Source organism: Haliotis rufescens, unplaced genomic scaffold (genome assembly GCF_023055435.1).
Source record: "Haliotis rufescens isolate VD_foot unplaced genomic scaffold, xgHalRufe1.0.p SCAF_47, whole genome shotgun sequence".
Lineage (NCBI taxonomy): Eukaryota > Metazoa > Mollusca > Gastropoda > Lepetellida > Haliotidae > Haliotis > Haliotis rufescens.
Window position 1 is genome coordinate 1,195,708 of NW_025964190.1, and position 144,179 is coordinate 1,339,886.

The 144,179-nt window shown below is 42.4% G+C and overlaps 8 protein-coding genes across 9 annotated transcripts; 5 read left to right on the forward strand and 3 right to left on the reverse strand.

Annotated features, from left to right (window-relative positions):
* Window positions 1-2,567: 2,567 nt before the first annotated feature.
* LOC125372761 (kyphoscoliosis peptidase-like) lies at window positions 2,568-7,973 on the forward strand. The gene is made up of 4 exons (XM_048383356.1): window positions 2,568-2,995; window positions 5,021-5,136; window positions 5,874-5,990; window positions 6,479-7,973. Exons 2-4 carry the CDS (start codon window positions 5,090-5,092, stop codon window positions 7,791-7,793), a joined length of 1,479 nt encoding a protein of 492 aa, XP_048239313.1. The 5' UTR covers window positions 2,568-2,995; window positions 5,021-5,089; the 3' UTR covers window positions 7,794-7,973.
* Window positions 7,974-23,964: 15,991 nt separating this feature from the next.
* LOC124151295 (perlucin-like) lies at window positions 23,965-36,625 on the forward strand. The gene is made up of 4 exons (XM_046523694.2): window positions 23,965-24,099; window positions 33,061-33,146; window positions 34,514-34,607; window positions 36,323-36,625. Exons 1-4 carry the CDS (start codon window positions 23,988-23,990, stop codon window positions 36,547-36,549), a joined length of 519 nt encoding a protein of 172 aa, XP_046379650.2. The 5' UTR covers window positions 23,965-23,987; the 3' UTR covers window positions 36,550-36,625.
* Window positions 36,626-56,456: 19,831 nt separating this feature from the next.
* Window positions 56,457-68,667, forward strand: LOC124151294 (perlucin-like). Its single transcript, XM_048383357.1, has 4 exons — window positions 56,457-56,575; window positions 66,105-66,190; window positions 66,393-66,486; window positions 68,426-68,667. The coding sequence occupies exons 1-4, from the start codon at window positions 56,461-56,463 to the stop codon at window positions 68,650-68,652; spliced, it is 522 nt and encodes a 173-aa protein (XP_048239314.1). The 5' UTR covers window positions 56,457-56,460; the 3' UTR covers window positions 68,653-68,667.
* A 9,062-nt stretch (window positions 68,668-77,729) lies between these two features.
* On the forward strand, window positions 77,730-82,064 carry LOC124151262. The gene is made up of 4 exons (XM_046523646.2): window positions 77,730-77,793; window positions 80,549-80,634; window positions 81,063-81,100; window positions 81,349-82,064. The coding sequence occupies exons 3-4, from the start codon at window positions 81,070-81,072 to the stop codon at window positions 82,062-82,064; spliced, it is 747 nt and encodes a 248-aa protein (XP_046379602.2). The 5' UTR covers window positions 77,730-77,793; window positions 80,549-80,634; window positions 81,063-81,069.
* Window positions 82,065-84,571: 2,507 nt separating this feature from the next.
* Window positions 84,572-87,520, forward strand: LOC125372760. The gene is made up of 3 exons (XM_048383355.1): window positions 84,572-84,723; window positions 85,595-85,716; window positions 86,810-87,520. The coding sequence occupies exons 1-3, from the start codon at window positions 84,594-84,596 to the stop codon at window positions 86,885-86,887; spliced, it is 330 nt and encodes a 109-aa protein (XP_048239312.1). The 5' UTR covers window positions 84,572-84,593; the 3' UTR covers window positions 86,888-87,520.
* A 4,869-nt stretch (window positions 87,521-92,389) lies between these two features.
* Window positions 92,390-104,078, reverse strand: LOC124151293 (kyphoscoliosis peptidase-like). Of its 2 annotated transcripts, none has more exons than XM_046523690.2 (5): window positions 103,903-104,078; window positions 98,056-98,252; window positions 96,747-96,862; window positions 95,439-95,555; window positions 92,390-94,513 (listed from the first exon to the last, which is right to left on the reverse strand). In XM_046523690.2, exons 2-5 carry the CDS (start codon window positions 98,242-98,244, stop codon window positions 93,199-93,201), a joined length of 1,737 nt encoding a protein of 578 aa, XP_046379646.2. In that variant the 5' UTR covers window positions 98,245-98,252; window positions 103,903-104,078; the 3' UTR covers window positions 92,390-93,198. The 2 variants fall into 2 exon arrangements, with proteins under 2 accessions (XP_046379646.2, XP_046379648.2); XM_046523692.2 differs by lacking the exon at window positions 103,903-104,078 and adding an exon at window positions 101,907-102,019.
* An 8,553-nt stretch (window positions 104,079-112,631) lies between these two features.
* Window positions 112,632-119,571, reverse strand: LOC124151261. The gene is made up of 4 exons (XM_046523645.2): window positions 119,233-119,571; window positions 116,931-117,046; window positions 115,405-115,521; window positions 112,632-114,888 (listed from the first exon to the last, which is right to left on the reverse strand). The coding sequence occupies exons 1-4, from the start codon at window positions 119,551-119,553 to the stop codon at window positions 112,842-112,844; spliced, it is 2,601 nt and encodes an 866-aa protein (XP_046379601.2). The 5' UTR covers window positions 119,554-119,571; the 3' UTR covers window positions 112,632-112,841.
* A 17,440-nt stretch (window positions 119,572-137,011) lies between these two features.
* On the reverse strand, window positions 137,012-142,676 carry LOC124151292 (kyphoscoliosis peptidase-like). The gene is made up of 4 exons (XM_046523689.2): window positions 142,214-142,676; window positions 140,235-140,350; window positions 139,201-139,317; window positions 137,012-138,817 (listed from the first exon to the last, which is right to left on the reverse strand). The coding sequence occupies exons 1-4, from the start codon at window positions 142,355-142,357 to the stop codon at window positions 137,149-137,151; spliced, it is 2,046 nt and encodes a 681-aa protein (XP_046379645.2). The 5' UTR covers window positions 142,358-142,676; the 3' UTR covers window positions 137,012-137,148.
* Between the last annotated feature and the right edge of the window lie 1,503 nt (window positions 142,677-144,179).

The window sequence follows — 144,179 nt, forward strand, 5'->3', positions numbered from 1 at the left end:
GTTTAAGCCCCTTAATTCCGAGCGCCAGACAGGATAACAACGAGTCACATCTTTTAACGTCTTTTGGTATTAAGCAGCCGGGGATCGATCCCAGGAACTTCCGCAGTCAGGGCAAATGCTCTACCACTAGACCGCGGAGGCGGTCTGTCATATAAAAATGTTCTAACAGCTATGGTTGGTCATTTGTTGACTAGCTAGCTGATTACCAAACCCTGGGTCGTTGCTAAACAGTAACGTGTTCCTTTGACCTTACACAATTAATGGATCACCGATCAAACATTTTGCTTTGCTTAACTCAACAACCCCCACCCCCACCCCCAACCCCCAATCCCACCTACTGCCCCTACTCAGGTTTCCCAGAAACCAAGACCCTAAAGGAGATTATTATGATAACACCAACAGGCCGGTCAGGTTGAAATATATTCAGTATTTGTCAATGAATCAGGATATCATCAATACAGATCAGTTCAAAGATGAGACGCGCACTATTCAGGCCTTCTTGTACGGGTCGATGTCAGAAATTAGAATTGACATGTATTGTTCAATCTTCCATAACTCATTGATCTATTCAATGTTTTGTGCTTCCGGGTTCTACAGATCAGTAGTCACTGACATGACGTTTATCTCGGGGTGTATTTGAAGAGTAGTGTTGTGGCAACTCGGACCGTGCAACAGGCCAATCACTGCACATAAGTGATAGATATACACTCATAGTACTGCCGCTTATCATACACAAACTTCGAGCCATATCCTGCATTCACTGCAACACATAAGGCATATGGGTGGATGTGTTTGAGGTATGTATCTTTCCAAGTATCATGTTATGAACTTGTATGTGCACAATTTTAAAATTATGAAAAAGTGAAAATCATCACTTTAAATGTTAATTCAGTGAACCTCCCGACAATGGATTCCGGCATTGTGTTTTTTATGTTTGAGTTTAAAATTTGACATTATATTTTGTAAATCATATTATTGTATTTCCTTAAACCCCCATTATACCGGACGGCGACCTTTCTGCGACCGTTCTGCGTTCTTAAATTTTGCCAGGTCGGCGTTGAAGGCAGAGGGGTCGCAGAACGGTCGCGTAGAGCGCACAAGGGAGGCAGAGGGAACGCTCAGCCATCGCCAAGAGCGCCACTGTCGCTGAAAAGTTGTGAACCTGCTTAGAACAGTCGCAGTGAGATCGCCGTCGATGTAAGTCGCTCAAGGGAGGCAGAACGGAGGCAGAGGGAATGCAGAGGAGACGCAGAGGGAGCGCAGAGATATCGCACAGTGAACGCCTAGGTCGTTCAGGGAACGCAGTGAGAAGTTTTCTTGAGTTTGGCGACCCCACTGCGCTCTAGTCAAATTTTAGGACGCAGAAGGAGCGCAGAGCGTTCGCCGTTTGGTGTAATGGCCCCTTTTAATGAAATTATTAAAAAGTAAAAACATAAGTCAGCGGGGGGGGGGGGGGGGGGTATATTTACTGACCCCACACGAAGATCTCAATATTAATCCAATTCAGATGGAGTATGCATTATTATATGGGGGATGGAGGTTATTAGGAGCTTTAGCTTGAAATTCGGAAGTCATTTGTGATGTGTGTGTGGCTGCTTGTAATAGTCCGGACTTATGTCGGGTCTTGTTGCTAACCCACTGTGATACCATGTCGTAGTTTAACATGAATACCCAACTCAGACCTTGCGATGACTCCGAGCCAGGCAGGGTAACAGCAAGTGCCATCTTGCCATTTAGGGTGTGGTTTGTGATTCGGCTGGCTGTACTGACTGTAGGATGTGGATGGTGATTCAGCTGGCTGTACTGACTGTAGGGTGTGGATGGTGATTCAGCTGGCTGTACCGACTGTAGGGTGTGGATGGTGATTCAGATGTCTGTACTGACTGTAGGGTATGGATGGTGATTCAGATGGCTGCTCTGACTGCAGGGTGTGGATGGTGATTCAGATGGCTGCTCTGACTGCAGGGTGTGGATGGTGATTCAGCTGGCTGCTCTGACTGCAGGGTGTGGATGATGATTCAGCTGGCTGTACTGACTGTAGGGTGTGGATGGAGATTCAGCTGGCTATACTGACTCTAGGGTGTGGACTGTGATTCAGCTGGCTATACAGAGCGTAGGGTGTGGATGGTGATGCAGTTGGCTGTACTGACTGTAGGGTGTGGATGGGCGTTGTTTGGCAACCGCTCGGTTGCACACATTTGTTACCATAGCCCGATGGTGTGAATCAACTTTCACACATTTCACAAATTATCTCTCGACTATGTTTGACTACAGCCATAAATTCTTTGTTTCAGGTTTCATTATGGGATGCATGAAATCGAAACAAGTCGGCGTGCATGAACCATCCCCCGCCCGAGCAGATCCAACCCCCGCCCAGGCAGATCCAACCCCCGCCAAAGCAGATCCAACCCCCGTCCGAGCAGATCCAACCCCCGCCCAAGCAGATCCAACCCCCGCCCGAGCAGATCCAAACCCCGCCCAAGCAGATCCAACCCACGCCCGACCAGATCCAAACTCCGCCCGAGCAAAACCAACCCCCGCCCAAGCAGATTCAAACCCCGCCCAAGCAGATCCAACCCCCGCCCGAGCAGATCCAAACCCCGCCCAAGCAGGTCCGACCCCCGCCCGAGCAGATCCAAACTCCGCCCGAGCAAAACCAACCCCCGCCCAAGCAGATTCAAACCCCGCAAAAGCAGATCCAACCCCCGCCCAAACAGATCCAACCCCTGCCCGAGCAGATCCAACCCCCGCCCAAGCAGATCCAACCCCAGCCCGAACAAAACCAACCCCCGCCCAAGCAGATCCAACCCCCGCCCGATCAGATCTAACCCCCGCCCGAACAGATCCAACCCCCGGCCGAGCAGAACCAACCCCCGCCAGAGCAGATCCAACACGCAACGACCCCAACCCTCCACTGAAGCCCCCTAAAAAGAAGAAGAGTGATGCGGTGCCTTTTCCGGAAGCGTTTGCTGCTATTGATGCGCATGCGTTGAAGGTGAGAACATGCGGAGGATGCGTTTAAGTGACTGTATTCGTGAAAGATACCGGTCAGTGTACCGTTTCTCTGTGGAATGAGAATCAAATATATACCCTTAGAAATGTAGGGGGCATGAAAAATAAATGTTTATACCATGTTTTAGAACAAAAATTAATGTTGACTTTGCAAGAATGTTCATGTCTGCAAAACGTAACCCCAAAACACATCACATAGTTTGCACGTGCCTCACGCAGTAGCACCACACACATGCGTTGGGTGTCATTCCTGATTTTGACAATTTCAAGGAAGATCGATTAATCTCTGTGGACCATTATTTATGTCAATCGTATTGATTCTGCTTATCATACAGTTATGATTTACTTGACTCAATTCATTGTTTGTGTAAGGGGGCACGGATGGCCACCTTGGTCTAAGGGGCCGCGATTCGCTGTGCACAGTTGCGTCCCTTTGGGTACGCCAGAAACCTATGATTGTGGGTTCGCCCCTATTATGTTTCTAGGTTTGTCAGCACCATACCCGTGCTCGTGGGTTTTACTTCGGGCTTTCCTCACACATTAAGCTGACACGCCGTGATATGACTGGAATGCTGTTAAAAGCGGCGTTAAACCCAACTCACTCACTCATTGTTTGTGTATGACCAAGCAATGCGGCGGCTGCAACGTGCAGCGCATCTATGGGCTGTGGCATGCTGGAAACTGTCAGAAGTCAGCGTGCAGTGACCAATATGTTAAATGTTTCACAGTCTGTAATTAGCAGACTATGGAACAGGTACCAACACACTCAAATGTTGACGATCGACCCCGTTCAGGGCGTCCTAGGTCAAAAACAGTACAGGTTCGAGTGATCGGGAACCAGGCTCTATAAAATCCAGCTCAAACGACGGATCAAATTGCTACAATCTTTCATCGGGCTACTTGAGTACGAGTTGTGGATCAGACGATTAGAAATCGTTTACGTGCAGCTCATCTCCATGCTAAGTGACGACGTATTGTGCGCCTCACAAATCGCCATATTCCCCCAAAACGTCAATGGTGTACACGAAATCGAAACGGAGTAATTTTACCTGGTCGCGTTTTCAAATGAGTCCCGATTCCCTTTGCACTTCCTTGATAGGCGTGTTCGTGTCTGGCAACGCCGAAATTAACGTCAAGCCAATTTCAACGATGACAGAGTTGGCGGTGGATCGTGTGTGGTGATGGGTGGCATCACTATGGCTGACCTACCCCTCTCCATATTGTGCCGCGATTCGCTGCGCACAGTTGCGTCCTTTGAGCAGAAACCTAGGATTGTGGGTTTGAATCCCGGTTCGCCCCAATTATGTTTCTAGGTTTGTCAGCACCATACCCGTGCTCGTGTGTTTCACCTAAGTGGTAAACGTCGGAAACCTGCATCACTTCTGGCTTTCCTCCCACATTAAGCTGACAGGCCGCGATATAATTAGAATTCTGTTAAAAGCGGCGTTAAATCCAACTAACTCACTCACTCGCCTATCAGTTCTGTCTAGAAACTTATATACATTCTGGCAGCAGCGACAAATACGTATGACGTACTTTCAGAGGACAAACAGGTTACAGGGTCGGCCTGCAGGGTTTAACACGACTTTTAACAATATTTCAACTCTATCTTTATTGTCAGAGTGAGCTTAAAGTGACAGATAACGGATCGTGATTATTACGATTCTTGGATTCGAACACAGAACCAGCAGATACTGGCAAGTAAGTTTGTCCTGTCGATATCCGGAACCTTTAACCACTGAGTCACAACAATTGGTACCCTTGGGCTGTGATATCCAGTTTAAACAACGGACACGTCCCTGGCCGTAGAATCAAGTTCCTGATCATTGAATAATGATAATTACAGTGAAACCGTTAGAACGGACCGTTTGTCCATGAAGCCCGCTTTGAGGGGATTACTGAAATGAACGTCTTCATGCATGTATAAATCTGGAAAACGGGTTTATCTGTTGACGGTAACGGTACTGTGCGGGGTAACTGTCTGTTCTTGTTTTTGCACTTTGTCTAGGCTCCGGCCAGTGCTCGCTCATCCGTGACCTCCCTAGCACAGTACCTGGTGAAGCCAGCCCGGAATGACATGGAGAAAATCCGGGCCTTCTACAGATGGCTTGGTGACAATATCAGGTGTGTTCGGTACAGGTTTGTTGTGTGTAGTGGTTGTTTGTTTGTTTGTTTGTTTGTTGTAAAACTCCGAACTCAGCAATATTACAGCTTTATGACGGTTGTCTGTAACTAACCGAGTCTAGACAAGATATATCAGTAATTGACATCACAAGCATTGATCTATGCCATTGGTACACGATGTCATGCATCAACCAAGTCAGCGAGCCCCATCCGATTCTGTCAGTGGCCTCTTGCGATAAGCATCTTCCTTGGGGCGATCCATTATGTCGTATGGTACAACAAGCACAGGATCAATTCTAACCAGGAATCCAAAAGGTGCTGTATGTTCTTCAAATGCATCTTATTACTTTCATTACAATCCGTTGAGATCCGGGGTAGATTGGGCTTCAGCAACCCATGCTTGCCATAAAAGGCCGCTGTGTTTGTCGTAAGAGGCGACTAACAGGATCGGGTGGTCAGACTCGCTGCTCGCTGACTTGCCTGATGCATGTCATCGTATCCCAACTGCGTGGCCATGGATCGATTCGCATGATGTCAGTCATTGGATTGTCTGGTCCGGACTCGATTATTTACTGACTGCCGTCATAAAGCTGGAATATTGCTGAGTGCATCTTTAAACAACAAACAAGCAAACTTCCATAACAATTTCTAATCGTTTTCTATGTGTCTTAGGAATGTGGGCAAAATGGCATGTGCACTTCGTCCTTTCTCATCTCATTTGCTTATTTATTTCACAGTTACGACATATCCGGGTTATTTAGTGGCAACATTGGCTCTCAGGACCCCGATGCAGTGCTGAAGCGTGGATTTAGTGTCTGCGAGGGATATGCCAGGCTCTTTCAATCTCTCTGCGAGTAGGTCATCCTCAGGACATAAACATACTGCGTTTTCAATTATAATATAAGTTAACTGTAGCGACCCTTATCTAGATGTGAAATTTCAAATGCTCTCCATTCCAGTATGACAAAGTAACATATTTTGAGTAAAGCAACACTTGTTGACACCGACCCGTGAAGATCCGGGTAGAGTATAGGTCTTCAGCAACCCATGCTTGCCGTATGAGGCAACTATACTCGACGTAAGAGACGACTAACGGGATCGGGTGGTCAGGCTCGCTTACTTGGTTGATGCATGTCATCGATCTCAATTGCATGGATCGATGCTCATGATAGTAACCACTGGATTGTCTGGTCCAGACTCAATTATTTACAGACCTCTGTCATATAGCTAGAAAATTGCTGAGTGCGGCGTTAAACAAACAAACAAAGCATACACATGCAATGCATTCCTTTGTCTCATTATCACATGAATATCGGTTTTATGTTTACCTTTATTGTTACAGCAAATGCAAGATACCTTGCAAAAAGGTCTCTGGTTTCTCCAAAGGGTTCGACTACAACCCAGAAAATCCCTTCACACTAAACACGGAAACGGACCATGCGTGGAACGTGGTTTATGTTCAGGGTGAGTGGCGACATGTTGAGTGTACGTGGGGAGCCGGGTACCAGAACAACGAACATAAGTACGAGAAAGAGTTCGAAGAATTATATTTCCTCACTGATCCTGAGGATTTTGTCATCGAACATTTTCCATATGCTGACAAGAATTTAGAAGCCAGTATCCCTCTGCAGCTGTTGCAAAAACCGTTATCTCTCGAGGACTTCAACAATGCTCTTTCTCCAATGACCATTGGTATCAGATGGGGGTTCGAATGTACGAGCCACAAGACTCAAGTGATCACAGTAGACAAGGAATGTGAAATCAGCTTCAAGACCCGAAATGTAAATCTCAGTGGAATATTGTGTCACTTGAAGGAGAAGAACACACAGCGGGAATACAGCCAGTATGTCCTCTTAAGGAAACAAGGAGACAAGTATACAGTAAGAGTTTCTCCACCTGCCGAAGGCAAATACAACCTGGCGATCTTTGGCAAGCCGGAATCGTCATCAGGTACCACACACCACTCACTCATCACCTTTGTTTTACAGTGTAAGTCTGTTGCCAAAGATCTGCGTCCATACCCTAAGAAGCAGGGATCCTGGGGTGCAAGTCAAAACGCTATTCAATATGGCTTCACCAGCGACATATTGGGAAAAGATGTTCTGACTACATCGACTGGCGAAGTAGAACTTAGGATCAAGACGTCGAAGCTTGTCCCCATCTCCCTGCGTCTTGAACAAGCAGACTCTACTCAGACTGACCTGGATCGATATGTATTTGGCTTTTATGAGGGCAATACACTTGTTCTTAAAGCAAGAATACCCAATGTTGGCTTGTATAAGTTAACACTATTTGGAAAACATCCCGAGAACTCAGAGTCATCTTCGTTTGACCATGTTGCTGACTTTTTGATTGAAAGCAAAAAAGCTGTAAGCAATGTTCTCCCTTTCCCCGGTGCTTACACTGCTGCTCAGAAATATGGCTGTCATCTGCATGAGCCTCTCTCTGGGGATCTTCCAGCCAATCAGGATGTCCGACTTAAACTAAGCTCAGATAGTTTAACTAAGTTAATGGTCAACAAACAAGTGAAAGAGAAGGAAGGTAAAGAGTTCAACTTTACCTTCAAAACGCCGTCAAAGGGAGAAAAGTTAAGTGTGTATGGTACCTCTGGCGATAGTTCTAGCTTTCATGGCCTGTACACGTACAGAATCGTGTGACTTGAAGGTGGATTTCAACAAAGACATCGAACTAGCTTAACGCTGACAGGCTTGACCGCTTGATGGGGTTAAGAAGCAGATTAGGTCTGTGATCACTTTCTTCAGTAGAAAAGAAAACACCAGATTTGTGTTTATTGTTATATTTACTTCCGGTAGTTATTAAAATATATCAACAGAGAATATACTTATTGACTATTACAGACAGTCCGTCCAGATGTTTGATGCACATTCATATATTTACTGCAAACTGACATATGTTCCGTTGGTGTGGAGGTCCACCTGGCAGAGGAGTCCACCATACGACTCAACCATAATCATGAGAGTAGCCTAGTGGTTAAAGCGCTGGCTCGTCACGCCGAAGACCTGGGTTCGATTCCCCACATGGGTATAGTGTGAGAAGCCCATTTTCCGGTGTCCCCCGCCGTGATATTGCTTGAATATTGCTAAAAGCGCAGTAAAACAATACAAACTCGCTCACCCACCCACTTTAATATGTATATTATCCACTATCGTATGTTCGACTCATTAACCCTAATTGTAGCGTATGGAGTTGAAATGCAATCTTATTCCCGTTTATATGAACACATCTAAACACGATTTCTTTTAGTTATGTTTGTTTCTGAAATAAGGCAGGTCGTGAGGACCACGATGACCCCCTTCATGCCATGTCCCTTTTTAATGAGAAGAAATATTTAGCATGATCATGAAACGATTGCTATGTGTCATCACTATGGGTAAGTCGAATTTGGCAGTGTCATGCATGACGTTACAATAAACAATATTTAATAAAATGGTTTCAAAGTTGTGTCAACCGTTTAATCCAATTAACAAACTTGGGATATTGCTTAAATAGCAGTAAATATGTATATAGTTTATCTAAAAATTGCAGGCGTCACTATGAGAGGGTTCCCTCAAAGGATGCCGGGGGGGGGGGGGAGAGGGGTCCTCCACTGGGTGCAAGAGAGGAATCTTCCACAGCGTGCAAGAGAGGGATCCATCACAGGGTGCAAGAGAGGGGTACTCCACGGGGTTGCAAAAGAGGGGTCCTCCAAAGGGTGCAAAAAAGGGGTCCATCAAAGGGTGCAAGAGAGGTGTCACTCACAGGGTGGAAGAGTGAAATCCTCCACAGGGTGCAAGAGATGGGACCTCCACTGGGTGCAAGAGAGGGGTCCTCCACTGGATGCAAGAGATAAATCCTCCACAGGGTGCAAGAGAGGGATCCTCCAAAGGGTGCAAGAGAGGGGTACTCCACGCGGTTGCAAAAGAGGGGTCCTCAAAAGGGTCAAAAGAGGGGTCCATCAAAGGGTGCAAGAGAGGTGTCACTCACAGGGTGCAAGAGAGGTGTCACTCACAGTGAGCAAGAGAGGGATCCTCCACAGGGTGCAAGAGAGGGATCCTCCACTGGGTGCAAGAGAGATGTCACTCACAGGGTGCAAGAGAGGGATCGTCCACAGGGTGCAAGAGAGGGATCCTCCACTGGGTGCAAGAGAGGTGTCACTCACAGGGTGCCAGAGAGGGATCCTCCACAGGGTGCAAGAGAGGTGTCACTCACAGGGTGCAAGAGAGAGATCTTCCACAGTGAGCAAGAGAGGGATCCTCCACAGGGTACAAGAGGGGGAACCTCCACAGGGTGCAAGAGAGGGATCTTTCCCTGGATGCAAGAGAGGGATCCTCCACTGGGTGCAAGAGAGGGATCTTTCACTGGGTGCAAGAGAGTGATGCTCAACTGGGTGCAAGTGGGGGAACCTCCACAGGGTGCAAGAGAGGGATCTTTCCCTGGATGCAAGAGAGGTGTCACTCACAGGGTGCAAGAGAGAGATCCTCCACAGTGAGCAAGAGAGGGATCCTCAACTGGGTGCAAGAGGGGGAACCTCCACAGGGTGCAAGAGAGGGATCCATCACAGGGTGCAAGAGAGGGGTACTCCACGGGGTTGCAAAAGAGGGGTCCTCCAAAGGGTGCAAAAAAGGGGTCCATCAAAGGGTGCAAGAGAGGTGTCACTCACAGGGTGGAAGAGTGAAATCCTCCACAGGGTGCAAGAGATGGGACCTCCACTGGGTGCAAGAGAGGGGTCCTCCACTGGATGCAAGAGATAAATCCTCCACAGGGTGCAAGAGAGGGATCCTCCAAAGGGTGCAAGAGAGGGGTACTCCACGCGGTTGCAAAAGAGGGGTCCTCAAAAGGGTCAAAAGAGGGGTCCATCAAAGGGTGCAAGAGAGGTGTCACTCACAGGGTGCAAGAGAGGTGTCACTCACAGTGAGCAAGAGAGGGATCCTCCACAGGGTGCAAGAGAGGGATCCTCCACTGGGTGCAAGAGAGATGTCACTCACAGGGTGCAAGAGAGGGATCGTCCACAGGGTGCAAGAGAGGGATCCTCCACTGGGTGCAAGAGAGGTGTCACTCACAGGGTGCCAGAGAGGGATCCTCCACAGGGTGCAAGAGAGGTGTCACTCACAGGGTGCAAGAGAGAGATCTTCCACAGTGAGCAAGAGAGGGATCCTCCACAGGGTACAAGAGGGGGAACCTCCACAGGGTGCAAGAGAGGGATCTTTCCCTGGATGCAAGAGAGGGATGCTCAACTGGGTGCAAGTGGGGGAACCTCCACAGGGTGCAAGAGAGGGATCTTTCCCTGGATGCAAGAGAGGTGTCACTCACAGGGTGCAAGAGAGAGATCCTCCACAGTGAGCAAGAGAGGGATCCTCAACTGGGTGCAAGAGGGGGAACCTCCACAGGGTGCAAGAGAGGGATCTTTCCCTGGATGCAAGAGAGGGATCCTCCACTGGCTGCAAGAAGGGTGTGTCCCACAGGATGCAAGAGTGGGATCCTCAACAGGGAGCAAGAGACGGGTCCTTCAAAGGGTGCAAGAGAGGTGTCACTCACAGGGTGCAAGAGAGGGATCCTCCACTGGGTGCAAGAGAGGGATCCTCCACTGGGTGCAAGAGAGATGTCACTCACAGGGTGCAAGAGAGGGATCGTCCACAGGGTGCAAGAGAGGGATCTTCCACAGGGTACAAGAGGGGGAACCTCCACAGGGTGCAAGAGAGGGATCTTTCACTGGGTGCAAGAGAGGGATCTTTCACTGGGTGCAAGAGAGTGATGCTCAACTGGGTGCAAGTGGGGGAACCTCCACAGGGTGCAAGAGAGGGATCTTTCCCTGGATGCAAGAGAGGGATCCTCCACTGGCTGCAAGAAGGGTGTGACCCACAGGATGCAAGAGTGGGATCCTCAACAGGGAGCAAGAGACGGGTCCTTCAAAGGGTGCAAGAGAGGTGTCACTCACAGGGTGCAAGAGAGGGATCCTCCACTGGGTGCAAGAGAGGGATCCTCCAAAGGGTGCAAGAGAGGGATCCTCCACTGGGTGCAAGAGCGGGTCCTTCAAAGAGTGCAAATGGTACATGTCAAAATGTTGAATTGCATGGCACATAATGTTTGTAAGTGATGCATCAAATTTAAAAAATGTCCTCTATATGTGAACTGTTATACGTTTTGAAAGGTTTTCAAAGGTCCAAAGTTGTTCATATATGTTGAGGTTGTAATTATTGAGGTGAAAAGTAATAAAGTATATAATATGTCATGTTTTGAAGCAAGAATGTGTTTTGAAAATAATAACATTAAAGTAAAGATTTAAAAAATCATTACATAAAAAAACTAATCAGCCCCATGTATGTGTTTAAAATGTAGAACTACATCACATACATCACAACAAAAATGGTGTAAAAATATGTTGTTTAATGTTACACGTCGTAATAAGTTCACATAAAAGAAATGAACACGACCATACTAGGCATCAAACTTTAAATGTACGTAAAAATCCATGGATTCGCTTAATTCGGAAATCTGTTCCCCTGGTTTTTCCTCGACCCTGATAAAGATATTCATCGATCTGAACACCACATCTGTACTTCACATCACAAGTCAATAAAGGCAATCCTACCTCTGTGAACGTCTACCAATATTCATATTTGAACGTAACATATGCTCCTTCGGAAAGAGACCGATGAAGATTCGGGGCAGAATAGGTCTTCAGCAACCCATGCTTGCCGTAATTATGGCAACTAAGGCAACTATGTTTGTCGTAAGAGGAGACTAACAGGATAGGGTGGTATAGCTCGCTGATTTGGTTGATGCATGTCATCGACCCCCATTGCTTGGATCGATGGTCATGAAGTCAATCACTGGATTGTCTGGTCCAGACTCTTTTATTTAAGACCGCCGTCATATACCTGGAATATTGCTGAATGCGGTGTTAAACAACAAACCAACAAACAAACTTCGAAAAGAGGTATGTTGTCTTTATAACACTCCATATGGTTTCTATCGTTGTATGTCTATGTACAGATTCCATGGTGAACCGACCCGTGAAGATTCCGGGGTAGAAAAGGTCTTCAGCAACCCATGCTTGCCGTAAAAGGTGACTATGCTTGTCGTAAAAGAAGACTAACGGGATCGGGTGGTCAGGCTCGCTGACTTGATTGATGCATGTCATCAATCCCAATTGCATGAATTGATGCTCATGATATTAATCACTGGATTGTCTGGTCCAGACTCGATTATTTACAGACCGCCGTCATATAGCTGGAATATTGCTGAGTGCGGCGTTAAACAACAAAGCAAACCAAACCACATCAATGGTGAACCCCAAAGCTTCCAACACGGATGCAGCAGAACACGGGTTAAGAGAACAGCAGGTACTGCAGCCGAGACGGATCACTCATCCCACTTCCATCAATGTCATCCTGAAGTCATCCCACTTCTCAACATGTACGTTGACTCCCAGAAGTGGGAAAGTAAGCGAATGTGTCGGTAACAAGGGTCACGCGGGTACAGGGGACGTCATTACGTCCAGTCTCCATCTTCACTAATAACCACAGAAGGGAAGTTGAACAACTTTACGTCCTCGGACACGTGACGGTTCTCGGTCATTGTTTGATCTCGGTCCAGTTCCCGTTTCTGACCTGAAGTAGAGACACTTTGATGATTCATTACGTTTATGGGGGCACGGGCGTCCCAGTCGTCTAAGGCGCCGCGATTCGATGTGCAGAGTTGCCTCCCTTGGGCACGACAGATTGTGAGTTCGAATCCCTGTTCGCCCCGAGTCACGCGCCATAACCATGCTCGTGGGTTTCACGGAAGTGGTAAACGTCTGAGACCTGCATTACTTCGGGCTTTCCATTAAGATGACACGCCACGATATAACTGGTTACTCTTAAAAGCGGCGTTAAACCCAAATCACTCACTCACTCACGACGTTTACAAAGTAAATACTTCAAAATCAAACGACATCTCTCTGCTACTGAAGCTGTTTAGCTGTACCATTTACACACTGTATTTGCTGTTTACAAACTGAAACAAGTTTGAAGAATCGTGTTGGATTTTTAATATAATTTCCTCTCTTTTCTTTTGAATTCAGTGTTGGACATAATGTATAGAAAGGTTGTGTGTAGGTGAAATGATTTTAACCATCTTCCTCCCCTTCATCAATGGTTTCAAGAAGATCTTCTTTTGACCATTCCCGGGCGGACCACAGCTGCGACTGAACACAAACAACAGAATAATTTATCCATTAGTGATAATGTTAAATCTCAGTGGCTTGATGTTATTATTTGTTCAAAGAACATGACAGATACAGTGTAGCAATTGGCCATGTTTTCCAAGGGTTTTGTTTATTTACAAGGGTTTATTTTATTAACAAGGGTTTATTTTATTTACAAGGGTTTATTTTATTTACAAGGGTTTATTTGACTACATGTTCTACACAATGACATGTTATAGTGAGTGAGTGAGTTTTACGCCGCTTTTAACAATATTCCAGCAATATCACGACGGGGGACACCAGAAATGGGCTTCACACATTGTTCCATGTCGGGAATCGAACCCGGGTTTTCGGCGAACACTTTAACCACTAGGCTACCCGACCGCACCGTGACATGTAATAACAACAATCGCTTCGGGATATTTAGAGTTTAGATTGTGCTTTAAGAGTTCATCTGCTTCACGGGTTCTAAGAGAAATTGAGGAAGGGCCGATTTTAACGAAGAAGGAAAAATAACGGTTCATCATATATCAGTTCGTATCATCACGTCTTTCCTACACTAGTATTTCGCCTGTCCATTTAACATATTGAAGAAGAGCAAGGTGTATCTTCTTCGCGTTCTTAAACTGGTTTTTAATCTTGACTCACGAGAAGCACATAATTTAGAGAGGTTATTGTGCACTTTTGTGGAGAACCATTTTGCCATATATTTGCTGAGTGGAATAGAAAGATGTCACCTTCAGCTTGATATGAACAAGAACATGATAATGGCCTCTGACTTCGATGACCATAAAAGACATTGAAATGATTCTGACCCACAATACACGTGGCCAATAACGATATAATGGTTTCTTTATCTTAATTCGTCAGATACATCCCACTGTGATTCGGCACAAATGTGACACCAAGGAACAAGAAGGTTGCTAGGAGTTTGCATCATCACGTTTTACCTACGTGTACACTTAGGGTGACTATGGGTCTGGAAATCACTATTGCGATAACTATTGATATTGAAAGAAACTATTGCGATAAATATCGATATTTTACAGTGTATCATTTTAGATGGATTTTAGAGTTGAATTAAGCCTTGGAACTGAAGTTTCCTTTGAATTTGATAACCATAACAACAAATAAAAAGTGAAGTTTGAGATATGACTGATTTGTTTTATCTTTACCCTAATTATTTAAGAAAAAGAAACTTCCACATTAGTATGTGTAAAATACCACCACTCATGATCAAAAGAAAAACAAATTTGAACAGCAATGCATGTATTTTATTGATATGGTAAATACAATCGAAACTATTGATATTCCTAACTGAAATCGATACTATTGATTGGAAATTGATTAAACAATCGATTTATTGACTTTAAGTGCTCACCAATAGCAATATATCGAGAGTTTGATTTGTCATGACACCCCTAGTATACACTGGTATTATGCTTGTCTATTTAACATATGGAGGAAAAGCAAGATGTACATTCTCCAGCATCAGTCTGCCGCTGACTTCGTGAACGTCACTCTGGATTATTGGTTGTCCCTGTGACATCCTGGTCAGTACCTTCAGCGTAGTTCTGAGGATCATCACCATACTGCACAGTCCCATCTGAAGCAACCATAACTGCATCATCCGTACCCTGATGCTTGCTAGATATTCATCACACATGCGACCAACTTCATTTCTTTGAAATATACTGTTTAAAGGAAAACAATGGAGCTCTCGTTTATGTCTATCGTATATGTAGACATGTAAACACAGAGGAACGACCTTGCCAGTCTACCACCACATGAATGAGGGTGTGAGTCTCTTCCTCAATTCTTCAAGCGGCATTATGAAGGAACACATACCATTCCCTCTGAGAATATATGATAGTAGTTACAATTTAGGTACGTGAATAAGGATGCTTTTGCGCCGCTAATAGAAATGTTCAAGCAATACCTGGACGGGTAACCACAAAGTGTTCTCATGTTATGAGTTGAACCCGGCGTGAAAAGACAGCGCTTTCAACAAGTGGCTACCCCACCGCCCAGTTGCAATTTAAAATATACTGAACCACTTTATAAACTTCACAATCCTAAAATTTTAACATTTTGACCAGTAATAGCCACGTCCCCGTTTTTGTGCATGTGAATCGATTAAAATCATGTGCACAGCACTATAGTGGCAAAAGTGTTTTTTCACGTGCAACTGGTCACGTGGCCATAAAGCCGCACGTGTTTTCAGCCATACTTGTTAGCAGTCGTTAACAAAAAGAGAAAAATACAAGAAAACAAAAGTCTTTACAGCCATTTGTCATGCCACGTCTTTCAAATGTGCAACGTGAACGTGCACTCGGCATGTTGCAGACGGGAACGTCCGTAGCTGAAGTCGCAAGGACGATGGGTTGTAGTCGACGGACTTTTATGATTTACAGACGCGTCTACAGCAAACGGGTACCACCGCTGATCGCCCTCGGCCAGGTCGACCACGTGTGACGTCACCTGCAGAGGATCGTCAGATTGTCTTACGTCACCCCCGTAACCGATTTTTGACGGCTACATCAACCAGAAATGAACTGTTTAGGGGTAGACCGAGTGCGCAACCTGTTCGAAACCGTTTGAGAACTGCTCACCTTTAAGCACGATGGCCATACTGCGGGCCGGTTCTGACTCAATTACACAGACGTCAACGTCAATTGTGGGCACAATACAATGGAGTCAGAGGAATTGGAATCAAGTCGTCTGCAGTGATGAATCCCGATATAATCTTCGATTTGCTGATGGTAGGGCGAGGGTATGGAGGCGCCGTCATGAACGTTACGCCCAGTGTTGTGTACAGGAAGTTGACAGATTTCGAGGCGGAAGTGTCATGGTGTGGGGTGCTTTCTGTGGCAATGCACGTTCCAGGGTTCTTGTCATCCGTGGCAACCTCAACGCTGCTGCTTACCGCGACCAGGTACTGGCACCAGAACTTCTGCCTTTTATGGCAGCACATGGACCCGGTTTGATCTTCCAACACGACAAAACCAGACCCCACACAGCAATTTGGACAAGGAATTTCCTTCAGAATGCGGGAGTCAACGTCATGGACTGGCCGTCAAGGTATCCCGACCTCAATCCCATCGAACACGTCTGGGATGCTCTTGGCAGAAGTATGCGCACTCCCCAGAACCAACCACAGAATTTGCAAGATCTTGGCACCATTTTGCAGCAACAATGGCGTCATCTTCCCAATCATGTGTTCACAAGCATCACAAGGTCCATGCGGAGGCGTTGTGTGGCAGTTGTCAACGCACACGGTGGCCATTCACGCTTGAACTTGTGTGCCATCAGATTCTCGCGCTTGGGACTTAAATGATTTAAACTGTTGATGTTATTACCGAATACCGTAGGTGCTTCGAACAAATTATGGTTACCACTGTTAATTCAAATCCTTCTTTGGACATTAATGATTAAAAATTACCTTCTCTGATACATGTGTCCGTTGTATATCATATATGGGATCACTTTTAAAAATGTGATGTTCTTAATTTGACCCAGTATAGCTTAACCTAAAATCTATCATGTTGTCTTACGTTGACGTTCACAAGACGATTGTTAGGACGCCTACAAACACTGGACTCATATAACCCTGTGCGGGGTCGATCATTAACATTTTATGTCTGCAGAATCCTGTTCCAAAGAGTCAAAGAACATATTGGCAAGATCTGCCTACCAGGCGTGTCACATTGTAAACGACGCATTCCCATTCTGATCACAACTTCTGTAATGAAGCTTGAATAGAGAAAGTATGCGTTACTGTGGGTAAGGAAAATACACAATACTCATGGCTCAGAGCGATTTGACGCTTTCGCTGAAGGATCAAAATTAAAAACAAATTACCACTACCCATGTGAACAGAGGAATGGCATGGTCCAGTCAACGTGCAATGTTTCGGGTGTGTTGCTTGCGGTTCCGAAACCGTCCAATGACTGGGCCCGATTATTTTAACATCTGGTTAACTCCGGCTAACCAACCATTAAATATTTAACCACACATCCGTTAACCAGCCATTATATTATTCTTGCGGGATCGATAGATAACCTTTAGGTTACCTAACCACTCGGTTAAAGTTTAACATATTGATTGATTGAAGCATCACTTAGGTAAATATTATTCCAGAATTCCTAGCGTTGGTACTTCCGTCACTGTGTCGTATCGAATAATTCCGAAACAGCGTCAATGACTGAGGGAACTCCAGGGGAAATAACAAAGAAAAGAAATAGGAAATGAAGAAAATATAATTCAGTCATTGGTCGAGATAAATTCACACGTACTTCATGAAAAGCAGTGAAGTAACCAATTAGAAGGAGCATGCTACATGGATGGCTATCACTGAGGCAGTACATGAAGGGCGTAGCGCTTCGATCTGTTGATGAAGTGAGGGAGAAATGGTGCAACATGACGAGAAAGGCCAAGAAAACTTGAACGGACTACATGCTGCAACGTTTACAGAGGAAGACCGGAGGGAGGCCCCAATCCTCCGAACCGAATCGGGCTACTTCTCGAATTATTGAGATAATGTAAGATTCAGGGTTTGTTTGGTTGGTTGGTTGTTTTACGCCGCACTCAGCAATATTCCAGCCATATGATGGTGGTCTGTAAATAATCGAGTCTGGACCAGACAATCAAGTGATTGATATCATGAGCATCGATCCACGTAATTGGGATAGGTATCATGCTTCAACCAAATCAGCGAGCCTAACCACCCAATCCCGTTTGTCGCCCCTGACGACCAGCATAGTTGCCTTTTATGGCAAGCATGGGTTGCTAAAGACGTTTTCTAGCCCGGATCTTCACGGGTCGCAAGATTCAGGGAGTTTCAATGGCATAGCAGGGGGATTCGAATCGGAAAGGTCGGTAAGGCAATAAATTGTGAAGCGGTAGTAAAAGGTTTCTTGATTTTAACAAAGTGGCTACTTCAGTTACGAAACGAATAGTCAGTGGACAAGTAGATGCATACAAGATACATTCTGGCTCCTAAATTTGCAATGCGGTGAATATCCTATTGTTGTTATACTTCTTTTTATTTCAACATATTACCATTCAAAACTTATTTGTTTTCCTTGAAGCAAAAATGAATAAAACATGAGTACATGTGCATGTGAGTATTCTAAAGTCACGTTTAAGAAATAAACGACGAGTGGGACTTGTTTATCTTACAATAAAACAGTGCATGGAGAATAAACTCGGGGCGTACATACAGGGTGTTTTTTTTTTCCATGCAGTGTTTTATTGTACGATAAACAACGATCACGATATGTGGTATCACATTTACAGCCTCACTAAATATGTTTACAAAATCTAAAAGCTTTAAAAATAATTATTCGTATTTAAATAATAATCACTCCCTGAAAAGAATTCAATCTCGTCAATGTCGGACAAGTACAGGGGTTTAGCTTGGTCTTTCCTGAAGACCCTCAATAAAGGAAACATCAAAACAATGAAAGATGAGAATATACTATTACATTCTCAACCAGAATAACGGAATTAATGAAGCATTTGAAAAAATAGCAACATGTATAAGAAAATTTCTAACAGTCGACAAATGCACTATGAGATTAAATATCAAGTTCAAGCAGGTTCATTCAAATTTGTTTTGAATCCGAAGTGCACTGTGCGAATTATTGAAAGTTGCACTGCTGACAAAATCCCTATGCCGACATTCTGATTGGCGGATACTTCTATGTTTGACAGCATATTTGGTTCGGTATTTGCAACAGCTATAGTTGAAAAGTTGCTAGATTCTGTCGCTTGCATAGGGTAACCTGATGAACATCTTCATCATTTTGATGAGAGAGTTTTCACCACGAGGTTCTTTACCATACCATGAACCTTCAACTGGCACCTTTCACAGTGGATACTGCAAAATATGCAGAACATTCTGAATTTAATTTGGACGTATAAATAATAAAACTTGATTTTTTTGTTGGGTTACACACTAGGTTCTATTACGTATTGATTTCTGTACACGTAACAATAGAACAATTTGTCATTGTGAAATAAACCACGCTTCGTTCTTGATTGTTCTTTGCGATTTTTGGCGTAGGTATCTTGTATTCCCTGATAAAACAACAACACATAAACATAAAACAAACAGCAGCGCACACTGAGGCAGCACCACGACTTAATGATGGACGTGCAGCCAGGCAATTCAAGTACATAAAACTACTGTGCAACCTGCATGGACCCCTGCAGGACTTACACCATTACACCCTTTAGTCACTGGTGATTATGGACACTCAGCCAGAGATTAAAACGAATAAATATTCTTCGAATAAAAAAACTGGTAAACATAGCAATAATTGAATAATGCGGACTTACATAGCCACTCAGGGGCACAATAATTTTACACTACTTCAACCCCCATCAACTAACAATTTTTGTTTATTGTCAAATACTACAAATTTATGAAAACAGTGCGGCGTTAAACAACAAACAACAACAACACTTCTTTTACATGAGATCTCGGATGTAACATCTTATCACGGGTTTGTAACCACTGTACGGGATAAGTGATGTCACAGATTTGTTGAGTGCTGCTTTTGCGCCACAAGGCCATTTAGTAAGTGGTAAAATGTAACAAATGTTATATTTGGGATAAAACTTTCTAAGTAAAGTACAGAATCTATTACTTTCTTGGGTTGAGTCCCGTCCCAGAGTGAGGCACCTAATCGCCAGCACACAAAGCCAGCGACCTAACCCACTCAGCCACCTCAGGCTCCAACAAACTGTACGACAACTGGTTGTCTAGATGACAAACTTTGTGTATCCCTTTCTAAATGGCATTGTGTATTCATAGTTTTCGGCCAAAATTTACACTCTAAAGAGGGATACATAGAGTACGTGATCTAGACTACCAGTTGTCGGATTTTCAGTTTGTGGAAGCCTCGGGTGTGTGCTGGCGATTAGGTGCCTCACTCTGTGAGTGTGGATTCGATTCCCGGATGGTCTATATCCCCAACAGAGTATCTGTACTTTACTAAGAAAGTGTTATCCCAAAATATAACTTTGGTTACATCAATCATTGTGTTTCACATTTCCTGTTATTGAGCATTTGAACACACTACACCGCCAGATGATGAACAAATCAAGATTAGATAAGTTCACAAATATACTATGCATATTTACCTCCGAATGAAGAACATCAAACCATTATTTCTGTTGTAACTCTTGCAGCACACACGCTACCATTGTATTTCTGGAGATCATTGCCTTGTGGTGTCATACATGGGGATTGGAGAAAAGGCCTGCAAGGGTATCCACTATAGAAAGCCATCTGATATTGACTTGTGCGATCCCTCTTAGTCTGCACACAAAGTGGATGTTCTAAATAGGTGGCTGTCATGGCTTGATCCCGGCCATTTGTTTGTGTGTTTGTTTGTTATATAACGCCGTACCCAGCAGTATTCCAGACTCGATCATCTACGGACCGCCGTCATATAGCTGGACTATTGCTGAGCGCAAAGCATTCATTCAAATTCAGTGGGTTTCAAAGACTCATTACAAATGTCAAGAACGTGTTATTGTTTTCTTCTCATCTGTTTTGTAAAAGAAGACAGCAGTATCGTGGCTTAAAGGTCACATCTTTTGGGTCTGAAGATTGACGTGCTCTCGAAACAAGTTAAATAACACGGCGGCCACTGATATTAACTGACAGTAGCCTCTCTGCTAAATTGAAGGGCACATAAAATCTAAACTAAATGATAGTCTTTGAACTGTAGTCTTCAGCTAACAGAATAACTGAAGTCATTTAATCAAAAACGCATTGTGTGACATTAATGTTTTGGGGACCGGAAACGTGTAGCATGTACAAAAGTGAAAACCATTTAGTCTGATCATTCAAAAAGACAGTACCTGTAAACATCGCTGGAAGCACCTTGTCCTCAAAACTGTCAAACATCTTGAATTCAACTAGGGTGTCATTGTTGTACACGCAATATTTGCATCCCCAAATCAAATATGTATGCCACTTTTCTCCCAATGGTTTTACCAAAGCGTATGTAATATTGATTGAAATGTGTTGTTAATAACATGAATACTAAAACACACCTATTGCTGCACATACTGTGTGAAGGGAAATGTCACTTGAACAAGACCTGTAAAACACATGTTTCTTTTGACCAGTAATTACTACTCACAAAAGACATAATTCAAACAAACATACTTTTACACGCTTTGTAACGTCCTTATTTGTTCCTATAAATGGCCGCAGAAACATGAAAACTGGTCTTAATCGCAGTGAGTGCGTATTGTTTTACACCGCGTTTATCACTATCCCAGCAATACCACGGTGAAGGACACCAGAAATCGCTTCAGATATTGTACCCATGTGGGGAATAGAACCCGTGTCTTTGTCGTGACGAGCGAACCTTTTAACCACTAGGCTACCCAACCGCCCATCATAATCCTAATGAAAGGAACCCTTGCTATAACCCGACATATCCACATAACAAAACTATTTCAACGTGTGTATGAAGTAGCGTTACTTTGGTCAATATCGAAAAGAATACATATCTCAAAACCGGCTCTGGGTTGTGATTGCAGTTATATACCTTGTTCTGTATTATTTTGAGGTGCTAGAATGGTAACGGTTACATTACCATCTACTGTCACATCAAGTACAAAGTGGATAACAAATTTATGGATAGCTACGTCTTTAATGAACTGTGCTAGTGACGTTTCTGTGTACATCAGTGTACTGTTTTTAAGCAAGTACCCATTCACTGCTGGGTGTACTGTTTTCAAGCAAGTACCCATTCACTGCTGGGTGAACAGAGCCTTATTTTGAACAAAGTCACTTGCCCAGGGTGACACCACCCATGCTACACACGTTCTTCAATGTGGGACAGGGCCCTAAAAATTCTCAGGAGTCCAGCTGCCAAAAAGGGTCACCCATCTAACTCACTTCACCTGATTTGCGACCTGTGCTCTGTATTCAGGACAATGTGCCACCACATTCTTCAGAATTAGTGTCATAATGAAGATCACAGAAGATAAAACAGCACTGAAATGTACTTTGAGTTGAACTGTCATAACATCCCATACATTCACAGAAACGATAATACTAAATCCACGATGTCTCAGTTGAAGAATCATACACGAGAATACTTGGCAAAGACTAGGCACAACATATTGGTGGCAATTTAGAGCAAAATGGATATCTGACTATCCACATTGAGGAGTAACTACAAATGGAGACACCTTATAGTGATTCCAAATTGAGTGGGACAATTGTTACGCAATTGTTCTTTGGTTTCACAGGTTAGAGATGTCCGAAATGTAGATGAGACAAATTGCAGGTACGTGTGCACAATGAACTGGCTAGAATGAGTAAGAGTGAGATACTAGTACTAGGTAGCTTATTACAGTAAATTTTATAAACATCATTTTATAAGAATCCTTGGCTCCTACGAAACTACACACATTTGTCCCCGGCAGGAATGAACTTGTACCATGTTTTCCCTTAAGCTGATAATGTAAATAACATTTTACCAGTAATAGTGTGAGGCTGATCAAAATCAATTTTTTAAATCTAAATGCAGTAAACTCAACATTGTTGTTCTGTTTTCCTTTATCTAGCGAATCACCTTCACAGAAAGCTTTCCTTGATACCTTTTTGACTTTGGTAACATAGTAACCGATTACGTCACAACACACACACACACACACACACACACACACACACAGACAGCAGGACCTAGTGTGCACAAATACTAATGAATAAATATAGATTGTACGAAAGCAAACAGTATAAATGTCACCGATTTCCACAGCATACATATTTCCAGCGTAATATATATATATATATCCAGCATATATATATATATATATATATATATATATATATATATATATATATATATATATATACACACACACACACACACACATATATATATATATATATATATATATATATATATATATATATATATATACAGCCTAACAAACAACTTGAAGTTTCAAAACCGCGCCCTCACCAGGCCTAGCAGCACCAGACAGTTACTGTTATAACATAACTTTCCATATGTTTCTTTAAGATACTATTACCATCCGCGGTATAACGGTCCGGGCATTAACACACCACACTACCATCTTAACATAGTTAACTCCTGACGACTGATCAATCCCCAAACACAATGCAATGAGCGTCTACCGAATCTCATCCAGAAACAATGTAACAGTTAGAATCATTGATCGACAATAAAATACGTTGTACACTACCATATAACAATATGACGCTTGGACATATCATGATACATGTCGCATGTAGAATTAATAATACACGTAAATGACACCTTTGACAGTCACACCCACCTCTACATCCTGTTGTAAATGATGTTCACACCCTCACAAATATTATCTGGAACAATATCCAGATGTTACATACACAGGTGATACTGCCATCAAGCTCCAAAGCCAAACTTTACCGATATTGCTTTGATAGTCAATCCATGCATTACGAGCAATGTCACATCATCGCCTGTGGATATCAGCTGTAGTTATCGGGGCTTTCATCTTCATCGCCAATATGCAGGTGGTAACGTATTTTCACACCCAAAGACACGATTTACCGTCAACGTGTGAAATCAATAAGGGGGAGAGGGGGTTGTACACTAATATATATTGTGCGCTGTTACTGATGAGATATGAGACAGAGACTAGCGCAGCTGAAATACAGTGGTGCAGGTATAGACAGAAGATGTTCGCCACGCTGTTGTTCGTTTTGATGTTCGCGCTGACTGCTGGGAAAGGTAATGTGTTTTCTCTTCTATTATAGAGTAGGATTTCCAGTTTGTTTTGTTTCAATACAACGACGCTACTGCCAAGACGTTCAGTCTCCGTACACGTGTTGATAGCACATGGTTTATGCATGTAACACGGATGCTCCATGGGTTAGACATGGGTTGCAAACCCGTTGACCACGCATGTGCAACGTGCTTTAGCGCATATGCAACTTGTGAAGCACCCTTGCGCAAGCCTGACCCTCTCATAGCCAAGGCTTTTATACCCAAGGAATACGGATGCTGAAGTCTAGAAGGAAATTAAAAGATAAACTATTTTCTATCATACTACAGTTCCTAGGTTGGCAGCTACAGCGGGAAGTTCTGATGCCACTCATGAGATAGGTCAGGTGTAAGGGTAAACAAGCCCCTGATTCCGTTAATACATTAAATGTTGGGAATAAGCACCTTCTTCTGACAGTCTTGGTCAATTTGTTCCTGTAACACGATGTAAAACACGAACCCGATCAAAGTAGACGCATACATCTGAAAGAATTCATGTTTCAAAGCAGACAGTAAATTAAGTTTACATTTTTTATGACACATGTCTTGCACAGAAATGACGTTATAACAAGAGAAAGATGCAAGAACAGAACTGTCAATTCACATGTCAGTAGTGTGTGTGTGTCCCCCTCTCGCTTGGATGCATGCAATGCAGGATCGCCTTCGCATTGTTTGTTTGTTTCTTGTTTAACGCCGCACTCAGCAATATTCCAGCTATATGACAGCGGTCTGTAAATAATCCAGTGATTGACATCATGAGCATCGATCCACGCCTTCTCATTGAACGGATCAAACGTCTAACACAGTATTGTTGGATGGCATCCAGTATCTCCACCAACCTGTCTTGCAGTTCCTGTACAGTAGTCGGAACATGTGGTAAACCTCTGAGACGGCGGTCCTTTTCATCCTACATATATTCAATTGGATACAAATCCAGAGAGCGAGAAGGCCAGTCACATTGTTCTGCCCAAGTGCTTGTAGGATAATCCCGGCTACATAGGGTCGGGCGTTTCCATGCTGAAAAATCATGCCAGGTCCATGTTGATTCAAAAACGGCACAACGATAGGCTAGATGACATCATGGTAACGCTGTCCGTTCAAATTGCCATTGAACACTTCCAAACGAGTTCTCTGTCTCTCGGTCATTCCTCGCCACACCATAACACTGACTCTTCCGAAACGGTTTTCGCCACTGAATTGCCGTCTATGGCACTCGCTGTCCACACCACTGCAAACACAATCGACGGTGATTGTTGGTCAGATTTGGGCATCTGGCTGGTCTCCTCGCAACAATCCCGTAACGTCTAAGACGGCGACGTTCAGTCTGTGCCTATATTTGACGAAGGCAAGGGATGGTTGTCGCGTTGATTGTTGCAGGCTGGAGCCGATTTCTCCGAAGGGTATTTCCAATCCACCAATCTTGACGGACACTCGTAACGGGGAACCTGCCGCTCCTTGGTCGGACTCTGGCAGTGTTTGTTTGTTGCCACCGCAGCCATAACGCCAAATTGGTGTTTCTGTACACGTCCAATCGCCTAGCAAACCTCATGCTTCGACCTTCTCGACCTGAGCATACCAATGGCTCTCAAGCGGTCATTTTCAGATAGGCGTGGCATCTCCAAACTTCCAATAATTATTAAAATTTGACGTTTTACAGTGATGCAGTTGTCAAGGCAACCAGAAACAATGCATACCGAATCCCAACAACGCGCATGCTTTTATACACTGGTTTACATATCAATTCCATGATTGCTGCATGAAAGACAATTTTTGCCACCAGATCATGAATACTCGTTTGTGCTACATATGCATGTTGTAATATTTTCGTTTCCGATTTAAACACCAGAAAGTGTTTTTCTAGTAAGCAGCCGATTGGAAAGGGGTGCACAAGACATTTTGTAGCCGAGTATATTTAATTTGATTTGTACCACTGAACATGTATTTGATGTGTGGATATTATATAAGAAAGAAAAGAGAAAAGGTGAAACCGTTGACCCAACTACTTACTGGCCTACAACTATTCTCAGTTGCCTTGGAAACTTATTTACTAGTACACTAGCCATTCGCCTTTCAAGGTTTCTTGATATCAACAAACTGCATCCCCATCTCAAGCAGGGTTCCGCAAAGGATTATCAACGATTGATAACATTTATGTTATGCATATTATGAACATTCTTCTCAAAAACAATAACAATAATCGGGTCTGACATAAAAAGCTGGAACATGGCGTGTGGGACAAATTGTTTCCATTAGTGAGAAAAATGACTAGTAAAATTAATTCATGTTGTGAGTTGGTTTGTTGGTTCGTTGTTTAACGCTGCACTCAGCAATATTCGACCTGTATGACGGCGGTCTGTAAATAATCGTGGCTGGACCAGACTATCCAGTGATTAATATCATGAGTATCGATCCACGCAATTATTTGTTTGTTTGTTTGTTTTTTAACGCCGCACTCAGCAATAGTCCAGCTACATGACGGCGGTCTGTAAAATAATCGAGTCTGGACCAGACAATCCAGGGATTGACATCATGAGCATCGATCCACGCAATTTAGATCGATGACATGTAGCAACCAAGTCAGTGGGCCTGACCACCCAAACCCGTTAGTCGCCTTTTACGACAAGCATAGTCGCCTTTTACGGTAAGTATGGGTTGCTGAAGACCTATTCTACCCCGGAATCTTCACGGGTCTCCACGCAATTAGGATTGATGGCATGTAGCAACCAAGTCAGCGAGCCTGACCACCCGATCCCGGTAGTTTGTTCTTTTGTAAAATCCAGACGACACCGTATTATTTGGATATAGTCCTCTCTCTTTGCGGAACTCACTGAATGCCGTTTGTTCTTTTGTAAAATCCAGACGACACCGTATTATTTGGATATAGTCCTCTCTCTTTGCGGAACTCACTGAATGCTGTTTGTTCTTTTGTAAAATCCAGACGACACCGTATTATTTGGATATAGTCCTCTCTCTTTGCGGAACTCACTGAATGCCGTTTGTTCTTTTGTAAAATCCAGACGACACCGTATTATTTGGATATAGTCCTCTCTCTTTGCGGAACTCACTGAATGCCGTTTATACTTGTTATAGTATATGCTAACTCACTGTTGTTATGAGAAGGAACGTTGTAGTATTTCAGAAAAAAAACCATGTATTTATTATTTTAAAGAATAAGAACGCAAAGTAGCAGATAATAATAAATAATAAGGTACTTCAATTTCATACAAAAAGAATATTCATATATGCTAGTAGACGGTTAACTGAGAACGCTCCTAAAGAAATGTAATGTTTATGACAGAAAGCAAGGAATCTAAATTTACCCTCTATGATTATTTACTGAACGCTTTCGATATCATGATGGTGCTAATTTGTTTATATGGATCCAAGATTTGAGGTTATGAAAAGAAAAAGAATTGAAAAGGTTTATCTAAAATTCGTAAAACTCGCTATGTGCAGGACCCAGACAGTCAACTACAAGTCTCCTACTTTCTGAAGAACTGGGACGAACTCCACTTAAAATACAATGAGAGTAACGGACTTTCGACACAAACTCAATAACTCAGGTGATTCTATGAAAGGGTCTCAAGATATATCTAATGATATGGAACTTGCTCAATAAAAAATAAAATAAACAAAAATACATATGGCCAGTTATTGAGACGATGGTGCCAGGCTGTAATCGTATCACATGGATCACATACGCGCTACTGAATGTTTTTTTTATATAATAATTTATTTTCGTGACTGAATTAGTTTTTGAGGGTTGCTGCAGGATGTGGTCGCAGTTGAACACGATGACCCATGACTTTCCAGAGATGTCTATGGGGGACATGTCTGGGAGACACAACGCAAGTTGATCATAAATCAATTATTCATGTCAAAAAGAATAGTTACGGACCACATAATTTGCATTTGCAGTTTAACAACATATACCACAAATACCCACCACTCATGAAAGATTAACAACAGCCACATTAGAGGTTTGGGTGTTCTTTAACTATTTTTGAGTAGTATATATTTCGACTTTAACCTGATTTATTTAGAGAGTTTTGCAATTACCCGTCACGCGCTGAGGGGAATAATTACTTATACTTATAACGCCGTTGGTGTTACCGTTTCTACTTAGTGCGTAAACGTCTCCGTGAGGCTGGTCTCCGGACACGCATCCCACTGACCTGACATCTGACACCTGGCAGGGAGGTTTTCATAAGGCTGAAGATCTCGTCAGTTCGAGAGACCAGGGTCCACTTTCACAAAGCGATCTGAGCGCTACAATTATTGTAAATCCTTAAGATCGCGATCTTAGGCTTAGGCTACAATCACCATCCACTTGCATAACGCGATTGTAGGCTAAGATCATTGTAAGCTACACTCGAAACTAACAGGTCCGGGCCAATCTTTAGTAGCTTAGATCGTTGTAGTCCCTGAAAAAAACCTGACAAAATGGCGTGCAAGACTTGATCTGTTTCACATAAATAATCTGCTTTACGTGCAAACATTGTCTCTTTATTTTGTTAAACTTTATGATTCGAATCGACACTTCAACAACACAAAGAACACAACACAATTTAAAGAAATATCGTTAATTGACATAGTTTAACACATAACCATCCGACTCAATGCTGAAAGGAGTGTGAAACAACATACCTTTTCGCTGAAAAACCTAAGTCGTCTGCAATCGGTTTGTAACGTCCGTGACCTTTTGGATAAATCAAGGGCAACTAATTCTAGTTTATACTCTAGATGGGAGTGGTTTCCCCGTGTGTAAGCCCGTAGAGTACAATCTACCTTACCCAGTGTAATAATGTTGTTGAATCGCTGAGCTCCCGTTATATTTCTTTTGTGTCACATTCGTGTCAATTACTTTGTCTTTAGTTTAACATTAACTTAATCTGCAAATAAATACAAGTGGAAGAGCAAAAATATATATGTTGTAATCTAAAATCGAGTGGGACAGGGACGAGCGGTTTAAATATTTGAATTTAAAAGAAAAAATAGAAGTATTAATTAAACAAGCAAATACACATGATGACATATTTGAAATTTGTGTAAAATATCCCATAAATAGCAAAAGTATAGTTCACATTTTTAAAAAAAAATTAATACCCAGTGAATACATATTAAACAATTGCTTTCTCGAAACATTAATCATAATTCTTATTTCCCGTCTAAGCGTTTTGGAAATTTCCTGTCTTTCTGTGTTTTGAAATGGTAGTCAAATGATCCTTTGTTATAGCAAACGAAAAAAAACCCATGAAGGCTATATCTAGGATTTTACGAAAAGCTATTTTTAAAAATAGTTGTACCTCCACCGTTGAAGAATTCAATCTTAGCTAAGATCGCGATCTTAAATCCAAGCCGCCTTACAATCGCGTTAAGATCGGTTTGTGCAAGTGGAACAGGACAATTGTATTGTGATTGTAAAGTTGAGAGGGGATGTTGCTTTACCGTCATAAATGATGTTAAAGCTATATACACATGTACAATGTGTGTAGCTCCTGGGTACAGTGTGTGTAGCGCGTGAGTACAATGTGTGAAGTTCGTGGGTACAGTGTGTGGAGCTCATGTGTGCAACTAATGGGTGCAATGAGTGAAGCTTACGGTTACAACTGTGTAGCTCATAGGTACAACTGTGTTGCTCATGGTCACGATGTGTGCAACTAATGGCTACAATGCGTGTAGGTCATGGGTACAGTGTGTGTGGCTCATGGAAAAAAGTGTGTAGCTCTTCGTACAGCGTATGTAGCTTATGGGGACATATGTGGACATGTAAGTACAATGTGTGAAGCAGTGTGTTAGCTCAAGTGTACGGAATATGTAGCTCATAGGTGCAATGTGTGTAGCTTGTGTGTAAAATGTGTGCAGAACGTGGGTACAACGTTTGAAGGTCATGTGTACAACGTGTGTAGGTCAAGAGTACAACGTATGTAACCTGTGTGTACAATGTTTGCAGCTCGTGTGTACCTCGTGAGTAGCTCATGGGTACAGAGTGTGTAGCGCTTAGGTACATTGTGTGTAGCTTGTTGGTAAAACGTGTTTACAACGTGGGTACAACGTGAGGTTATGGGTACAACGTGTGTAGCTCATGGGACAACGTGCGTAGCTCATGGTACAACGTGTGTAGGTCAGGAGTACAACGTGTGTAGCTCATGGTACAACGTGTGTAGGTCAGGAGTACAACGTGTGTAGCTCATGGTACAACGTGTGTAGGTCAGGAGTACAGCGTGTGTAGCTAATGGTACAACGCGTGTAGCTCATGGTACGACGTGTGTAGGTCAGGAGTACAACGTGTGTAGCTTATGGTACAACGTGTGTAGCTCATGGTACAACGTGTGTAGGTCAGGAGTACGTGTGTAGCTTATGGTACAACGTGTGTAGCTCATGGTACAACGTGTGTAGCTCATGGCACAACGTGTGTAGCTCATGGTACAACGTGTGTAGGTCAGGAGTACAACGTGTTTAGCTTATGGTACAACGTGTGTATCTCATGGTACAACGTTAGTAGATCATGGTACAACGTGTGAATGTCAGGAGTACAGCGTGTGTAGCTAATGGTACAACGTGTGTAGCTCATGGTACAACGTGTGTAGGTCAGGAGTACAACGTGTGTAGCTTATGGTACAACGTGTGTAGCTAATGGTACAACGTGTGTAGGTCAGGAGTACAACGTGTGTAGCTTATGGTACAACGTGTGTAGCTCATGGTACAACGTGTGTAGCTCATGGTACAACGTGTGTAGGTCAGGAGTACGTGTGTAGCTTATGGAACAACGTGTGTTGCTCATGGTACAACGTGTGTAGGTCAGGAGTACAACGTGTGTAGCTTATGGTACAACGTGTGTAGCTAATGGTACATCGAGTGTACCTCATGGTACAACGTGTGAATGTCAGGAGTACAGCGTGTGTAGCTAATGGTACAACGTGTGTAGCTCATGGTACAACGTGTGTAGGTCAGGAGTACAATGTGTGTAGCTTATTGTACAACGTGTGTAGCTCATGATACAACGTATGTAGCTGATGGTACAACGTGTGTAGGTCAGGAGTACAGCGTGTGTAGCTAATGGTACAACGTGTGTAGCTCATGGTACAACCTGTGTAGGTCAGGAGTACAACGTGTGTAGCTTATGGTACAACGTGTGTAGCTAATGGTACAACGTGTGTAGCTCATGGTACAACGTGTGAATGTCAGGAGTACAGCGTGTGTAGCTTATGGTACAACGTGTGTAGGTCATGGTACAATGTGTGTAGGTCAGGAGTACAATGTGTGTAGCTTATTGTACAACGTGTGTAGCTCATGATACAACGTATGTAGCTGATGGTACAACGTGTGTAGGTCAGGAGTACAGCGTGTGTAGCTAATAGTACAACGTGTGTAGCTCATGGTACAACGTGTGTAGGTCAGGAGTACATCGTGTGTAGCTTATGGTACAACGTATGTAGCTCATCGTACAACGTGTGTAGGTCAGGAGTACAACTTATGTAGCTCTTGGGTATAATGTATGTAGTTCATTGCTACATCGTGTGTAGGTCATCAATACAAAGAGTGTAGTTCATTGGTAAAATATGTGTAGCTCGTGGGTATATGTGTTGCTCGTGGGTACAACGTGTGTAGCTCGTGTGCATCACGTCTGCTCCTGGGTACAATTCGGTAGCTGGTGAGTACAATGTGTTATGCAGCGTGTTTAGCTCAAGAGTACAGGGTTTATACCTCATAGGTACAATGTGTGTAGCTCATGGGTACAGTGTGTGCAGCTCATGAAACAAAGAGTGTAGCTTATGGATAAAATGTGTGTAGCTGATGTGTACAGTGTGTGTGGCTTATAGATACATTGTATGTAGCTCATAGGTACAAAATGTGTAGCCCATGGAAACAGTCGGGTACAATGTATGGCACTTGTGGGTTGAATGTGGTTAGCACATTGGCACACTCTGTCGAACTCATGGGTACAACCTGAGTACCTCATAGGTACAATGTACGTAACTTGTATGTACAGCGTTAGTACCTCGTGGGAACCACGTGAAATGCTTATGGTCACAATGTGTGTAGCTCGTGGATGCAATGTGTGTAGCTCGTCTGTACAAGATGTGTAGCTTTTTGGTACAATGTCTGTAACTCTTGGGTACAATGTGTGTAGCTCATGCGTACAATGTGTGTTATTCGTGGGTACAATGTGTCCAGCTCACAGTAACAACTATGTAGCCTATGGGTACAACTGTGTCGGTCATAGGTAGAGTTTGTGTAGGTCATGGGTACAGTGTGTGTTGCTCATAGGTCCAATGTGTTTAGCTCATGGTTGTAACTTTGTAGCCCGTGGGTACAACTGTGTAGGTCATGGGTACAGTGTGTGCTGCTCACGAGTACAATGTGTGTAATTAATGTGTACAATGTGTGTAACTCGTGTGTACAATGTGTGCTGCTCACGAGTACAATGTGTGTAATTAATGTGTACAATGTGTGTAACTCGTGTGTACAATGTGTGTTGCTCATGGGTACAATGTGTGTAATTAATGTGTACAATGTGTGTTGCTCATGGGTACAATGTGTGTAATTAATGTGTACAATGTGTGTAACTCGTGTGTTTAATGTGTTTTGCTCAAGGGTACAATGTGTGTAATTAATGTGTACAATGTGAGCATCTCATAGGTACAATGTACGTAGCTCATGGGTACAATGTATGTAGCTCACTGTACAATGTGTTTAACTCATGGGTACAATGGGATTATAGTGTGTATAGCTCATGTGTGCATCGTGTGTAACTAAATGATACAATGTATGTTCCTTAATGGTTACAGTGTGTGTAGCTCAAGGGTAAAAAGTGTGTAACTCGTGGTTACAAAGAACAACTTGCAGTGTTCACAGTGGGTAATGTACCAATCCAAAACATGGCGTGATTATATGTTCATCTCCGAGTATTGATTTGCATTTCAGCGAGAAGATGCCAACTTGGGTTTATCAACCTTGGTCGAGGATGCTACCTGTTTTCGCATAACCATGCCACCTACGCTGATGCTAATGTAAGTCCATATCCCTTGTACTGTGTGGCTTATGAAATCACAAAGGAGTCTTGTTACAAAGTGAAAAATCTTATTTTATCTGCGCCAGCGGACATGTGTCCAAAATCTTTTAAAGAAAATGGTCTTTGTCACCTATATTAAGTTTGTATGTATATAGACTGCCTCCGTGGTCTATAGGGGTGAGCGTCAGCACGGAGAGCGGAAGGTCCGCGGTTCGATACCCGGTCGTGTCATACCAAATGACATTAAAAGATGGTACTTGTTGTTACCTTTTTGGTGTTCTGCATTAAAGGGCTGGAACAAGGACTGGTCGGCAAGGAATCAGTATACTGTGTCTAAGTGGGGTATTCAGCGACATGGTATCTCCGTGGTCTAGCACTATAAATCGACATCAGTCCGGACCAGTACCATAAGCCACACAGACACATGCACGTGACAAACCTGACCTGGTCTGTCATTGTCGTATTGCTTGTTTCTAACTTCGGCATGATGTTGTTGTCAACTCACTTATTGAAAGTTCTTCCAAAAGGGTTACTGAAGTCAAGTCTTTGAAAGGGATTGAGAAGTGATACACAAAAGGAAGATACTTTCTGTATGTCAACTTCTTCATTATGAGGAACACAAGGTTTTGGAATATATGCTTACTCCTTCATCAGGTGAATAAATGCTGTGAGGCAGAGACCATATATGTGTACATGTAAGAACAACAAAAGTAATAAGAAAACAAGATTGCCCACTGTCCATTTCCCATTGTCCATTGCATATTACCAATCTGCGATGATTTAGCCCAGGCTTCCAGTTGTCCATAACTATCAGCGCTAATTACTTTAAAGTGTTGAATTATTGAAATGTTGTGTTTCTCAAAATTAAGAGTGAGTGAGTTTGATTTTACGCCACTTTTAGCAATATTCCAGGAATATCACAGCGCGGGACACCAGAAATGGGCTTCACATATTGTACCCATGTCGGGAATCGAACCCGGGTCTTCAGCGTGATGAGCGAGCCCTTGAACCACTAGGCTTCCCGACCACTCTTCAAAATTAAGAAGTTGACATCCAGACATTATCTTCCTTATGTTAAAATAGTGTAAATGTATTGAAGGAAAGTTAAATGTTATGGCAAGTTGTTTGACGAGTTTGTGCCATCGTTATTATCCGTTTTGGACCTTCACTTTAGAATGCATGCGGTTACTTGTGTATTTGAACTTGGCAACTTTTCTGATTTCGATATTAATATTTCTCCACTCTAAACTATTGTACACAATCTCTTTTCACCTTTGTGTCTGAAGTAAAAGTCTTTTAATCTTCGTAAGTCACACCGAGTTCACTACTTCGGATGAGTAATATCAGTATAACAACACTCCACAGTCCTTCTGCCTGTTCTTCGGGAGTCACTTGGCCGACATCGCCAGCAAGAATGAAGATGACTTGATCAGGAGCTACCTTTTCAGGCATGGCAAAGGTAACTGGAAATATGACTTGACAAACAGATTTGTAGTGTCAATGTCACAAGAACAGACTGGATTGTTATTGAAATCAACGATGATTTTTAAACTCATTTCCCTCAAAGAATCTTCTCTCTAATATAACAAAAAAAAAAATAGTAATAACAATAAAGGCTTTCTGTTTGTCGCTCAAGACCAGTCACTTCCCACTCGAAACCGTCAATGTATGATTTTGCATCAAAATGTAAATATGAAATGTAGACTATGCAATGAATTTAATGAGACTGTCCAACACATTGTCAGTTGATGCCCAGCTTTGACACAAACGCAGTCTCTTAAGCAACATAATGGAATGGCTGGATCATTTTGTTACTGTCCTCGCCATGCTTCTGGTATTGAGACAGGGGTCCATCCATGGTACGACCCGGAATATGCCGGAGTGCGTCATGGAAAATGATAAATACAAAATTCTTTGGATTGGCCCGTATACAGCCTCAGACGTACCCAGGCCAACGAACCTGACCTTGTCCTTTTTGATAAATCAAATGAAATCATTCATATCATTAAATTTTCTGTCCCTTTTGATATTAATGTGATTGAAAGGATTCAGAAAAAAAACATGGAAAATACGCGGACCTCGCTTTCAAAATGTCACGCTTGCATCCCAAGTACCAAGTTGTACTTCCCATTGTTCTCGGTGCCCTCGGTGTCGTACCTCCAATCTGTTGACTGACATTGGGAGACTAGCCGGGTTTGCTACCAGGAATACAGCCTTTCTGACAATCTGGGTAATGTAGAAGGCTGCAGTCTTGGGATGTTTTCACATTCTCCGAAAAGTTCTGGGTGGGTTTGACTAGACAGCGCCTTCTGGAGGAGTCCTATTCGCTGTCTGGGCTGCATGTAGAGTGGGTAGTATTCTCTCCTTTTTTAAGACATCCTTTAGGCCAATTGTTGCATATATTGGCTCGCGTCTAGGAGAATAGTCATGGGAAGAGTATCGTAGCACGAATTATGGAATTAAAAATATATACATTACAATGATCAGGTAAATTCAACAGAAATCGTGAATGTTTCCGTCCTGTGTGACGCCATAACTGACGCAAAATTACGCACAACGGCGACGGTAGTTATCTGCATTCCCTGACTAAATGTTTTGGTTTCAATGAAAAACCAGAAAACAAATAACAGTACACAGACTGTCAGAATGTTTCTGATTACTTACGTATCACATTTATGTACATGCGATCCCTGAATCAACGAAAATCCCCTCGTAAAATCCCGCGGATTGTTGTCAGTGAACACGCCATTTTGTAAAATTCGGTCAACGGTAGTGATGTCATACGGAAGTAAACATTGTTGTACATATTTGGTTACTTCTTTGAGGTGAAAATTATTATCTCTGCATCAAGCGGGTTCATTGATCTAAACTAGTTTGCATTATCATGATCGCCTTGATAATCCACGTTTATGGCGAAAATATGTTTGTATAGGGTCACATTATTTATGAGTAGGAAGCAGTACGTCGGGTGACGTCAAGAATGACCGTTGTGATCTGTATTAAGGCGCCACTGCGACTATGAGAATGGACAAAATGATGACGTCGATTCGATGCTCAAATGTTGCGATTTTAGGGCTCTTGCTGGTTGGATACGTTTTGAAACAACTCGTTATAAGATCAATGGTATCTGACAGACACTCGTGTAGTTATCTCTATGTCTTGTCTCGTAAATAGGCTCTCAATTCTACATCGGCGCCACTGACCTGAGATCAGAGGGCATCTGGACTTGGGAGCACCCCCTGAGGAAGGTAGTGGGCTACACCGGCTGGCACTCAGGGGAACCCAATAACGGAGGGGGTAAAGAGCATTGCATGGGGATGTATTTGAAGCAAACATACAAATGGAATGACACTCCCTGCAATTCGGAGTTGCCTTTCATTTGTGAACAATCTCGTATTTGATTTTGTCATATATGCACGAGGAAACTGCAAAAGGCAGTTATTGTGTCTTACTGAATACAAACGTCAAACGTCTAAATATGGAGAATTGTGTTTAATTTGAGGACATTGCGATGGATGATATATGTCCATGTATATCCAAAGTTAGTTGGTAAGACTTGAATTAGGTTCGAAACATGATGTATATCTGTGTCACGCTTGGTCCGGGTAACACTACAATTGATCGTTCAAACATTATTTTTGAGAGCTCTACAGTGCTAATAATCTAAACTATTCATGTGAGTGAGAACATAGTTATCACATTTTTGCACATTGATTTTCAAAACAACATTGACTAAACGCATCCGTAAATTTTACTTCCCATGGTATGAAAAATAAAGTGCAAAATTGGCAGACAATTAAAAAATCCGAGCTCCTAAAAGATGATTTCAAAAGTGGAAAATGAGACCTGATGTAGAGCTTTCGAACTTTTAATCTTTTCAAAACAGATTTTGGACATGAGAAGTAGGAAGAGGTTTCCAGCTTTCCAGCTTTCAAAAATATAGTTTCAAGGATGAATTGGCAAGTGTTACACGGACCCTACTCGTGTCTCTCCAGCCAATTTAGTTTTGATGACACGTTAGGCCGCCTCCGTGGTCTAGTGGTAGAGAGTCCACCCGAAGAGCCCAACGTCCGGGGTTGGATCCCCAGCTGTGTCAAACCGAAAGACGTTAAAAAATGGTGCTTGTTATTACCCTGTCTGGCGCTTGACATTAAGGGGCTAAAACAAGGACTGGTCGGCACGCAGTGAATATAGTGTGTCTTCCGTGGGATATTCATGTTAAACTGAGGCATAGTATCAGAGGCATAGTGGGCTGGCACTATAAAACCGGCATTAGTGAGGACTAGTTCAAGCAGCCACACACACACACACACACACACACACACACACACACACACACACACACACACACACACACACCACTGCATGCACGTTGCTATGTAACTGCAATAATCTTGGACGCGACGTTAAACCCCATTTCACCTCACCTCACCTAGTTGACACTTAAAACAAACACAGGTTACTCAGAACTAGTTCTACCCTAGAATCACCATGACTTACGACGTGTGTAACCAGAAGGCCACGTCACACCCGCCCATTTAGCGGACACGTAATAGTTATCACCACACTTTACGAGGTGTAGTGGCCAATATCTGCAAAAGTGTAGGGATATTGGCCACTACACCGAGTAAGTGTGGTGATAACTGACTTATATCCCACTTCCGGTCGAGTGAAGTTATTAGTTTGATTATTGTTATTTTAATCACACCATAAAACCATATTTTGAAATATTCAGTTAAATATATATATTTAATTTTGGTGTTCCCTCCATCTGTAGCCTCATGTACCCGCTTCCCGTGGGCAAATTTCTCATGAGCCGCACGTGCAAAAGCAGGTATTTAGTGCGCGTGCACCACACCATGTGCTGGCAAAAGCGTTTGAAAGTTTGAATGTCGACATGTCGGACGACGAGTGGACAATGGAGACCTTAACACAAATTGACAATTCTCTGGAATCAAACGATCTGGATGAGGTGGAAGACTTCCAGTTTACAAAGGAACAAGAACAGGCCCGTTTCAGCAATCCTGTAAGTGAAGAAGAAATCTTGGATTTACAATGAAGTCGGATCCCACGAAAAGAAAAACATACTAAAAGAAACACGCAATGGATTGTTAATGTCTACGACAGTTGGGCCTGTGCTAGAAACACGCGTGTGAAAGTATGCCTGAGAAGTATGCCTATGTTGTCCCATTAACGAAGGACATAACCGCTGAAGAATTTGACTTCTTTAAAAATAGTCATCCGTATTTAAATAATAATCACTCCCTCAAAAGAATTTAGTCTCGTCAATGTCGGGCAAGTACAGGGGTTTAGCTTCGTCTTTCCTGAATAGCCTCAATAAAGGATACTTCAAAACAGTGACTATTTCATTCTCAACCAGGATAACGGAATTTTTTAAACATTTAAAAAAAATAGTCAATAATAACAGTCGACAAATGCATTTGAACTATGAGATTAAATATCAAGTTCAAGCGAGTTCATTCAGATTTGTTTTGAATCTGAAGTGCACTGTGCGAATTATTGAAAGTTGCACTGCTGACAAAATCCCTATGCCGACATTCTGATTGGCGGATACTTCGATTTTTAATAGCATATTTCGTTCGGTATTTGAATAATGAATAGCGTGTGGAACGCACAGTTTTCTCATGAAGTGTGTGGTTTGATTTCCTTTTCTGTTCTACCGATGTCTTACTACAGTAACTTTACTGAGAACATCTTCATCAGTTTGTTGAGGGCGTTTTCACCACAAGGTTCTTTACCATATCATGAACCCTCAACTGGCACCTTTCACATGGGATACTGCGAAACATGCAGAACATTCTGGATTTAATTTGGACGTATAAATAATAAAACTTGATTATTTTGTTGGGGTGCACACAAGGTTCTTTTACATACAGATTTCTGTACTCGTAACAATGGAACAATGTTTCATTATGAAATAAACCAAGCTTCGTTCTTCATTGTTCTTTGCGATTTATGCCGTAGGTAACTTGTATTCCCTAATAAAACACATGAACATAAAAACAACCAGCGCCGCACACTGAGGCAGCATCACGACCTTATGATGGACATGCAGCCAGGCAATTCAAGTACATGAAACTACTGTGCTACCTGCATGGACCCCTGCAGGACTTACACCATTACACCCTTTAGTCACTGGTGATTATGGACACTCAGCCAGAGATCAAACCTAATAAATATTCTTCGAATAAAATACTGGTAAACATAACCATAATTGAATAACGCGGGCTTACATACCCACTCAGGGACACAATAATTTACACTACTTCAACACCCACCAACTAACAATCTTAATTAATTGTCAAATCTTACTAATTTATAAAAATACATAACTTTCCACATTCAAATTTATCAAATATTTAATTATTTTTTTAGAAAAACAATAATTAAAGGTGCTCATATCTGATTTAAAAGGATCCCTTATGGGTGAAAATTGAAAATATTTATTCCTCATGATGACAAAATCAACACAGTCAAGAAGGACATGCTTGCCCGTGATTATGTCATCATAAGGGATACAGAATGGAGGATCCTCAACTATTAATAAATGTTCATGTGTACACGACATTGACATCGGTGTGATATGACCTCTTTAATTCTGATTGACAACCCAAGTAGGGGTAACTGATATTTCGTTTGATTTCATAGAATTTATCAATACCTACTTAGGTGTCTCACTTTGTTTACAGACCCGTGGAGATCAGGGTTAGAATAAGTATTCAGCAACTCCTGCTTGCCGCAAAAGGCGACTATGCTTGTCTTAAGATGCGACTACGGTTGCATTGTCTGATCCAGACTCGATTAGTTACAGACCACCGTCATATACCTGGAATATTGCTGAGTGCGACGTTAAACAATAAACAACAACAACACTTCTTTTACATGAGATCTCGTATGTAACATCTTATCACGGGTTTGTAATCACTGTACGGGATAAGTGATGTCACAGATTTGTTGAGTGCTGCTCTTGCCCCACACGGCTATTTAGAAAGGGGTAAAGTGTATATTTGGGATAAAACTTTCTTTGTAAAGTACAGAATCTATTACTTTCTTGGGTTGAGTCCCACCCCAGAGTGAGACACCTAACCGCCAGCACACAAAGCCAGCGACCTAACACACTCAGGCACCCCAGGCTCCACAAACTGTTCAACAACTGGTTGTCTAGATGACAAACTTTGTGTACCCCTTTCTAAATGGCATTGTTTATTCATAGTTTTCGGCCAAGAGAGCCGTGCCAATTTACACGTCTCACAGGGGAAGATAAAGTACATGATCTAGACTAACAGCCTCGGGTGTGTGCTGGCGATTAGGTGCCTCACTCTGGGAGTCTGGATTCGAATCCCGGATGGTCCTAATCCCCCATAGAGTATCTGTACTTTACTAAGAAAGTGTTATCCAAAAAATACAACTTTGGTTACATCACTCATTGTGTTTCACATTTCCTGTGGTTAAGCATTTGAACACACTACACCGCCCAAAGATAAACAAATCAAAATTAGATGTAGATGTAAAAAAAAGTTCACAAATATACTATGAATATTTACCTCCGAATAAACAACATCAAACCGTTATTTCTGTTGTAACTCTTGCAGCACACACGCTACCATTGTATCTCTGGAGAGCATTGCCTTGTGGTGTCATACATGGGGATTGGAGAAAAGGCCTGCAAGGGTATCCACTATAGAAAACCATCTGATATTGTCTTGTGCGATCCCTCTTAGTATGCACACAAAGTTTTCGAAATATGTGGCTGTCATGGCTTGATCCCGGCCATTTGTTTGTTTGTTTGTTTGTTTGTTTGTTTGTATAACACTGCACTCAGCAGTATTTCAGCTATATGACGACGGTCTGTAAATAATCGAGTCTGAACAAGACAATCCAGTGATTGACATAATGAGCATCGATCCACGCAATTAGGATACGATGACATGCATCAACCACGTCAACCACCCGATCCCGTTAGTCGCCTCTAACGACACGCATAGTCGCCTTTTACAGCAAGCATGGGTTGCTGAAGACCCATTCTACCCCGGATCTTCACGGGTCTCCCGTCCATTTAGCACACACATTCGTAAATGTTCCTACAAAATAGATAAAGCATCAGCCTTTAAGAAATGTCGAGAATGGATTAATTGCATTTCCACTATAGGAGTATATAATCTTATGGATAAGAAAAAAATTGTCTAAAAACAAATTACAGACTCTTTGCACTGTTTCTATGAAAGTTGAAAAAATACAATGCTATGTTTGCTGTCTTGAACATCACATTTGCATTCATTAAGAGGGTTTACGCAAAACCTTCCATTCTTCGTTTTCCGAATCTTTCCGAATACGTACTTTATTGGCCTTAGAAGGGAAGCTACTCTAATTGCGAAAAATGGACAGTACTCTGACGTGCCTTCGTAGTTACACACTGCCTGTACGTTGATAGCGTGTCACATCCTTTCCGATTAACGTCAGCTGGTCCGTCTGTGGTCAGTGCCTGACTACGTATACGCGTTTCATCAATGCAGCCAAGGACACTCGGAAAACCACCCAAATACTTCTTCAACCTGACGTATGTAATATTTTTGTGTTGGCCATTATATGAATTCCTTCTCCCGTTTAACCAAAGCTACAGTCACATCTACAATGACACGGGAAACTGTACATTTGTCCACACCCATCGTAACAGTAATCACTTAAAGGAAACTGCCACTTGCACAGCAAATTAGCAATTCAAATGATAGATTCCCGTCCAAATCCGTACCTGTCATGAAGTGCACTGTTCAGTTCATAAATGCAAATTTAACAGTTCGGAATCGCTTCTGTTGCGTCAAATGAGCATTCTGAACCATGTAAGGGGCGCTTGGCCAACATCTTTATGAATTGCGTGGATCGATGCTCATGATGTCAATCACTGGATTGTCTGGTCCAGACTCGATTATTTACCGACCGCCGTCATATAGCTGGACTATTGCTGAGTGCGGCGTTAAGCAACAAACAACAACAACATCTTTATGCTGCAGTCCGATCATAACATTGATATTTCATAATCACCTACGTTTTGGAAAGTGTATTTGTTAATGACGATCTCATGGTCATGGTGGTTATGTTTATCTGAAAGCACATTACCACTATAAAGTGGTATGAAGGTGGATATAATACTAATCTATAGATGTGAATCCATTTGATGATACATCTGTGCGGTTGAAGTTGATTTTGACAGCCTGGGCAAAGTCAGACCGAACACTTCTGAAATCGATTTTCTTCAGAAAATACGGTAAAATGCTTCACTTTGAGCACCTTGTTTTCTATAAATACGATGTACCGTGACATTATAAAGTGGTATATAGGTAGATATAACACTAATCTATAGATGTAAACACATTTGAAGATACATCTGTGTGTTTAAAGTAGATTTTGACCGCCCGGGCCAAGTCGGACCCAACACATGCCAAACACTTCTGAAAGAGACTATGTTGAGAATGTAGAGGGAAAAGTGTTTCACTTTGAGCACCTTGTTTTCTTTAAGTACAGCGATCTGAGACACTATAAAGTGGAATTTAGGTGGGTATAATACTAATCTTGAGATGTGAATCCATTTGATGATACATCTGTGAGGTGTAAGTAGATTTTGACAGCCCGCGCCAAGTCGGACCGAACAGTTCTGACATAGAGAATGTAGAGGGAAAAGGGCTTCACTTTGAGCATCGTGTTTGCTACTGCAACATGAGACACTAAAGTGGTATATAGGTAGATATAATACTAGTCTATAGATGTAAAGTATGTGTTGTAATTTTAGAAGCGCTTTCACAATTATTAACACGTGTCGTGTCAGCCCTATGACATTCGCGAAAATCCACTTGCAGAAAACATCCTGTGTTGGTTTAACATGAATTAGTAAAGGTTAATTAGGGATGCCAAACACGTTAATTAATGAAAGAAGAGTAGGCAAAACACTTTCATTTCCTGCCCAGGACATCACACCCCTACACGCTAAGGTCGGTGAGAAACCTTCTCATCAAAGAATAGACACAGTCAAGACACTGACTTTTCGGTATGGACTCTCGGTATGTAGCTATAATTATCAGTTTATTACGTTGCTGAAGATGCATTTAGATTCAAACTCAATTAAATGAGCAAAACTATACGTTTCTGGACAATTGAGATCTGCCTAGATATGCACGTTTCGTTTTATTATTCTGCAATCCTTTTTTAGTATTACCCGCTGGCCAGGCCCGGCCCGACTTTTCTTGGCCCGACTTTTAGGCAATCCCAGGTACGTAATAGTGTATTTGAGTCATGACGAAATCAAGGTAGGTAAAGTTATGATATATTTTGCGGACCAACGTGTTTAATATATTTACAAAAGTGGAAGCAAGAAAAGGACCTATCATATAATTCATGGCATACGGTTTTGTGAAACCGTGGTATATAATGGAGCAATACCAGATGTAGCTGAAGGTGAGGTGTTACGTTCTTCACGCCTGTGATGTTATTTACACCCGTCAGAATTCCATGACCGAACATATAAAGAGTATCACATACTTATATATATTGTTTGTTCTGTTGGTTATTTTACGCCGCACTCAGCAATATTCCCGCTATCTGACAACACCCTGTAAAATTAATATGAACCTGACAATCCAGTAATTTATATTTTGCCGAAAGCTCCACGCCGTATCGAGGTAGCACGATAGGTAATGAAGTCACCAAGCCTGTTCCAAATAAACTTGTACAGTGTATTGTGTGCTTTGCCGTTATACTGAGTAACTAGCATTCAATTTTCTAATTCTATCTGCTGCATGATACATTCAATGCACATATGTTCAATGGGTTTCAAAGACTCAAAATGCCAAGAAAGTGTTATTGTTTTCTTCTTATCTGTTTTGTAAAAGAAGACAGTATCATGACTTAAAGGTTACATCTTTTGTGTCTGGAGATTGACGTGTTCTCGAAACAAGCTAAATAACACGGTCGCCGCAATCGATATTAACTGACAGTAGCCTCTCTGATTAATTGAAGTGCACATAAAATCTAAACTACATGGCAGTCTTTGAACTGTAGTCGACAGCTGCAAGAATAACTGAAGTCATTTAATGAAAAACTCATTGTGTGACATTAATGTTTTGGAGACAAAAACGTGTAGCATGTACGAAATTGAATGACAATTTAGTCTGCTCATTCAAAAAGATAGCATTGCTGAATTCGCCTCGTTCTCACAACTGTCAAACATCTAAAATTTAACTATGGTGTCATTGTTGTACACACATTTGCATCCCCAAATCAAATATGTATGCCACTTCCCTCAGCTATGGCGTGACAAAAAGTCACTTTAATACAGTTACGTTGAATAGAACATGATATTCCAACGCTGTTACTTTATATACTTTAAATGTAACAATATATGTTTTTGGTTGGACACGTTAGGTGTGACGTCACAACATTAAAATGTAACATTTTAATGATATTTGATGGAATAATAAAATATATATACATGATAAAAATGGAACTTAACCACATTAATCACTCACAGTCTTACTTACAGAATGGTTCTTTAACTTAGTTGTTGTTCTCTTTTGTAGGTTGCTTACATATACATACACGCACGCGCACGCGTGCACGCACACACACACACAGATACCTACCTGCCCACCTACCCCCCACCCGACCCAACCTCACTCCCCACATACATACATACATACATACATACATACATACATACATACATACATACATACATACATACATACATACATACATACATGTTAGCTTTCATAGGTTGTGATAGATACTTGTAACGTTCGCAGTTGAGTTTACCCACTAACTACTGTGAGCGTTTTTGGCATGACTTATGTGCTTGTATAAACACAGTTACTGCTAAAATTGGCGTAAAACGATGCTCACTCACTCACAGTAACGGTTAATCCTCGGCAGTGTGCTGGGAAAATTGGGGATATACCTGTGGTGATCAAACTTAGTTAGAATCCTTGTTTATATCTGTGACATCTTCCAATGAGTTAGTGAGTGAGTGAGTTCGGTTTAACGCCGCTTTTAACAATATTCCAGTTATATCGCGGCGTGTCAGCTTAATGTGGGAGGGAAGTCCGAAGTGATGCAGGCCTCAGACGTTTACCACTTCGGTGAAACCCACAAGCACTGGTATGGTGCTGACAAACCTAGAAACATAATCGGGGCGAACCAGGATTCGAACCCACAATCATAGGTTTCTGCACAGCGAATCGCGGCGCCTTGGACGACTGGGCCACCCGTGCCCCCTGAAATCTGGTGACATCTTAGTAAACTTGACAAGTGATGATGAATTTTTATATTCATATTAATATTATAGTTTATCTAATTGTAAATAAAACTTTAATAAAATTGTGCTACACTCTCTCGAAAAAAAATGTATTGTCTGTGGGTAAGTTTAAATGTCACGTAACATCGGCATTTCTTCAGTTATATTATGACGAAATAATTGCCAGCTTTTTGGACTACGTGTAACATGGCTGCTTTCACATTTCTTATACTGGTGCTTGACTGCCTCAGTAGTTCATGATCAATTAGAATTTATATTGTGTACACAAATCAGTCAAGTTTGCAACAATAAATTAATAAGTTGATAAATTTGGACCGCAGTTACTGACTAACAACGTACGACATAGTGACAGGAGGGAGTCGATATATAACAAACGTTATGGTCCTGTTAAGACGATTGACAGTTAGATGGTTGGAGTAAATGACCCTATATGTAGGGTCAATAAATAATCTAGCCTGCTGCCTATGTAACTTAAACATATTTATGTATGATCTTCATATGCCATGGTCTGTGGCCAGAAAAGCAAATACAGTTATGTCTTATGACCTCTATTATCCCTACTGACGCTATCATAATGTTCAATTTAAGTCTGCCGCACCAAACGTGAATAAGCATATTGCATGTGTTGATAAACCACACTGACGCATATACATTTTTGTAAATATGAAACTTTCTAGTTAATTGTGGATACACAAGGCACACCTAAATAACAAAACCTCGTGACCGATGGATTGGTGCCTTGATATGCAACAAGAAAGAATCTTGTATATTTCCAGGCCATCTTGATCATCGTTTACTACTGTTACACGCATGGCTAGAGGCAAGATCAAAAGCGCCGCCCAGCATTTATTAGGGCTTGCCCTTATCTGGCCTACACCTTATATCGCCTACACCTCAAATGGCCTTCACTAAATACAAATGGTTATACTTCCACACCCCTGTTGTGTAGAATGGTACTGTCCATTAACCCATTAATGATTTCATTCATTAATATGAATTAATGCCCCGAGTACATGGGCCTTTGAACTAATCCGATGTTTTCATAGTGGTATCTGATCCTTGAGTTTGTTTTGACTGTTTATACAGGATTACTGTTATAATCCACTTTGATCATTTAACAGATCTACTCATGTCAAAACTTTTGTAAGTGTGTATACATTACCTTACATCATATAATCCAATCTGAGCATTTTAATAGGTCTACTCATCTCCAAATTTCTGTAAGTGTATATATACTCACACGCAAAAGAAACGCAAGTGGTTTTAAGCAAATAGGTAACAAACACGGAACCATAAATTGATACGAGTTTTAGCATGTAGTGAAGCCTGGTGGTGTAATCAATATTTTTGGTTGCATTTTGGAAGCCCCGAGTGAAAACGCAACATAAAAAACGAATCGCCAAAATGCACCATTTCAATGAATATGTGGGTATCATGCACCCATTTCTCGCGAAATGGAAAATGCACGAACTGTTACGAACTGTAGTGGGTAGAAAACTGTGGCCGATTCTTGGACCTATCACTCCTATCAACATGGGCACGCCTTAATTAAATTTGAGAGAAACCAGGCTATCGGACGTTTGGAAGCTGGAGAGTCTGTCCAAGATGTTACCCGTCATTTCAACGTTAACATAACAGCACTTAGTCTCTTGCATCGATACAATGCTAAACAGACCACAGATGACCTTCCTCGGAGCGGTCGTCCTAGGGTCACCACACCTCGACAAGATCGGCAGATTACCCGTCAACATCAGCGACATCCGTTCCTAACTGCAAGTTAAAGTGCTCGACAGACCATAGGAACACATAATCAACACATTAGCCGGGACACTGTGATCCGACGTCATCGTTCCAGCATCCTCAGATGTTGCCAACCAGCACGTCGTCCTGTTCTCCAACCACGGCATCGACAAGCACGACTTCAGTGGGCATAGGGTCATCGCGATTGGCGTCATCGTGAGTGGAGGCGTGTCATCTTCTCTGATGGAAGTCCCTTTTGTGTCTCCTATGCAGACAGAAGAGTCAGAATTTGGCGGCGTCGAGGTTATCGTTTCGCTGACAGAAACGTTGTGGAAAGGGATCCATGGGGTGGACCTAGCGTCATGATATGGGCAGGGATTGGACTTTATGCGAGACTTGGACCCATGTGCTTTCTGAATGTTGGTCAAGGTCGGGGACACGGCGTCACTGCTCAGCGGTATATCGACCAAGTGATCAGACCCCACGTTGTTACATTTTTTGCACAACATCAAGAACACATTTTCCAGCAGGACAACGCTCCTCCCAATGTTGCCAGAGCTACCATGGCCTCTCTGCAACAACACAACATCCATGTTCTACCGTGACCAGCACTCAGCCCTGATCGAACACATGTGGGCTGAGGTTCAAAGGCGTCTGCATAATGTGCGCCCAGTCCCTAAAACTGCCAATGAACAACGCACAGCTGCTCTGGATATGTGCAGTAGGATCCCTAGGGCCTTTACAAATCGTCTGATCCACTCAATGTACAGGAGATGTGTGGCAGTGACCAATGCTAATGGTGGTCACACCAGGTATTGACTGACAGTTTGGTTATTGACCCGAAACTGTGTAAGCCCTTAACGTTTCAAAAAAAGCAATTATGTCATCTGCCTTTTAATCCATTAAACTGTCTTCAGTCATTTTATTGTTAATCTTGCCCTATTAGTATTTCTTGTCTTTACTGTTGAAAATAAATAACATGTATACTGCATACTCGACTTGAGTTTCTTTTGTGTGTGAGTATATATACCTTAGTAAGTGTTATTGTTTCTCTTTACTTTGATCAACGAAATAGCTTTCACATTGTTAACAGGATCATCTCATCTCAAATTTAGGAATAGGTATATATGTTCGTTTTTAAGTTTGTGCCTCAGTCTGAAAAATGGCACATCTTCAAAGAGCTGAGTGCATTACTTCACAGAGAGGTGGTCAGCAAGTACTACATGCTGCGTACTGGTACAGGCAGAATATCAAGCGGCAACTTGCTGTTCACTGGCAGTGTATCACCATTGGCTGCAATGACAGATGCAGCACCATTGGCGACCACATTACATCAACCAAGCCTCACAGTCATCCACCTACTGAGAATGTAGAACACATCCACATCATCGCCAGAATGAGGGAGCAAGTGAAGACAGACATCATCCCTGTTCAGCAGATCTACACCGACGAAATCGACCGAGCTGACGAAGATAGTGCTGCCACAATGCTGACCTTTGCCAGTGTCCAGGCTGCTCTCGACCAACACTGCCCCAAGTCCATCCCATCAGCGATGTCTTCCCAGCAAGTTCTGTAAGAGGATGTTTTTTTCCACTACACCAAGGCTCTGTGGAGACAAGTTGTGGACAGAGGTCTGGCCCGAGACTACACCGACAACCCAGCAGCCCAGACCCACATCAAAAGCGCTGCAGACTTCCCGCTTCTTCCACTAGCTGAAGTCCAAGATGCCTGGATTGAAGTGATGGAGCAAGGACCACAGGGGCAGCAGATCACCAGGTTCAATGACTACGTCACCAGCACATGGGTGGACTTCAATGTTACGTTCCCTCGAGCCCTGTGGAATTTACACGAGACCACCGGTCAACGCTCCAACAACCATCTTGAATGTGTCCACAACGGCCTGAAGAAAAGAATGCCGAGAGCCCATACCAACATCTTCCAGTTTGTCAAAGAACTCAAGAAAATCGAGACAGCAGTTCGATAGACGGTCAAGAAGGCAGATTGGTCTGGGTGGTGCCATGAGACCTCGTGCTCATGTTGACAGAGACCGAGATGCAAGGATCGAGAAACTGAAGCAGCAGCTTGCTGCTGGCAGAAGATCAGTGATCCAGTTTCTGGATGCAGTTGGACATGTCATCAAATTACAGTAATTTTGCTAGTAATGATGTAGTGCTAATGTTATAAAACATGAAGATGATGGATATAATTGTACAGTGCTATGGTAGTACATGTGTATTGATGATATTTGATGTTGTGAAAACATTTGAGTTGTGAAGATAAATGTACAGTGCTATGATAATAGATGTGTATTTATGATATTTGATGTTGTGAAAACATTTGAGTTGTGAAGATGATCTCATATACACAATTAAATAACAGTATCAAAAGTCATTTACATTCTTTGTTATCTTGTTGGAAGAGTTCATTTTATTTAAAGGGGCACTGATCTAAGGCAATTCCCCGGGACTGGTTGTTGCCTTTGTTATTGTTTTTCCCCGTGAGTACCCGGATGCTACAGTAGAAATCTAGACTAGTTTGCGACCTGTGCTGCGCAATTTGTAAGCGCATTTGACACTTTTATTGATATTATAACGGCGTATGGTCAGGTTGATCAATAAAATGAATTACAGTTTTGGAAATAATAAGGAAATGTAGGTTTCTTTGTGGGTAGCATCGGTAATGGTGACGAAGTTTTGATAGGTCACTTGCTTGGTAATTGTGTGATTTTCATTTACACTATTTTGACTATTGTTTTCGTGTTAATATGTTTACAAACAAAATGTGCAAAATTTTCACTTAGGAAATGTATTAAACGCCTGAATATTCAGTTATTTTACAAATTAACTGAAACATATCTCCATCTGTATTATTATAAAACGAATTTTAAAGATGTTTATGTTAAACCAACAGACTGTAAATGTTACGATGAAAAGTACATTTCTATATTGTTTGGCTTCTAATCCAACCTACATGATATTCTATTGTGATGTTTTTAGGCCCTTTTGATCGTCTTAATCAAATTTAGTCATTCTGTTAAAGAAATGGACAGATTTTGCAGTCAAAATGACTGAAATATTTCCACATTTTTATATATTGCCTGAGAGAAACACATATTACAAATTGACTGTAATATATACACGCTTTAAAAAAAAAGACTTGTGAAAACAACGTCTATCGCGCATCGAAGAATTTCCCAACCAAGACGTTGAGGAACAAAATGAATCTAATCAATGCTTCAGAAAATGAAGGAAAACAAAAGGCAAACATCATAATTACAACCTACCAAATTTATGTGTATAATTGTAGGCAGCTTCCTTGTTCGAGAAATGTATCCGTGAATATCCACACAAAGGAACAATATCCCACACGTCTGCAGCTGTACAAAGAAACTTATTCGATGTCACGTGTCTTTGTAACAATCAAATATTTTAATATATATATCATTTTGGAATATTATTACCCGTGTTCGTTTCTCAACTGATCACTTATATTGTTTCAGGTGTTTCACATAGGTGTCAAGTCTCCAAGGTAGGCAGAGAAAGCCCACGTGACAACTTTTTTCATAATGTCCACGGTTCCTAAAAAAATCCATTGAGTTAGATAACAATGAGCAATCAATCAACGTATTATTGGTTAACCCTTTGAACAAAGTATGTTGTTTTTACATCGGCACTTCACACTATGATATGAGCCCTTTGATTTAGTAAACCTAGACATGTAAACACTCACTTTTGACATATCCACTGTGCAAGATATCAATGATTAATTAATCAACGTATTTTCTGTTAATCCCCTGATGACAAGGAACGATGTGTTGATTCACAAAAAAGTAAATCAACTTATCATTCATCTCTTGCTGGGCTGCCACGTGCATATAACATAACACACATTTCATCTCACTTCAAACCTGTATTTAGATTGAATAATTACCCAAGACACAATAAATGCCAAATGGGAACCTTTGTCAGGTATTCTGAGTGGTGCAAATTGTACCTGTAATAAATTCATTAACTGAGCATCAAGTGAATGACGACATTAGTGTAGGGTTATACCAGATAACGTGGATGACAACAAGGGAGTAGTAATCGTATTATCGAAGCAATCCGAAATCCGAAAATGCTTTCACTGCATGAATGTTTTTTTTATGATTAAACTATAACCATCTGGGGTATTTCAAAATGACGACATCCGATGAGCTCTGCCGTTCTTTTTGTCTGTTTGTTCAGGCTGAAGAAATTAATTAACATGCACCCTTTTTCGAAATCTTTATAGATCACAGTTAACCAATCAGTGACCCAAAACGCGTGAAACAAATATTGCCTCCAAGTTTATTTAGCTGTCCTTGCAGACGGTAGCCCAGTCTCCTGTCACGCTCAGTGGTGTTACGTATCATCCGGGTTCTCACGAGGAAAAAACAATAACAAAGGCAACAACCAGTCCCGGCGAATTGCTTTAGATCAGTGCCCCTTTATGGGATAAGGGTACAAGTGCGATGTGCACTCATCCATAAATTTCTTTTGATAGTAGTGTAGGCGATATGAGTTGTAGCCCAGAAGAGGACAGGCCTTTATTAGACAACAAACAGGGTTGCCTGTTTCGCTATGAGCCACCATCCCCACCCTGTCGGTAGGGGTTATGAAATTGTTGCGCACCTAACTGTGTCCAGTCTACCGCGGGGTTTGATGCGGTGGCAGTGTCGAAAGGTTTTGTGATAGTTGTGCAAATATTCGTTGTTTATCGTATATGTTTGTTACTAACTATCTCTATTTGCTAAAAGAAAACGGATATTACCAGCAGTAAGTCAGCCAACTGGAAGATCCACTGCCTGCTTCATTCCTTATATAGGCTAAGTGGTTTTGTTTGTGTGTACTAGACGTAACCTCCGTAACATCCAAAGACTAATAAAGTCAATTTTAAGACAGTACAGTTTATGGAGCCGAAAGATAATATGTTCAGAACGCAGCTGTTGTGTCTAAGAGGATGTCTATGACCTAAAATGTTATAACGTTAGATCGCGAGGGCGAAACATTACAGTAGATGCACGAGAGTTGGGACCCTGGCTGTGTAACACCAATACATGCGTTTTGAAATCAGTCACTTACATGAGAAATGAGGTTAATTAAATACACAGTTTTGCTTTTATATGAAGCATTATGAGAAGTGGAAAGCCAATATGCATGCATTACACGCATTCACTAATAAAGCATTTTATAGCTGATATAGCACATGTTCAAAATAGTCTTAACACATGTATATCAACAATAAGCAAATAAACAAGTCCATGGAAAATGCTTTGTTGCACGTTAATGTTTTTTTTTGTTTTCACTTTGACATAATATATCATATCAGAGTAAGAGAAGGTTTCACAAGGTAATGAGCCTGTTGCATGCTACCCTATGTTATCTATGGAGGTTATCTACAGGTTCAGCCATTTCCAATTTTCTCCACTAGTTATGGGAAACGTTCAGGTAAATATTTCCTTTCTCCCTTAATCCCATCTGTCATGCATGCAAAACATATACTTTGTGAGATCTTTTTATAGTCCATACGATAAAGTAATGTGTATTCATTAAGATATTGATGGGTGTAGGGAAAAGTCCCCTTGAATATTATGATTTAACACACACATTTATGTACAGTTTGACAGATTATAACAATATGAATATCAAAATTCATCACCACTTGCCAAGTTCACTAAAATATCACCAGTGGGGAGTTGTCACAGATGAACACGGATGTTAACCAAGTATGATCTTTTTTTACCATGGAATGCATGAACTGGTTGAGAATTACACACAGATAAAGAGAGGGCTAAAAATCCTGAGGATATCATACATGCATGGTATTAAGTATTCACAACCGATTTCCCCTAAAATTAAAATGTTACCTTTGACATCACTAAGCACCAATACGCAGCAGGACCATTGAGGCAATTGTAAAAATCACGACCCCTAATGTGAAACCCCCATTGATTGTTAAAATAACAAATCCTATCTGCCGCCAGACAAAAGTCTATATTAATTTCCAAAATCCTCCAGTAAAAAGTGGGTAATGTCAGAATAACCCCCTCTGAAAATATACCTCTAGTCCCCCACTAAACCTCCTCTTATGAACTTTTACCAAAAACAAACAAAAAGTGGGGTTTGGGGAAATGTCCAGTATTGAATATCAAGAGAACTATTTTTTCGTAACGAGTTACGGTACTTCACTAAATATCCTAATGGACCATCCATTATAAGAAATACATGTTTTCGTAGACTTTTTAATTTCAACGGTTATCAGCTACTAACGTTTAAATGTTTATGTCTACTGATAAAAAGGGTGTTGAAATATGTTATTATGTCAAACGCATTTAAATTTATCTTCACACGCAGCGCTTATTGCATAAACATTCATGTATTATCATCATCAATGTTTAAGTTTTACGTCAACTTCACAGTCCTGCATTTCATCGACAGGGTAGGTCGAGTTGAATTATAAATAATATGCTTAATTGATATAAACCACCATACTTAATTGTGGGGGAAAAGTTTAATGTGATACATTACATTATTAAGTATAGTATAGCTATATATGTTGACTATAAATTATAAATGATGTATGTAAATACGGATATATTAAATATAATACAAGCATATATGGATTGTGTTACAGAGGGAGAAAGTTTTAAATAAAGATAAGATTAAGGCCTAATATAATAGTAATGTATATCTTTGTTAGATGGAAAGTATAGCATGATATAGTAATATAAACAGTTAGGCTGTTTTTCAGTATGATGGGCCTGCTAAATCAAGGAAAACTAAAGTGAAACCTAGCTTCAACATTCATATATTTTGATGTTAACATGTTTTATAACGCTTGTACACGAAACATATTCTCCAGCAAAAGTTATTAAGCACTAAGAAACCGGACAGACACTTTTGGCGTTCAATCCGTAATCTGTAGGTTTGTTCACAGGGACAGGACGTCGATATTTCTGAAGCATTGTTTTCACACAACCGCCGATAATCCTAAGCTCACTCGCCTCAACTCGCCCAACTCAGCACCAGTGACCAACTGCGAGAGAAGGCTTCTTTCCCGGGAATATCTCTGCCTTCTGGCTTCAAACGACCGAAGCATTTATTTTGTAATCTAGGCTTACTTACATTTACACATACATTTACACACACACGCGCACACATAATTTACATAGATACATGTAATCATACAAACAGCCATACATACCATGCATACACACAGCCATGTAATTATACGTACATACTGCATGGGAAGCGTGTGTATTGATCTGCTGGCTTAATCACTGACCCATCAAGAGTGTCAGTCAGCATGTATCAAATTTTTATAACCGGTGAGATTGTGATAACTGTCATACATGACTTATTTGTCTGAATGGCACGTCTGAAAACAAGGGGTGAACCGTTACACAGAACTCTCCTGGCGGCCATTATGTAACGGCCATCTTACCACAACCTCTTCCTGTGGTACGGTAATTAGTAGAACCCTCTCCCCAAAGTGTATCCTCCATGATACGAGACATATACATATACGAGACGGGGTACACACGGGTTGCGTAACGCGTTGCCCATGCGTGTAAGGGAATGAACTCTTAGGCAGTACACACACATACACACACACGCACGCACGCACGCACGCACGTACACACACACAGACACACACACACACACACACATAAAGAGCAGGACCTAGTGCGCACAAATACTAATGAATAAATATAGCTTGTACGAAAGCATACAGTATAAATGTCACCGATTTCCCCAGCATACACATTTCCAGCGTAAAATCAGAAGTGTAATACACAATCAGCAGCACGTCATGTGAAAGTTCATCTTTGCAGAGTGTAAACAAAACGTGTCAACTTTTTCGGAAGTGTTCCGAGTCCATCCCCACAACAAGTGTACAACACAAGTAGAGATATTACAATACACATTTGCCTGAATATAATGTCTATCACAGTCGTCCTTGAATATCACAATCTGAATATAAATTACCACAGCTTCTTAATGTAAATTTATGATTACAAACTCATTAAAATGTCAAAGTATATACTTGAAAAGTCTGTGAAGGTGATTGGGGTGATATGGATGACTTGGTTGATGACGATGATCACGTGAACGATAACGTCTTCGATGGAGATGAAGGGATGAAATCGGTCGTGATGATGTTGATGTTATGATGATGTTGTTAATAAAGTTGTGGCTCTACTTCAGTCCTAGTTCGGGCGACATTTTTGTCGCGGGTCACGCCAACGATGTAATTGAGTTGACTGAGGGGGTGAAGATGGGTTATAAAAGGATTTAGTACCTGTAAAAAGATATAAATGTCATCAATATGAATTGCTGAGTCGAGGGAAAAAAAAATGCGACAAAAAGTCTTTTAATACAATTAAGTTGAATAGAATGGCACAATATAATATTCGAATGCTGTTACTTTATGTACTTTAAATGTAACAAGAAATGTTTTTGGCGGCACACGTGAGGGCGCGGTATGTGTGTGTGTGTGTATATATATATATATATATATATATATATACAACAAACAACTTGCAGTTTCTATAACGCGCCCTCACCGGGGCTAGCAGCACTAGATAGTTACTGTTATAACATAACTTTCCATATGTTTCTTTAAGATACTATCACCGTCCGCGGTATAACGGTCCGGGAGTTAACACACCACACTACCATCTTAATATAGTAAGTTCTGGACGACTGATCAATCCCCAAACATAATGCCATGAGCGTCTACCGAATCTCAACCAGAAACAATGTAACACGGTTACAATCATTGTTCAACAATAAAATACGTTGTACACTATCATATAACAATACGACGCTTGGACATATCATGGTACATGTCACAGTAGAATTAACAATGCACGTGAATGACACCTTTGTCAGTCACACCAACCTCTACATCCTGTTGTAAATGATGTTCACACACTCACAAATATTATCTCGAACAATATCCAGATGTTACAGACACAGGTGATACTGCCATCAAGCTCCAAAACCAAACTTTACCGACAGTGTTTTGATAGTGAATCCATGCGTTACGAGCAATGTAACATTATCAGCTGTGGATATCAGCGGTAGTTATCGGGACTTTCATCTTCATCGCCAATATACAGGACGTAACGTATGTTCACACCCACAGACACGATTCACCGTCAACGTGTGAAATCAAGGCGTGGGAGCGGGGGTTGTACAATTGTATATAATGTAAGCTTTTACTAATGAGATATGAGACAGAGACTGGCGCAGCTGAAATACAGTGGTGCATGTATAGGCAGACAATGATGTTCGCCACGCTGTTGTTCGTTTTGATGTTCACTCTGACTGCTGGGAAAGGTAATGTGTTTTCTCTTCTATTATAGAGTAGGATTTCCAGTTTGTTTTGTTTCAATACAACGACGCTACTGCCAAGACTTTCAGTCTCCGTACACGTGTTGAAGGCACATGGTTTACGCATGTGACACGGATGCTCCATGGGTTAGACATGGGTTGAAAACCCGTTGACCACGCATGTGCAACGTGCTTTAGCGCATATGCAACTTGTGAAGCGGCCTTGCGCAAGCCTGACCCTCTCATAGCCAAGGCTTTTATACACAAGGAATACGGATGCTGAAGTCTAGAAGGAAATAAAAAGATAAACTATTCTCTATCATACTACAGTTCCTAGGTTGACAGCTACAGCGGGAAGTTCTGATGCCACTCATGAGATAGGTCAGGTGTAAGGGTAAACAAGCCCCTGATTCCGTTAATACATTAAATGTTTGGAATAAGCACCTTTTTCTGACAGTCTTGGTCAATTTGTTCCTGTAACACGATGTAAAACACGAACCCGATCAAAGTAGATGCATACATCTGAAAGATTTCATGTTTCAAAGCAGACAGTAAGTTAAGTTTACACATTTTATGACACATGTCTTGCACAGAAATGACGTTATAACAAGAGAAAGATGCAAGAACAGAACTGTCAATTCACATGTCAGTAGTGTGTGTGTGTCCCCCTCTCGCTTGGATGCATGCAATGCGGTATCGCCTTCGCATTGTTTGTTTTGTTTCTTGTTTAACGCCGCACTCAGCAATATTCCAGCTATATGACAGCGGTCTGTAAATAATCCAGTGATTGACATCATGAGCATCGATCAACACCTTCTCATTGAACGTCTAACACAGTATTGTTGGATGGCATCCAGTATCTCCACCAGCCCCTCTTGCAGTTCCTGTACAGTAGTCGGAGCTTGTGGTAAACGTCGGAGACGGCGGTCCATTTCATCCCACATAAAATTCAATATTATATTTATATATATTTCATCCCAGAGAGCGAGAAGGCCAGTCACGTTGTTCTGTCCAAGTGCTTGTTGGATAATCCCGGCTACATGGGGTCGGGCGTTGTCTTGCTGAAAAATCATACCTGGTCCATGTTGATTTAAAAACGGCACAACGATAGGCTAGATGACGTCACGGTAACACTGTCCGTTCAAATCGACATTGATCACTTGCAAACGAGCTCTCTGTCTCTCGGTCATTCCTCCCCACACCATAACACTGCCTCTTCCGAAACGGTTTTCGCCAATGAATTGCCGTCTATGGCACTCACTGTCCACACCACTGCAAACACAATCGGCGGTGATTGTTGGTCAGATTTGGGCATCTGGCTGGTCTCCTCGCAACAATCCCGTAACGTCTAAGACGGCAACGTTCAGTCTGTGCCGATATTCGACGAAGGCCAGGGATAGTTTTCGCGTTGATTGTTGGAGGCTGGAACTGATTTCGCAGATGGGTATTTCCAATCGACCGATCATGACGGAAACTCGTAACCGGGAACCTGCCGCTCCTTGGTCGGAGTCTTTGTTTGTTGCCACCGTTGCCATAACGTCCAAATGGTGTTTATGTGCACGTCCAATCGCCTAGCAAACTACATGCTTCGACCTTCTCGACTTGCGAATACCAATGGCTCTCAAGCGGACATTTTCAGATACGCATGGCATCTCCAAACTTCCAATAATTATTGAAATTTGACGTTTTACAGTGATGCAGTTGTCAAGAAAAGCAGAAACAATGCACACCGAATCCAAACAACACGCATGCTTTTATACCCTGGTTTACATATCAGTTACATGATTGCTGTATGAAAGACACTTTTTGCCATCAGATCATGAATACTCGTTTGTGCTACATATGTCTGTTTTCATATTTTCGTGTCCGATTTAAACACCAGAAAGTATTTTTTCTAGTAAGCAGCCGATTGGAAAGGGGTGTCACAAGAAGTTTTGTTGCCGAGTATATTTAACTTGATTTTTACAACTGAACATGTGTCTTATGTGCGGCTATTATATAAGATAGAAAAGAAAAGAATGTGATCACTTTGACCCAACCTCTTATCAGCCCATAACTATTCGTCGTTGCCTTGGAACAGTATTTACTAGTACACTAGCCATTAGCAAGCAGGGTTCCATCAACGGTTTATCAACAATTGATTATGTGCATATTATGAACATTCTTCTCAAAAACAATAACACAAACATATTTTTGGGGGGAGAGATCTGACATAAAAAGCTGGCCTGGAACATGGCATATGGGGCAAATTGTTTTTATTAGTGAGAAAAATTACTGGTAAAATACATTCACGTGTCTAGCAGAACAATAATATTTTTTAATACATCTCAAGTATTTCAGGTATACGCCCAGGAGAAAAAGATATTTCACCTTTACAATATGTTCACAATATATTCAAAATAATTAGAAGCCTACCTCTTATCACAACGAGTGACGGTATTAACTTTGAATATGTCAATGATTATATGATGTGATGCGCTTAGTTTGCTTAGTTTGTTCAAAGACAACACCGTTTGGTCCTCTTTCTTTACGGCACTTACTGAATGCCGTTTATACTGTTATAGTATATGGAAACTCACTGTTGTTATGAGAAGGAACGTTGCAGTATTTCACAAAAAAACATGTTATTTTATTTGAAAGAATAAGAACATAAAGTAGCAGATAATTATAATTAAAAAGGTAATGCAATTCCATACAAAAGGCAAGGAATATAGATTTACCCTCAGATTATTTACTTAACACTTTCAATGTCATGATTGTACTATTTTTTTATATGCATCCGAGGTTTTGGGTAATGAAAAACATATTATTGAAAGGTTAACCTAAACAAAAACTTAAAACTTGCTACATGACCAAGACTGTCAACTCCATGGCATTTGCAGTTTAACAACATATATCATTCAATACCCAGTAGCCATGGAAGATTAACAACATCGACATTAGAGAGTTGGTGTTCTTCTTTTGAGTAGTATGTATTTCGATTTTAACCTGATTTATTTAGAGAGTTTTGCCAGTACCCGTCACGCGCTGAGAAGAATAATCAAGTATACTACTCAGTGTACTTAGGATCAAGATTTTATGAAATCAAGAAATCATCCAACAAGTAAAGATTGAAATATCCCGGTACACAATGATTGGGTAACCTCTATAGGACCTTAATCTTATGATGAACGGACATAGGCGTCAAGCCATGAGCACGATGTGCACGAGGTGCTTGAAAATCTGTTTGGACATATCGTGACAGAATCGTTGCACGTCATTATCAAAGAGTATGACAACGTTTGCTTCTGAGGATTGCTACAACCGAATGCACTCATGCTCCCTCAGCATCAACGACGACCGAAGAGTTTCACAGATACATGGGCATGCTTGACAGTGGGTCAACACATCGTCACGTTAAAAACGTCTGTACACCAAAGTGTGAATAGCAGGGCATGGAAGCAGCATGCAGAAGGTCGACAGCGTTCTACCCCTTAGAGGGGAGACAGGTTTCTCCTTATTTCACTTCGTGACTGCCACCCCACCCAGAAATAACCTGCGGAACGCCTGTGGCGTTAACGTTTCTACTTAGTGCGTAATAGTCTTCGTGAGGCTGGTCTCCGATCACGGACTCGACCAGGTCTGGGCTCCAGTACTTTTCACTGATGAATAGGGATACAGTCTAGATTTCACAGATCGCCGGACGCGAGTGTGACGTAGACCATGACTTTTTTTTCAGAATTCCAATCTAGCGGAACATGACGGCTGTGGAGGGGGCGCTATCATGATTTGGGGTTGGATCAGTAGAGCTCGGAGAACGAATAGACATGTCCTACAGCTTAGTGCGATGCCAGGGACGGCATTCTGGAGGTTGAGCAATCAGACCAGATGATAACGCACGATTTCATCGGCTTAAGTGGCCAGCCTGGTTACTAGACCCCGACCCTATCAAACACACGTGGAACGAGCTGCAGATCGCCCTCTCGCTACGCCCTGTCCTTCCGGCAACTCTACAGGAACCCAGCAATGTCTTACTGATGTGGGGAGGTCCAGAAGCCTAGTGGTTAAAGCGTTCGCTCGTCACGTCGAAGACCCGGGTTCGATTCCCGACATGGGTACAATGTGTGAAGCCCATTTCTGGGGTCCCCCGTCGTGATATTGCTGGAATATTGCTAAAAGCGGCGTAAAACCATACTTACTAACTCACTCTTACTGAAGAGTGGAACAGTCTTCTCTTGGCAACCATCCAGACACTTATTGGGAACATGAGACGATGGTGCCAGGCTGTCATCGCATCACGTGGATCACATACCCGCTACTGAATGTTGTGGTTTGGATATTAAAGTTGTTTTCATGATTCTTTACGCTTCAGTATGGTCAGATATTCTCATTTTGACGGTTGACCTGACTGGTATTTGTGGAAGGTTGTTGTTGGCATTATGTGGCATATGGAAACGGACTTTTGTTCATAATCATGTCTTCCTGCAATAGTATCTTTGGCTATTGCAACAGATGCACAAACTTTGACGCAATGCCTTTAAAAGTTGTGATCCTTGGCACACTTTCTGTAGTACAGTTTTTTGCAGAAATCCGTTGCTCGATGTAAAGTCACATATATCTGTTCAGTCAGAAGGTTTTAGTATAAAATTTGAAATTATAATTTGAAATGTGACTGAAAGAAATCTCATATCTTTTTTTATGACGATTAAAAAAGCCTAAGCCCTGAAACATGATGAAAACAACATGACAACCACTCACCTAACCACCTACCCAAGTATTAAATTGTCCGCCTCTTAATGATACTAAGGAGTGGTTTAACAATTCATTACTGTTGTTTTACGTGTACTCGTTTTATGGTGTAGAAACACTTGGCACAAGGAACCCTTTACTGGAAGAGAGAGGATATTGCTTTACCGTCAGAAAGCGATAAAACACATGATGACAAAGCAATGTATACTATTGCTTTCTCGTCTCATGCTATGGCTTCCTCGTCCCGTGGTATCGTATTTGAAGTTGATAAATCGAGAAAACAGTAACAAAATTACGACGTGTTCCAAAACAAAAAAACACAAAAAAACGATCCAAATTATAGCCGGTCATCATGTCAACTTTTCAATGGCAACCCACATTCCAAGGAACAATATCTAAATAGTTTTTACTGATGTTTAAACAAGAGCAATGAAACGGATACAAATATATACAATATTCTGTCATAATATCTTATCTAAAACGGGGCCATCAGCACATATACAAACATCAATTGTTCTTTTTCTCTGTTTACTGAACACACGGCCACCTCTTGTCAGTTTATTTCCTTCGCTATGCCTGGGTCACAGGTTGCACACTCGTGGCTACATGTGCCTGTTCAACGCATTGCATGCGGAATGCAGACGTGTAGTAAACGAGCTTGACACTCATGTGTAGAAAACATGTAGCTTACTGGTGGAAAGTGTAAAACTCATGGGAACAGTGTGTGTAACTCATGGGAACAGTGTGTGTAACTCATGGGTACAGTGTGTGTAACTCATGGGTACAACATGTTTAGCTTATCAGTACAATGTGTGCAGCTAATGCATAAAGTGTGTGTAGCTCGTTGGCACAGTGTACGTAGCTCATGGATACAATGCGCGTACGCTATTGTTACAGTGTGTGTAGCTCGTGGATTCAATGTGCGTAACTAATTGTTACAGTGTGTGTAGCTCGTGCATACAATGTGCGTAACTAATTGTTACAGTGTGTGTAGCTCGTGGATACAATGAGCGTAACTAATTGTTACAGTGTGTGTGTAGCTCGTGCATACAATGTGCGTAACTAATTGTTACAGTGTGTGTAGCTCGTGGATACAATGAGCGTAACTAATTGTTACAGTGTGTGTGTAGCTCGTGCATACAATGTGCGTAACTAATTGTTACAGTGTGTGTAGCTCGTGGATACAATGAGCGTAACTAATTGTTACAGTGTGTGTGTAGCTCGTGCATACAATGTGCGTAACTAATTGTTACAGTCTGTGTAGCTCGTGCATACAATGTGCGTAACTAATTGTTACAGTGTGTGTAGCTCGTGGATACAATGAGCGTAACTAATTGTTACAGTGTGTGAAGCTCATGGGAACAATGTCTGTAGCTTGTGGGTACAATGTGTGTAAATCATGGGCACAATGTGCGTAGCTCGTCGGTACAGTGTGTTAGTGTAGCTCATGGATACAATGTGTCTAGCTCATAGGTACAATGTAGGTAGCTTGTGGTTACAATGTGTGAAGGTCATGGGTACAATGATTTTAGCTCGTTGGTACAGTTTGTGGAGCTCGTGGGCACAATGGGTGTAGCTCATGGGTACAATGATTTTTGCTCGTTGGTACAGTTTGTGGAGCTCGTGGGCACAATGGGTGTAGCTCGTGGGTACAATGAGTGTAACTTGTGGGTTCAATGTGTGTAGCTTGTGGGTACAATGTGTGTAGCTCGTTGGTACAATATTTACGTGTGTAGCTCATTGGTACAGTCTCTGTAGCTCGTGTGTACAGTGTGTGTTTAGCTCATGAATACAATGTGTGTAGCACATGGGTACAAATTTGTGAAGCTCGAGGATACAGTTTGTGTGGCTCGTGGGTACAATGTGTGTAGCTCATGGAAACAATGTGTGTAGCTAATGGATACAATGTGTGTAGCACATGGGTACAATGTGTGTAGCTCGTGGGTACAGTTTTATGAAGCTCGTGGGTACAATGTGTGTAACCTTTGGGTTCAATGATTGTAACTTGTGTGTACAATGTGTGAAGCTCGTGTGTACAGTGTGTGTTTAGTTCATTGATACAATGTGTGTAGCTCATGGGTACAATATGTATAGCTTGTGGCTACACTGTATGTAGCTCATTCGTACAGTTTCTGTAGCTCGTCGGTACGATGTGTGTGTAGCTCGTGTGTACAGCGTGTGATAAGCTAATTGATACAATGTGTTTAGCTCAAGGATACAATGTGTGTAGCGCATGGGTACAATGTGTGTAGCTCAAAGGTACAGTTTGTGTAGCTAGTGGGTACAATGCGTGTAGCTCATGGATACAATGTCTGAAGCTTATGGACACAATGTGTGTAGCTCATGGGTACAATGTATGTAGCTTGTGGATACAATGTGTGTAGCTCGTGGATACAATGTATGAAGCTGATGGATATAATGTGTTTAGCTCATGGGTACAGTGTGTGTAGCTCATGGATACAATGTGTGTAGCTTGTTGGTACAATGTGTGTAGCTCGTGGGTACAATGTGTGTAGTTTATTGGTACAGTTTCTGAAGCTCATGGATACAATATGTCTGTAGATCGTGTGTAAAGTCTGTGTTTATCTCAGCGATACAGTGTGTGTAGCACATGGGTAAAATGTGTCTAGCTCGAGGGTACAGTTTGTGTTGTTCGTGATACAATGTGTGTAGCTCGTGCATACAATGTGCGTAACTAATTGTTACAGTGTGTGTAGCTCGTGGATACAATGAGCGTAACTAATTGTTACAGTGTGTGAAGCTCATGGGAACAATGTCTGTAGCTTGTGGGTACAATGTGTGTAAATCATGGGCACAATGTGCGTAGCTCGTCGGTACAGTGTGTTAGTGTAGCTCATGGATACAATGTGTCTAGCTCATAGGTACAATGTAGGTAGCTTGTGGTTACAATGTGTGAAGGTCATGGGTACAATGATTTTAGCTCGTTGGTACAGTTTGTGGAGCTCGTGGGCACAATGGGTGTAGCTCATGGGTACAATGATTTTTGCTCGTTGGTACAGTTTGTGGAGCTCGTGGGCACAACGGGTGTAGCTCGTGGGTACAATGAGTGTAACTTGTGGGTTCAATGTGTGTAGCTTGTGGGTACAATGTGTGTAGCTCGTTGGTACAATATTTACGTGTGTAGCTCATTGGTACAGTCTCTGTAGCTCGTGTGTACAGTGTGTGTTTAGCTCATGAATACAATGTGTGTAGCACATGGGTACAAATTTGTGAAGCTCGAGGATACAGTTTGTGTGGCTCGTGGGTACAATGTGTGTAGCTCATGGAAACAATGTGTGTAGCTAATGGATACAATGTGTGTAGCACATGGGTACAATGTGTGTAGCTCGTGGGTACAGTTTTATGAAGCTCGTGGGTACAATGTGTGTAACCTTTGGGTTCAATGATTGTAACTTGTGTGTACAATGTGTGAAGCTCGTGTGTACAGTGTGTGTTTAGTTCATTGATACAATGTGTGTAGCTCATGGGTACAATATGTATAGCTTGTGGCTACACTGTATGTAGCTCATTCGTACAGTTTCTGTAGCTCGTCGGTACGATGTGTGTGTAGCTCGTGTGTACAGCGTGTGATTAGCTAATTGATACAATGTGTTTAGCTCAAGGATACAATGTGTGTAGCGCATGGGTACAATGTGTGTAGCTCAAAGGTACAGTTTGTGTAGCTAGTGGGTACAATGCGTGTAGCTCATGGATACAATGTCTGAAGCTTATGGACACAATGTGTGTAGCTCATGGGTACAATGTATGTAGCTTGTGGATACAATGTGTGTAGCTCGTGGATACAATGTATGAAGCTTATGGATATAATGTGTTTAGCTCATGGGTACAGTGTGTGTAGCTCATGGATACAATGTGTGTAGCTTGTTGGTACAATGTGTGTAGCTCGTGGGTACAATGTGTGTAGTTTATTGGTACAGTTTCTGAAGCTCATGGATACAATATGTCTGTAGATCGTGTGTAAAGTCTGTGTTTATCTCAGCGATACAGTGTGTGTAGCACATGGGTAAAATGTGTCTAGCTCGAGGGTACAGTTTGTGTTGTTCGTGATACAATGTGTGTAGCTCCTGGGTAAAATGTGTGTAGCTTGTGAGTACAATGTGTGAAGCTCATTGGTACAGTTTCTGTAGCTCGTGGGTACAATGTGGGTGTAGCTCATGTGTACAATGTGTGTAGGTCATTGGTACAATATGTGTAGCTCATGGGTACAATGTGTGTAGCTTGTGGGTATAATATGTGTTGCTTGTGGGTAAAATGTGTGTAGCTCATTGCTACAGTTTCTGTTGTTAATTGGTACAATGTCTATGTAGCTCGTGTGTACAGTGTGTGTGTAGCTCATGGATATAATGTGTGCAGCTCATGGGGTCTATGTGTGTAGCTCGTAAGGTACAGTTTGTGTAGCTCTTGAGAATTATATGTGTTGCTTGTAGCTACAATGAGTGAAGCTTGTGGATACAATGTGTGTATCTCAAGGGTACAACGTGTGTACCTCGTGGTACAGTGTGTGTAGCTCGTGGGAACAATGTGTGCAACGAATAGGTACAATGTGTGTAGCTCGTTGGTACAGTGTGTGTATCTCAAGGGTACAACGTGTGTAGCTCGTGGGTACAATGTGTGTAGCTCGTAGGAATAATGTGTGTAGCTCATGGGTACAATGTCTGTAGGTAATGGTAGAGAGTCTGAACTCATGGGTACAAAATACAACCTTCGGTGTTCATATTGGGAAATTTAACAATCCCATACATAACGCGATCATATGTACATCTCTGAGTATTCATTAACATTTCAGCGATGAGATGCCCACTTGGATTTATCAACCTTGGTCCAACATGCTACCTGTTTTCGCATAGCCGTGATACCTACGCTGACGCCAATGTAAGTTTATTGTATTTACTGCGTAATAAGTATTTTGTCCCCTGTGATTAAATGATCATATTCCACTGTACTTTGTGGATTATCAAATCTTCACCTCTCTCCATGGTGAACTAATATCTAAAGTAGAAGTCTTTCAATATGTTCACGTCATATCGAATTCACTACTTCAGTTGAGTAATATCAGTATAACAACTCTCCACAGTCCTTCTGCCTGTTCTTCGGGAGTCACTTGGCAGACATCACCAGCAAGAATGAAGATGACTTGATCAGGAGTCACCTTCTCAGGCATGGCAAAGGTAACTGTAAATATGACTTGACATACAGATTTGTAGTGTCCATGTCACAAGAACAGACTGGATTGTTATTGACATCAACGATGATTTTTGTACACATTTCCTTCAAAGAATCGTATCTCTAAAATAATAATAAAAAACAATAATAAAAGCAATGAAGGCTTTCTGTTTGTTGCTCAAGACCAGTCACTGCCCACTCGAAACCATCAATGTGTGATTTTGCAACAAAATGAAATATGAAATGTAGAATACACAATGAGTTTAATGATACTGTCCTGTCAGGTGATGCCCAGCTTTGACACAAACACAGTCTCTTAAGCAACATGATGGAGTGGCTCGATCATTTTATAACCGTCTTCACCATGCTTGTGGTTTTGACACAGAGGTCGATCAATGGTAAGACCAAGCATCTGTAGAGTGCCTTATGGAAATTGATAAATACAAAATTCTTTGGAATAGGCCTCAGACGCATCCAACAAACCTGATCTGGGGGAAAGGGCTCTGAGCTGATGATGAGCCGAACCAGCCTGACTGTGCCAGGATCATTCAAACCCTCTTTGGTGCATTTTTATTTGTACATAATACAAATACTACTAATAATAATAATAACAACGTATGTTTATGTTCCCAGGTACACATATAATGTGAATTCTCAACTCCCTTTTGAGTATAAAGTCCATGCTGCGTGTTAGACTATTAAAGTTTCTGCATTCAAAGGTCCGTCACATTCTACCGGGCACCCGTTCGTTCTTCTTGCAAAGTGTTGAGACACCATTTGTTTGATGACCTGTCAAAGGTTTAGTCATCCAAATGTCTTCTCTCCCCTGCAGGAGTTATACAATGTTCAACAACAGAATGTGTATATAAACTCATCAGACTGGCTGGGACGCAGGTGCTCTGATGCATGGCTTGTTAAACACGCCAGCTGCTCTGACACATGGCTTGTTGAACACGGATATATTACTAGTGGACACTCACATCTTCGAACTTGACATATTACACCGAATATATACATTAATAATGATTACTTACATTATGGATAGTTGGTATGGTAATTGTTTTGGCTTTTTTACATTTACGCGCATTGATCTGCTGCGTACATGGGATACGTAAGTTTTTACCTCCTGGATTCCACAGCGACATTTATATGTCCCTCCACATCAACCCTTACTTCGAAGTGGAATAAAATGTATCACGTACACTAGTACACTTCACAGTTTTGAATTCTGTGAGAAATTCCCTTTTTTCTGTGATAGTCACTGTCATTTTAGGGAAAGCAAAACTATTGAAAATTACCTCTGAAAATTAGGTACATCGGAAATCTCGCCATTTTCGATACATCACAAAATCATTCACTGCGTTAATTATTTACTCTATGCTTGGAAATCTAAATATCGGCTATTTACTCGAAGAATTGAATATTTTTCAAAAGCAATTTGGTGATCACTGTTAGATTTCTATCTGTTTTTCATGAAATCACCAATGATAAGTCTGAAACGTCGCCGAAAAGCCTAGAATCATTTAGAATGTTTTGCAAAATATGCAAACGAACGTTCCCTCGTAAAATCCCGCATATTGTTGTCAGTGAACACGCCAGTTTGTAAAATTCGGTCACCGATAGTGATGTCATACCAAAGTAAACATTGTTGTACCTATTTGGTCATTTCTTTGAGTTGAAATTATTAACTCGTCATACAGCGGGTTCATTGATCTTATCTACTTTGGATTATCATGATCGCCTTTAAAATCCACAGATATGGCGGAAACCTTTTTTTGTAGGGTCACATTATTTATGAGTAGTAAGCAGTACGTCGGGTGACGTCAATAATGGCCCTGGTGTTATGCTTTCGCTCGTCATATACGTTTTGAAACAACGCGTTGTAAGATTAATGGTATCTGACGACTCTCGTGTGGTAATCTCTATGTCTTATCTCGTAAAAAGGCACTGACTTCTACATCGGCGCCACTGACCTGAGATCAGAGGGTATCTGGACCTGGGAGCACCCCCTGAGGAAGGTAGAGGGCTACACCAACTGGCAACCAGGTGAACCAAGTAACAGCGCGGGTAAAGAACATTGCATGGCGATGGATTTGGGGATTGGTTACAGGTGGAATGACCGTCCCTGCAAGCAGGAGTTGCCGTTCATTTGTGAAAAATCTTATATTTGATTTTGTCATATTTGCACGAGGAAAATGCAAAATGCAGTCCTTGTGTCTTGCTGAATACAAACGTCTAAGATTGAACTATTGTGTTTAATTTGAGGACATCAGAATACCTCATGGATAATACATGTCTAAGCAAAGGAAAACAAAGCTAATTGGTAAGACTTGAATTAGGATCGCAACATGACTTATATCTGTGTCATACTCGGTCCGGGTAACACTACAGTTGATCTTTCAAACTTTATTTTAGAAAGCTCTACACTGCTAATAATCTAAACTGTTTTTCTGAATGAACATAGTTATCACATAAAGTCACATTGATTTTCAAAACAACACTGACCAAATGCATTCGTATTTTTTACTTTCCATGCTATGAAAAATAAAGTTCAAATTGGCAGAAAATTCGAGCCCCGGAAACATGTTTTCGAAAGTGGAAACTGTGACTGCTTTTCAAGCTTTCAACAGTAAAGATTCAGGGATGAATTGGCAAGTGTCACCTGGACCTTACTCGATCCAGCTTAGTTGACACTTAAGGCTGCGTCTAGTGGCAGTGCGTGGAAGGTCCGGGGTTCGATCCTAGGCCGCATCATACCGAAAGTCGTTAAAAGAAAGGTGCTCGTTGTTACCCTGCCTGGCCCTCGACATTAAGGGCTAAACAAGGACTCGTCGGCTCGGAGTGAGTATACTGTGTCTGAGTGGGGTATTCATGTTAAAATGCAATATCGTATCTCAGTGGGCTGGCACTATAAAATCGGCATTAGTTCAGACCAGTACAAGCAGCAAAACACACACACACACACACACACACACACACGTGCATGCACGTCGCTAAATAAATGCAATAATCTTGGCCGCGACCTAAAACCACATTTCACTCACCTCACTTAGTTGACACTTAAGCCAAACTCAGAACCACTTCTACACAAGAACCACCATGGGGTTAGCGGACACCAGAAAGTCTTTATGCTCAAATGACCTTTCCTGCTGACGTGTTTAATCGTAAGGCCACGTCACACCCGCCCATTTAGCGGACACCTGGTGCCATCACTTGAACTGGTTCAATGGTTCTTGTGTTTGAAACTGTTGTGTCTGCTCAGACCTGTCCCAGACGTGCTCTGTGTGCGAAGGTCAAGACTCCTGCCTGGCCATTGCATTCTGGTGACGGTATGTTGCTGGAGGTCGTCAGTTTCGATACGTGCACGGTCGATACTGGCGTTATCGTCTTGAAAGACGTTGACCAGCATGGCGCGCAGACGGCACACCTATTGGCGACAGTATGTTGTTTCGGTAGTGGCATCCTTGCAGTCAGAGTGATCTCAACCCATGTCATTTCAGATCCAACCTAAAATCTATCATGTTGTCTTACGTTGACGTTCACAAGACGTTTGTTAGGACGCCTACAAACACTTGACTCGTATAGCCCTGTGCGGGGTCGATCATTTACATTTTATGTCTGCAGAATCCTGTTCCAAAGAGGCAAAGAACATATTGGCTAGATCTTGCTGACTACTACCAGGCATGCCTACATCACATTGTAAACGACACTTTCCCATTCTGATCACAACTTCTGCAATGAAGCTTGAATACAGAGAGTATGCGTTACTGTGGATAAGGAAAATCAATAATACTCATGGCTCAGAGCGATTTGACAACCTTTTGCTGAAGGATCAAAATGAATAAAATGAGCACTACCCACGTGCATGGGTGTGTTGCTTGCGGTTCCGAAACCGTCCTGTGGCAGTCATTTTTCAAAGTTGGGCCCGGTTATTTTAACATCTGGTTGACTCCTAACCAACCATTAAATATTTAACCACACATTAGTAAACCAGCCGTTACATTATAATAACCATTAGATTACCTTACCACTCGGTTAAAGTTTAACATATTGATTGAAGCATAATGAAGAATAATGCCAAAACAGTGTCAATGACTGAGGAAACTCCAAGGGATATAACAAAGAAAAGAAATAGGAAATTATCTGTGGATGAAGAAAATATAATTCAGTCATGGGTCGAGAGAGATTCACACGTACTTCATGAAAAGCAGTGAAGTAACCAATAAGAAGGAGCCTGCTACATCGATGGCTATCACTGAGGCAGTACATGAGGCGCGTAGCGCTTCGATCTGTTGATGATGTGAGGGAGAGGGGAGTGAGTGAATATGGTTTTACGCCACTTTTATCAATATTCCAGCAATATCACGGCGGGGGACACCAGAAATTGGCTTCACACATTGTACCCTTGTCGCGAATCGAACCCGGGTCTTCGGCTTGACGAACGAACGCTTTAACCACTAGGCTACCCGACCACCCCTAAATGAGGGAGAAATGGTGCAACATGACAAGAAAGGCCAATAAACCTGAACGGACTACATGCTACAACGTTTACAGAGGAAGACCGGAGGGGGGCCCCAATCCTCCGAACCGAATCGGGCCACTTCTCGAATTATTGAGATAATGCAAGATTTAGTGTTGGTTTGGTTGGTTCGTTGTTTTACGCCACACTCAGCAATATTCCAGCCATATGACGGCGGTCTGTAAATAATCGAGTCTGGACCAGACAATCCAGTGATTGATATCATGAGCATCGATCCACTTAATTGGGATCGATATCATGCTTCAACCAAATCAGCGAGCCTGACGACCCGATCCCATTAGTCGCCTCTTACGACCAGCATAGTCGCCTTTTATGGCAAGCATGGGTTGCTGAAGACCTTTTCTTCACGGGTTGCAAGATTCAGGGAGTTTCAGTGGCATGTCAGGGGGATTCGAATCGGAAAGGTTGGTAAGGCAATAAATTGTGAAGCGGTAGTAAAAGGTTTATTCATTTGAACAAAGTAGCTACTTCAGTTACGAAACCAATAGTCAGTGAACACGTAGACACAGTCAAGACACATTCGGGCTCCTAAATTTGCAATGAGGTGAATACCCTATTGTTGTTATACTTCTTTAATTTCAACATATTAACATTCAAAACATATTTGTTTTCTTTGAAGCAAAAAATAATAAAACATGAGTAAATGTGCATGTGAGTATTCTAAAGTCACATTTAAGAAATAAACGACTAGTGGGAGTTGTTTATCGTACCATAAAACAGTGTTTGGAGAATAAATTAGGGGTGTACATATAGGGTGGTTTATTCTTCTTGCAGTGTTTTATTGTAGGATAAACAATGGTTGCGATATGAGGTATCACATTTACAGCCTCATTAAATATGTTTATTAAATCTTAAAGCTTTAAAAATTTGTTATCCGTATTCAAATAATAATCACTCCATGAAAAGAATGCAATCTCGTCAATGTCAGACAAGTACAGGGGTTTAGCTTGGTCTTTCCTGTAGGGCCTAAATAAAGGAAACATAAAAACAATGAAAGATGAGAATATACTATTTCATTCTTAACAAGAATAACGGAATTCATGAAGCATATACAAAAATAGCAATACGTATGAAAACATTTCTAACAGTCGACAAATGCATGTGAACTAGGAGATTAAATATCAAGTTCAAGCGAGTTCATTCAGATTTGTTTTGAATCTGAAGTGCACTGTGCGAATTATTGAAAGTTGCACTGCTGACAAAATCCCTATGAGTACATTCTGATTGGCGGATACTTCTATTTTTGACAGCATATTTGGTTCGGTATATGTAACAGCTATAGTTTAAAAGTTGCTAGATTATGTCGCTTGCATAGGGTAACCTGATGAATAGCTTGTGGAACGCGCAGTTTTCTCATGAAGTGTGTGGCTTAATTTCCTTTTCTGTTCTACCGATGTCTTACTACAGGAACTTTACTGAGAACATTTTCATCATTTTGTTGAGAGCGTTTTCACCACGAGGTTCTTTACCATACCATGAACCCTCAACTGGCACCTTTCTCAGTGGATACTGCGAAACATGCAGAGCATTCTGGATTTAGTTTGGACGTATAAATAATAAAACTTGATTGTTTTGTTTGGTTACACACTAGGTTCTTTTACGTACAGATTTCTGTACACATAACAATGGAATAATTTTTCATTGTGAAATAAACCACGCTTCGTTCTTGATTGTTCTTTGCGATTCATGGCGTAGATATCTTGTATTCCATGATAAAAAAACAACACATAAACATAAAAGAAACAGCATCGCTGAGGCAGCACCACGACCTTATGATGGACCTGCAGCCAGGCAATTCATGTATATAAAACTACTGTGCTACCCGCATGGACCCCTGCAGGACTTACACCATTACACCCTCTAATCACTGGTGATTCTGGACACTCAGTCAGTGATTAAAACGAATAAATATTCTTCGAATAAAACACTGGTACACATAACTGAGTGAGTTGGGTTTAACGCCGCTTTTAACAGTATTCCAGTCATATCGCGGCGTGTCAGCTTAATGTTGGAGGAAACCCGAAGTGATGCGGGTCTCAGACATTTACCACTTCGGTGAAACCCACGAGCACGGGTATGGTGCTGACAAACCTAGAAACATAATTGGGGCGAACCGGGATTCGAACCCACAATCATAGGCTTCTGCCCAAGGGACGCAGCTCTGCACATCGAATCGCGGCGCCTTAGACAACTGGGCCACCCGTGCCCCTGGTACACATAACAATAATTGAAAAACGCAGGCTTACATACCCACGCAGGGACACAATAATTTTACACAACTTCAACCCCCATCAACTAACAATCTTAGTTAATTGTCAAATACTAGCAGTTTATAAAAATAGATAACGTTCCACATTCAAACTTATCAATTATTCAATTCTTTCTTTCTAAAAAACAATAATTAAACGTGCTCATATCTGATTAAAAGGATCCCTGGGTGAAAATTGAAAATATTTATTCCTCATGATGGAAAAATGGACACAGTCAAGAAGGACATGCTTGCCCATGATTATGACATCATAAGGGATACAGAATGGAGGATCCTAAACTTTTAATAAATGTTCATGTGTACACGATATCGACATTGATGTGATGTGACCTCTTTCAGTCTGATTAGCAACCCAAGTAGGGGTAACCGATATTTGGTTTGATTTCATGTAATATATCAATACCTACTTGGGTGTCTCACTTTGTTTACAGATCCGTGGAGATCAGGGTTAGAAAAGGTCTTCAGCAACCCCTGCTTGCCGCAAAAGGCGACTATGCTTGTCTTAAGATGCGACTACGGTTGGATTGTCTGGTCCAGACTCGATTAGTTACAGACCACCGTCATATACCTGGAATATTGCTGAGTGCGACGTTAAACAACAAACAACAACAACACTTCTTTTACATGAGATCTCGTATGAAACATCTTATCACGGGTTTGTAATCACTGAACGGGATAAGTGAAGTCACAGATTTGTTGAGTGCTGCTCTTGCCCCACAAGGCAATTTAGTAAGTGGTAAAGTGTAACAAATGTTATTTTTGGGATAAAACTTTCTTAGTAAAGTACAGAATCTATTACTTTCTTGGGTTGAGTCCCATCCCAGAGTGAGGCACCTAATCGCCAGCACACAAAGCCAGCGACCTAACACACTCAGCCACAGCAGGCTCCAACAAACTGTTCAACAACTGGTTGTTTAGATGACAAACTTTGTGTACCCCTTTCTAAATGGCATTGTGTATTCATAGTTTTCGGCCAAGAGAGCCGTGCCAATTTACACGTCTCAGAGGGGAAGATAACGTACATGATCTAGACTAGCAGCCTTGGGTGTGTGCTGGCGATTAGGTGCCTCACTCTGGGAGTCTGGATTCGAATCCCGGATGGTCCTAATCCCCAATAGAGTATCTGTACTTTACTAAGAAAGTGTTATCCAAAAAATACAACTTTGGTTACATCACTCATTGTGTTTCACATTTCCTGTGGTTAAGCATTTGAAAACACTACACCGCCCAAAGATTAACATATCAAGATTAGATGTAGATGTAAAAAAAAGTTCACAAATATACTATGCATATTTACCTCCGAATAAACAACATCAAACCGTTATTTCTGTTGTAACTCTTGCAGCACACACGCTACCATTGTATCTCTGGGGAGCATTGCCTTGTGGTGGGGATAGGAGAAAAGGCCTGCAAGGGTGTCCACAATAGAAAGCCATCTGATATTGTCTTGTGCGATCCCTCTTAGTATGCACACAAAGTGGATGTTCGAAATATGTGGCTGTCATGGCTTGATCCCGGCCATTTGTTTGTTTGTGTGTTTGTTTGTTGTATAACGCTGCACTCAGCAGTATTCCAGCTATAAGACGACGGTCTGTAAATAATGAGTCTGGGCCAGACAATCCAGTGATTGACATCATGAACATCGATCCACGCAATTGGGATACGATGACATGCATCAACCAAGTCAGCGAGCCTGACCAGCCGATCCCGTTAGTCGCCTCTCACGACACGCATAGTCGCCTTTTACAGCAAGCATGGGTTGCTGAAGACCTTTTCTACCCCGGATCTTCACGGGTCTCCCGTCCATTTAGCACACACATTCGTAAATTTTCCTACAAAATAGATAAAGCATCAGACTTTATGGATTAATTGCATTTCCACTATAGGAGTATATAATCCTATAGATTAGATAATTCATTCAGCAATATTGTCTAAAAACACATTACAGACTCTTTGCACTGTTTCTAGCAAAGTTGAAAAAAAATACAATGCTATGTTTGCTGTCTGGAACATCAAATTTGCATTCATTGAGAGCATTTACGCAAAACCTTCCATTTTTCGTTTTCCGAATCTGTTGAATACGTACTTAATTGGCCTTAGAAGGGAAGCTACTCTAACTGCGAAAAATGGACAGCACTCTGATATCACAAGACGTGACTTGACGTATGTAGCATTCTTGTGTTGGCCATTTTATGAATTCGTTATCCCGTTTAACCAAAGCATCAGTCACATGTACCGTGACACGCGAAACTGTACATTTGTCCACACCCATCTTATCACCAATCACTTGAAGAAACTACCACTTGCGAAAAACGGAAAGCTATCATCAGTTGTTGATCGACGTATATGGCATGGCGAGGTTGTGTGGGGTGCTCCAAATCTTCCCGCACTAGATTAGCGATGCAGTTGATAGATTCCCGTCCATTTATGTGTGTATGATGAACATAAAGGTATCTGACATGGCCACGGTGGTTATGTGAAAAGACTTTACCAACCTGCAATGTCAATTGGACTTGTGAACATTAGTGATAATGACCGCTTTCTTCATTAGTGCGGTTGCTGTGAGGCCGCCTCCGTGGTCTAGTGGTAGAGCGTCCGCCCGTAAAGGGGAATGTCGTTGGTTCGATTCCCGGCCCCGTCATACCAAAATACGTTAAAAGATGTCATTTGATTCCCTGTCTGGCACTCGGAATTAAGGGGCTAAAACAAGGACTGGCTTGGAGTCAATATACTGTGTCTGAGTGGGGTATTCATGTTAAACTGTGGCATGGTATCTCAGTGAGCTCCATCTCACCGCGGTTGCCGTTGATAAGGAAATATGCCGTCCTGTCCGCTTTACAAACGCATTTCACAAGTATTCAAATGTATGGGACTTAACAAATTTGTTTGTTTCATCTCATGTAAGGTTAGATTTATTTTTAACAAACATGGTATAGAACTCCGATGATCCAAATTAATATAGCACCAGCGATCTGTGTCTCACCTGGAGGTATAGTCAGTGTCGTCATTGATATTCAAATATGTTCTGCATAAATACTGAGGGTTAAACCTACCACAAAATTGTATCAATTTGAACACAAGAGGATGTAAACAACTGACTTTCCATTGCGACCCGTTAAGAACCGGGGTAGAATAGGTCCTTCGCAACCCATGCTTGCTGTAAAAGGCGACTATGCTTGTCGTTAGAGGCGACTAACGAAATCGGGTGGTCAAGCATCAGATTTGGAATTGTCCTCCCAATATCTACCATAAAACCTTTTGAAAGCATTACTAAGGTCTTGAACGACGTAACTCTACAAATTTGACCTTTGAGCTAGAATCTCTAAATTCTTCATAGAAAAGGCATGCTTCTTTGAGCCCAAAAGATGTGAACACATTGTTTGCGGGAGAGATCAAACCAAAATTACATTGCGTTGACCTTTTCCCCTTCGCCAGCAAACACGTGGGGTATGGACAGACAACAGATTGGGTTTTTTTAACGCCACACGAAACAACATTCCAGCCGTTTGACGGTGGTTTGTACATAATCTGGACCAGACAATCCAGTGAGCACCACGTGCATCAAGCTGCGCAACTGGGATAGGATGACATACATCAACCACGTCAGCGAGCCTGATCCCGTTGGTGGGTTGGTTGGTTGTTGTTTAATGCCGCACTCAGCAATATTCCAGCTATATGACGGCGGTCTGTAAATAATCGAGTCTGCATGAGCATCGATCCACGCAATTGGGATCGATGACATGCATCAACCAAGTCAGCGAGCCTGACCACCCGATCCCGTTAATCGCCTTTTACGACAAGCATAGTCACCTTTTATGCCTGATCCCGTTAGCCTCTTATGACATATGGGTTGCTGGGGATTCATATTCTTACCCGGATCTTCACGGGTGGGACAGATTCAGGCCTTCCAGCCCAATATACAACAACGTTGCGTCCGTACACTATACCCAATTGTGCTGTGCTACTAGACACTGTTTCTATTGAACGCGTGCTGTCGATGGCATTAGCGCATGCTGAAAAGTGAATACTGGAGTGATATAATAAATGGCAGGTGTATTGAATGAAATCTGTGGACCATGACAAGGGCATCTCTTTTATTCCCATCTATTCACTTGCCATGTGTACATGAACCAACTGCAAGGACGCCTGTGGTGTCACAGGCTTGGCGTCAGGAGGTGATATTATTACATTTTGGATTGTGTAAATTGTCGACGTTGAATATATGAACACGTTGATGTATTGTTAATTCTTGTTCACTTTCTAAGCGGCTTATTGCAGAGAATACCACACACGTCTAGGAACACACTGAATACTTCCCGTTGAATATCTCTTTGTATGAGCACAGAATGTGTTTGAACATAAATGCTATAGAGTGTGTTATACCCTTGCAAGCCAGCTTAGTAGCGTCTGATATGTCCCTCGCTCAATGGGCATTGAATCGGATCTATTTGCTAGATAAGGACGAGGTACGAAACAGTGTATTTGAGTCATGACGAAATCAAGGTAGGTAACGCTAGGTACTATTTTACCTATGTACGTGTTTAATATATGTGTAAAAGTGGAAGCGAAACACATTAAGAGTGTAACATACTTCTCTCTCTCTCTCTCTCTCTCTCTCTCTCTCTCTCTCTCTCTCTCTCTCTCTCTCTCCCTCTCTCTCTTTCTCTCTCTCTCTATGTATATATATATACATTTTGGTTTTTTTCTGTTTGTTTTATAACGACGCACTCAGCAATATTCCAGCTGTATCCTAACGGACTGTAAAAGTATAATGAACCTGACAATCCAGTAATTTATATTTTGGCGAACGCTCTGCGCCGTATCTGGGTAGCACACGTAATCAAGTCACCAAGAATGTCCTATGTACAATACGTGAACTTGTACAGTGAGCTCTGGGCTGTGCAGTGATAGTATGTAAGATCCGGGGTAGAAGAGGTCTTCAGCAACCCATGCTTGCCGTAAAAGGTGACTATGCTTGTCGAAAAAGGCGATAAACGGGATCGGGTGGTCAGGCTCGCTGACTTGTTGATGCATGTCATCGATCCAAATTGCGTGGATCGATGCTGCAGACTCGATTATTTACAGACCGCCGTCATATAGCTGGAATATTGCTGAGAGCGGCGTCAAACAACAAACCAACCAACCAACATTCACTGTAAATTGTATGTACAAGGGGTTTCATACTCCCTCCATGGTATAGTGGTAGAGCGTCCACCCGGAGAGCGGGAGGTCCGGGCTGATTCTAAAATACGTTTAAAAGATGGTTCTTGTTGTTACCCTGTCTGGCGCTCGGTACGAGGGGGCTAAAACAAGGACTGGTTGGATCTGAGTGGGGTATCCATGTGAAATTGCGACATAGTATCTCAGGTAGCACTATAAAATCGGCATCAGTCCGAACCAGTATAAGCTAACCATACACATACACACGTGCATGCAAGTAGCTATGTAAGTGTAATAATCTTAGACGGGACGTTAAAACTCTATTTTCCTCACCTCAAGAGGTTTTAAAGACTCAATACAGATGCCTATAAAATTTGTATTTGTATTCTTCTGCAGCAAGTTCTACAAGACGATGGCCACTATCAATATTAACTGACACTATTCGCGCTGCTCAATTGAAGTGCTCATAAAATATAAAATATATGACAGTGTTTGAACTGAAGCCTACAGTTCACGACAGCTGCAACGATAAGTGACCGTTGTCGTTTAATTAAAACACAATATGTGGCTTTAATATTTTTGGGACTGAAAACGTGTAGCATGTATAAATTGAGAGACCATTTAGTCTAATCATTCTAAAGATAGTATTTTTAAATATCGCTGGAAGCACAATAGGCAAACATTATGAATGCAATATTGATTAAATCGAGATGTTAATAACATGAATAATAAAATAAACCTATTGCTGCAAAAACTGTGTTCAAGAAGAGAAATCTCACTTGAACAAAATCTGTAAAGCACAAGGTGTTGTTTTTTTACCAGTAACTACTACTCACAAAGACATATTTTTAAAACAACATACTTTAACACACATTGTAACGTCCTTATTTGTTCCTATAAATGGCAGCAGACTGTTCTCAGATACTTGGAAACATTTTAATCTCTGTGAGTGACGGTTTTAGCAATATTCCAGCAATACGTACCACGGCGGAGGACACCAGAAATGGCTTCACACATTCTACCCATGTGGGGAATCGAACCCAGGCCATCGGTGTGACAAGCGAACGCGTTAACCACAAGGCTGCCCCACCGCCCCTCATAATCCGAATGAAAGGAACCCTGTCCACATAACAAAACTATTTCCCTGTGTGTATGAAGTAGCGTTACATTGGTCCATATTGAAAAGAATATATAACTCAAAAACCACCCTGGGCTATGATCGCAGTTATAGACCTTGTTCTGAATTTTTTTTGAGGCGCTAGAATGGTAACAGTCTCATTACCATCTACTGTCAAATCTAGTACAAAGTGGATAACAAATTTATGGATAACAAATTCTTTATTATCAAGCAAGACACTTCTCAAGTACGCATTCCTTGCTGTGTTCACAGAGCCATATTTCGTACAAAGTCAGTCGGCCAGGGTGCAACCACCCATGCTACACATGCTCTTCAGTGAGGTGAGGTGAAATGGGGTTTAACGTCGCGTCCAAGATTATTGCACTTATAAAGCGACGTGCATGTACTTGTGTGTGTTTGTGTGACTGCTTGTACTAGTCCCGACTGATGACGATTTATAGTGCTAGCTCACTGAGATACCACGCCGCAGTTTAACATGAATACCCTACTCAGACAGAGTATACTGACTTCGAGCCGACCTGTCCTTGTTTTAGCCCCTTAATGCCGAGCGCCAGACAGGGTAACAACAAGTACCATCTTTTAACTTCCTTTGGTATGACGCGGCCGGGGATCGAACCCCGGACCTTCCGCTCTCCGGGCGGACGCTCTACCACTAGATCACGGAGGCGGTCTTGCTCTTCAGTTTGAGACATGACCGAAGCTAAAGAAACTCTCAGCAGTAAAGGTGCCGAACACGGTCACCATCCACCCACTCTCCGCAACCAACGTTGCCTAACTTCGGCTGATTTGTGACCTGTGCACTGTCCTAATGACCACGTGACACCACTTTCTTCAGAATTAGTGTAATAATGAAGATCACAAAAGATAAAACAGCATTTGATGTACTTCGAGTTGAACTGTAATATCAACATTCATTCATACATTCATAGAAACGATAATACTGGATCCGCAATGTTTCAGTTGAAGAATCATACACGAGAATATTTGGCAGAACATATTGGTGGGAACTGAGAGCAAAATGGATATTTAACTATCCACACTGAGGAGTAAGTACGAATGGACCAACCTTATAGTGATCCATGCATTGCAATAAATTCCAAACATCAAGGCCAGCTGATAATCAATCTCGTTTAGCTGCCGATTATCTTCAGATTCAATTGGTAAAGTAGTGGAATTGTATGAATAGATCCTTGCAAATCATTGATGACACCAGGTGTTCGCGAAAACAAATGATTCTTTGATTATTACAAGTGATTGGTATCACAAGTAATTGTTACTGTAGGACTCGAAATGGTAATTCATAACTAAAGCATATGTTAAGAAATGTTCTAAAATGGTTATAAGGAATGAATATGTCTCTAGTAGCATAAACACACCCGTAGTTTGACTTCTTTCGGAAATGAAACATTCATTCATTGAATAATGTTCCAATGGAGTGGGACAAATGTGACGCAATTGTTCTTTGGATTCACAGGTTAGAGATGTCCGAAATGGAGATGAGACAAATTGCAGGTGCGTGTGCACAATGAACTGGCTAGAATGAGTAAGAGTGAGATACTAGGTGGCTTGTTACAGTATATTTTATCAACATCATGGCCAATGGACACCGATAACAATCTTTGGCTTTCATTGTAGCCATATCTACCATATAGATATTGCTTGATCTCACCAAAGCGATATCTCCTGTAGGAGCCAGTTTGGGATGATAAATTGCAATTGCCATTCAACACCTTTCTGTTTTGTTTGCTTATTTGTTTAAGGGGAAATAAACATGTGTCCTTCATCAACACCGGGAACTGTTCCTAACACAGACGTTCTATTCCAACGAATTGAAGAGCTTTCCAGAAACGGGCTAGCCTATATCACACATCGACCACTTGACGATGCCTTGGGCACAACACCTGCTGATGCAGTACTGGATGTGTTCCTCATTTTGCAGGGCATGCCAGTGCTTGTGTTAACTTTACTCATGAACAAATATCAATGTCTGGATAAAGTAAGCGCGTACAACTTAGCTCTTACTGACAGGATAGCCAAAGCATTCAAGGAGGTCAGTCCTGAACAGTTCAGTGTACTTAACGGAGTGATGTTAGAATCAGACATAAGCTCAGAGGTCCATTTTGAGAATTTTATTCACAATATTCTTAAAGACAATTATAAGCATTTGGATCTTGTCGTCTCGGAAGAAAAGTACAAATGTATCATCACCACATTTTTATCGTCTTTGGCTCTGACGTCTTCCATTGTTGACAAGGACAATTGTGATGCTCTGTGGTTCTTAAGTCTGCAGAAATTCTGTATGGTAACAGAAACCATCGAGAAGAAGGCTGTTATTGTGAAAATCAAACCAACTGATGGCAGTAAGGCACTCATGGGAGACGTTGTTGGAACACTAAAGACGTTAGGGTCAACATTTGTGGTCATTGAATCAGAGGAAGCACCAGGATCAGGGGAACCCACGCCAGCAGCCAGGTAACAGGAATGTGTGAGAGAGTCAGTGAACGTTGCAGTCAGCAGTAGTCCAGCTATATCGCGAGTCTGACATGGTATCATTAGTCGCACGTCAAGTATCAATGTTGTTCCTTAACGAAAAAGTTAGTTTTATGTCCCTCGCAGTTCACTATAATCTGAGGACAGTCTCTATGGTCTGTAGATGCAATTGTTCTAAACAAACCAGTTTGTATATGTCCCTTCAACGAGTCTGACATGATATCATTAGTCGCACGTCAAGTGATACCTTGTGAAGTATCAAGGTTGTTCCTTAACGAAACAGTTAGTTTTATGTCCCTCGCAGTTCACTGTAATCTGAGGACAGTCTCTATGTTCATTAGATGCAGTTGTTCCTTAAACGAACCAGTTTCGATATGACCTTTAACAGAGACGGTTCCCTATGATCTGAGGACAGTCTCTATGGTCTGTAGATGTAATTGTTCTAAAAACAAACCAGTTTGTATATGTCCCTTAACGAAGACTATTCTTTATGGTGTGTGGAGTCTAAGGGTAAATGCATCTTTTCCTTACAAGAACCAGACGATGGTCCATGATATGGTGCCAATTTGCTAGGTCTAGGACTAGGCGTTGCAAGTACTACCTTATGTGAAACTGGAACATTGTATCTGTGTTATTAGAAAAATCTTTACATTCTTCATTAATATACATGATAACATTTGAGCGAACAGATATACAAGGTAATAGTTTAGGGTATTAAATCAGACTTGCTAGGAGTGTCAGCTGACCCAAGCCTATGCTCCCTATTAACCGCACAGACTCCAGTTATTGTGAATGAGTTTTTTTCAGTCCAGTAGAGAGCTGTTAAGATCACGCCATGAAACTTATTGATGGTGTGAGAGTCATGGTAAGTGTGGCCGGGACCAATTTCACCCGCCGAAACAAGACGCATGGTACAACTTTCTAAGGACGGGTACTTCATGTCTACTTATTCTAAACTATTTTAAATGGAAACTGGGTGGTGGGGTAACCACGTGGTTAAAGCGTTGTCTTGTCGTGCCAAAGGCCCGGGTTCAATTTCCAACATGAGAACATTGTGTAAAGTCCATCTGTGTTGTTCCCCGCCGTGGTATTGCTTGAACATTGCTATTAGCGGCGCAAAAGTCCATATGTGGTGTTCCCCGCCGCGGTATTGCTTGAACATTGCTATTAGCGGCGCAAAAGTCCATATGTGGTGTTCCCCGCCGTGGTATTGCTTGAACATTGCTATGAGCGGCGCAAAAGTCCATATGTGGTGTTCCCCGCCGTGGTATTGCTTGAACATTGCTATGAGCGGCGCAAAAGTCCATATGTGGTGTTCCCCGCCGTGGTATTGCATGAACATTGCTATGAGCGGCGCAAAAGTCCATATGTGGTGTTCCCCGCCGTGGTATTGCTTGAACATTGCTATGAGCGGCGCAAAAGTCCATATGTGGTGTTCCCCGCCGTGGTATTGCATGAACATTGCTATGAGCGGCGCAAAAGTCCATATGTGGTGTTCCCCGCCGTGGTATTGCTTGAACATTGCTATGAGCGGCGCAAAAGTCCATATGTGGTGTTCCCCGCCGTGGTATTGCATGAACATTGCTATGAGCGGCGCAAAAGTCCATATGTGGTGTTCCCCGCCGTGGTATTGCTTGAACATTGCTATGAGCGGCGCAAAAGTCCATATGTGGTGTCCCCCGCCGTGGTATTGCATGAACATTGCTATGAGCGGCGCAAAAGTCCATATGTGGTGTTCCCCGCCGTGGTATTGCTTGAACATTGCTATGAGCGGCGCAAAAGTCCATATGTGGTGTTCCCCGCCGTGGTATTGCTTGAACAATGCTATGAGCGGTGCAAAAGTCCATATGTGGTGTTCCCCGCCGTGGTATTGCTTGAACATTGCTATGAGCGGCGCAAAAGTCCATATGTGGTGTTCCCCGCCGTGGTATTGCTTGAACATTGCTATGAGCGGCGCAAAAGTCCATATGTGGTGTTCCCCGCCGTGGTATTGCGTGAACATTGCTATGAGCGGCGCAAAAGTCCATATGTGGTGTTCCCCGCCGTGGTATTGCTTGAACATTGCTATGAGCGGCGCAAAAGTCCATATGTGGTGTTCCCCGCCGTGGTATTGCGTGAACATTGCTATGAGCGGTGCAAAAGTCCATATGTGGTGTTCCCCGCCGTGGTATTGCTTGAACATTGCTATGAGCGGCGCAAAAGTCCATATGTGGTGTTCCCCGCCGTGGTATTGCTTGAACATTGCTATGAGCGGCGCAAAAGTCCATATGTGGTGTTCCCCGCCGTGGTATTGCGTGAACATTGCTATGAGCGGCGCAAAAGTCCATATGTGGTGTTCCCCGCCGTGGTATTGCTTGAACATTGCTATGAGCGGCGCAAAAGTCCATATGTGGTGTTCCCCGCCGTGGTATTGCTTGAACATTGCTATGAGCGGCGCAAAAGTATCTTCACTCACTTACTTAAATTGTAACTACTATCATTTATTCTCAGAGGGAAGGATGTGTGTTCCTTCATAATGCCGCTTGAAGAATGGAGGATGAGACTCACAGATGCAACCCATTTCCCTGGAATCATTCATGTGGTGGTAGACTGGCCAGGTCATTCCTCTGTGTTAAACAACATCATATCATGGCTATTCATCTCAGGTTTGTCTGCGATAACTCCTTCTATTCATTGATTATTCCCGCTTGTACATTTATAGTGTTAGTCATTTTCAACTAAACCTTCATGTCAACGGCTGTATATTTCTTCTGTGTTGTTTAAATTTACGGATATTGTTGCAATATATATTATTTACACCCTTTGAAGATCCGGTTTAGAATTGGTCTTCAGGAACCCACGTGTGTCATAATAGGCGATTAACGGGATCGGGTAGTCAGGCTCGCTGACTTGGTCAGGCTTGTTGACTTAGTTGACAAGCCAATTAGGGGTAACCGATATTTGGTTTGATTTCATGTATTTTATCAATGCCTACTTGGGTGTCTCTTTTTTTACAGACCCGTGAAGATCGGGTAAGAATAGGTCTTCAGCAACCCCTGCTTGCTGTAAAAGGCGAATATGCTTGTCGTAAGAGGCGACTGCGGGATCGGATGGTCAGGCTTGCTGACTTGGTTGATGCATGTCATCGATTCAAATTGCGTGGATCGATGCTCATGATGTCAATCACTGGAATGTCTGATCTAGACTCGGTTATTTTACAGAACGCTGTCATATAGCTGGAATATTGCTGAGTGCGGCGTTAAACCACAATCTCACAAACGACTTAGTTGATGTATGCCATCGCGTGATTGTTTGGTCCAGACTCGATTATCTACAGACTGCAATCATGTAACTGAAATACTGTTCACTGCGGCGTTACACTAGACAAGAAACGTTGTCTACATGTACGATAGACATAAACGAGAGCTCCATTGTTTTCCTTTAAACAGTTTATTTCAAAGAAATGAAGTTTGTCGCATGTTTGATGAATATCTAGCGAGCATCAGGGTGCGGATGATGCAGTTATGGTTGCTTCAGATGGGGCTGTGCAGTATGGTGATGATCCTCAGAGCTATGAGGAGGGAACTGACCAGGATGTTACAGGCACAACCAATAATCCAGAGTGTCCTTCACGAAGTCAGCGGCAGACTGATGCTGGAGTATGTACATCTTGCTTTACCTCCATATGTTAAATGGACAAGCTTAATACCAGTGTATACTAGGGGTGTCACGATAAATCGAACTATCGATATATTGCTACTGGGAAGCCCTTAAAGTCAATAAATCGATTGTTAATTCAGTTTCCGATCAATAGTATAAATTTCAGTTAGGAATATGGCAAGTTTCGATTGTATTTACCATATCAATAAAATACATTCAATGCTGTTCAAAATTGTTTTTCTTTTGATCATGAGTGGTGGTAATTTACACATGCTAGTGTGGAAGTTTCTTTTTCTTAAATAATTAAGGTAAAGATAAAACAAATCAGTCATATCTCAAACTTCACTTTTTATTTGTTGCTATGGTTATCACATTCAAAGGAAACTTCAGTTCCAAAGTTTAATTCAGCTCTAAAATCCATCTAAAATTATACACTGAAAACTATCGATATTTATCGCAATAAGTGCTTGCAATATCAATAGTTATCGCAATAGTTTCTTTCAATATCAATAGTTATCGCAATAGTGATTTCCAGACCCATAGTCACCCCTAGTGTACACGTAGGTAAAACTTGATGATGCAAACTCCTAGCAACCTTCTTGTTCCTTGGTGTCACATCTCTGCTGAATCACAGTGAGACGTTTCTAACCATTATTTCGTTATAGGCCACGTGTATTGTGGGTCAGAATCATTTCAATGTTTTTTTATGGTCATCGAAGTCAGTGACCATTATCATGTCCTTGTTCATATCAAGTTGAAGGTGACATCTTTCTTTTCCACTCAGCAAATATATTGCAAAATGGTTCTCCACAAAAGTGCACAATAACCTTTCTAAATAATGTACCTCTCGTGAGATACAAAACCAGTTTAAGAACGCGAAGAAGATAAACTCTGCTCTTCTTCAATATGTTAAATATGTAGTGAAATAAACCCTTGTAAATAAAATAAACCCTTGTAAATAAAAAAACAACTTGTAAAACATGGCCAATTGCTACACTGTATCTGTCATGTTCTTTAAACAAATAATAACCTCAAGCCACTTAGATTTAACATTATCACTAATGGATCAATTATTCTGTTGTTTGTGTTCAGTCGCAGCTGTGGTCCGCCCGGGAATGGTCAAAGGAAGATCTTCTTGAAACCATTGATGAAGGAGAGGAAGATGGTTAAAATCATTTCATCTACTCACAACCTTTCTATACATTATGTCTAACATTGAAGTCAAAAGAAACGAGAGGAAATTATATTTATAATCCAACACGATTCTTCAAACTTGTTTCAGTTTGAAAACAGCATGTACAATGAGTAAATGGTACAGCTAAACAGCTTCAGAAGCAGAGAGATAAGTGATGTTTGATTTTGACATCATGGTCATTGGTGACGTCATAGTTGTCTGCTAAGCATTGTGTTACATCCCATTAATGTCACCCATGTGATATTACCTCGCGAAGCCAGTTGTAGATGATAAATTTACATACCAGCCTTAGCATGTGACACATATGAAAATATTATTTCTGTTCAAATTGTTGAGTTGTGAGTTGGGACCCTTTGAGATTGTGCGTTATTTCAATCCAAAAATGATAATCTTATTTTTTTCGGTTTTGACACCAAGATATACAGAGTGGGGAGCACGAAAACTTGGTGCAGCTAAATTATACGTCAGCAAGTCCAGGTGCCACTAATTACACGTACCCTAGGAGATCCCCGTTAGAATTGATCTTTAGCAAACTTTGCTTGTCGAAAGAGGCGACTAACGACTAACGGGATCGGGTGGTCAGGCTCGCTGACTTGGTTGATGCATGTCATGCCAATTGAGCAGATCGATGCTCGTGATGTCAATCATTGGAATGTCATCGATCTCAATTGCTTGCCGTAAAAGGCGACTATGCTTGTCGTAAGAGGCAACTAACGGGATCGGGTGGTCAGGCTCGCTGACTTGGTTGATTCATGTCATTGGTCGCAATTGCTTGGATCGATGCTCAATATGTTAATCACTGGATTGTCTGGTCTAGACAGACCGCCGTCATATAGCTGGAATATTGCTGAGTGCGGCATTAAACAACAAACAATCTATAGATATCTAGCAACTTTCTCTAATTGCAGAAATATTATGTCGTAATGTAATGATAAGGCTTGAATGCCTCCCAACATAACGATACGAGAATTATATCATTTGGTTGACCTATGAAGTTTTGAAGTATTTACTTTGTAAACGTAGTGAGTGAGTGAGTTGGGTTTAACACCGCTTTTAACAGTATTCCAGTTATATCGCGGCGTGTCAGCTTAATGTTGGAGGAAAGCCAGAAGTGATGCAGGTCTCAGATGTTTACCACTTCCGTGAAACCCACTAGCATGGTTATGGCGCTGATTCGGGGCGAACGGGGATCCCAACCCACAATCTGACGTGCCCAAGGGACGCAACTCTACACATTGAATCGCGGCGCCTTAGACGACTAGGATAACCGTGCCCCCATAAACGTAGTGAATCAGCAAAGTGTCTCTACTTCAGGTCAGAAACGGGAACTGGACCGAGATCAAGTAATGACAGGGAACCGTCTCTTGTCCGAGGACGTAAGGTTGTTCAACTTCCCTTCTGCGTTTAAGAGTGAAGATGGAGACTGGACGTTATGACGTGCAGCACCATCCCGACTCTCCTGTACCCGCGTGACCCTTGTTACCGACACATTCGCTTACTTTCCCACAACTGGGAGTCCCAGACCGACGTACATGTTCAGATGAGGGATGACTTCAGGATGACATTGATGGAAGTGGGATGAGTGATCCGCCTAAGCTGCAGGACCTGGAAGGCACGCACCTGCTGCATCCGTGTTAGGTCACCATGGGTTGGTTGGTTCGTTGGTTGGTTTGTTGTTTAACGCCGCACTCAGCAATATTCAAGCTATATGACGGCGGTCTGTAAATAATCGAGTTTGGACCAGACAATCCAGTGATTAATATCATGAGCATCGATCTACGCAAGTGGGATTGACGACATGCATCAACAAAGTCACTGAGCCTGACTACCCGATCCTGTTAGTAGACTTTTACGAGAAGCATAGTCACCTATACGGCAAGCATGGGGTCACAATGGGATCTGTACGCAGACATACAAGGAGAGAATGCATATGAAGTGTTATAAAGACACCATACCACTTTCCAAAGTTATTTGGTTGGTTTGTTGTTTAACGCCGCACTCAGCAATATTCAAGCTATATGACGAAGGTCTGTAAATAATAAAGTCTGGACGGGGCAATCCAGTGATTGACTTCATGAGCATCAATCAAGCAATCAGGATCGATGACATGCATGAACCAAGTCAGCGAGCTTGACAACCGGATCCCGTAAGTCGCCTTTTACGGCAAGCATGGGTTGCTGAAGACCTATTCTACCCCGAATCGTCATGGGTCACTTTCCGAAGGAGCATATGCTACGTTCAAAGATGAATATTAGTAGACAATAACTGAGGATCTCCTTTATTGACTTGTGATATGATATACAGATGTGACATTCAGATTGACGAATTTCTTTATCAGGGCCAAGGAAAAACCAAGCGAACAGGTTGCTGAATTAAGCGAATCCGTTGATCTGTACATCCGTACATCTAAAGTTTGATGCAGGGTATGGTCGTGTTCATTTCTTGCATATGAACTTATTACGTCGTGTAACATTAAACAAAATATATTAACACCATTTTTGTTTTGATGTATGTGATGCAGTTCTACATTTTAAACATATACACGGGGCTGATTATTTTTTTTTATGTAATGATTATTTATATTCTTCACTTTCATTTTGTTATTTTCACAACACATTCTTGTCACAAAACATAACATAAAAATGCTTTATTACTTTTTACCCCAATAATCACTTCCGCAACATTTTTTAACAAGTGTTGACCTTTGTAAAGCTTTAAAAAACGTATTACAGTACACATATTGAGGACATTTATTTTTAATTTGACGCATCAGTAACAAATCATTTTTTCTTTCCGTGTCAGGTGAACAATAGACTTGCCTTTGCATGTGTTTGTGACGGTGCTAGCGGTGGGTCATTCTACGCTCAACGTTTCGCGAACATCTGGTATCATCACTATTCATCAGCACATTCTTATGATATCGTCGGAATTGTACAATGGACAAAGATCCTTCACTTTCCTCATGTTAAAACCTAAATGAAATGTCGCATCGGAGTTCAGTGTTTCATCTTGCCCAACGGACGCAACTCTGCACAGCGAATCGCGGCGCCTCACACGACTGGGCGATCCGTGCCCCCAATGTTTAATGGGGTTGTCAGTGGTCTTCAGAACTTACATACTGGCGGAGTAAAGTTCCTGTTCGTCACTGACTACTATGTAACATGTTGGAAATAATAAATAAACAAAGACTGACTTTACAACAATTCCTTGGGAATTTATGCGCGTGCAATTTTAAGATTATCATGGGTATCCTGACGAAAGTGTTTGTACATGGGGCATGGAATATATCATGCATTATTCTGAAAATTCCACAGAAATTATTTAATTAATGTGTTTAATTATGGTGAGCAGGATTTTTATCGTGAAAAGGTTGCTGCATAGATCATTATACATACTGTTACTGATTGGTTAGTGTAAACTTTTCGAATTTCTAAAAAGAATGGGATAATGAAATGCTAAAATATCTATTGCACCTCTCTTGCACCCTATGGGAGACACTTCTCTTGCAACCCATGCGAGACCCCTATCTTTCACCATGATAACGACACCTCCCTTGCACCCTATGGGGGACACTTCTCTTGCAACCTGTGGGAGTCACTTCTCCTATACCATGTGGGAGACACTTGTCTAGCACCCTGTGGGAGACACTTCTCTTGCACCCTGTGAGTAACACCTCTCTTGCACCCTGTGGTAGACACGTGTCTAGCACCCTGTAGGAGACACTTCTCTTGCACCCTGTGGGAGACACTTGTCTAGCACCCTGTGGGAGACACTTCTCTTGCACCCTGTGAGTTACACCTCTCTTGTACCCTGCGGTAGACACGTGTCTAGCACCCTGTAGGAGACACTTCTCTTGCACCCTGTGGGAGACACTTGTCTAGCACCCTGTGGGAGACACTTCGCTTGCACCCTGTGAGTAACACCTCTCTTGCACCCTGTGGTAGACACGTGTCTAGCACCCTGTAGGAGACACTTCTCTTGCACCCTGTGGGAGACACTTGTCTAGCACCCTGTAGGAGACACTTCTCTTGCACCCTGTGAGTAACACCTCTCTTGCACCCTGTGGTAGACACGTGTCTAGCACCCTGTAGGAGACACTTCTCTTGCACCCTGTGGGAGACACTTGTCTAGCACCCAGTGGGAGACACTTCTCTTGCACCCTGTGAGTAACACCTCTCTTGTACCCTGCGGTAGACACGTGTCTAGCACCCTGTAGGAGACACTTCTCTTGCACCCTGTGGGAGACACTTGTCTAGCACCCTGTGGGAGACACTTCTCTTGCACCCTGTGAGTAACACCTCTCTTGCACCCTGTGGTAGACACGTGTCTAGCACCCTGTAGGAGACACTTCTCTTGCACCCTGTGGGAGACACTTGTCTAGCACCCTGTAGGAGACACTTCTCTTGCACCCTGTGGGAGACACTTGTCTAGCACCCTGTGGGAGACACTTCTTTTGCTCCCTGTGAGTAACACCTCTCTTGCACCCTGTGATAGACACCTCTCTTGCACCCTGTTGGCGACACATATTTGTATTTTGTACCCTGTGTGCGACACCGCTCTTGCATCCTGTGAGAGACACCTCTCTTTCACCCTTTGTTGGACCCCTCTCTTGCACTCCTGTGGGAGACACTTGTCTAGCACCCTGTGAGAGACACTTCTCTTGCACCCTGTGGTAGACAACTCTCTTGCACCCTGTAGGCGACACATCTTTTGCACCCTGTTGCGACACCGCTCTTGCATCCTGTGAGTGACACCTCTCTTTTATCCTTTGTTTGACCCCTCTATTTGCACCCCGTGCGAAACCCCCCTCTGGCATCCTTTGAGGGACCCTTCTCTTAACCCTTAACCCGGATACGAACCTTTCGTAACCCCTACTGTATATCAAATAATGGCACTCTTTGAAGGACCCGTCTCTTGCGCCCTGTGAGTGACTGCTCTCTAACCCTCTGTGAGTGACACCTCTCTTTCACACTCTGAGTAACACCTCTCTTGCACCCTGTTGGAGACACCACTTTTGCACCATGTGGGAGACACCTCTTTTGCACCCTGGGAACCCCTCTTGCACCCTGTGAGAGACACTTCTCTTGCACCCTGTGGGAGACCCTTCATTTGCAGCCTGTTGGATACCCCTCTCTTGCACCCTCTTAGTGACACCTCTCTTTGCACCCTCTGTGTGACCCCTCTCTTGCACCCCGTGCGAAATCCCCTTCTGGCATCCTTTGAGGGACACCTTTCTTGCGCCATGATAACGACCTCTTTCTAGTGTGGCGTGAAATAAGAAGCAACAAAATATGCTCTGTCAAGAAATATAACTAACCCTTATAGTTAACCCTTAACACTAACACTAACCTGATGTAACACTAATTGTATATCAAATAATGGCCTGCAATTTCATAAACTATAAACAGATTTACTGTTTTTAAGCAATATCCCTAGTTAGTTAAACGAATACAAGGATTGACACAACTCTGAAACCATTTTATCAATTATCGTTTATTGTAACGTCATGCATGACACTGACAAATTCAACTTACCCATAGTGATGACATATAGTAATCGTTTCATGATCATGCTAAATATTCCGTCTTATTGAAAGTGGACATGGTATGAAGGGGATCAAGAAGGTCCTCAAGACCTACCAAATTTCAGAAACGAACAAAACTTAAAGAAATCGTGTTTTGATGTGTTCATATAAACGGGAATAAGATTTCATTTCAACACCATACCCTATAATAAAGGTCGATGAGTCGAAAAAGCGATAGTTGATAATATACATATGATTAGTGGGTGAGCGAGTTTGTATGGTTTTGCTGCCCTTTTAGCAATATTCCAGCAATATCACGGCGAGGGACACCGTAAAATGGCTTCACACATCGTACCCATATGGGGAATCGAACCCGGATCTTCGGCGTGACGAGCCAGCGCTTTAACCACTAGGCTACTCTACCGCCCCTCCCATGATTATGGTTGAGTCGTATGGTGGACTCCTCTGCTAGATGGACCTCCACACCAACGGAACATATGTCAGTTTGCAGTAAATACATGAATGTGCATCAAACATCTGGACGGACTGTCTGTAATATTCAATAAGTATATTCTCTGTTGATATATTTTAATAACTACCGGAAGTAAATATAAAAACAAACACAAATCCGGTGTTTTCTTTTCTACTGCAGGAAGTGATCGGAGACCTAACCTGCTTCTTAACCTCATCAAACGGTCAAGGCTGTCAGCGTTAAGCTAGTTCGATGTCTTTGTTGAAATATACCTTTGAGTAAATTCAGAGTCACACAATTCTGTACGTGTACAGGCCATCAAAGCTAGAACTATCGCCAGAGGTACCATACACACTTAACTCTTCTCCCTTTGACGGCGTTTTAAAGGTAAAGTTGAACTCTTTACCTTCCTTCTCCTTCACTTGTTTGTTGACCATTAACTTAGTTAAACTATCTGAGCTTAGTTTAAGTCGGACATCCTGATTGGCTGGAAGATCCCCAGAGAGAGGCTCATGCAGATGGCAGCCATATTTCTGAGCAGCAGTGTAAGCACCGGGGAAAGGGAGAACATTGCTTACAGCTTTTTTGCTTTCAATCAAAAAGTCAGCAACATGGTCAAACGAAGATGACTCTGAGTTCTCGGGATGTTTTCCAAAAAGTGTAAACTTATAAAAGCCAACACTGGGTACTCTTGCTTTAAGAACAAGTGTATTGCCCTCATAAAAGCCAAATACGTATCGATCCAGATCAGTTTGAGTAGAGTCTGCTTGTTCAAGACGCAGTGAGATGGGGACAAGCTTTGACGTCTTGATCCTGAGCTCGACTTCGCCAGTCGATGTAGTCACAACATCCTTTCCCAATATGTCGCTGGTGAAGCCATATTGAATGGCGTTTTGACTTGCACCCCAGGATCCCTGCTTCTTAGGGTATGGACGCAGATCTTTGGCAACAGACTGACACTGTAAAACAAAGGTGATGAGTGAGTGGTGTGTAGTACCTGATGACGATTCTGGCTTGCCAAAGATCCCCAGGTTGTATTTGCCTTCGGCAGGTGGAGTAACTCTCACTGTATACTTGTCTCCTTGTTTCCTTAAGAGGACATACTGGCTGTATTCCCGCTGGGTGTTCTTCTCCTTCAAGTGACACAATATTCCACTGAGTTTTACATTTCGCGTCTTGAAGCTGATTTCACATTCCTTGTCTACTGTGATCACTTGAGTCTTGTGGCTCGTACATTCAAACCCCCATGTGATACCATTGGTCATTGGAGAAAGAGCATTGCTGAACTCCTCGAGAGATAACGGTTTTTTCAACAGCTGCAGAGAGATACTGGCTTCTAAATTCTTGTCAGCATATGGAAAATGTTTGATGACAAAATCCTCAGGATCAGTGAGGAAATAGAATTCTTCGAACTCTTTCTCGTATTTATGGTCGTTGTTCAGGTGTCCTGCTCCCCACGTACACTCAATATGGCGCCACTCTCCCTGAACATACACCACGTTCCACGCATGGTTCGTTTGCGTGTTTAGTGTGTAGGGGCTTTCTGGGTTGTAGCCGAACCCTTTGGCGAAACCAGAGACCTTTTTGCAAGGTATCTTGCATTCGCTGTAACGATAAAGGTAAACATAAAACCGTTATTCCGTATAGTTTATGATAAGCACGGGTTGCTGAAGACCTATTCTACCTCGGATCTTCACGGGATTTTTATAACACATGCTTTGATATGGTGTGTTAACACATGTTCTGAAAATCGTATTTTATTTCAAAAGAAGAAATAGTCAATTATATCTTTTGTGTGCTCGTCATAACTTGTGCTGCAAGCTCTTTTTTGACATTACAATTTTGGCGCTTGTCTATATTCTGTTGACACATTCAGCGGTGCCACGTCATAACAGCGACGTGTAGTGCAGAACTAATCTATCCTTGCAAGGTTTGTATATAATATCCTTTATGCGTGCCCTACTTATGGCTTACGATGTAGGTATGATAGACTTTCAATGCCTGTCTGTCATGCCCTTCTGTTTGAGCTTACACAACGTGATACTTTCAGTAACGGCTCTTATCGATTTGTACTCACTTCAGAACACCTACCAACTCAAACATTGGACTCAACACATTTTTTTTTTTTTTTGTTATTGAACGACGCACTCAGCATTGTTCCACCTATATGACGGCGGTCTGCATATAATCTAGTCAAGACAATCGAGTGATCTTGAGCATCGATCCCAATTGGGATACGATGGCCAACATCAAACAAGTCAGCAAGTCTGACCACCCGATCCCGTTAGTCGCCTCTTACGACAAGCATAGTTGCCTTTTACGGCGAGCATGGGTTGCTGAAGACCTATTCTCTTACCGGGTCTTCACTGGTCGGTCTCAGCAAATTTTGCTTTACTCAAAATATTTTACTTTGTCATACTGCAATTGAGAACATTTGAAATTTTTGTTTCACATCTAGTTAAGGGTCGCTACAGTTAACTTATATTATAATTAAAAAAGGCAGTATGTTTATGTCCTGAGCATGACCTACTCGCAGAGAGATTGAAAGAGTCTGGCATATCCCTCGCAGACACTAGATCCACGCTTCAGCACTGCATCGGGGTCCTGAGAGCCACTGTTGCCACTAAAGAACCTGGATGCGTCGTAACTGTCAAAGAAATAAGCACATGAGATAATAAAGGACGAATTGTACATGCCATTTTCCCCGCATACCTAATGGGGCCTTTACACAGGATGGCGACCTTTGTGCCTCCCGTGTGCGACCATAAAATTTGTCAGGTCGTCGTTGGAGGCTCAAACGAGGCAGAATGGTTGCCTAGGTCGTTCCAAGGTGGTACACGGGAGGTGTCGACCGCTGTGCCTCCATTCGGCGACCACGGCAACCCTTGAGACACCATGGCAATGCTTCTGCCTCTTTTCTGCCGCCTTTGAGCTACCGGTAATGCCTCCACAGTCTGCCTATAAATAGAGGGTTTGTACCTGCATTGTTTCACTGTGGTTGCAGACGCTGAACAACTCGAGCAGTTACTGCTGAACAACTGCTGGAGCAGTTACATAAATACATGATTTTCTGGGTACAGGCGACCATTGAGCGTCCTGGCCAGTTTTTGATCACTCAAAGGTGACACAAAGGTCGCAGTCTTGTGTAAGGGGGGCTTTAAGACATGTAGAAAACGATTAGAAGTTGTAATGGAAGTTTGTTTGTTTGTTGTTTAATGATGCTCTCAACAATATTCCAGCTTTATGGCGACGTTCAGTAAATAATCGAGTCCGGACAAGCCAATCCAATGACTGACATCATGAGCATCGATCCAAGCAATTGGGATACGATGACATGCATCAGGCATGTCAGCGAGCCTGACCACCCGATCCAGTCAGTGGCGTCTTACGATAAGCAAGTCGCCTTTTACGGCAAGCATGGGTTGCTGAAGATCTATTGTACCCCGGATCTCAGCGGATTGTAATGAAAGTAATAAGATATATTTGAATAACATACAGCACCTTTTGGATTCCTGGTTAGAATAGATCCTGTTCTTGTTGTACCATACGACATAATGGATCGCCCACATGAAGATCCGGATAAGAATTGGGCTTCAGCAACCCATGCTTGTCGTAAGAGGCCACTGACAGAATCGGATGGGGCTCGCTGACTTGGTTGATGCATGACATCGTATAACAATTGCATAGATCAATGCTTGTGATGTCAATTACTGATATATCTTGTGTAGACTCGGTTAGTTACAGACAACCGTCATAAAGCTGGAGTATTGCTGAGTACGGAGTTTTACAACAAACAAACAAACAACCACTACACACAAGAAACCTGTACCGAACACACCTGATATTGTCACCAAGCCATCTGTAGAAGGCCCGGATTTTCTCCATGTCATTCCGGGCTGGCTTTACCAGGTACTGTGCTAGGGAGGTCACGGATGAGCGAGCACTGGCCGGAGCCTAGACAAAGTGCAAAAACAAGAACAGACAGTTACCCCGCACAGTACCGTTACCGTCAACAGATAAACCCGATTTCCAGATTTATGCATGAATGAAGACGTTTATTTCAGTAATCCCCTGAAAGCGGGCTTCATGGACAAACGGTCCGTTCTAACGGTTTCACTGTAATTATAGTTATTCAATTATCAGGAACTTGATTCTACGGTTTGGGGAGTGTCCGTTGTTTAAACCGGATGTCACAGGCAAAGGTTACCAGTTGTTGTGACTCAGTGGTTAAAGGTTCCGGAAATGGATATCGACAGGACAAACTTACTTGCCAGTATCTGCTTGTTCTGAGTTCGAATCCAAGAATCGTAATAATCACGATCCGTTATCTATCACTTTAAGCTCACTCCGCCAATAATGATACAGTTGAAATATTGTTAAAAGTCGTGTTAAACCCTGCAGGCCGACCCTGTAACCTGTTTGTCCCCTGAAAGTACGTCATACGTAATAGTCGCTGCTGCCAGAATGTATATAAGTTTCTAGACAGAACTGATAGGCGAGTGAGTGAGTGAGTGAGTTGGATTTAACGCTGCTTTTAACAGTATTCCAGTTATATCACGGCGTGTTAGCCTAATGTGGGAGGAAAGCCCGAAGTCATACAGGTCTCAGACGTTTACCATATATATATATATATATAACAAACGTTTTCGGTGAAACCCACGAGCACGGGTATGGTGCTGACAAACCTAGAAACATAATCGGGGCGAACCGGGGTTCGAACCCACAATCATAGGTTTCTGGCGTGCCCAAGGGACGTAACTCTGTACAGCGAATCGCGGCGCCTTTGACGAATGGGCCACCTGGCCCCCCTCTCACAAACAATGAATTGAGTCAAGTAAATCGTAACTGTGTGATAAGCAGAATCAATACGATTGACATAAATAATGGTCCACAGAGATTGATCGATCTTCCTTGAAATTGTCAAAATCAGGAATGACACCCAACGCATGTGTGTGGCGCTACTGCGTGAGGCACGTGCAAACTATGGGATGTGTTTTGGTGTTACGTGTTGCAGACATAAACATTCTTGCAGACCCCCTACATTTTCAAGGGGTATATATTTGATTCTCATTCAACAGAGAAACGGTACACTGACCGGTATCTTTCACGAATATAGTCACTTAAACGCATCCTCCGCCTTTTCTCACCTTCAACGCATGCGCATCAATAGCAGCAAACGCTTCCGGAGAAGGCACCGCATCACTCTTCTTCTTTTTAGGGGGCTTCAGTGGAGGGTTGGGGTCGTTGCGTGTTGGATCTGTTCGGGCGGGGGTTGGTTCTGCTCGGCCGGGGCTTTGTTCTTCCACGCCGACTTGTTTCGACTTTATGCATCCCATAATGAAACCTGAAACAAAGAATTTATGGCTGTTATAGTCGAGAGATAATTTCTGAATCGTGTGATAACAAATGTGTGCAACCAAGCGATTACCAAACAACACCCTGCAGTCTGTAGAGCCATCTGAGACACCATCAATACCCTACGGTCATTACAGCCATCAGAGACACCATCCACACCCTACAGTCAGTACAGCCATCTGAGACACCATCCACACCCTACGGTCAGTACAGCCATCAGAGACACCATCAACACCCTACGGTCAGTCAGTACAACCATCTAAGACACCATCCACACCCTTCGGTCAGTCAGTACAGCCATCTAAGACCGCATCCACACCCTACAGTCAGTACAGCCATCTGAATCACCATCCACACCCTGCAGTCAGTACAGCCAGCTGAAACACCATCCACACCCTACAGTCAGTACAGCCAGCTCAATCACCATCCACACACTGCAAACAGTACAGCCAGCTGAAACACCATCCACACCCTACAGTCGGTACAGTCAGCTGAAACACCATCCACACCCTACAGTCTCTATAGCCAGCTGAATCACCATCCACATCCTACAGTCTGTAAAGCCACCTAAAACACCATCCACACCCTACAGTCAGTAGAGCCAGCTGAATCACCATCCACACCCTACAGTATCTATAGCCAGCTGAATCACCATCCACACCCTACAGTCGGTACAGTCAGCTGAAACACCATCCACACCCTACAGTCAGTACAGCCATCTGAATCACCATCCACACCCTACAGTCAGTACAGCCATCTGAATCACCATCCACACCCTACAGTCAGTACAGCCATCTGAATCACCATCCACACCCTACAGTCTCTATAGCCAGCTGAATCACCATCCACACCCTACAGTCGGTACAGTCAGCTGAAACACCATCCACACCCTACAGTCAGTACAGCCATCTGAATCACCATCCACACCCTACAGTCAGTACAGCCATCTGAATCACCATCCACACCCTACATTCAGTACAGCCATCTGAATCACCATCCACACCCTGCAGTCAGTACAGGCAGCTGAATCACCATCCACACCCTACAGTCTCTATAGCCAGCTGAATCACCATCCACACCCTACAGTCAGTACAGCCATCTGAATCACCATCCACACCCTACAGTCAGAACAGTCAGCTGAAACACCATCCACACCCTACAGTCAGTACAGCCAGCTGAATCACCATCCACACCCTACAGTCTGTACAGCCATCTGAATCACCATCCACACCCTACAGTCAGAACAGTCAGCTGAAACACCATCCACACCCTACAGTCAGTACAGCCAGCTGAATCACCATCCACACCCTACAGTCAGTACAGCCATCTGAATCACCATCCACACCCTACAGTCAGAACAGTCAGCTGAAACACCATCCACACCCTGCAGTCAGTACAGTCAGCTGAATCACCATCCACACCCTACAGTCAGTACAGTCAGCTTAATCACCATCCACACCCTACAGTCAGTACAGTCAGCTGAATCACCATCCACACCCTACAGTCTCTATAGCCAGCTGAATCACCATCCACACCCTACAGTCAGAACAGCCAGCTGAATCACCATCCACACCCTACAGTCAGTACAGCCATCTGAGACACCATCCACAGCCTACATCCAGTACAGCCATCTAAAACACCATCCAAACCCTACTGTTAGTACAGCCATCTAAAACACCATCCACACCCTACAGTCAGTACAGTCATCTGCAACACATCCACACCCTACAGTCAGTACAGCCATCTGAGACACCATCCACAGCCTACATCCAGTACAGCCATCTAAAACACCATCCAAACCCTACTGTTAGTACAGCCATCTAAAACACCATCCACACCCTACAGTCAGTACAGTCATCTGCAACACATCCACACCCTACAGTCAGTACAGCCATCTGGGCCACGATCCACACCCTACAGTCAGTACAGCCATCTGAAACACCATCCACACCCTACAGTCAGTACAGCCATCTGAAACACCATCCACACCCTACAGTCAGTACAGCCATCTGAGACACCATCAACACCCTACAGTCAGTACAGCCATCTTAGACACCATCAACACCCTACAGTCAGTACAGCCAGCTGAATCACCATCCACACCCTACAGTCAGTACAGCCATCTTAGACACCATCCACAGCCTACATCCAGTAGAGTCAGCTGAATCACCATCCACACCCTACAGTCAGTAAAGTCAGCTGAATCACCATCCACACCCTACAGTCAGTACAGCCAGCTGAATCACCATCCACACCCTACAGTCAGTACAGCCATCTGAATCACCATCCACACCCTACAGTCAGAACAGTCAGCTGAAACACCATCCACACCCTACAGTCAGTACAGCCAGCTGAATCACCATCCACACCCTACAGTCAGTACAGCCATCTGAAACACCATCCACACCCTACAGTCAGAACAGTCAGCTGAAACACCATCCACACCCTGCAGTCAGTACAGTCAGCTGAATCACCATCCACACCCTGCAGTCAGTACAGTCAGCTGAATCACCATCCACACCCTACAGTCAGTACAGTCAGCTGAATCACCATCCACACCCTACAGTCTCTATAGCCAGCTGAATCACCATCCACACCCTACAGTCAGAACAGCCAGCTGAATCACCATCCGCACCCTACAGTCAGTACAGCCATCTGAGACACCATCCACAGCCTACATCCAGTACAGCCATCTAAAACACCTTCCAAACCCTACTGTTAGTACAGCCATCTAAAACACCATCCACACCCTACAGTCAGTACAGTCATCTGCAACACATCCACACCCTACAGTCAGTACAGCCATCTGAGACACCATCCACAGCCTACATCCAGTACAGCCATCTAAAACACCTTCCAAACCCTACTGTTAGTACAGCCATCTAAAACACCATCCACACCCTACAGTCAGTACAGTCATCTGCAACACATCCACACCCTACAGTCAGTACAGCCATCTGAGACACCATCCACAGCCTACATCCAGTACAGCCATCTAAAACACCATCCAAACCCTACTGTTAGTACAGCCATCTAAAACACCATCCACACCCTACAGTCAGTACAGTCATCTGCAACACATCCACACCCTACAGTCAGTACAGCCATCTGAGACACCATCCACACCCTACATTCAGTACAGTCAGCTGAATCGCCATCAACACCCTACAGTCAGAACAGTCAGCTGAATCACCATCCACACCCTACAGTCAGTACAGCCATCTGGGCCACCATCCACACCCTACAGTCAGTACAGCCATCTGAAACACCATCCACACCCTACAGTCAGTACAGCCATCTGAAACACCATCCACACCCTACAGTCAGTACAGCCATCTGAGACACCATCAACACCCTACAGTCAGTACAGCCATCTTAGACACCATCAACACCCTACAGTCAGTACAGCCATCTGAGACACCATCAACACCCTACAGTCAGTACAGCCATCTGAATCACTATCAACACCCTACAGTCAGTACAGCCAGCTGAATCACCATCCACACCCTACAGTCAGGAGGGCACTCAACACCCTACAGTCAGTACAGCTGAGCAGCAAGGTGACCTCGGGTTGTTTGTTGTCGATACATACATACACAAGAAAAACACGAAACAAGAGACACAGACCGCGAGTGGCAATTACCTGGATACTGTCAAGCCTAGAATTGTGGGAAAGTCCATGTATCAATCCTCAGGCCGCGTCATACCAAACTACGTTAAAAGATAACACTTGCTGCTACCCTGCCTCGGCTCGGAGTCATTGCAAGGTCTGAGTTTGGTATTCATGTTAAATTACGACATGGTATCACAGTGGGTTAGCAATAAGAATCGACATAAGTCCGGACTATTATAAAAAGCCACACACACATCACAAATGACTTCCGAATTTCAAGCTAAAGCTCCTTATAACGTTAACCTTCATCCTCGTATAATAATGCATAATCCATTTCTTTGGGATTAACATTTTTTCTTCGTGTGGGGTCCGTAAACAAAAGCCCCCCACATCGTATGTTTGTTGTGTGAGGCGTCTAAAGGGATCTGGTTGTCAGGACTGGTAACCCAGCCATTACGTGACAATAGTCACCGACGACATGGGACCTCGTTCATGATATGCATCACTGGTTTGTCTGCCGTCACATAGCTGATATATTGCTAAACAAACAAACAAACAAACAAACAAATGCCCTGTGATGAGTTTTCTCCTGTGTAATGTGCTACTGGAGTCGGACATGTATTGCGTCTGTGTAATCAACGAAAACCGTCAAATGATAAACTGATAACACCTTACATTTCAGTCAGTCGATCTACACAATGTTTTGCTGGTGACGTGAATGAAACTTGCTGGGTGAGGTGAGGTGAAATGGGGTTTAACGTCGCGTCCAAGATTATGACACTTATATAGCGACGTGCATGCACGTGTATGTGTGTGTGGCTGCTTGTACTAATCCGGACTGATGCCGATTCATAGTGCTAGCACACTGAGATACCATGCCGCAGTTTAACATGAATACCCCGCTCAGACACAGTATACTGACTCCGAGCCGACCAGTCCTTGTTTTAGCCCCTTAATGCCGAGCGCCAGACAGGGTAACAACAAGTACCATCTTTTAACGTCTTTTGGTATGACGCGGCTGGGGATCGAACCCCGGACCTTCCCCTCTCCGGGCGGACGCTCTACCATTAGACCACGGAGGCGGTCGAAACTTGCTGGGACTGTCAAATAACCAACGCGAGGTACCTCTTTAAGAACACGCTTATGGACAATAATGAAGTTACATTTCCTCATCGTCAAGTGTCTAGTGTAGACAAGGATATTTATGACATGATTTCAGTAGGAAAACTCTGCGGGAAGGTAGTGTTACCGTATTAAGGAAACCACGTCCGTGACATGCAGGCTCATTAACGTGTTATGAACACTAGAGGGAAAGTCGACCTAATGCAGCTTAACCACAATTATAATCTGCTTGTTAAATTACAGTGACGAAAACAGGTAGCGCCATATCTGGGTCGAGTTGAGTTTGCAGAAAAATAAACATGAAAATGTTATTACTATGACAATCATAAAGCATTTATGGAATATTATACTACGACATATTGAGTATTATTTATGTGTCGATATGGTTTTTTTCTGGTTGAAACAGGCTCGCAGATGCTAACGCTTCTCCGACACATCTCGAGCTCCATTAAGGAAATACAATAATCTGATTTACAACATGTACAATGTCAAAGTTTCAACTCAGCCTGACTTATGTTTTTACTTTTTTATAATTTAATAACGGAAAAGGGGCGGTCGAGTAGCCTAGTTTTTAAAGCGTTCGCTCGTCACGCCGAAGACGTGGGTTCGATTCCCGACATGGGTACAATGTGTGAAGCCCATTTCTGGTGTCCCCCGTCGTGATATTGCTGGAATATTGCTAAAAGCGGCGTTAAACCATACTCACTCACTCACTCACTCATTACGGAAATCTGATTTACAACATATAATGTCAAAGTCTAAACTCAATCATAAAAACACAATGCCTGAATCCATTGTCGGGAGGTTCACTGAATTAATATTAAAAGTGATGATTTTCACTTTTTCATATTTTTATAATTGTGCACATACAAATTCATAACGCGATACTCGGAAAGATACATACCTCAAACACCTCCACCCATATGCCTTATGTGTTGCCGAGTGAATTCAGGATATGGCTCGAGGTTTGTGTATGATAAGTGACAGTACTATGAGTGTCTATCTACTACTTATGTGCAGTGATTGGCCTGTTGCACCCAGTCCGAGTTGCCACAACACAACACTACACTACACCCCGAGATAAACGTCATGTCACTGACTACTGACCTGTAGAACCCGGAAGCACAAAACATTGAGTAGATATTGAGTTATGGAAGATTGAACAATACATGTCAATTCTAATTTCGAAATCGACCCGTACAAGAAGGCCTGAATAGTGGTGTCTCATCTTTGAACTGATTTGTATTGATGATATTCTGATCCATTGACAAATACTGAATATATTTCAACCTGACGGCCTGTAGGTGTTATCATGATAATCTCCTTTACCAAGAAACGGGGTCTCGGATTCTGGGAAACATGAGTAGGGGAAGGAGGTGGGAGTGGGGGTTGTGGTTGGGGGTGGCGGTTGGTGAGTTAAGCAAAGGAAAATGTTCGGTCGGTGATCCATGAATTGTGTAAGTTCAAAGGAACACGTTACAGTTCAGCAACGACCCAGGGTTTGGTAATCAGCTAGCTAGTCAACCAATGACCAACCATACCTGTTAGAAGATTGTTATATGACAGACCGCCTCCGTGGTCTAGTGGTAGAGCGTCTGCCCTGAGTGCGGAAGGTCCGGGGTTCGATCCCCGGCCGCGTCATACCAAAAGACGTTAAAAGATGGTACTTGTTGTTAAACTGCCTGGCGCTCGGCATTAAGGGGCTAAAACAAGGACTGGTCGGCTCGGAGTCAGTATACTGTGTCTGAGTGGGGTATTCACGTTAAACTGCGGCATGGTATCTCAGTGAGCTAGCACTATAAATCGGCATCAGTCCTGACCAGTACAAGCAGCCACACAAACACACATGCACGTCGCAATAATCTTGGACGCGACGGTAAACCACATTTCACCTCACCAACCTATATGTATCCCTAACATTCCGACTCGATGCACATGTGTCGAATACATGTCGACATATGCATGTGTGTAATATGTGTGTGTATATCACATGTCGTTATTACATGCCCTGTGAAGATCCGGGTTAGAATTGATCTTCAGCAATCCATGCTTGTCGAAGGAGGCGGCTAACGGGATTGTCTGGTCCAGATTCGATTATTTGTAAACAGGTAGAATATTGCTGAACGCGGCGTTAAATAACAAACAAACACCACTGTGGTAGATTGTGGTAGTCAGTATAAGGCGGTAACGTTGTCGACGCAACACTCACACACTCACATTACATTTCCACAGATTGACATTTCTTTTTTTAAATTTGATTTAGTTTATATCTGTTCACATTCATGGGTAACATATTTGGACGCAATCATGTAACAGCGGAGATGTTATTAGTACTAGGCAATAATATTCCGCGAATTAATTTGCGACGTCATTTAAAATACTGTGACGCGTCTCTGATACTGCGTGAGCCATGGTAGGATGTATTATCGTGTGTTCTAGGTTATTGTGACCTCTTGATCCACCTACTGCTGTACAGTCTGAGATCGCCAAAGGCCAAGTGTGTTTATTAATTGTTTTATTGACTATAATTGATATTAAACTGCGGAAACTAGATCTAAATCACAGTAAGTGAGGTGAGGTGAAATTGGGTTTAACGTCGCGTCCAAGATTATTACACTTATATAGCGACGTGCATGTACGTGTGTGTGTTTGTGTGGCTGCTTGTACTAGTCTGGACTGATGCCGATTTATAGTGCTAGCTCACTGACACCATAACAAACTGAGGTGTACGTATATAAATAGATATGTTTGTGCATTTCTTACATTATTTTAAATTGTGAAAGTAAATACATTACTACAAACGTAAATAATTTTCCTACTCATATTTCCAAGATAGCCAATATTTTCTTTAGTGTATATTAAAAAAAAAAATTAATATTTGTTGTATTGCCATGGTCTGTTGATTTGGTTGATTAATTATTAATCTGAGTCGTATCTTCGAAATTTACAGCTTAAACGCAGAGGAAAACATTTTGAGCACCTTGTATGGAAGGTTGCTTTCCTGCATACGACATTGGACATGCGGCCCTTGGCAACCATCTACATAACAACGTCCCAACCAGGAAGTGCTGATAAATAAACACTTATCTTATCAGGACAATCCTGGCGCTCTCTTAAATATATTTCTAAGTAGTTTATTTATTGTGTGGGTTAGCCTGTCTGTAATATGTAACTACAGTATAATGCATGCTGTGGAAATGTGTGCTTCGCATGCACATTTCACAGAGAGATTGATTGATGGAGAGAGAGAGGGGGGGGGGGGGGGGGTTCCCTAGGAACCTATGCTGGTCGGATCGTGTAATTGGGCTCAGTAAATTGGATGACGGTCTGTAAATAGTTGTGTATCAGTTATACTACTGATAGATTACGATTCGGTCAAGGTTGATGCATTCTAGTTTCAACTATCTATCTATGCGGACTCCCTACAACAGTTTCATTGTCAAAGACAGTTGTGTCGTTCCATACTGACAAGATTTAAGCACGTTGAATATTGTTTCCGAGTTAAAGACGCAAAGGTCTTAAACTATCATTGTTTGAGTTTATTATGCATATTGTTCAAAATATTCGAGTTGTTAAAAATCCACAATAGGAAACATGATTCCACGCGCAAAGCATTGATGTCGTAATAGAGACAACACTGTTGACGTAATGTACAATGACGCAGCGCCACGTTGACCCATCCCGATTCTTGATACTGTTTTCAATACAGGATACACTACCCCTTCACTGCAGCTTACAAATAACCTGGAATCTGACGTTTATTTCGCCACAAGGTTCATTTAACTGTCACACAATAAACTTTATCGAAAGGTCATCGGTCTGGTCGTTTACAAAACCATCGAATATAAAACGTCAAGGCCACAGAATAAACAGTCCCGATTATCCGTCGAAACAGATTCAAAGGCAAAATAGCAATGAAAATTATATGAATAGATCTCTGAAAATCAGTGTTGACACCAGGGTCCACTTGCACAAAGCGATCTTAGCACTACAATAATTGTAAATCCTTAAGATCGCGATCTTGGGCTTCGGCTACAATCGTCATCCACTTGCACAAAGCGATTGTAGGCTAAGATCATTGTAAGCTACAATCGAAACTTACAATTGGTCCGGACCAATCTGAAGTAGCTAAGATCGTTGTAAGCCCTGAATAAACTTGACAAAATAGCGTGCAAGGCTTGGTCTGTTTCAAATAAATAATCTGCTTTACATTCAAACATTGCCTCCTTATTTTGATTTTGAACTTTATGATTCGAATCGACACTTTAACAACATGAAAAACGCACCACAGATTCAACGTCAGAAATATCGTTAATTGCAATAGTTAACCATATAACTATCGAGTCGATAGCTGAAAGGAATATTCCAATCCGACTAAATGCTGAAAGAAGTGTGAAACAACATACCTTTTCGCTGAACATGGGAAGGATAAAAACCTAAGTCGTCCGCAAGCGACCGTAACCTCTTGGATAAATCAAGGGCAGCTAATCTTAGTTTATACTCTAGATGGGAGTGGTTTCCCTTTGTATAAGCCCGTAGAGTACAATCTACCTTACCCATGCCAGTGTATTAATGTTGTTGAATCGCTGAGCTCCCGCTATATTTCATTTGGGTCACATTCGTGTCAGTTATTTTGTCTTTAGTTTATCATGAAATTAATCTACAAATAAATACAAGTTGAAGAGCAAAATCATACATCAGCGTTAGAAATTGGCCCTAGTCCTGTAGTCCTTACCAAACTGCCCAAAAGTAGTAGAAATTGGCCAATTTTAAGGGTTTTGCTATGTGTTATCATTATAAGGACTAGTGGACAAAAACTTATAGTTTTTAACCCTGATACATGCTGAAATCTAAAATCGAGTGGGGCGGGGACGAGCGGTTAAAATCTGAGTTTAAAAGAAAAAATACACACATGCAAATACACATAATGACATTTGAAATTTGTGTAAAATGTCCCATAAATAGCAAAAGTAAAATTCACACTTTTATATATAAAAAAATTAATACCCAGTGAATACATTTTAAACAACTGCTTTCTCGAAACAGTATTCATTATTCTTATTTACCGTCTATGCGTTTTTGAAATTTCCCGTCTTTCTGTGTTGTGAAAAGGGAGTCATAAGATCCTTTGTTATAGCAACGAAATGAAAACATGAAGGATATATTTAGGATTTTACGAAAAGCTCCCCCAAATAGATGACGATCATGCATAAACGTTTTATGTTATTAGGAAATATTATCATTATTATTTATTTGTATGTCATAATAATTGTGTCACTAAATAATGAATTTATTCGTATTTCAATACTTTTAATAAAAGACACGAGTAGGTATTTCTCTAGTTGCAATAGAAACAATTCCTAAATCACGACAGTATTAATGCCGACAAGAACATATGCCATCATTCTAGTAATCTTTTCCTTCAAATAATTGGGACCTTTCTTGAAACTGTGCAAAGTGCGATGGAGGGAGGTACGTGTTACGTGTCGTTACCGGTTCCACTTATTGTATGCGCAGCAAGCTATGCGCGTTTGCAGACAACTGTAGACAGGAGTCGAGTTTAAGATATTCGTACCTCCACCGTTGAAGATTTCAATCTTAGCTTAGATCGCGATCTTAACCCCAAGCCGTCTTACAATCGCGTTAAGATCGGTTTGTGCAAGTGGAATGGGACAATTGTATGGTGATTGTAAAGTCAATGGTAGCCGCCTAAGATCGATTGTAACAAGATTGTTCTGTGCAAGTGGGCCAAGGGTCCCGTTCCACAAAGCGATCTTAGCGCTATGACGATCGTAACTCCCTTACTTTAACATAGATTTACGATGATTGTAGCGCTAAGATCACTTTTTGGAACGGGGCGCAGGTGTTATAGAAAAGGGTACATACGACCTCCCCTGCCGGTAGCACCTGGACACAAGAACTCTACTCAACGAGTTAGTCAGCAATATTCAAGCTATTTCTCGACAGATGTTGATCGAATTATCGACGTCCTTCGCCGTCGGTGTACGATGACACACAGCATTATTATTAGATCAAGACCTTCACTGTACACACGTGACAACCCGCTGTGGTATTAGATCAAGACCTTCGCTGTACACACGTGACAACCCGCTGTGGTATTAGATAAAGACCTTTATTACTTGCCCGTGAAGAGATCACCCGTTTAATAAACCTACAGCTGTATTACACATTGTGTAATACCAAAACGCGTGCTTATGTACTCTCGGAACACGTTTCACGAACAAATATTGAAAGCTCTCAACATCCCTTGGCTTATTCAACGACATTGCGTGTGGAGATGATAGATCACTGAGAGGAGCTTATGCACACTCGATTACCCTAGCAACCTTGTCGCTAGGCTGACGTCACATGGCATTGTTTCTCCGAAGGATCTTGCAACAAAATTCCACAAATTACGTCATCGGGTATTGTGACGTGATTGTCAACTTTGAGGTGCAAGGCCCCGTTCCATAAAGCGATCGTACGGTAGCGCAACGACAGTCGTTGGTCTAAGTTAAAGTATGTGAGTTGCGATAGCTACGCTAATTTTGTGGAACGGACGCCTGAATTCTAAAGGTGGACCGTTGTAAGGTATTAAATTCATACGTTTCAACTTTTGACGTGTTTGAAGTATTACTGTGTTAACTAAATTGGATTATGCCGTGGATCGTGTAGGTGTCAGCCTATTCACACTCAACAGTATAATTCTAAACACGTTATAAATGGCCAGTAATAAATAAAATACTAAACGAGCTCCCGTGTAAAACCTATTATATGAAACTCGTGAATAGTTCTGGTATCTGACGAGCGAAAGATACCAGAACTATTCATTCGTTTCATAAAATTGGTATTACACGGGAGCTCGTTTAGTATTCTATATTTATTGTAGACACGTGACAAGCTGCTGTTGTATAAGATCAAGACCTTCGCTGTAGACACGTGACAACCCGCTGTGGTATTAGATCAAGACCTTCACAGTCGAAACGTGACAACCTGCTGTGGTATTAGATCAAGACCTTCACAGTCGACACGTGACAACCTGCTGTGGTATTAGATCAAGACCTTCAGTGACAACCTGCTGTGGTATTAGATCAAGACCTTCACTGTAGACACGTGACAACCTGCTGTGGTATTAGATCAAGACTTTCACAGTCGACACGTGACAATCCGAAGTGGTAATAGATCAAGAACTTCAATGTAGACGTGTGACAACCTGCTGTGGTATTAGATCAAGACCTTCACTGTAGACACGTGACAATCTGCAGTGGTATAAGATCAAGACTTCACTGTAGACACGTGACAACCTGCTGTGGTATTAGATCAAGACCTTCACTGTAGACACGTGACAACCCGCTGTGGTATTAGATCAAGACCTTCACTGTAGACACGTGGCAACCCGCTGTGGTATTAGATCAAGACCTTCACTGTAGACACGTAACAACCTCCTGTGGTATTAGATCAAGACCTTCACTGTAGACACGTGACAACCCGCTGTGGTATTAGATCAAGACCTTTATTGTAGACACGTGACAACCTGCTGTGGTATTAGTACAGGACCTTCACTGTAGACGTGTGAGAACCGGCTGTGGTATTAGATCAAGACCTTTACTGTACACACGTGACAAACCGCTGTGGTATTAGATCAAGACCTTTATTGTAGACACGTGACAACCTGCTGTGGTATTAGATCAAGACCTTCACTGTAGACACGTGACAACCTGCTGTGGTATTAGATCAAGACCGTCACTGTAGACACGTGACAACCTGCTGTGGCATTAGATCAAGACCTTCACTCTACACACGTGACAACCTGATGTGGTATTAGATCAAGACCTTCACTGTACACACGTGACAACCTGTTGTGGTATTAGATCAAGACCTCCACAGTCGACACGTAACAACCTTATGTGGTGTTAGATCAAGACCTTCTCTGCAGACCCGTGACAACCTGCTGTGGTATTAGATCAAGACCTTCACTGTAGACAGATGACAACCTGCTGTGGTATAAGATCAAGACCTTCACTGTACACAAGTGACAACCTGCTGTGGTATTAGATCAAGACCTTCACTGTAGACAGATGACAACCTGCTGTGGTTTAAGATCAAGACCTTCACTGTGGACAAGTGACAACCTGCTGTGGTATTAGATCAAGGCCTTCATTGTAGACACGTGACAACCGGCTGTGGTATTAGATCAAGACATTCACAGTCGACACGTGACAACCTGCTGTGGTATTAGATCAAGACGTTCACTGTAGACACGTGACAACCGGCTGTGGTATTAAATCAAGACATTCACAGTTGTCACGTGACAACCGGCTGTGGTATTAGATCAAGACCTTCAATGTAGACGTGTGACAACCTGCTGTGGTATTAGATCAAGACCTTCACTGTACACACGTGACAACCTGATCTGGTATTATATCAAAACCTTCACTTTAGACACGTGACAACCTGCTGTGGCATTAGATCAACCCCTTCACTGTACACAGGTGACAACCTGCTGTGGTATTAGATGAAGAACTTTATTGTACACACGTGACAACCCGCTGTGGTATTAGATCAAGACATTCACTGTACGCACGTGACAACCTGCTGTGGTATTAGATCAAGACCTTCACTGTTGACACGTGACAACCTGCTGTGGTATTAGATCAAGACCTTCAGTAACAACCTGCTGTGTTATTAGATCAAGACCTTTATTGTACACGCGTGACAACCCGCTGTGGTATTAGATCAAGACATTCACTGTACGCACGTGACAACCTGATGTGGTATTAGATCAAGACCTTCACAGTCGACACGTGACAACCTGTTGTGGTATTAGATCAAGACCTTCACTGTAGACACGTGACAACCTGATGTGGTATTAGATCAAGACCTTCACAGTCGACACGTGACAACCTGCTGTGGTATTAGATCAAGACCGTCAGTGAAGACACGTGACAACCCGCTGTGGTATTAGATCAAGACATTCACTGTACGCACGTGACAACCTGCTGTGGTAGTAGATCAAGACCTTCACAGTCGACACGTGACAACCTGCTGTGGTATTAGATCAAGACCGTCAGTGAAGACACGTGACAACCTGCTGTGGTATTAGATCAAGACCTTCACAGTCGACACGTGACAACCTGCTGTGGTATTAGATCAAGACCGTCAGTGAAGACACGTGACAACCCGCTGTGGTATTAGATCAAGACATTCACTGTACGCACGTGACAACCTGCTGTGGTAGTAGATCAAGACCTTCATTGTACACACGTGACAACCTGATGTGGTAGTAGATCAAGACCGTCACAGTCGACACGTGACAACCTGCTGTGGTATTAGATCAAGACCGTCAGTGAAGACACGTGACAACCTGCTGTGGCATTAGATCAAGACCTTCACTGTACACACGTGACAACCTGCTGTGGCATTAGATCAAGACCTTCACTGTACACACGTGACAACCTGCTGTGGTATTAGATCAAGACCTTCACTGTACACACGTGACAACCTGCTGTGGTATTAGATGAAGACCTTCACTGTACACACGTGACAACCTGCTGTGGCATTAAATCAAGACCTTCACTCTAGCCATGTGACAACCTACTGTGGTATTAGATCAAGACCTTCACTGTACAGAACTGACAACCTGTTTTTTTATTAGATCAAGACCTTCACTGAAGATATGTGACAACATGCTTTGGTAATTGAGCTACAGAAATGTACCAAGTACATCCTGTAAAACGCATGCGTAACATGCGAGATGTCCAACTGTTGTTTGTGGTGTCATCCTAAGTGTAAGTAGGATTCAGCGACAACGACACAAATGCATTCCGAGTAATGATTCACATGCTACACACACAGGAACTTAAAGAGGCTACAAAGGTTCCCTGATTCCTCCGCGCTCCCATACACTGAAACAGAATCTCCCTTTCTTGGAGCGTTAAACGTGACGTCAAACTCGTCACTTTCTCCCTTTCTGTGAACTTCTTTGTTGATCATTATCCGCAGAACACTGTCTGACGTCATCCGCAGTCGGGTGGTTTGATTGGCTGGAATGTCACCACAGAGAGGCTCCAGTAGAACGCAGCCATAGTCATTAGCCGCGGTGTAGTTTGTAGGAAAGGTTTTGATCCCCAACACTTCAGTTTTACTTTCAATCAATATGTTACCCATGTGGTCATATGATGCCCCACCATCTGCATCAGGATGTTTTGCGAATACAGCCAGTTTATAAAAGCCAGATTTAGGAAATCTGACTTTGAGAACAAGAGTGTCATTTGTGATGGACGAGAAGACGTATCGGTCAATGTCAGAGATCTCCTTCTCTGAGTGAGACAGTGTAAACGTGGTCGACACTGTGGGGTCTACCATTAGTTTCATCTCAACTTCCGCCTCACTCGTCGTCAGGGAACTCTGGGAAAATATGTTCGGTGGAAAGCCGTAATCCCTAGCCATCTGTTTTATTCCCCATGTGCCATGGTTGTCTGGATACGGCTTTAGGTCTTTACACGGATCTGAACAGCTAAGCAGAAAATGGCCAATATGGTCGTTACTGTCTTTTGATGTTTGGGTAATGTCTTTGCCAAATACATTCAGCTTATAATAACCCACTTCCGGTAGCCGTGCGGAGATATGGAGAGTGTCGGTTTGAACAAAGGCCATCAACAATCGGTCAAGGTTGACAATTTTCTGTGTGGCATGCTCAAGCCTAAATGATACGGATATGTTAGGTTTGACCTTGAACTTCATACAAATCTTGCCGCTTTCAGAACTAAGCATGTCTCCAGCATGAGGCACAGACAGAAATCCATATTTGGTGGCTCCTGGGAAGAGGCCCCACGTGAAGTGCATTGTGGGATACGGGAGTGTATCCGGATGGGAATCCTCGCTTTCTATAAGAATGTCTCCAAGGTGATCATGTTCATGTTTCGAGCCAGTGACTTTGGGGGCAAATATTGTAAATTTGTAATAGCCGGCCAATGGAAAACGAAACTTTATTTTCAGCATTCCGTCTTTTATGAACGCCATGAGGAACTTTGTGAGGTCTTTTCTCTTATCTTCAGAATGAACCAGATTGAAAGATGGAAAAGCACATGGTTTAACCATCATGTTTATTTCAGCTTTTCCACTTTTTGCTTTGACCAGATCTATTGTGCAAGTGTCCGTCTTAAAGCCATACGTTTCCGGGTCGGCTTTTAAGCCCCATGTCCCCCAGCTTTTTGGATAGGGCTTCACAAGAGTGCACACGCTGTGACAACGTATTGTATAGGTCATGAGACACGTATTCCGAGTGGCACCTTTCTCTTCCCCGTACAGTCGCAGTTCAAATTTACCTGTGATTGGAGGTGTTACCTTAACAGAAAACCCTCCATCTGGCGTCTTTCTCAGCAGGACATGTTCATTGTAATGTTTCCCCGTTGATATGTCTTTGAGGTCAGAGAAAAGATCCTGTAAGGTGATTCGTTTCGTTGCAATCCTAATTTCACATTCTTTGTCCATGTCTACCACCTGACCGTGTGTTTTAGACTCAAATCCCCATTCAATTCCCTCGACATGGGGACAGATAGCTTTTGCATATTCATCAATCGTTAAAGGTTTGGCCAGCAATTGATAACAGTGGCTTTTGTCGTAGTTTTTGTCTATGTATGGCAAGTGTTTCACCACGAAGTCATCCGGGTCGGTTAAAAAGTGGAACTCATTAAACTGTTTTACATATTTGAACTTGTCGCCAATGTACCCCGCACCCCACGTGACTTCGATGGGTCTCCAATCGCCGTTGACGTAGACGATGTTCCAGGCGTGGTTGGTGTCGGTATCCGCCGTGACCCTCACTTCGGGGTCAAACCCATATCCTTTGGCGATGCCGGATACAACCTTGCAGGGTATCTTCACCTCCCTGTAAGCACAAAAGAAACACATGTCTATAAAACGTTTTTGAAGGTGGTGGAAAATACCATTCAGTGAAATGTATCTTTTATGAGTGAGAGAGAGAGTATTGCTTTACGCCGCTTTTAGCAATATCCCTGCAGTATCACGACAGGGGACACCTGAAATGGGCTTCACACAGTGTACCCATGTCGGGAATCGAACTCGTGTCTATGGCATGAAGAGCGAACGCTTTAACTACTAGACTAGGTCTTCAGAAACCCATGCGTGTCGTTAAAGGCGACTTTGCTTGTCGTAAGAGGCGACTAACGGGATCGGGTGGTCAGGCTCGCTGACTTGGTTGATGCATGTCATTGTATCCCATTTGCGTGGATCGATGCTCATGGTGTCAATCACTGGATTGTCTGATCCAGACACGATTATTTACAGACCGCCGTCATATAACTGGGATATTGCTGAGTGCAGCGTTAAACAACAAACAAACAAACGAAAGACAGCTAAATGTGTTGAGCTACTGATGACTGACCTGCAGAGCGCTAGGAAGAGCGATGAGAAGCCAGCACACACAGCCCTCTTGTACCGCAGCACAGAGTCAGCGTCCTGGGGACCGCATTTACCCCTTCTCAGGATGTTGGTGTCATATCTGGAAACACCCGCATGGAGGTACAAATTTCTTTAAAATTGTGAGCTAATTTATGTAATTTTGAGGAAGAGAATTTAAGGATGTCAACTTCTTTATTATGAGGAACACACCGTTTCGGAATATACACTTGCACCTTCATCTCATGAATAAATGCTGTGAGACAGAGAACATATATATGTGCATGTAAGAACAACAAAAGTTATTAGATAACAAAGGTGGAAGTTTAACAATGGAAGCCAACAGATAATTGGCGCTGATAAGTGATTAGCAATAGACAAGGGAAGCCAACACAATTAGCGCTGATAGTTGTTAGTGATTGACTTCTGGAAGCGCTAATTTACTGTAAAGTGTTGGCTTCCACTGTCTATTGCTTATCACTTATCAGTGCCAATCATCTGTTGGCTTCCCCATGTGTTATCTTATAACTTTTGTTGTTCTTACATGTACATATATATGTTCTCTGTCTCATAGTATTTATTCAGAACAGGCTATAGCTGGCAAGTCACTGGACCGTACAAGTTAATCTCCGCAGCCTGCTGGCAAAGTGAGAGTAAACCATCTAAACAAGGCTCTCACTCTAGAAGCAATACGAAACCCACAAAATAAACTAGAAAACTTCAAGGCCTTAGGCGTATTCTTAATCAAAACGGAAAAAATAAAACGCATCTAAAAACACAATAATCTACCAAATCAAAATCACATAAACAAACAAACATCCACCATACCCAGCTCCCTTAGTTCTCCTCCCCAACCCCATCGGCATCTATTCCAAATCTCAAAATTCCCAAATTCTATATAAGCAACCCCTAAAGCCCCCTCTTGGGTTGCACAGACCACCTTCGCCCCTTTCGGAAACACATTAAATGGCCTGGCCGGGCCCGTGTGCGAAATACGCATCAGTCGGAAAGCGCACGTTAAATCTCCAAAGTAAGTAAGTAAGTAAGCATTTATTCACCTGATAAAGGAGTAAGTATACACTCCGAAACGTTGTGTTCCTCATAATAAAGAAGTTGACATCCATAAATTCTCTTCCTTATGTGTATCACTTATAAATGCCTTTAAAAGACTTGAACATCGACCCCATGGGAAGAATAGCTGTCGGGACCACTGATGATGTTTGACGTCAATGTCAAATGATGCATCTATTTCAGCAACATTCCAGAAACATAACGGCAGGGAGAACAAGCTTAAGACATGGCCTCACACATTACCCATGTGGAGAATCGAACCCAACCTTCGTCGTGGCGAGCGAACGTTTTAACCACTTGCCTACCCCACTCTGCACCTGTACATGGTGGAATGAGTTGGGGTTAACGTGTTCTGGTTTAGTTTGACTTAGATGTTACATATCAATATACTGAAGGAAACATGAACAATGTGTCTGTGTCAGTCTACTGGACCACATCTACCTGATATTGTGAGCAATCCATCTGAAGAATGCGCGAACTTTCTCCATGTCATTCTGGGCTGGTCTTGTGAGGTACTGAGCGAGGAAGGCCACTGATGACTGAACGCTGTCGGGAGCCTGGAAGCAATGGGGAGCAAGAATTGCGTGATATACGTCATAAAATTATAATTATTTCAAAACGCCCTTAATATGTTGATGATTTTCATGGCACTGCCTACACAGAAAGGCTGGAAATCGTCGGCATTGTGGTGCTTCTGGAACTGAAACCTGTAAAGGTAGCTTGAGTGTGAGGGGTAGAGGGGTCGATAGTTTCACACAAAATATGACGTGAAGGACAAACGACTATGACCGGAAGTTGTCAGTCGAGTTCAGTTAAGAATTCACTTCAATATTTGTAGCGTTTATGGAGGTATATACGTAAAACCGGTTTACACCGGTTTGTACATGTACGCATTTAACTCCCAAAAATACTGAAGTAAATTTTATAAGTAAATACATCAACTATATCTTGACTCTCCGGCACTATCCTAACGAACAGTTAGATAACACCATACCTTAAGCGTAGTTCGGTATTTGCAAATTGAAAACCAATGAAAGGTTTGAACGCTTATACCGAAGTGACGGATGTAACGAACTGTTGTTTTTGGTCCCGGTCATTTGCGGTATGCTTTAGTTGAAACGCTTATAACGAACTCCGGTTATAACGAACAAAATATATTGATCCCTTTGAGTTCGTCATAACCGTAGTTTACTGTATACACTTTTGTTTGATAGTGGCTACATTTTAAACACACACGAAATGGTTATTCAATGCTGATGTGATACAAGTATCATAGGCGACATTGCATGCCTCACATCAATTAGTATCTCACAACAGGTGCAGTGCACATGACGTCGCAAGGAACATAGGGTTCGAAATTTCACAGTACACAGATTGAAGTGTGAATTTTCACGTGTAAACTTTCTTTTGCTCTGTCGTTTAGAAACATTTCAGAGTGATTACACTGGGTTTGTTTGGATTGATTTCGATTGATCTGTACTGATATGTAACCACATTCGACAAGGTGGAATTTTATATTTTGAAGAATGGAAATCTATCTGAACGAAATCTATTTAAGGATAAAAAAAAACTTTCCATAATCATTGAAAGTATCTGCTAATATAAAAGAAAGACCATCGTACGAACGACGGTTATGTGTGCATGTTTGAATATGTGGTGTATACTTATATCTCTTGATCAGTATATCAGGGTAAGTTAGGGGCTTCAGCTGAGAAAATTACATCTCATCATCGAAACAATCCAAGGTGAAAACGCTTCACCTTTTCCTGATAGGCTCACCTGCCATAGATGTTACCATCAGTTTGTTTGTTGTTTTACGCCGCACTCAGCAATATGCCAGCTGTATGATGGCGGTACGTAAATAATCGAGTCTGGACCAGACAATCCAGTGATTAACATCATGAGCATCGAACCACGCAATTGGGATGGATGACCCGATCCCGTTAGTCGCCTCTTACGACAACCACAGTCGCCTTTTACAGCAAACATGGGTTGCTGAAGACCTATTCTACCCCGGATCTTCACGGGTCGAGGAACATTCTGAAAGTCTTTCCTTGTGCGAGTGGATTTGAGGTATACCCCTTTATTTTACTCTCTCCGTATTAATAAGTGGATAAAAAGTGCAGTTCAGAGACTCTCTCTCGCTCTCTCTCTCTCGCGCTCTCTCTCTCTCTCTCTCTCTCTCTCTCTCTCTCTCTCTCAGTCTCTCTCGTAGCAATATGTTCATTTATTTGTTTATTAAATTGTTGATATGCATAGTATAACTCAATGACTAATATGAAATGTATACTAAAAATAAGCCCATCCCCGTTACTTCGGGCCTGGCGTTTAATCACTTTTCCACTCAGAGCGAACCGCCTCCGTGGTCTTGTGGTAGAGCGTCCGCCCGGAGAGCGGAAGGTCCAGGGTTCGATCCCGGGCCGCGTCATACAAAAATACGTTAAAAGATGGTACTTGTTGTTACCCTGTCTGGCGCTCGGCATTAAGGGGCTAAAACAAGGACTGGTCGGCTCGGAGTCAGTATACTGTGTCTGAGTGGGGTATTCATGTTAAACTGCGGCATGGTATCTCAGTCAGCTAGCACTATAAATCGGCATCAGTCCGGACTAGTACAAGCAGCCACACACACACATACACGTGCATGCACGTCGCTATATAAGTGCAATAATCTTGGACGCGACGTTAAACCCAATTTCACCTCACCTCACCACTCAGAGCGATTCATCATCACAACCCTTCTTACCTTGACAACATATTCGTCAATAAATGCAAAGGCTGCGGGTGGGGGAACTGCCTCTGATTTCCTCTTCCTCGGCGGAGTGATGGGAGGGTTCGTGTCCTTGTAATCACTCGTGTGAGTCTCCAGCAGGTCGTCCGTCACCTCGCGGTCCCAGGGGCTGACGTTCACACACGGGCTCCTGGGTGTGCTCGCGTTCCATGGGTCCCCTGGCTCGCCTGCACCAATAGGGCTTATGGTTTCTAACCTGAATTTCTCCGTCGACGGAATCGCCCATGTTGCGCTTGTCGCAGAGACGATCTCTTGCTTGGAGTTGCCACAACCCATGGTGGATGAAAGGTGGGTGTTGCCAGATCACTGAAATAATGAGTGAGTGAGTGAGTTGGGTTTAACGCCGCTTTTAACATTATTCCAGTTATATCACGGCGTGTCAGCTTAATGTGGAAGGAAAGCCCGAAGTGATGCAGGTCTCAGACCTTTACCACTTCGGTGAAACCACGAGCACGGGTATGGTGCTGACAAACCTAGAAACATAATCGGGGCGAACCGGGATTCGAACGTACAATCATAGGTTTCTTGGGTGCCCAAGGGACGCAACTCTGCACAGCGAATCGCGGCGCCTTAGACGACTGGGCCACCCGTGCCCCCGATCATTGAAATAGGTTATGGTGTATATGCATCAATGTCACGACGAGCGGGTTTAGGTAAGCGAGTAATTATATTAAACAGGTTGTTTGGGTGGACATAGGCGGATCCGGAAGGGGGTTACAGGGGGTCCGGCCCCAGCGCCCACACCCTAAGCCCCCATTTGTTGTGGGCAGTAAAATTATCTGAGAGAGGATTTTGACATTTTGGAACCCTCCCTTTTAAAAATGTTGAATCCGCCTTTGGTGGATGGGTTGGTTAGAGTTTGTTAAGGTGAGTGAGTGAATTGTTAGGCGCGTGAATGGGTAGGTTGGCATCTGCTTAACGCCGCACTCAGCGGCGGTCTGTAAATAAAGTCTAGACCAGAGAATCCAGTGATACTGTGTCTGAGTCGGTTATTCACGTTAAAATGCGGCATAGTCCTTAGATCGTGAGTTCGAATCTCAGATCCGACCAAGTTCAATTCTGTCTCTTAGCCGCGTATGTACTTCTCTTTGGGCCTTCTTCGCTCATTAACGCGACATAATAATAATCATAATCATAATCATAATTATGTACATATTTATAGTACGCAAAATCCAAAACCTAAAGCGTGCTCAAAGCCTACATTATTACCCCGGCCAATTGATCAGTGTGCACTCGAATTTCATTCTCAGCTCCTTGGGGAGTATACATGGATATCATTGTGAGACAAATATACTGCTTTTCAAAGCGGCGTTATACAGACCTCCCTCGCCACCTACGCATTCACGTGGTATCCCCCGTCCTTCTACGCCTGTCCAGCCTGACAAGGTTCTACACAGTACATCTTTCTTCCCTGTCGACATGTGGTATCTGACAAACAACCGCAGCATGCTTGGAATGGCCGCACATGTTGCTTAGTTGCATGGTAAATATTACACCGACTGATCCGATTGGAAATAATAGGATAATACATGTGCGCTAATCGGTATATTTATATATCGGGTTTTAATACGAGTTAATCTGTACCTATTCACAGATTATGTACACGTCATGCATGACATGATGTCTGCAGGTAATTCTCAGCAGGTGTCGTTCCCGCGCAAACTGCCGGACAAAAGAAGTCATCATACCTCCATGTCAGAAAGATGAGATCTGATTGGTCCACGTGATCTTGATAAAATAATGTGTCACTCGCCCTGGAGGGTAATACATGTTTCAGAGGGGGAATAAATCTTATACCCCGCCACGAGCAATACAGGCCGCACGTGGATTTCTGAGAGGCAGAATAAATCCCTGATAACCCCGCTTCAAAGCAAAAAGCCGCACGCTTTTTTCTAGTCAGTCTAAGTCACGTGACATAGCACAAGTTAACCTCAGTCGTCACCACTCGCCCCTTTCCGTAACCTGCAAGAAGACTCGTCCCCCTATCGATGAATGTTATGTGCGAAAATACGACAAACCAATCAGAATGCGCGTATGATTTCAAGTTCTTAATCAAAGAATCCCTTAGAAATAATTTTAGATTTTATATATGTCTTGCATCTAAAGATACACCCAAGACACAGTTAAGTGTGTTCAATCACACTGTAAAATTCCGCACGTCCCGATGTGCTTTAAATTGCATCTGAAATATATATAATATATGGGGAAATATGTGTGAACCATTACGCAACGAGTTGACAATTGTTTTAGGTATGCCCGTTTGCGCTAAGACGGAACCCGGTCGCAAAAATGGCCATGAGAGGGGCACGAGTAGCTATTCGGCTTGTCTCGGAATAACACGAGTTGGTCACGAATGAAGTTAACCTCAGCTCAATCGAACATCTATTTTCTGTCAATGGCTATTAGATTGTGGTGTATTTGTAACCGGTATCATAGTTGATTTTGGCCTTACGTTTGCAGTGTTTTGATTTGATAACGTTTGTAATTGTTTGGTCAAATCCAATTTTCAAGTGTATACTTTCTTTTCGCCGACAGTATATTTGTATATTTAACATGACTGGCGGGCTTGTATATTCCATATACGGGTGTGTTAGTCTTCAGTAGTATTGAAATCGTCATACCAAAAGGTAAACGTATTTGTGTACAGACAAATTTCTGCAATATGAAGCTTCAAAACATTCTTCGTTAAACATTTTCACAATAACGAATGTACGAAGATGAGTCCAATTCAACAATCAACCCAATGGATCGGCTTGTCAGGCTCGATGACTTGTTTGATAGCATGTCATCATACCTCAATGGCGTGGGTCATTTTTCACATTATCAATCACTGGAATGTGTAATCCAGACTCTATTTTTTACAGACTGTCGTCATATAGCTGGAATATAACTGAGTGCGGCGTTAAACAACAACAACAAAATTGAAAATACGTAGTACAGCGTGTTAACCACCCAAAGTTACCTTACGACATTGCGACATCGCGACATTGACGCGTGATCACGAGGGGAACGTAAAGCATCCCAGCTGTGGAGAAAACCCACATTCGTGGAGGCAGGTATATAGTCCCCATTACGTCATAAACTGAAGGGTAAACGAATCTACACATTTCGATTGATTTTAATATGTGTTTGATTTTCAATTCAAAATATCTCAAGTTAGCGATATTTCATCCGAATATTAATTGTTCTCCCGCTTAGTCAGCGCTCAAAGAAAACTGCATGGTCATATTTTAAATATCTAATTTTATTTTAAAACTTATACGCAACTGCATAATACAAAACTTATTGGATCTTAAATATCTTATCTTTGCAAATCAATAAATTTCATTTTTTCGGCACAAATTTACAACATTTCAAACACAGTTGGGCTCATTTCGTATGCCTGTGTTCAGTGAACCAATTTAATTTTACAAAAAAAACTTACCCGGCCACATATTACTTTTTACTAACTGTTGCAGGAATGAGTTAACTAGACGTAATCAAATTTAACAAGTTGAACTGTTCCTTCCATTTTCAGTTAAATAAAAAAGAAACTCGGTATACTTTCTTTTGTCCCTCGGGGGCACGGGTGGCCCAGTCGTCTAAGGCGCCGCGATTCGCTGTGCAGAGTTGCGTCCCTTGGGCACACCAGAAACCTATGATTGTGGGTTCGAATCCAGGTTCGCCCCGATTATGTTTCTAGGTTTGTCAGCACCATACCCGTGCTCGTGGGTTTCACCGAAGTGGTAAAGGTCTGAGACCTGCATCACTTCGGGCTTTCCTCCCACATTAAGCTGACACGCCGTGATATAACTGGAATAATGTTAAAAGCGGCGTAAAACCCAACTCACTCACTCACTCTTTTGTCCCTCAGTATGGTAGGGGAAGGAACGATGAGACCATCACTCAGAAGGGATTCACTGATAGATTGTCACCGTCCTCAATCACTTGTTTCAACTGTGTCGTCTTAACTCGGAAAGATGTGTTCGTTTGTTTCTTTGTTTGTTGTTTAACGCCGCACGCCAGCAATATTCGAGCCATATAACGGCGGTCTATAAATGATCGAGTCTGGACCAGACAGTCCAGTGATTGACGACATGAGCATCGATCCACGCAATTGGGATTGATGACATGTATCAACCAAGACAGCGAGCCTGACCATCCCAACCCGTTTGTCGCCTTTTACAACAAGCATAGTCGCCTCTTACTGCAAGCATGGGTTGCTGAAGACATACATTACAACGTTCCTGCCAGTTAAAAGAAAGTACACATCCATTTGTTATGGTGGCTAAAATTAAAACAAACAAGAAATGGTTATTCGATTATGGTGTATTTGATACGGGTGTTATAGTTGTGTTTTGGACTTTACGTTTGCAGTGTTTCGGCGTTTGTAGATTTTTGGTCAAATTCAATTTCAAGTGTACGCTTTTCACCCAGCAGTTTACACGTATGCAGAACCTCTAAATTCCCTTCCTTAAAAAATCCCCCAAACTCCTCAAATTAGATTTTGAAATAATTTCCGTCTGTTGATGGAATAATACATTTCTCAACTTGAGTGTGTCAGTGAGTTTTACGGTGCTGTAGTCGCTTATTCCAGCAACATCGCGACGGGGACACGTAGAATGGTGTTCACTTGTGTACATTTGAAAGGTGACCAGCTAACTCTTTAATGATTATCCACAACCACAACCACATCCCCACCCACCAACACCCCCACCACACCCATACGTCCACATTCGACATGTGATTCGAACCCACACTGCCACAGTGTTGGTGGGTTGGTTTGTTGTTTAACGCCGCACTCAGCAATATTCCAGCTATATGGCGGGGGTCTGTAAATAATCGAGTCTGGACCAGACAATCCAGTGATTAATGTCATGAGCATCGATCCGCGCAATTGGGATCGATGACATGTATCTACCAAGTCAGCGAGCTTGACCACCCGATCCCGTTAGTCGCCTTTTACGACAAGCATAGTCGCCTTTTACGGCAAGCATGGGTTGCTGAAGACCTATTCTACCCCGGAATCTTCACGGGTCCACTGCCACAGTGAGGCACCTCATCGCAAGCACACAAAGTCAGCGATCTGTACATTACTAAGAGTGAGTGAGTGATTGAGTTGGGTTTAACGCCGCTTTTAACAGTATTCCAGTTATATCGCGGCGTGTCAGCTTAATGTGGGAGGAAAGCCCGAAGTGATGCAGGTCTCAGACGTTTACCACTTCGGAGAAACCCACGAGCACGGGTATGGTGCTGACAAACCTAGAAACATAATCGGGGCGAACCGGGATTCGAACCCACAATCATAGGTTTCTGGCATGCCCAAGGGACGCAACTCTGCACAGCGAATTGCGGCGCCTTAGACGACTGGGCCACCCCTGCCCCCCACATTACTAAGAGAATTTGTACTTTACTAAGAGAATCTGTACTTTACTAAGATAATCTGTATTTTACTAAGCAATTGTTATCCCAAATATAACATTTGTGTTCATACTCCATACTACTTAATGGCCTTCGGACGGATTGTGATTATAACTGTGATCATAATTCATTGATTAGATTCTCGTGCTTCTGTCAAATTCACCTATATCTGTGTCGAAACTCTATGAGTTTTGCGTATTTTATAAACGTTCTTTGATTTTATCTAGTTTGCATTATCATCATCGCCTTGCTTCCGGAGATATGGCGGAAATATTTTTGTGGAAGATCACAATTGGCATGAGTAGTAAAATGGATGACGTCACTCATGGCCGTTGTGTTATGTATTAATGCGTCACTGCGACATGAAACCAGATAAAATATGCATCGATTCGATGCTAAAAGGTGCCTAACAGACACACGTGAGTAACCTCTATTTTGATCACTAGTATATGAATAGTTACTTATTTGTTGTACGTGTGATTGGTAAAAGTATTAATGACGTCACAAGACTAGTTATCAAGTACAAGACGATTACCTTGATTTTCGATGAGTACGTGCCACACATTTGAAGGTAACTCTATAAAGTCACAAATAGTACCAGGGTTGGAAAGATTGTCCCTCTATGAACGAAACAATAGGGTTTGCTTTTTTCCCAGTCACATGACCTTCCGGCACTCTGCAAACATTGTAACGACTTTGACCTTCGACCCACCTTAAACGGGTCTGCAAATACATCCTGAGGTAACGGTTGAGAGCGCGCCAGCCGATTTGCTGAGCTTGGACAAAGCGATTAGTGAGGTTATGATATAACGTCATGGAATACATGGTGTGGTCATTCTATACGGGTATTCCTGCAATGTATGCGGCATTCGCAAAGCGGCGGTATTAAGACAACGTGGATGTTGGTTGGTTGGTTGGTTTGTTGTTTAACGCCGCACTCAGCAATATTCAAGCTATATGATCGCGGTCTGTAAATAATCAAGTCTGGACCAGACAATCCATTGAATAATATCATGACCATCGATCCGCGCAATTGGGATCGATGACATGCATCAACCAAGTCAGCGAGCCTGACCACCCGATCCCGTTAGTCGCATCTTACGACAAGCATAGTCGCCTTTTACGGTATTATCCTGAATACAACCTTGGTGTATTATCCAGTGTACGACCTTGGTGTATTATCCAGTGTACGACCTTGTTGGATTATCCAGTGTACGACCTTGGTGTATTATCCAGTGTACGACCTTGGTGTATTATCCAGTGTACGACCTTGATGTGTTATATACTGCACGACCTTGGTGTATTATCCAGTGTACGACCTTGGTGTATTATCCAGTGTACGACCTTGGTGTATTATCCAGTGTACGACCTTGATGTGATATATACTGCACGACCTTGGTGTATTATCCAGTGTACGACCTTGTTGGATTATCCAGTGTACGACCTTGGTGTATTATCCAGTGTACGACCTTGGTGTATTATCCAGTGTACAACCTTGATGTGTTATATACTGCACGACCTTGGTGTATTATCCAGTGTACGACCTTGGTGTATTATCCAGTGTACGACCTTGGTGTATTATCCAGTGTACGACCTTGATGTGTTATTTACTGCTCGACCTTGGTTTATTATCCAGTGTACGACCTTGGTGTATTATCCAGTCTATGACCTTGCTGTGTTATCTATTGTGCAATCTTGGTTTGTTATCCTCTGCTCGACATTGTATGTTATCCAGTGTACGACCTGAGGTATTAAAAAATGTACAATCTGCGTGTATACTATTCGAATACAACCTTGGTGTATTATCCATGTTGTTATGTGGCAGTAGATATATCATTAGTTTATTTAAGATAATTGTTAGTGTCAGAAAAATGAGGCGCTCATAAGTTATCAAGTTTTCTGATAGCATATGATGATACTGTAAGTCAAGGCTCTGTCCCAGCACTTGACATGCTTCGTTACCCTTCCTGTAGAAAGACCCACTGTGAAGAATTATTTTTAAAGTTGTCAATTCGATGCGTTTCGCGATGGGACAGTTTGGAGAAGACTGGCTCTACCTACACTGAAGAGTTTGGGGTTATGAATATTTTGAGGGATATTTTCCTAAAAGAGTGTGCTCAGTTTTTTAACCAAAAGTATCCACTAAAATATCCATGATCCCTAACTTGTTTTATTCAGTATATATATAACACCCAGACGAGGGTGATTCGAGGCTCTCTTTAACCTGACTTGTGTCTTATCTATTGGCCCATTACGGGTTGTATACCTATACGACGTTCCCTGGATTCAAGAGCGGAGCACGTACCTCAATCAATACATTCAACTGACACGTCTCGAGACATTCGTGAGTGCACTGACTTGTGTTATAAGCCGTATTATTTATTGCTGCTGCCACAGATGTGACCTATTATGTTACAGTTTTTATTATACCCCAAATCATGTGTGTTTCGATATACTTTGTTTATAATACATTGTTCTTGTGTATTTGTCTACTGATTTCACAACTCGGTTCTGTACGTACCGATTTCTGGGTTAACTGTCACGTTACAACTTGGGAATCAACACTTAACAATGTACATCAAGGCTATATTAGATTTGCACAACATGGGTATCATGGTGTATCATCCACTGATAGTGTGCCACCTTGATGTATCATGCATGGCCAGTGTACCACCTTGGTGTATCATCCATGGCCAGTGTACCACCTTGGTGTATCATCCATGACCAGTGTACCACCTTGGTGTATCATCCATGGCCAGTGTACCACCTTGGTGTATCATCCATGGCCAGTGTACCACCTGTGTGTATCATCCATGGCCAGTGTACCACCTTGGTGTATCGTCCATGGCCAGTGTACCACCTTGGTGTATCGTCCATGGCCAGTGTACATCCTTGGTGTATCATCCATGGCCAGTGTACCACCTTTGTGTATCATCAATGGCCAGTGTACCACCTTTGTGTATCATCCATGACCTGTTTACCACCTTGTGTATCACCCAAGGCTAGTGTACCACCTGTGTGTATCATCCATGGTCAGTGTACATCCTTGGTGTATCATCCATGGCCAGTGTACCACCTTGGTGTATCATCCATGACCAGTGTACCACCTTGGTGTATCATCCATGACCAGTGTACCACCTTGGTGTATCAGCCATGGTCAGTGTAAGCCTTGGTGTATCATCCATGGGAGTGTACCACCTTGGTGTATCATCCACGGCCAGTGTACCACCTTGGTGTATCAGCCATGGTCAGTGTAAGCCTTGGTGTATCATCCATGGGAGTGTACCACCTTGGTGTATCATCCATGACCAGTGTACATGCTTGGTGTATCGTCCATGGCCAGTGTACCACCTTGGTGTATCAGCCATGGTCAGTGTAAGCCTTGGTGTATCATCCATGGGAGTGTACCACCTTGGTGTATCATCCATGACCAGTGTACATGCTTGGTGTATCGTCCATGGCCAGTGTACCACCTTGGTGTATCAGCCATGGTCAGTGTAAGCCTTGGTGTATCATCCATGGGAGTGTACCACCTTGGTGTATCATCCACGGCCAGGGTACAACCTTGGTGTAGTATCATGTTTACTCACGAAGGAAACATTTAAACATTTATACATTTTATTTATTCATTGTTGCAACATTAACATAAAATGTGCGTCTGGCTCACTCGTGAGTCTTTGTTCAATGACAGCCCAATGAACGCTTTGACAATATAACCACAAACTTTAAAAAAACCCGTAATAAATGTGTTGTGTGTTGAGCGGCGTGTCTGACCGCCCACTGTTTATAACATTCACGTGTGTGGAAACCATGCAACCGTTCACTGTTTACAGTTGTTGTTTCTTTTTGTGTTTCTTTTGACATATAAACAAGAACAAGTATTAAACACAACCATTCCTGAAGCTTTTATAAGACATATACTGTCTTATCTTGCATGTACAGGATAAATTATATTTCCTTTGAATATGCCCTTTATACTGTAACGTGTCGATTCTCAAATTGAAACAATACATTAACCCAGAAATATGTACGTAAAAGAATTTATGGTAAAACCATCAAGCAAGCACTCAATTGTATGACAGCAGTCTGTATATTATCGAGTCTGAACCAGACAATCTAGTGATCGACATCGAGCATCGATCTACGCATTTGGGCTACGATGACATGCATCAACCAAGTCAGCGGGCCTGACCACTCGATCCCGTTAGCTGCCTCTTTTACGGCAGGCATGAGTTGGTGGAGACCAATTTTAACCCGGATCTTCACGGACAGTAGTAATAATACCTTTATTGTATTCAATGCTGTCTTGGGCCGACGGGAGATCTGTTTTCACAGAAGTAATTAATACATAAAGCATAACAATTTGTAAAGAAGTAGTTTGAAGAAATGGTATAAGCTGGCACGATATTGCAAAATCCCTTTTTACATTACAGAAAATTATTACAGACACCACTATCTGATTACAGATACTACTATCTGAATACGGACATCACTATCTGATCACAGATACCGCTATCTGAATACGGACACTATCTGATCACAGACACCACCACTATCTGATCACAGATACCACTATCTGATCACAGATACCGCTATCTGGATACGGACACTTTCTGATCACAGACACCACTATCTAATCACAGATACCACTATCTGATCACAGATACCACTATCTGAATACGGACACTTTCTGATCACAGATACCGCTATCTGAATACGGACACTTTCTGATCACAGATACCACTATCTGATCACAGATACCGCTATCTGAATACGGACACTATCTGATCACAGACACCACCACTATCTGATCACAGACACCACTACTATCTGATCACAGATACCACTATCTGATCACAGATACCGCTATCTGGATACGGACACTTTCTGATCACAGACACCACTATCTGATCACAGATACCACTATCTGATCACAGACACCACTATCTGAATATGGACACTTTCTGATCACAGGCACCACTATCTGATCACAGATACCGCTATCTGGATACGGACACTATCTGATCACATACACCACTATCTGATCACAGTTACCACTATCTGATCACAGATACCACTATCTGAATACGGACACTATCTGATTACAGATACCACTATCTGATCACAGACACCACTATCTGATCACTGACACCACTATCTGAATATGGACACTATCTGATCACAGGCACCACTATCTGATCACAGATACCACTATCTGAATTCGGACACTATCTGATTACAGACACCACTATCTCGTCACAGATACCACTATCTGAATTCGGACACTATCTGATTACAGATACCACTATCTGATCACAGACACCACTATCTGATCACAGACACCACTATCTGAATACGGACACTATATGATCACAGGCACCACCACTTTCTGATCACAGATACCACTATCTGAATACGGACACTATCTGATTACAGATACCACAATCTGATCACAGACACCACTATCTGATCACAGACACCACTATCTGAATACGGACACTATCTGATCACAGACACCACTATCTGATCACAGTTACCACTATCTGATCACAGATACCACTATCTGATCACAGATACCACTATCTGAATACGGACACTATCTGATCACAGACACCACTATCTGATCACAGTTACCACTATCTGATCACAGTTACCACTATCTTATCACAGACACCACTATCTGATCACAGATACCACTATCTGATCACAGATACCACTTTCTGATCACAGATACCACTATCTGAATACGGACACTATCTGATCACAGACACTACTATCTGATCACAGATACCACTATCTGATCACAGACACCACTATCTGAATACGGACACTATCTTATCACAGACACCACTTTCTGATCACAGACACCACTATCTGATCACAGACACCACTATCTGAATACGGACACTATCTTATCACAGATGCCACTATCTGATCACAGACACCACTATCTGATCACAGATACCACTATCTGATCACAGACACCACTATCTGAATACGGACACTATCTGATCACAGATACCACTATCTGATCACAGATGCCACTACCTGAATACGGACACTATTTGATGAAGAAAGAAGTGAGGAGAAACCACGTACGAAGGTGACGGCACTCGAGGCAATAGAATAACAGATGATCTTTTCCCGAAAAATTAAAAACATATATTATCAAGTATATTTCAGATGCTTTTTGGAAGGGACGTACACTGCGTATACAAACTGAAGTTATCCCCCTTTGAGCTTCAACTCAAAATGTATAGTTTATGAACGCTTCAGATCTTTCTGTCAGATTACATGTTATACGTCGTGCTAGGTTTGCATCAAGGGCTAATTGACATAGGATCGTAACGGCGTTGAGTTAAGGTTTTCGAAAAGATCAATTCTCGCTAAGAAAATACTTAGCCGTATTATACAAGCAAGACAATATTGAATGAGACAACGCGGTTGACGTCATCTATTGTATTCTGGGCTTGTCATGCGTTATGCCCCTTAATGATCAAACATTCTTGACGACAGAATAAAATCTAAATCGCCTACGAATGGTGATGTAGCTCTATACTATTACAAAAACCTGCGTCTTTTGTTTTTTCCTATTTTTGAGAGTGAGCACGTTACCATTAGGCGTGCCTTAACTCAATCATCGCTGGTTCGATTCCCAAAGTCACCATTGTTTTGATTCTTGGTTTATCAGCACCATATCCATTGGTAAAGGTCTTTGACTTGCAACGCGTCACGTTTTCTCCCACATAAATATCACACGTCATTATTGAACTGAAACACGGCGTAATACTCACCTAACGAATTCACTCGATGTTTCTATCAGCTTTTTGCTGAAGTATAATTTAAATAATCTTATATTTTGTCCCATATCCAATGATTTTGTCATCTGATCAATCGGTGCGCCTGATGAAAAAATCAGCAATTTGATGAAGGGATTGTGAGCTCTCATCTTTTTCGCTTCATAGAATCAGTTTATCAAGTCCTGTTTCTGGTAACAATGCCATTATCACGAGAAAACCATCCATGTATTCATACTTAAAACTGTTCTCAATGCTTTCCGATGCTGAATTCTTCATTCTAAAATCTCTATAAATCTCTCTTGACCGAATGGTAGCTTTCCTATTATTTGTTAAAAGGAACCTGTTTGAGAATATGTCCTCCGTAAATCCATATTCAAATACGTCTTGCCTAACGCCCCATTCCCCGGGTCGTGTACTGTACTCTCTCTCGCTGACGTACAGTTGGTGATATAAGACACCATCTGGACATTGCATTGTTCTTTTGAACCATCCGCACTCCCGTACACTTTCAGAACATACTGCCCACTGCTGGGAGAGGTCACCGTGACCCCAAACTCCCCCTCCCCCGTCCCCTGGAGCGTCTTGTGTTTATAAAGTGGAAACCGATGAGGACACAATGGTCTGCAAAGTATTGTGATAACCATTTATCTCACCCAAGCGATATCTCATGTGGAGGTCAGTTTGAGATGATAAAGTGAGTGAATGAGTGAGTTGGGTTTAACGCCGCTTTGAACAGTATTCCAGTTATATCGCAGCTTGTCAGCTTAATGTGGGAGGAAAGCCCGAAGTGATGCAGGTATCAGACGTTGACCACTTCGGTGAAACCCATGAGCACGGGTATGGTGCTGATAAAGAGACTTATTATTGAATACCAGTTACTGTTGTGTTCAGTTCAGATCAACAACCTATATTTAAATTTTCCTTGTGTTCATTGAAATTCCTGCATTCTGATTAGCTGAATTGGTCACGAGTTATTGCATTCATTTCACAATGAATGTAAAAAATTAAGCCACGTCCACCGAAGCGGACTACTTTTATTACAACAGAATGTCGGGGAATCCCAATATTACAGTCGAGGGCATTCCCTTTCTGCTCACGTGTATGGTCATGCACAGGACATTTAGCGAAATACATGCATATTTATTGTCCAAACTACCCTTTGAGATCGAAGGCCGAGAAGGAATGAAACAGCAAACGTGCAGGCTCGCTCGCCTGTTTTTTGCCCGCTCGCCTCGGTTCCACAACTTTCATGTCTTCGGGTTTCATTTCTAACTAGTATTTTTCCAATTGTGTCTTCCCGTTCTCAGCGAACTAAAGTTCGAATCTGGCGGTAACTGACCATGTAATTTGCAGCAGCCGCCTTCTGAAAATATTTATTTCGGCCCGTTACAGTCTGACTGTTGCAGTTCTTCTCGCCCCTTGCCTTGATTGACAGGTCCTGTGAACTTTGTTTTGACTCGACTCTGCGTTGATTGGCTACTGACTTTATGGGCGTGTCAAGTTATGTGCATAAATTAAACAATCACATGATTCATGTCACGCCACAGTATGTATTCCTACACCTAGAATGTTTATCAATCACGTCATTTTTGTCTGCTTGGATATAAATAACTGTGTTTGGTTGTCGAATATAATTACAAGCATTGACTGTGTATATTTTTCGGTTCATTGAGGTATGAATCGAAACACGGATGTGCAATTTTTTGTAAGAATCCGCTATGCGGATTCATACAGTTTGCATATCGGTTTTGCATATCGGTCAATGCTTAAATGTCACTGAGTGAAGTGTTGGAATTGGGTGTTCACCACTAATGCGCATGCGCGCCTTACCAACAATATATCTATCTTCCGGGAACATATGGAAGTTCATGTCTTCTTTTGTAGTTCCCGTGTTCTTTCCTTCGTTACCCCGATGGCGCTCAGTAACCTATAGGAGGTGGGGTAGCCAAGTGGTTAAAGCCTTCGTTCACCACGACGAAGCACAGGTTCGATTCCTCATTGGGTAAAACAACACCTTACCATTTTAGCTCAGAACATCCAGTATGAAAAGTGAAGATGTTCCTTCGTAACATTCGAGGACGAATTAATACATCCAAGCAATTTCGTGTATAGATTATTTTTTCCCAAAGTTCTTCGCTTCCTCCCCGCCCCACCAAACTTGATGGGGATATTTCGGTGTCCAGGCGAATGAGATCATAACTTAAATTCGGAATTGTGGTCATAACTATAGCATAATTTATTATTTTAGCAATCTCATTAAAATCAGATCTTAGTTTTCGCTACCGCTAAACAAAGATCTGAGGACATCCCATTACGGATCACGTCAGAACGACCTTTCGCGAATTTTGACCGACCAATGAAATGACCGACAAGAAATGGACATTAGCCAATCAGAAGGCAGCTTTCTTGAGCTTTACGACACTAGTTTCAAACTGGCGACTACGATTCGAAACATATTTTGACGTATTCTCGATTAAAAAAAATTAAAACTGATAAGAAGAATATTCTTGAAAGGCTTATGGATGGCCTAGATTGTATAGATATAATCATAAAACCCGTAACTGTCGTTTGGAATACCTCGTGTTAAATATTTCGTGGTTGCATGATTAGAAAACACATTCCGACTGTCACTTTCATGATCTGGTAAGCGACGCTCTGATTGGTTGGATGAAAGGTCGTTCTGACGTGACCCGTAATGGGATGTCCTCAGATCATTGTTTAGCGATAGCGAGAACTAAGATCTGATTTTAATGAAATTGTTATCTTAGCAGCATTAGCCAAACAAACTCAGTACGCACATCCTTGACTCGGTGTTCTTTCGTAAGCGTAGAGCTGTCTCCGTATCACAAGAAGAGACGTATGGATTTAAATAGACAATTACACCATCTGGTGCTGCTTGGAGTCAATTACATTTATCAGCCGGTCACAGCTGTGGCTATGAGGTAAGTATTTCTGTGTCACATTGAGATTATTTCATGTGTCGAGTGAAATATGATGTTTCTCTCATCGTGTGACGGAGGAAAGGAGATAGTTTCACGAATATATATTATATACTTTTTGTGTGTGTGTCTACCGGATAATTAATTACAAAGGAAACCTTGAAACGTAAATTCTCCCTACCTAACAAGCATTGTCGTTTCACCACCTTGCAAATATTAAAAATGTAAACAAAAGTAACAACAAATATTTTCGGTCATTAACATTTCTTTATCATACATTTGGATATGATTATATGCAAAATCAACTTGAAATACAATTCTTTTCAGCTACGAAATTTACAGTTTAAAACAAAACATTTTCAAGAGGATAACAAACGGCAAGAGGCGATATTAACTCCAATAATGACCATCTGTCTCTATTTTGCCTTGTCAATGAGGAACTAGGGTTAAAAGGAAGTCAACAGTTTGTGTACGGGCAGACACTTACGATAAAGGGAGACAATTTAAGGGGAGATAATTCTTGTATGACAATTGTTCCGTCAAACAGTTGTGTTCACTGCAGTGAAATGTCAAATGTTGTGTTCACTGCAATGAAAATATTACTTTTCTCAACTTCAGGACAGTCATTCACACTGAAGTATTTCATAAAATAGTTTAATATCCAGAAGTGGTGTTTACGTTATGCAGTCTGTCATCCATCTGTAGAAGGCTCGGACATTCTCAGCGAGCGTTGTCACAGATTCACCAACACCAGGATGCGCCTGGGTTTCATGTACAAACAGCTCTTTAATAAACAACAGTATCAACTGATATTGTCATATACATTTTAACCACCAGGTTACCGCTTCGATTTGAGTGAGTGAATGGTCATGATTTTAAGCCATTTATTGACTTCATACAGTGCTCCATAAAACATATTTTAAAGTTGCATGGACAATGTTTCAGTCATATACAGGTGATGATTCAAAACAGGGCATACTTACTGTGAGGCAAAGAAATATACACTTAAAAATTATTATTTCTAGCTTCAGGTCGAAAACAGGTAGAATAGGTCTTCAGGCTAAACGGGATCGGCTCGCTGACTTGGGTGATGCTTGTCATCCTACCCCAGTTTTGTAGGTCAATGCTCGTGATGTCAATCACTGGATTGTCCGGCCCAGGCTCGATTATTTACAGACCGCCGCCATGTAGCTGGGATATTGCTGAGTGCATCGTTTACAAACAAACAAACAAACAAACAGACACTACCTGGAAAAGGAAGTGTTTGATGCTGATTATTTGATACGGGTAATGTAGGCAATAGTACATGCATCATATCAATGACAAGCTCCCAGCGGTTGGTTGGTTGGTTTGTTGTTTAACGCCGCACTCAGCAATATTCCAGCTATATGACGGCGGTCTGTAAATAATCGAGTCTGGACCAGACAATCCAGTGATTAATATCATGATCATCAACCACGCAATTGGTATCGATGCCATGCATCAACCAAGTCAGCGAGCCTGACCACCCGATCCCGTTAGTCGCCTTTTACGACAAGCATAGTCACCTTTTACGGCAAGCATCGGTTGCTGAAGACCTATTCTACCCCGGATTCTTCACGGGTCAGCTCCCAGCGGGTTTCTTTTGAACCTTAAGCTTGCATTGTTGTTTCGGCGACTGCTTTCAGCCGAGTTACGTTTTGATAACGTTTGTAATTGTTTGGTCAAATCGTAATGTTCAAGTACATATTGTTTTGGCCCGGCAGTTTATAGTACAGGTATAAAATACCTCACCATCGAGCAAAGTCTTCTTTCATGTCTTTTTCATTATCAGCCACTATCAAACATGGATGTATACTTTCTTTTGCCCTGTAGTTGTTTTACGTTTAAACGATAAATGTATTTTCCACTTGACGAGGGGCGGTCGGGTAGCCTGGTGGTTAAAGCGTTAGCTCGTCACGCCGAATACCCGGGTTCGATTCCCGCCATGGTTACAATGTGTGAAGCCCATTTCTCTTGTGCCCAGCTGTGATATTGCTGGAACATTGCTAAAAGCGGCGTAAAACCATACTCACTCACTATTTCCATTGGACGAGATGACGGTCGAGCTGCCCCGAAACTGACGTTCATAAGGGTATGAAAGACACTTTTTGATGTTCACACGTTTTTCAAGAGAATGTGTCCTTGAAATGAGCGTAATCACTGACGAACTACTTTCAGGTATAGGTACTACTTTCAGTGTTTACAAACAAACATGGCGTCGCCCTTCTCAATCGTGAATCTGGAACAACTACTGTGATGATTGTTAGCATTATCAAAATAATCTTCAGATAAACTGAAAATCAGTGTCTTATTGGGACGTAGCTGAGGCTTTTTACAGTTTAAGCTTAATGTGAGAGGAAAGCCCGAAGTAATGCAGGTCTCAGACGTTTACCACTTCGGTGAAACCCACGAGCACGGGTATGGTGCTGACAAACCTTGAAACATAATCGGGGCGAACCGGGATTCGAACCCACAAACATAGGTTTCTGGCGTACCCAAGGGACGCACCTCTGCATAGCGACTGCCCCCCCCCCCCCCCCCCCCAACCCCCGTATCAAATAGATCACTCTCAAATCCTCATTTCTTATTTGTTTTATTTCAGCGAAAACCAAAGTTTCTCTTTCTTCTTCCTGGAAGTTTATATGAATGTGATGTCACATGTAGGGACGTCTGAAGGACAGGAAGACGTATGGACCACTGTGTCACGTGCATCAACTAACGGTGTACTCGTAGAGTCCATCAAACTTGGCTCCTTCCAGATCCGGGGTCCCAAAGACTCCCACAGACCCCCTCCCTGGTGCCTCAAAAGTGATGTCAAACACATCTCCTGACTTCTTTTCATGGACATCATTGTTGACCATTACTCGCTTCAGAGTCTTCGATCGCAGTCTGAGACGAACATTTTGATTGGCTGCTAAAGACCCATGTAATGGTTCCATTAGGGTACATCCGTAAGTCTTTGCATGTGTGTAGACCACTGGAAAAGGCTTCATGTTTTTTGCATCCGATTTACTTTCAACAAGGAAGTCAGCCACCAGGTCAAGGGACTGAGACGTTTTCTTGTCTTCATGTTTAGCAAACAGAGACAACTTGTAAAACCCAGCTTTGGGTAACCTTGCTTTAATAACCAACGTGTTGCCGTTGTAATAGTCGAACACATGCTTCTCCAACTTTGACTCTCGTTGGTACAGTTTCACGGATGTTGTTACAAACTTGCTTGTCTTCAACTGCAGTTGCAGTTCACCATTGCTGGTTGAGAACACGCTCTTGGAGAATATATCGTCAAGAAATCCGTACTGGGTGGCTTCTGTCCGAGCACCCCAAAGTGTGTCCTGACTGGGATATGTTGAGGGTTTTGAGGACGGACTATCACATTTAATCATCCACTCGCCCAGGTGATCGTACTCCCTCTGACCATCTCCACTGTTGCTGTGCAGAATGAGTTTATAAACTCCTTCCTTTGGTAAGTTTCCAGTAACTTCTACAAACCCACGTCCCAAGTATGGACAAATATGTTGACTGAGGTCCTTTTTGTCTGCGTCCTCCAGTCGAAATATTGCTTTGGGATTTCTTTGTGTCTTTAATCTCAGTTTGAATGTTCCATTTGTACTCACTATAACGTCCTTTGACCTCACTGAGGACGCAAAGCCATACTTCGCCACGTCAACGTCTCTCTTCACTCCCCATAACCCAGCATGAACAGGGTGTGAATGCACCTTGTCATATACTGATTTGCAGTTTATCTTATAAGTGATTATTTGTGAATGGCCAACTTCAGTCGAATCAAGTGCTTTACCGAAAAGTCTCAGGTCGTACTTCCCTATCCTTGGCGGTGTCACCTCCATTTTAAACCTGTTTTTACCTGTCTTTCGTAAAACAACGTATCGCTCGTATTCTGTTGAAGATTTGTCTTTCAGATGGCAAGATATGTTTTGTAGATCCATACGACGTGTTTTAAACGTAATAATACACTTTTTCTCCACGTCAATTGTGTGATGTTTATAAGTCGACACAAAGCCCCATGTTGTTCCTGCGGTGTCGACCATTGCGTTTTTGTTAAACTCCTCAAGTGAGAGGGGTCGTTTCAGCAACTGGAACACCTTGCTTTTGTCCATGTCGTTATCCATATAGGGAAAGTGTTTCACTGCAAAGTCCTTGGGATTTGTCAGGAAGTGCATGTCTTCATAACGCTTCTGGAATCGGTTGTGTTCATCGACGCTGCCAGCTCCCCAGGTCACGTCCAGAGGGAGCCACTGTCCATTGACGTACACGATGTTCCACGCATGCGCTGTTTCTGTTTCCGGCGTGAAGCCAATGTCGGGGTTGTAGCTGCGGCCCTTGCTGAAACCTATCACCATCTTACAGGGGATTCCTACTTCACTGAAAATATAAAAAAGGATGCATTTTTTTCAAAACCGGCATATATTGAGATAGAGGTAGTTATAAATATATTTCACGTCGCTGTTGGCAATAGCCCAATGCGTGGACGTCGCTGTGTCAGTGCACTAATCTTGAACGCGACGGTGAGCCCCATTTAACCTCATCTTCATCTGTACAGAGTTTCGTTGCCGAGATGCTGAGACACGCACGTTTTGTTATCACCAAGTTTCTGTCTTTTACGAAGTTGTTAACTTTTACAAACATAAGTAATTGTGTTATAACCACTCTCCCAATCCTGTGAATGATTTGCATAGAATATGTAATTTATCTTCAGATGGTATATGTGTACAGTGTACAGTGTACAGTGTTATATCTGTACTAACCTGCAGAGAGACAGGAACAAGTTGGCGTATCCTTCACAGACGCCCTGTCGTCTTTGTAGCACACGTTCGGCGTCCTGGCGTCCGTATGTCTTCAGGCGTACACCAAAGGCGTCGTAGCTAAAACAAAGTGAGTGATGGAGTGGGGGAGTGAGTGTATGGTCCTAGGTAGTCCCTGACTGAAGATACTCATATAGCGACGGGCATGTGTGTGGGTGCGTTAGCGTGTGTATGTGTGTGTGGGAGGGGTTGGGTGGGGTGGGTGGGGTGGGGTGCGGTGGCTGATTGTACTAGTCAGGACAAATGCCGGTTTTAACATGGATACTACCCTCAGATACAATATACAGAGTCGGGGACAACACATCCTTGTTTTATCCCCTTAATGCCGAGCGATAGTCTTTTGGTATAGAGCGACGGGAATCGAACCACCGACCTTCCGCTTTCCGGGGAGACACTCTTAGTACAAACACGCCATGAGCTCAGTGGAATTGTTTTACAACACTAACAACACCGTCTAACATTATGTTTATTCCATCACATTATAAAACATATGAAAAGCACTCAATATATTTAGTGCTATCGGTGGAGGTCAACCCCTCAGATAAGACACTCATCTCAAGACGTGTACAAGACCCGGTGCAGGTGTAAACTGAGTTATCGATTCTCAACAGATAAAATTCAACCTAATTTTTAATTCTTTTTGGCCCTTCTCCAACTCAATCACTTATTTTCTTTAAATTCTGCGAAATGAATGATTTTTGTACAAGATTTCCCTATTTCGTGGAATGCACATTTCACCTTACCACCGTGAAAAACCTTGATGAATTAACTTGCTCGGGTATGAATGTCGGGGTAACTTCAAACACCTGCAAGTGTGCTACAAATATTTTATTTTGGATAGCTCTTTCTTAGTACAGTACAGATTCTAATATTTTTTTTGGTAGTGTCCCATTCGGGATTGGAACCCACACTTTACAAAGAAACATTTGTTACATTTGACCAATTCATAATGGCATTGTGTGTTCCTGCAAGTGTACCTGATATTCTCTGCGATCCATCTGTAGAAAGCTCGAACCTTGTCCATGTCATTCTTGGCCGACTGCATCAGATATTGGGCGAGTTTCGTCACCGACACGCATGCGGAAACAGGTGCCTGTGAATACAGTTATCATTAAATTGTGTCCCCTATGCTGTAGTGTAATTACCTATTGATTGTTAATTTAAGCTGCATTTGTTATTACAGTTAAGTTTAACGGTCGTTATTGTTATATGTTACAGCGATCATACAAATATTCATTACAATTTGTCTTAATATAAAAGTGAGTGAGTTGGGTTTAACGCCGCTTTTAACAGTATTCCAGTTATATCACGACGTGTCAGCTTAATGTGGGAGGAAAGCCCTGAGTGATGCAGGTCTTAGACGTTTACCACTTAGGTGAAACCAACGAGCACGGGTGTGGTGCTGACAAACCAAGAAACATAATCGGGGCGAACCGGGATTCGAACCCACAATCATAGGTTTCTGGCGTACCCAAGGGACGCAACTCTTCACAGCTAATCGCGACACATTAGACGACTGGGCCACCCTGCCCCCTCTTAATAAATAGACACGGGGTTGAATTGTTATAAGTTGGTCAAGGTCGCTTTATAAATATTAACATTAATTGATAGCTTCATGATTTGTCATTATTTGTTTCATTAAAACTATTTTTTTGCGGCAAACAAATTTAACTTATATAGTAATTAGATATTGCTGCCGCTTGTTTAATGTTACGTAGGGATACATTTGTTTTGGGTTACTGATACAGGAAATTTTGTAGGTGCTTAGAGATGGGATCTTGACACGTGTCCTGTAAATGTGATTGTTGGTAAGAAAGAGAGAAAAAGACTCAAACCTCGGACATACGGATTATACGGATTCCCACGGGAAAGACAAACCGTAATTCCTGGTAGGCCGTTAGTTATTCCCATGGACTGTTGTTGTATATCCTTTTTCCCGGTATGATAACAGGATGCGATTGTGGTGATTATAAAGATGCTGGGTAGAATAGGTCTACAGCAAGCCATGCTTGTTGTAAAAGGCGACTATGCTTGTCGTAAGAGGCGACTAACGGGATCGGGTGGTCAGACTCGCTGACTTGGTTGAAGCATGTCATCGTATCCCAATTACGTGGATCGATGCTCATGGTGTCCATCACCGGATTGTCTGGTCCAGACCTGATTATTTAAAGACCGCCGTCATATAGCTGGAATATTGCTGAGTGCTTGCTTGATGGTTTCACCATTAATTATTTTACGTACATATTCTGGGTATATTGCTGAGTGCGGCGTTAAGCAACAAACAAACAGACATGATCGCACCTGTTGGGTGTCTCAGTGTTGACATTAACGCGTCCCCGCACAGCCGCCACTTCACAGGTGAATTGATCCGTTACAACCATGTGTTACCTGCATCAGGTCAAGGTGACATATCTCGACACATTTCTAAGCGAGCATGTCATCCCAAAGTGTGACGTGATCTGAATGTAACGAATCCGCTCGGACTAACCACGCGTTTATCCAGGATGACAATGAACCATCAAATCATTGCGACAACCGAAAGTAGGAACCTCTATTGCGTATTTCCAAAAAACAACACACTGATGAGTCAGCATATATCATGAAAAACCTACACCCACAACCCACGATATCGGCGTAGGTCACCGTGTGCAATACATATGTCGCGTCTACTTTCTACCACATAACTACTGATGCATGGACATATCCATTGACCTAAATTACCTCTACTCGCGATATAACATATAAGACGTATATGTACATGTACAGCCAGCGGCGCACGGAAATGTGTATATTTAGAACATACGTGATACTGTTTACATATAGTATACATTGATTAAATATTAGAGATTAACATACACGTCACAGCTGAATCCTTTGCATGGTCAAATACTAAATATTGTCTGTGATTTATATATCCAATATTAGTTTGATACATAAATAACGTTTTAGACTCTACCTTCAGTGAAAAGCTATCTATGTCTTCAAATGAGGCCGGTAGAAGCTTCTTCCTGGACTTGGATGGCGGCCGAACAGGTGGATGCGAGTCATCAGCAGCTGTGCCCTCTCTGTATCGCCCAGGGGTTGATAGTTTCCCTCCCATGTTAAGTGACTAGACACACTTCTTTGCTTCTTTGAGTAGACACACGTGAAATCTACCTGAACGTGTTCCCGATAAAGGTAGCTGAACACAACATGCCACAGTGTCCGTGTCACTTTATGTGCTGTTCTATTTATAACACTGGCGGACGTTCCGTAAACTTTAAACTCCAACCGATGACTGAATGATATCTATTCAACGTCAGCTCTATTTCAAAGAGCACGATACGACTCTTGATCTCCCGTTGTTTAATAACTCTTACAACACCCAGTACCTTAGTAAAGCTTTAAAATGGTTTATGGTAGACATGTCGAAAACATCAAGTGAGTGAGTGAGTGAGTGAGTATGTTTAACGCCGCTTTTAGCAATATTCCAGCAATATCACGGCGGGGGACACCAGAAATGGGCTTCACACATTGTACCAATGTCGGGAATCGAACCCGGGTCTTCGGCGTGACGAGCGAACGCTTTAACCACTAGGCTACCCGACCAGCCCCTCTAGGTTTGTCAGTACCATACCCGTGCTCGTGGGTTTCACCGAGGTGGTCAACGTCTGAGACCTGCATCACTTCGGGCTTTCCTCCCACATTAAGTTGACACGCCTCGAAATAACTAAAACAGTGTTCAAAGCGGCGTTAAACCTTGCTCGCGCACTCATTCAATCACGCACACACGCACGCACGCACGCACATACGCACGCACGCTCACTCACTCACTCACTGTTGTGGATCCGCGAAGATCCGGGGTAGAATAGGTCTTCAGCAACCCATGCTTGCCGTAAAAGGCGAATATGCTTGCCGTAAAAGGCGACTAATGGGATCGGGTGGTCAGGTTCGCTGACTTGGTTGATGCATGTCATCGATCCAAATTGCGTGGATCGATGCTCATGATGTCAATCACTGGATTGTCTAGTCCAGACCCGATTATTTACAGACCTCCGTCATAAAGCTAGACTATTGCTGAGGGCGCCGACACAAAACACTCACTGTTGTGACTATTTTCAAAGCCTTTAGTCAGAGATCGTGCAAGTAATCGCCGTGTCCACATTAAGCTCACACAAGTGGCTGTGCGAATGCAATGAATATCATTTGTACCTGTCACGTCTTGTATCCCCCACATGGCTGACGAGCTGACGCACAGCTGCTTTATCTTCGCAGCGGGTAAACAGGGGCGGGTTGACCAGGAAGTTGTGTTGCTGTTTTTAACAGTTGTGTGAGTGTGGTTGCTATGTCACAGATTAGCTCAGCTTGTGATCTAACTTCCCTAAACGGGTATACAAAAAACATATCGATTTTGCTAATCTCGCGAGGTTGCCGGTTGCCCAAATCCACTTGAAGTGTAGGGAATAAATAGACACGATTAAGTACATGCCACAGTTTATGGATAGGTGGGGTGAAATGGGGTTTTACGTCGCGTTTAAGATTATTGCGCATATATAGTGACATGCATGTACGTGTGTGTGTGTGTGTGTGTGGCTGATTGCACAAGTAAGTGGGTACCCGGTAAGATGAGATGGTAAGTGGCTGTTAACCTTCTAGCGCCTCTCGGGCAGCTTGGGTTGTATACTACCCAGGGAGCTGAGAATGAATATCGAGTGCTCACTGATCCATTGACCGGGGTAATAATAGTGTAGCTCTATGAGCATCCACTCGGAGAATGGAATCTGGCGCATTATAAATGCACTTATTATTATTATTATTAAGTCCAGGCTAATGCCGATTGAATAGCCCACTGAGATACCATGCCGCACTTTAACATGAATACCCGACTCAAACACAGTATACTGACAAATACCATCATTTCACGTCATTTGGTCTGACGCGAC

Excerpts from the sequence above, each read along its gene's own strand:
- LOC125372761 (XM_048383356.1), top strand. The coding sequence starts at position 5,090 with ATGGAGAAAATCCGGGCCTTCTACAGATGGCTTGGTGACAATATCAG. Across the intron at positions 5,137-5,873 it reads TGGCTTGGTGACAATATCAG|TTACGACATATCCGGGTTAT; the intron begins GTGTGTTCGGTA and ends TTTATTTCACAG. Across the intron at positions 5,991-6,478 it reads CTCTTTCAATCTCTCTGCGA|CAAATGCAAGATACCTTGCA; the intron begins GTAGGTCATCCT and ends TTATTGTTACAG.
- LOC124151295 (XM_046523694.2), top strand. The coding sequence starts at position 23,988 with ATGAGATATGAGACAGAGACTAGCGCAGCTGAAATACAGTGGTGCAGG. Across the intron at positions 24,100-33,060 it reads CGCGCTGACTGCTGGGAAAG|CGAGAAGATGCCAACTTGGG; the intron begins GTAATGTGTTTT and ends TTTGCATTTCAG. Across the intron at positions 34,608-36,322 it reads CCTTTTCAGGCATGGCAAAG|GCTCTCAATTCTACATCGGC; the intron begins GTAACTGGAAAT and ends TCTCGTAAATAG.
- LOC124151294 (XM_048383357.1), top strand. The coding sequence starts at position 56,461 with ATGAGATATGAGACAGAGACTGGCGCAGCTGAAATACAGTGGTGCATG. Across the intron at positions 66,191-66,392 it reads ATACCTACGCTGACGCCAAT|TCCTTCTGCCTGTTCTTCGG; the intron begins GTAAGTTTATTG and ends AACTCTCCACAG. Across the intron at positions 66,487-68,425 it reads CCTTCTCAGGCATGGCAAAG|GCACTGACTTCTACATCGGC; the intron begins GTAACTGTAAAT and ends TCTCGTAAAAAG.
- LOC124151262 (XM_046523646.2), top strand. The coding sequence starts at position 81,070 with ATGTCCGAAATGGAGATGAGACAAATTGCAG. Across the intron at positions 81,101-81,348 it reads GGAGATGAGACAAATTGCAG|GGGAAATAAACATGTGTCCT; the intron begins GTGCGTGTGCAC and ends TATTTGTTTAAG.
- LOC125372760 (XM_048383355.1), top strand. The coding sequence starts at position 84,594 with ATGCCGCTTGAAGAATGGAGGATGAGACTCACAGATGCAACCCATTTC. Across the intron at positions 84,724-85,594 it reads ATCATGGCTATTCATCTCAG|ATGGGGCTGTGCAGTATGGT; the intron begins GTTTGTCTGCGA and ends TGGTTGCTTCAG. Across the intron at positions 85,717-86,809 it reads AGCGGCAGACTGATGCTGGA|TCGCAGCTGTGGTCCGCCCG; the intron begins GTATGTACATCT and ends GTTTGTGTTCAG.
- LOC124151293 (XM_046523690.2), bottom strand. The coding sequence starts at position 98,244 with ATGGGATGCATAAAGTCGAAACAAGTCGGCGTGGAAGAACAAAGCCCC. Across the intron at positions 95,556-96,746 it reads TGGCTTGGTGACAATATCAG|TTACGACGCATCCAGGTTCT; the intron begins GTGTGTTCGGTA and ends TTTCTTTGACAG. Across the intron at positions 94,514-95,438 it reads CTCTTTCAATCTCTCTGCGA|CGAATGCAAGATACCTTGCA; the intron begins GTAGGTCATGCT and ends TTATCGTTACAG.
- LOC124151261 (XM_046523645.2), bottom strand. The coding sequence starts at position 119,553 with ATGGGTTGTGGCAACTCCAAGCAAGAGATCGTCTCTGCGACAAGCGCA. Across the intron at positions 115,522-116,930 it reads TGGATTGCTCACAATATCAG|ATATGACACCAACATCCTGA; the intron begins GTAGATGTGGTC and ends GGGTGTTTCCAG. Across the intron at positions 114,889-115,404 it reads CTCTTCCTAGCGCTCTGCAG|GGAGGTGAAGATACCCTGCA; the intron begins GTCAGTCATCAG and ends TTGTGCTTACAG.
- LOC124151292 (XM_046523689.2), bottom strand. The coding sequence starts at position 142,357 with ATGGGAGGGAAACTATCAACCCCTGGGCGATACAGAGAGGGCACAGCT. Across the intron at positions 140,351-142,213 it reads TAGATAGCTTTTCACTGAAG|GCACCTGTTTCCGCATGCGT; the intron begins GTAGAGTCTAAA and ends CTGTATTCACAG. Across the intron at positions 139,318-140,234 it reads TGGATCGCAGAGAATATCAG|CTACGACGCCTTTGGTGTAC; the intron begins GTACACTTGCAG and ends ACTTTGTTTTAG.